The 144,179-nt window shown below is 46.2% G+C and overlaps 1 protein-coding gene, 1 non-coding gene and 1 pseudogene across 3 annotated transcripts; all 3 read left to right on the top strand.

Moving 5' to 3' along the window:
• Positions 1 to 27,008: 27,008 nt before the first annotated feature.
• Positions 27,009 to 27,139, top strand: LOC116908410. Its single transcript, XR_004388952.1, has one exon. It is a non-coding gene; the product is annotated as a small nucleolar RNA SNORA17 (small nucleolar RNA).
• An 8,232-nt stretch (positions 27,140 to 35,371) lies between these two features.
• On the top strand, positions 35,372 to 93,918 carry Fam81a (family with sequence similarity 81 member A). Of its 2 annotated transcripts, none has more exons than XM_032909529.1 (9): positions 35,372 to 35,498; positions 52,779 to 52,875; positions 53,846 to 54,119; positions 69,816 to 69,934; positions 77,380 to 77,509; positions 81,259 to 81,365; positions 84,487 to 84,622; positions 86,807 to 86,999; positions 91,612 to 93,918. In XM_032909529.1, the coding sequence occupies exons 2-9, from the start codon at positions 52,865 to 52,867 to the stop codon at positions 91,734 to 91,736; spliced, it is 1,095 nt and encodes a 364-aa protein (XP_032765420.1). In that variant the 5' UTR covers positions 35,372 to 35,498; positions 52,779 to 52,864; the 3' UTR covers positions 91,737 to 93,918. The 2 variants fall into 2 exon arrangements, with proteins under 2 accessions (XP_032765420.1, XP_032765419.1); XM_032909528.1 differs by lacking the exon at positions 35,372 to 35,498 and adding an exon at positions 36,113 to 36,246.
• A 34,908-nt stretch (positions 93,919 to 128,826) lies between these two features.
• On the top strand, positions 128,827 to 129,355 carry LOC116907416 (annotated as a pseudogene).
• The last annotated feature ends 14,824 nt before the right edge of the window (positions 129,356 to 144,179 follow it).

Genomic DNA, 144,179 nt, shown 5'->3' with positions numbered 1-144,179 from the left:
TCAAAAACCAAACCAAAACCAAACCAAAAAACCCAAACCAACACACACACACACACACACACACACACACACACACACCACCACCACCACCACCAACAACAACAACAACAACAACAACAAAAAACCCAAATTTGAAAAAACCTAAATTTGCTACAAATTTGAAATTTTACTTACATATAATTTCAGGAGAAATTATATCTTTATGAAACGCTAGAATTCAGAGAGGACTGGGCTCAGGCCATGGCCACCGGTGGAGTCTTTCTTCTATAAAGGAACACTCCTGACCAGCATCCTGAATCTCTGAGAGTCCTGGAGAAGGACAGGGCTGCTCTCACTTCCCAAGGAAGTCTCAGTGTACCCTCGTCGCATTCCCCCATTTAGTCAGAGTCCCGAATTCCTTCCTGGCAATGCAAGACACCCCCTCCCCTGCTACCCCCATGGCATAAGAAACAATCTGACTACAGGAGACACCCTGTTCCTCTGAAACATAACAAAAGGGACCCCGATTCTCCCTCTCAGACCCAAACTCTCCTCAGGGCTCCCACCATGTTGCTGTCTGTTTGTCTGTCCATGGCATTAGCAACTCTTCTAATAAATCTCTAACCAAAAGGGCAATATGCCTCAGTGTTCCCCTTACACTCCAAACCCCAAACCTCTCTTTAACGATTCTCTGAAAATTAAATCTTCTAAGCACAATGCCTCTAAATATTCTTTCATAATATACTCCCTGTTAGGTAAAACTTGAGCTATTGTGGCTGTTGCTTGTACGTGAGTTGAATTTTAATTTTTGCTCATGTACAGGATCCCTTCTGATTTGTGCTGGTTCTAGTTCATTTAGCTTACGAGCCTGTAATTTCTCTGTTCGAGCCACTTCATCTTTGTCTCCGCTCCCTAAGAGGGCTCTGAGAGTTCCAGGGCTTCCCGATGATTCTCTTTGTTTACCCACATCTTTCTATTATGAGTTGTACTCCTTCCCATAATTCACACAGTTGAAGCCCTAATGTCCCCGGTGTCAGTCTTTGGAGATGGGGGCCCTGAAGAAGAAAATGAGGGGCTCAGGATGGGGTGTCAGTGGTAGAGCACTTGCGTAACCTGCATACATGCCTGGGCGCTGTCCCCAGGAGAAATTAAAAAGGAAATTAGACAGGCAAAGGGTGCTGTGTCAGAAACAAACTCGCTGGTAAAGCTGGTATATTGCTTGGCAGCTTTGTCAAGAAGCCCCGATACCACAAGTAGAGGCCAAGGTGGGCAGGTTCTTCTGTTCCCATCCTAATTCCTAATATTGACTGTCAGAGCACACAAGATACTTCACACAAGAAACTATACCGTGGGTTACAGGACGGCCACAAAGGGCGAGAGGGGCCACAGCAGAGTTCAGGGAGATTCAAAGAGACCCACTGAGAGGCAGAGAAGGCTGGCAGGGGCGGCAACAGAGTCCCTGCAGGGGGCCAGAAAAATGAAAGCAAGGCTGAGCTGCTGCTGGGGCAAGTTGCTGGATCAGAGCTGAGAGGAGCCTCAGAAGTGTGAGGTGTCCGGGCCACAGAGGGCAGGATTCAGAGTGGTGTGCAGCTGGTACCCAAAGTGGAGTCAACACGGGGCAGCCACACTGAAAACCTTGTGGAGAGTTCTCTGCTTGTCTGTGCTCTGCACAAACACTGGGTGGTCTGGGCAGATTAGTGAGGGGTTTGATCCCAGGGTTCTGGGTCCTCTATATGGGATCCAGGTGAGGGAATTAGGTCCTTTCCTTCCCTCAGTCTGGTGTGTCAGGTAAGTTACTGGGTCTATTTTTTCTGTTATGATTTTAATACTCTTATTCAGTACCAACTTACTCTGTGTGTGTGTATATATATATATAATACATACATACCTACGTACATACATACATACATACATACATACATACATACATACATACATACATGTGTTCCTCTATTCCTGTCATAACTACTTGTGGTTCCATTTCTGATTCTTCCCTTGGGGTATCCAGGCACTGCAGCACACCAAGCAGTGAAGGATGCAGCAGAGGTGAGTGAGTTCTGTGTCTGAATTTTTCCTTGGTGCGTCTGGAGTCTGATGCACACCAGGCAGGAAAGGACGAATGAAGTCGGAAGGGGTGAGTCAGGAGGATGCTGGTCAGGCAGTAAATGCCAAGAGGAGGAGGAGGAGGAGGAGGAGGAGGAGGAGGAGGAGGAGGTGGTCTCCTCACAAGATTTCAGTGTTAAAAAGCTCCTTAGTGTTACAACTCTTGAAAACAGCTCTCTTAATGAAACAGCTCTTTACTCAGGGTGGACGAGGTCTGTATGAACCTTGGAAACTGGGAAGAGGCTCTTCGTAGGGTGAAGTTTCCTTGGCTGGGGTTTAAGGTTCTGGGGATTCCTCGTTTGCATGGAGAGGCATTCTGAGAGTTGAATCTGTAATTTTGCCAAGGACCCTGTGACATTCCTCAGGTAGAGTGTGGGGGTTGGGCTCCCCGGATAAGTTAGAGAAGAGGAAGTCCTGCTGGGAAAGGGCGCCCTCCGTTTTGCACAGAGCTTAGGGGAGCTATCCTGACGGGTAGACTTCGACCTTAAGTAGCAGGGTTTCCCAACAGCTAATATTATCTGTCAGAGCACACTATATTTCACACTGGAAAATATATCTGTGGCTACAAAGGATGAATCCGAGGGGTCTCAAAGAGACTACTTGGGGGAAAATTTATCGATATATTTGTTGATTTAGTCGGGGTTTCATGTATTCCAGGCTGGCCTCAAACTGGCGAGGTAGTTTAGGATGACCTTGGACTTCTGCTCCTCCTGTCTCTGCCTCCTGAGTGCAGGGATGACAGGCCTGAGCCACACTCCCACTGTTTGCCATGCTGGGCATAGAACCTGGGGTTCATGCATCCTAGTCAGGCACCCTACCCACCCATCACATCCTTACCCCTTAGCCCACCCCTCCAAATCTTCCCTTTTCTCTTTGACTCTTAACATTTTCTTCTGTGTTTTCAAAACTTACCTGCGAGAATTGATGGGGATTGCAATGTTTCTGAAGGCAAGCTTTCGTAGACAGACAAACAGACAGACAGACAGACCCTTAACTGGCATCTGAGAACAGGGCCTAAACAGAAAAGAAACTCTGGGGGTTGGGGATTTAGCTCAGTGGTAGAGCGCTTGCCTAGGAAGCGCAAGGCCCTGGGTTGGTCCCCAGCTCAAAAAAAAAGAACCAAAAAAAAAAAAAAAAAAAAAAGAAACTCTGTCTGAAGGGAATGCTCCTCATACCAGCAGTACTGAGACAGGACCTGGCCCCCTGACTTCCTGTACCTCAGACAAGGCCTGAGGGCATTTCAGGTAGAAGATGCCTGTGTTCCCAGTAATAGTCAAGCAAGAGAGTTCCTGCATCCAGACACCTCTTCTCCACAATGGCTGGGATAATCTACGCGTGAGGTCACTGGCTTCTCTGCTCATCACTTCAGTAAGGGCTCCCACCAGTGGTACCCAGGATGAAGTCAGTATGTTTCCCAAGGCCGACAGCAAAGCCTGGCTCTGACTACCAAAGCATCCATCACCTGCCTCCTTTGCACTCTGCTCCAGAGATGCTGGCTTCCTTTGCTCTTTGAACACAGAGCTGACACCTGGAAGGTTCTTTGTACATTCATTTCCTCTCGGCCAAGAAATCCTCCCTCCAAATCTTTGCTCCTTTTCCTTTTTCCTGCTTTTATTATATTAAATACACATTAATGGGCCATATGATATATAAACAGATTAGTGTTTTATATATAATATCTAAACATATGCTAATGGGTTATGTAATATATAAAAATATATACTAATGAGTTATATGTACATGTGTATATACGTAGATACTGATGGGCTCTATATACATATACATAAATATAAACTGTACTAATGGGTTATATAATATATAAACAGAGTAATGTGTTATATATAATACATATAAACACAGACTAATCAGTGATATATAAAATATAACTACATATTCATAAGCTGTATAATATGTGAATACATACTAATAGGTCATATGTGTGTGTACATATACACTAATGGGTTTTATTATGACATTTTCATCCATGTATATGATGTATTTTTGTTATTGTCAACCCTATCAGCTCTTCTTGTGCCCCTCTGTGGTGATCTGAATAAGAAATGTCTCTCACAGGGTCGCCTGCATGAGTACTTGGTCCTGCATTGGTGATACGGTCTGAGGTGGTTCTGCAACCTTGAAGAGGTGGGATCGTGCGGGAGGAAGCACATCGGTGGGGGTGAGCTTTGGAATTTACAGCAGTCTGCCACTTCTGGTTCTTATTCTCTGCTTCCTGGATGTGGATAGACATGTGACCTCTCATTTCCTGGAGACAGCTGACTGCTGCCATGCCTTTCCTTTCGTGCCTCTCCCATTATTACGGAAGCTTCCTCTGGACCTGTCAGCACAGGTAATTCTTCCTTTCACGAGCTGCTTCTGGTCATGGCATTTTACCACAGCACAGAAAAGTAGCCACTACAGCCTCTCGCCCTGTGGATCCCTCTCCCCTTCCCCACCTAGTTCCCCTTGCACTTTGGCTGAGATTCTTTTGTGTCTGTGGCCCAGTGGGTTTCATTAGGGTTGTTTACAGGGAAATGGCTGAGGGCAACTTTGCTCTTTTTTTTTTTTTTTTTCTCCTCGAGGCTCTGCTGAGATGTCATTTCCTCTGGAAGATCTCTGCTAACACCTTGAACCAGGTCATCCTGAGCTACTTCCCCTTCCTTGTTAGCACTTAAATTATAGGCTACTTTGTGTCTTCTGTGGAGTCTGTGAGGGCCAGGACCGCTTTCAGAACAGCAGCACAACAGGAGAGGGGTGGGTATATGGGATGAACAAATACTCAACATGGCCAGTCAAGACTGAGTGGGAACAAGGCCCGAGACAGCTGTGGTCCTCTTCTCTCTGGAATTCCTGCCGCTCATCTTGACCAGCCTCACTTGCTAAGAACTTCAGAATGATGTCCCCATAGGAGAAACAAATCTTCCCACAGGCCCTGGGGCCAGGCTCCTTCCTCTGGTGCTGCTTCCTAGCTGTGGTAGATAATCTTGGGTTATGAACTTGACTACACCTGGAATCAACCAAACTGAAGCTCACCTGTGAGGGATTTTCTTGAGTGGATCATTTGCGATGGGAACACTCTACCTGGAAGGACATGGAATGGGGAGGCTTTCGATTTTTGTCTGTTTTGCTCTTGATGGCAAGTTCATCTATCTTGTTGCTTAGGCGGTCCTTTGCTTGTATTAGAACCACACAGGCTGAGAACCAGAACCTCTCCAGGAATCCTCCAGGACTCCAACACCAGACTGGGACTGCTGAGTGTCCAGTCTCACAGACTGAACAAGTATGGGATTCTCGGTCTTTTCCATCAGGATTTTCCATTGTTGGAGTACTTGGACTACAGTCCATAAGCCATGCTAATAAACTCTGTCACACAAACTCATGCACACATGCACACACGCACACACACACACACACACACACACACACACACACACACACACACTCATTCTATCAGCTCTGTTCTACTAGCAAATTCTAACTAACACTCTTGTCAGCCCAGTTTCCTTCCCTGAGACAGCCTTAACTCTCCTCTGGGCATAGTGGACCAAGGTACTTTCAGTTGTCTAGATCAGGAACCATTTAGAATCACAGGAGACAAACCTGTCCTTGAAGGATTTCCTAGATCGATTTAACCGAAGAGGGCTGACTCAAGCTCGTCTAAATGTGGGTGGCCCTGTGCTGTGGTCCCAGACTGACTATGGAGACAGAAGCAATCTTATCACCAGCATTCATTTCTCACTGCTTTCTACTGTGGATACAATGTGACTGCACCACACATCTGCCCGTGCCTTCCCTGCCATGATGGAACCTTCAAAGTCTGAGTGGAAACAAACCCTCCCTAAGTTGCTTTTGCTAAGTATATTGTCACAACAATGGCAGACTCCATCTATCCACAACTCCCACACTTTTTAGATTTATCGGTTTGCATGCACAAATGTATGTGCACCACATGCATGCCTGCTATCTGAGGACATCAGAAGAGGGCATCAGATCCGGTGGAACTGGAGCCACCGTGTAGGTGCTAGGAACCACGTCTGGGTCCTCTGTAAGAGCACCAAGTACTTTTGGCGGCTGAGCCATCTCTCCCGTTCTCTAACTCATTTATCTCTGGACGTCTCCCAGGGGCAGCCAATCTGAAACAGTTTCTTAGGGGCCACAAGCTCCTGCCACTCCACAAACTGCTCCATCTGCTCGGTAACTGTTATCTTGCTGCCTTTTGTCCTCACAGCTTGACCCAGAAGGAGGGGCTCTAGTGATCAGGGACCCTTACAGATAGGAACTGTGAAACCACTGAGCACAAGGGCATTGGAGAGCCTGAGCCACTGGAAGCGGAACCTCAGCGTCTTCTTTTCAGATCATTCTCATTGAAAGACCCAGGACGAGCATCCCTCCCAAGTCATGAAACAATCTCTTAGATTCCTATGTCAAGGATAAAATAACAATTCCTTATGAAATGCTAGAGGGCTGGAGAGACGGCTCAGCAGTTGAGAGTGCTTGCGGCCCCAGCAGAGAACCTGGGTTCGATTTCAAGTATGTACATTGTGGCTCTCAGCGCTCTTTAACTCCAGTCCCAGTAGGTCTGGTGCCCTCTTCTGGCCTCCACAGGCACTGCATGCACGTGGTGCACAACCGTGCAAGCTGGCAAAACACTCTCACACATAAAATTGAAAACAAGAAAGGAAAAATAAAGAAACGTCAATAATAACTTTGTCTGTCACATGCTGGTCCGCTAGGAGCTGCTTTCTGGAAGATATTTCATTCAGCTGACCTATTACTATCCTCCACTGAACAGGTGAGAAAACTGAGGTTGGAGATGGTGCGTAGAGCAATGCTTTTAAACTCAATTTGCAAGAGGTACTGTCAGAATTATAATGTAGATAATAATCTCTATTTATCATACTGATTTAATTCACTTACCCACACTAACTTAAAACAACAACAACAACAGCCTTTATAGAGTGAAGGTCGCCCATTACACAAGCACACTTGAATGGCTTCAGTAACATAGAATGTAGAACTGTCACGGCGAATCCAGTTTTAGAACATTTCCACTAACTCGGAATGTTCCCTCATCCCCATTTTTGGTTAGCCGGCACTCCTACCCCAGCCCCAGGCAAGCACCGATCTATTTTCTGTCCCTGTAAATGAGCTTTTCCAGACACTTTACATAAATGAACCCATGTGGTATCATCTTACATTTTACTACAGAAATTCCATTTGTTTTCCGAAGCCTGTGCGATTCAGTTCTCAACAAGTCGCTTACAGGTCCGGCACTGGAAGCAAGGAACGGAGTTCACCTTCCTTCTGCAGAAGCCCCGGGGGCTTCTGAGGACGTCATCTTGGGCGCTGTGTAGTAATGGAGAATCAGGGCGCGCAACCGTGGAGGGAGTCATCACACTTAATTTATTTTCCTGTTCATTTATTTCACAAACTATGTGGAACATCTGTCTTAATCCACGGGCTTCTTCTCCAAATGGCTCCAGGAGTGGCGCCTTTCCTGCTGTCCGTAGCATGCCTGTAATCCCAGCACTCAGAGGTTGGAAGCAGGAGAATGCGGCATTTGAGGTCAGCCTGGGCTGCATAGCGAGACCACACCTCCACTCATACACACAGTAAATAAAATTTGAGCTGCAAAGCAAAGCCCCAAAAAACTATTTTAAAAACATAATCCAAAGGGCCAAAGCGAAAAGGGTCAGCCTGTTCCAGGCCAGTAAGAAGGCACCGTCTGAAGGAGGAAGTGAAGTCAAGCAATACGAGGTCAAACCCACTCCATTCCTGCCCCAATACGCTCACGTGTAGCTTCATAACACTTGAAAGGCTCTACTCTGGTCCCAGGTCCAGAGCAACAACACTCTTGTGAAGCATTCCCCGCACCCCCACCTCCAACCCTTGTCTCTGGACTCCCGTTACACCCGAAATCTCCTCTCTCTGGAGGAACGATACAAGAGATGTCCCCAGTCTGGAGAGAAAAATAAATAGGTGACTTTTCCCCTTTCCATTCTGGCCATCCCACCTGTTGCAGACTGACAAGGCCCTCTAAGAAGACCCAAGCCCTGCTCCGCGACCACGTGGTCCAGTCCGGTCCTTACAGCCACGCCCCCACGTGCCAGAAGAAGTTCTTTTTAAAGATGGGGCAGGGAGGGAGGAAGCACACAAGAGTCTTAAAGAAGTCCCAGCTGGAAATGACGGTGTCTTTGCCCACAGAGCACTTGAGGGTAAATTGGGTTTAAAGTTTCCTCCCAAGGATTTCCAGGCACAGATAAGGTTGAGGCAAGACTAGCAACGCGGTCAAGGATCAATAACGACCACACTTTTTAAGAACTATGCCACAGTTTCTCTGTTTTACCACTCCCCCTGCCCCTTAATGCTCAGAACAGCTTTCTAAGGCTAACAGTATTACTAGCTTCATTTGCTAAAGCATTATGGTATTATAAAGGAGGAACTGAGGAGCAAAGTTACACGGATGTCATTTCGGGGTTGTGACTCACATTGTCTTCTAAGCATACAGAAATAATATAAAAAGCATTGTTAAGGGCTTGAGAAATGGCTCAGTGGTTAAGAGCACTGACTGCTCTTCCAGAGGTTCTGAGTTCAACTCCCAGCAACCATATGGGGGCTCACAACCATCTGTAATGGGGTCTGATGCCCTCTTCTGGTGTGTCTGAAGACAGCTACAGTGCACTTATATATAATAAATAAATAAATCTTTTTTGAAAAAAAGGAAAGCATTGTTAAGGTACACGCAGCAGTATATGGGCTGGAGTATAGTTTAGTGGTGAAATCCTTAGCTAGTATAATCCAACACTAGTGGGGAGGGAGGAGAGAACACATTATCAGAATTGTGTACAGTGCAGACATATTAGTACATATTAGTACAGAACTTGTAGCTGGGTGGCCATGGTCCATGCCTTTAACCCCAGCACTTGGGAGACAGAAACAGATGGATCTCTGAGTTTGAGGCCAGCAGGGTCTACAGAGCAAGTTCTAGGACAGCCAGGGCTGCACAGAGAAATCCTGTCTCAAAAACAAACAAAATTGACGCGTATGCCATTATTATAGTGCATGAATTATCAGCCCACCAATGATATCAATGCTATTATAGTACAAAACTTTGTGCAGAAAAAAAATATTGGGGACTGTAGAAAAGGCTCAGCAGGGAAAGGTTCTTGTCAAGCCTGAAAACCTGAGTTTGATTTCCAGAACTAATATGGTCTTAAAAAAATAAAACTGACTCCCAGGATCTGTCTTCATGTGTACCATGGCACTCAGCCCACATGTTCTGTTCACTCTCTCACACACACACACACACACACACACACACACACACACAATGTACATATGTATACCCATGAAGGCCAGAAGAGGGTGTCAGATCTCTTAGAGCTGGAGTTTGGAGCCTCCCAATGTGGGTGCTGGGAATGAACTCCAGTCCTCTGGAAAAGCAGCGAGCACTCTTAACAGCTGAGCCATATCCTCTGCACCTTTTTATTGGCCTTAAATAGAGAACCCACCCACATCCCACATATCCTTAAAAGTAACCTTGAGCCTCAAGGAAAGCCCTTCCTAAACCACTTTGCAGAGAAAAACCAACCAAACATTTAGAAAAGAAAAGCCAGGGTAGCATGCTTACCCCATAATTAAAACAAAACAAAACAAAACAAAACAAAAAAAAAACAGTGTTCTGGACTGGAGAGATGTCTCAGTGGTTAAGAGCACTGACTGCTCTTCCACAGGTCCTGAGTTCAAATCCCAGCAACCACATGGGGGCTCACAACCATCTGTAATGAGATTGGATGACCTCTTCTGGTGTATCTGAAGACAACTACAGTGTACTTATATATAATAAATAAATAAATCTTTTTTTAAAAAACGCAACAAAACAAACAAACAAACAAACAAAAAACCCCATAGTGCCCCAGTGAGGCACCATGTGGCCACTTAGTGGATACGTCAGATGCAGAACAAGAGAATAGGAAGAAGTTGTGTTCATTCAGTGTCTGGGAGCCACAGCCCACTCGAGGTTACTCACACAACACACCCTGGTTAGGCACAGGCCCAACGGTCTGCTGGGAGGCAGTGGCTGAGGCAAGAGGAGGAAGCTTATCAGTTGCTTACTGAATAGCCACCGGGTTCTGGGAGCTGCCCCAGATTGTCCAGTAGTTGACCCTGGGGCAATTAAGAAGGATTCATAGTGTCTTAATGTTTCTATTGCTGTGATAAATCCTTATAGGCAAAAGCAACTTGGGAAGGAAAGGATTTATTTCATCTTAGACTTCTCGGTCCACACTCCATCACTGAGGGAAGTCAGGACAGGGCAGGAACCTGGAAGAAAGAACTGAAGCGGAGGCCATGGAGGAGAGCTGCTTACTGGCTTGGGCCTCCTGGTTTGCTTAGCCTGCTTTTATTACACCCAGCACCACCTGCTCAGGGGTATAGTACCGCCCACGGTGGGCTGGGCTCTCTCATATCGACCTTTAATCAAGAAAAAGTGATCTATATAAATGTCTACACACCAATGTCATGGAAGCAGCTTCTCAGTTGAGCTTCCCTCTCCCCAAATGACCCTAGCGTATGCGGAGTTAGCATAGAAACTGGCCAGCACACGTAGCCACTCAATGGGCACCTGAGAGTTCACTAATGGGAACGCGTGGGATATAGACTTAACTGGTTGCCTCTTGCCAGAGCCTCAAAACTAAACCGCAAAATTGTTTTGTTTGTTTTTAAATCATGTCTACAACACAACTCCTAGGCTGAAGGGAGATAGAAAAATTAGAGGAGCCAGAGGTCCAGAAAGATCGCTGTGAGAGCTTTAACTTCTGTATGATAGGAAAGCCACACCCATGAAATCTCAACAATATGGCTGCCTCACCAAGGCCAGGACAGTGACACCACCAGTTAACAAGCCATGCAGAGGGAGGAAATCTCATGGGGTCCTACCCCTAGAAAACCAGCAATAGGCAATTAATTATGCAGAGGAAGGAGAATTAGTCCTCCCCAGGTGTGAGCTCCCTGATTGGTAATCTAATACTAATCAGTCAGCCCTAAAACATACACAAACCACATCAAGCTGACTCAGCAGGCTGTGTTTAAATATTTATTTATAACAATAATAATTAAAGAAAAAGAGGCCATGAATTTAAGGGGAGGAATTGGGAGGGGTTGAAGGGAGGAGATGGGGAAGGGAATGGCGTCATTTTATTTAAATAAAAATAAAATAAATTTAAGGTTTCTGTTGTTGTTTTGTCTTGTTTTGCTTTGTTTCTGTCAAACACTGTGACACACACCTGTGATCCCAGCACTCAGGGGGCTGAGGCTGGAGAATGGAGGTGAGTTCAAGGTCACTTTGGGCAAGGACCCTATTTCAAACAAAATGCAATATTCCATGAACAGAAATTAATAGCACATTTCTTTCTTTTAGGTGATCTAAACTGGCGAAAATACAGATGTGTCCCTACTTTAGCCTGAAGTCGCAGATCCCAAAGTCATCCCTTGTGGCTCCTTAAACATGAAAAGCTCCTTGTGAGCCCCTGAGAGCTGTCTGTCCCCATTGCCACTGGAAGCTATTTGCAAAAAGTTTTGGTAGTTCAGACATTCTTGAGAATGGCAGAGGGTTTGTTCACTTAGAACAGATCTTCTAGAAACACGCAGAATACTTAAGATCAGCTTTACCGTGTGTGTGTGTGTGTGTGTGTGTGTGTGTGTGTGTGTGTGTGTGATGTGTATATAAGAGCATGTGCATGCATGCACACATGCATGGTGTCTTCCTCTGTGTCTTTCTGTCTTATTTTCCCAGACAGAGTCTCACTGAGCTGGAAGCTCACCGTTTCAGTAAGGCTGACTAGTCTGCGAGTTTTAAGGATCTGCCTGTCTCCACCTGTCAATCCTGGGGTTGCAGACACATGAGGTCATGCCCAGCTTTTTTTTTTTTTTTTTTTTTTTTTTGAGTTGCTGGGAATTTGAACTCCAGCCTTCATGCTTGCAGAGCAAGCCCTCCTACACACCGAACCAGCTCCCCAGTCCCCTTGCTTGCTCTTTTCCCTTACTGCAAAAAAAAAAAAAAAACTTATTTAATAAATAATTTATTTAATGTGTACATGTTTGTTCCTGAGTGTGTTTATGCAACATATGTGAGCATGCCAAAGGAAGTAAGAAGAGGCACTGGATCTCCAGGACCCAGAGTTCCAGATGTTAGCCACCACATGCATATTCAGAACTGAATCTGCATCCTCTGAAGGAGTGATGAGATGTTCTTTTTTTTTTTTTTTTTTTTGGTTCTTTTTTTCGGAGCTGGGGACCGAACCCAGGTCCTTGTGCTTCCTTGGCAAGCGCTCTACCACTGAGCTAAATCCCCAACCCCGTGATGAGATGTTCTTAACCCCAGAGCCATTATAAGTTTTGAGCCTCAGTCCTTGGAATAGTATCACCCGCAGCTAGATTAGCCCCCTCACCTCAGTTAATCCAATCTGGAACACCCCTCAGACATGCAGAGAGGCATGTCTTCCCCCCCAGACATGCAGAGAGGCATGTCTGCCCCCCTCAGACATGCAGAGAGGTACATCTCCTAGGCACTGCCAAGTTGGCATCCATATTAAGCGTAGAAGGAAGAGGTATAAAGGGGGAAAGTATAAGTGAGGGATGCAGCAGAACACGGGACAGACAGAGAACACGATCTGTGTCATACCATCACTGTGAGCTACCTGGACTCAGTCCTTCGGGGGCGGGGACAGGGAGAGCTACCAAGAAGCCTTTGCACCACAAGCTTTGCCACTGTCTTGACCAGGGCCTTCAAGCAATGTCCTCTTGTATGGCTTGACTGAGGAATTACCTGTAGGAGTCAATTCGCACAGGGTTTTGTTTTGTTTTGTTTTTTAAAGATTTATTTATTCCATGTATGTGTGAGTACACTGTCGCTGTTTTTAGACACACCAGAAGGGGGCATCAGATCCCCATTACAGATGGTTGTGAGCCACCATGTGGTTGCTGGGAATTGAACTCAGGACTTCTGGAAGAGCAGTCAGTGCTCTTAACTGCTGAGTCATCTCTCCAGCTCAATTCCCACAATTTTGATGCTGTGGCTAAGCGCACAGTCTCCTGTGTATTGGCACAAGCTCTCTAGGCAGAGAAGCAGTGGTATTCACCAAGTATAGCCCCAACATGGCAGAAACAGACTATGACAGAGAGGGGGCATAGCCATGGACTAAGGGCACGCAGGGTGAGACAGCATCACTAGCTACAATCCCTCCTGAGAGTCACTGATAGATAGCATTTTGTCTCTTCCCAACTCTTTCTAGACACCTCTCTTCCTCTTGAAGCTGATAAATAGCACTTTCTATGCACCAGGCTCTGGGGACCCAGTAAGCGTTTGAACCTGCGTTACAAAGCCGGTATCTATTAGCTGTATCTAGAGGATTTGGGATCATTTTAAAGAGCACTGCAATTGGGTCTGGAAATGTCGCTAAGTTGGTACCCTGCTTGCCTATCATACATAAAGCCCTGAATTTTATCCCCAGGACTGGGTAAAACATAGATTATCTTGGTAAATTTGAGGTTAGCCTGGCTAGATAAGATGCCATCAAAAGAAAAAAAAAAAAAAAAGAATGCCGAAACTGGGCTGTCTTAAAATACCATTATGCCAGAAATTACATGTTTTGAAACTATTTGAACCTACGGTGAACATTTTTAGATGCCAACTTAAAAATATGCAAAGGGGAACACAGCTTTGCAAAACTCATCCTTCAAGTAAGGCAGCCAAGGATTTTATAAACCACTGTCCTAGACTTCTGCTCCTCTTGACCGAGGGAGGATATGCCCAGGATGGATGATGGGGTTGCTAGGAGCTGGGTAGGGGCATGGTGAGAGAGTTACAGCACTTCTGTGGTTTCCCTGCAAGGATCTTGGGAAATAAATGTTAAAAAGGAAAATCAAACCAAGGGATGCTATAGATAGAAAGTGAATTCAGCTTCTGAATATCCAGATGGATGTGCACTGACTACCTCGGCTGAGCCCGCCAGCATCGGTCTTCTGATTCAGACCCACTCAAGTCCGGATGCTGAGTCAGTTGGAGACATCCCGCCCCGTGTCCCCTAGCGAATTGGCTTGAGTTTCTTAATGTTGTCTCTTTAAATTCCTAAGGGTCAAATTTCTCTATGGTCAGTATTAGCTCACCCACCCAAAAGATTCACTCTGCTTTACCTCAGACGTTGTTGCCGGGTTGACTGTGTCTTTTCTTGTACAGAATGCAGTAAACATCACCACTGTGTAAACGTCACTGTGTAAATATGTTGGGGACTCACGGTCAGCCATGTGGTCCCTCTAATCCTGTGCTGAGGGATGTGCCAACCATAAACAATGACAGTTGGAAAAATCAGCCTCCAGGGGCCTGGGATGTATCTTAGTTGGTAGAGCATTTGCCTAGTATGCACGAAACCCTGAGTTAGAACCCTAGCATTGTGTGAGCTGGGCGCCGTGCTTTTCAGGCATGTGTGTGCATGCCTATGGGAGGGGGGTGTATGTGCATCTGTGTGTGGAGGTCAGAGACCAATCTCAGATGTCATTATTATCCATTGTATTTTTTCGAGGCAGGGTCTCTCCTTGTGACCCAGGGTTTATAGATTAGACTAGGCCAACTAGGCAGGAAGCTTCTGCTGTCTTCTTCCCATGTCCTCCGTGCTGACATTATAAGCACTTATCACCACACTCAGCTTTTTACATGGGTGCTAGAGACTGAACCAGAGTCTTGCTGTGAAGTGGCAGGCACTTCCCTAACTGATCTAGTCCCCAACTCTCTCCCCTCCTCTTTCTAGTCCTTTCTGATCTTTCTCAGATCTCAGAGCGTGGACCATGTAATCTACTACCTCATTGTTCTTTCTTTGGTACCCAGTGGTTTCTTGTTTTTGTGTCTTTTAGAAACAATGAGGGCTGAGAGCTGGCTCAGTTCTCACTGGCACTGGCTGCTTTTAGAGGATGAAAGGTCAGTTCCCAGCACCCACCTGTAACTCTAGCTCCTGGGGATCTGATGCCCTCTCCTAGGCTCCTTGGGCACCTGAAAGCACATGTGCACACATCTGCACTTAATTCAAACATAAAACTAAGCCTTAAAAACAGCAAATAACACAAATCAAAGAAATAAGTCTCTGCCAAGGGAAATAACCTGCTCAAAGGTAAGGCCCACGCCACTTAAACACATTCTCAGTTTCACTGTTTTATCCCTCCTCCCTCTGAGCCAGGCTGAGAGGAAGCTCTTTGTGTTTTCTTGATTGATTCGTAGCTTCCCTGAAATTGCTGGTCTAAAGAATCCATTGCGGGATAAAGACGGAGACTCATCCCTTAGGGACTGCCCACTAAGAAGCAGGGCAGACATGTTCCTGCTGGGAAATTGAGAGCAAGAAGCAGTGCAAGCCGAGAGCATTCCTTACCTGCAGTTTTTATACTGATTGGTGATTCCCAGGATGCCCTCCTAAGTGTCTGTAACAAGGACCAACTTTTAGCTGAAGCGGCCATGGTGACCCCATGTAGGTGGGAGACAGCTCCCCGTGGGTTTACTGCGCTCTGTCCTCCCTCCTGCCGATGTGCGAATTAACTTCATTGTCTATGAAATTAAACAACTCTTAACTCTCTTAGCCAAAGCAAGCTAAATAGCAAGTGATTATTCTAGAGGCTCTCTTAAGTGAGGACAGATGATGAGTTTAATGCAAAAAGCAAACAAACACATTTTATGCCCAATAGCAATTACAACATACTGCGTACAGAATAAGAACCTAGGAAGAAGAGTGTGTGTGTGTCTGTGCCTGTGTGTGTGTGTGTCTGTGTGTGTGTGTGTGTGTGTGTGTGTGTGTGTGTGTGTGTGCCTCTGTGTGTGTGTCTGTGTGTGTGTGTGTGTGTGTGTGTCTGTGTGTGTGTGTGTGTGTGTCTGTGTCTGTGTGTGTGTGTCTGTGTCTGTGTGTGTGTGTCTGTGTCTGTGTGTGTCTGTCTGTGTGTGTGTGTGTGTGTGTGTGTGTGTGTGTCTGTGTGTGTGTGTCTGTGTGTGTGTGTGTGTGTGTGTGTCTGTGTCTGTGTCTGTGTGTCTGTGTGTGTCTGTGTCTGTGTGTGTCTGTGTCTGTGTCTGTATGTGTGTGTGTCTGTGTTTGTGTCCATGTGTGTCTATGTGTGTATGTGTCTGTGTGTGTGTGTCTGTGTCTGTGTGTGTGTGTGTGTGTGTGTGTCTGTGTCTGTGTCTGTGTGTGTATGTGTGTGTGCCTGTGTGTGTGTCTGTGTGTGTGTGTGTCTGCGTGTCTTTCTAGATTTTTTTTACATTTTTCATGTATGTGTATGTATAAGAAGTGGTGGCCCACGGAGGCAGAGGCCAGAAGACAGTGTCAGCTCCACCCAGACCCGCAGTTACAGACGGCTTTGAGCCATCAAACATGGATGCTGGGAACCAAACCCAGGACCTCAGCCAGAGCAATAGGCTCTCTCACCACAGAGCATCTCTCCAGCCCTGACTCTTCCCTTGTTTCTACATTTTAATCCCATTTCCTCCTAGTGCTTTATTTGGCTTATTATACAGTAAAACTGCTAATTTCTTATACATTTTAAATAGCATGTTAAATTGACTTTCTTCTATGACACACAATTCTACTTTCCCATGGGTCTAAGGACCAGGACTTCTAAATTAGAACCATTGCTCTCCATGGAAATGTTCTTGCTGATCTAGTTGGGGATAGGCTCTTGTATGTTGCCTAGCCTGCTCTGCAGCCAACCCCCGGACTCAAACATTCCTGTGTCAGGCTCTCAAGCTGCTGAGGTTGCAGGAGGGCAGCACCACACCCTCAAAACCAAGGCTTTGGAAGCCTGAGCTCTGCTTTGGTCCAGTACCATTCATTCTCCAGACTGCGCTCATCAGACCTTAGTGGGCATGTGAATGGGCATTACACGTTACAATCCTGTAGACCCGGGGTCAGGAAGGTGCAGAAGCCTTAGACCACCAAGATTTCAAGGCAGGGCAAGCTAGGGAAGGCTGGCTGGGAACTCTATCTCCCAATGCTGCTTCACGTTGCTCCTCACCAACCTCCTACCCCCCCACCCCTGCTTGCTTCCTCTCTAGAGCCCCTGCTTTTTTTTTCTGAATTGGAAGTCTAAATCCTTGATTGTAACTGTAATTCTGACCCCGCGATGCCTGCTTATCTGTATCACATTTGACCTAAACCTAGAGTCTTTGATCCTGCTAAAGATGTTTTGTTTTGGATTTGCGTAGCCCAGGCTGGCCTAGAACTCTAATTTCTCCTATCCTTGGTTGGTTACAGACATGTATCACCATTCCCAAGTCAACTTAAGGTGATTAAACTATAATCTTTGAAAACATATTTTCTAAACCATCAAATCTATCCCATCTATCTACCATCTATCTTTTTTTGAAGATTTATTTATTTATTTTATGTCTATGAGTACACTGTGACTGTCTTCAGACTCACCAGAAGAGGGCATCAGATCTCATTACAGATGGTTGTGAGCCACCATGTGGTTGCTGAGATTTGAACTCAGGACCTCCAGAAGGGCAGTCACTGCTCTTAACCTCTGAGGCATCTCTACAGTCCTATTCAATGCATTCTTATTATTATGGTTTTTATTAAATGAAATTCACATAGCATCAGTTTTGTGACAGTATGTTTACATTTCTATGTGATTCCAAAACAAGACATATTTTTTAATTATTACATCTTATTTATATCTAGAGAGAAAAAGACAGAGAGAGAGGGACACACACACACACACAGAGAGAGAGAGAGAGAGAGAGAGAGAGACAGAGAGACAGAGAGACAGAGAGACAGAGAGACAGAGAGACGGAGGGGACAGAGAAAGACAGAGAACTTAGACTTTCAGCAGAGTTCAGGCCTACATGGGGCTTACTGTGTTCTTCATCTTATGACCCTCTTGTCTCAGCCTCTGGAATTCTGGGATTTATAGGTAAGTACGACCTAGTCTGGCTTCATCAGCATATGTTACATGGATATATACAACTATATAACCAGGTTTGCTTCTTCCTTTCAATCTTTTTCTGGTTTCCAATGAAATCTTTTCTTCTTTTCCTTTCTTTGCTTTTCCTAATTAGTGCTCAAGATTGAACCCAGGTCTACAACCATGTGAAATATGCATTCTACCATGAGCTATACCCCAATCCTTAGTTCATGGTTCTTGACCCATCTGGCTTCCCTTTCCTTGCCCCAGGAGCTGGTCCTGGGCCTCATGCATTTCTTCATGGGCATGTGTTACCTACAAGACCACATCCGATCTCTGGTTTTAAGGTTATTGCCTGCTAAAGCCACTCAAAGGCTGTCTTCTGCTCATCTCTTTTCCAAGCCCAAAAGTCGACATTGCCGTTGCCTTCTCCAGGTTTCTTCTTGTTTGCTTAGGGAGGGCTGTGGTTAGTCTTGTCGACTTGATGGGATTTAAAACTCTCATATGTATAGGAGGGTGTTTCCAGAAGGTTTGACTGGAGAGAGGGCTCACCCTGGATGTGGGCTTCATCCATGGACTGGTGTCCCTGACTGAATGAAGGGAGTGGCATGACAACATTCATGTATCTTTCTCAGCATCCTGCCTGTGGATGTCCTGTGACCAACTGCCTCATCCCATGCCTTCCTGACTGAAATGGAGCATCCTCAAATTGTGAGCCAAAATAGACCGGTTTTTCCTGTCCTAGGTACCTTTCATTGTCAGCTTGATACAGCCTATTGTCATTTGAGAGGAAAAGCCTCAGTTGAGGAATTTCCTTCATCAGTTGGCCTGTGAGCATGTCTCTGGGTAACTGAATTGATACAGGAGGGTCTATCCCACTGTGGTTGGTACCATCCCTCGACAAGTGGTCCTCCACTGTAGAAGAAAGGTAGCTAAGCAGGACCCTGTTAGTGAGCCAGCAAGCAGCCGTCCTCTGTGGGTTCTGCTTCAAGCTCCTGCTTGAGTTGCTGTCCTGACTGTCTTCAGTGATGACTGTAAATTGGAAGTTATAAGCCAAAGAAGTCCTTTTCTCCCTTAGTTAGCTTATATGGGGTGTTTTGTCATAGTAATAGCAAATTAAAACCTTATACATAAAGTATTACTGTGATAGTTAACCTGAGGGGCTCTAGAACAGGAGATAAGTCTCCAGGCAGGCACTTCCATGAGGAACTACTTACGCTCTGGGCAAGCCTGGGAGGGGTTATGTTGATTACATTAATTGAAGTGGGAGGATCCACCCTGAGAGTGGGCAGCTCCATTCCTTGGACTTGGGGTTGGGTAGAATAAGAATGAAGAGGCAAGCTGAGCAAAACCATGGCTCTCTCACTCTCTGCCCCTGACTGTGTCAGGGCCCCTCCTGCCTTGGCTTCCCTGGCAAGATGAGTTGTGCTTTTGAACTGTGACCCAAAGTAAATCCTTTCTTCCTGAAGCTAGCTTTGTCAGGGTTTTTCTCTTTTTTTATAGCATCAGGATAAGGAGCTAAGACAATCATATGTTCTACGTGACCAAAGCCAACCTCTGATTTCTGCCCCAAAGTTTCTCTTCCCACAGAGTCCACCACTCCATGAATGACACTATGATTGACCTAATTGCTCGCATTAAAATAAGGTGCTGCTTCTCTTCCTAACACATCACAAGTTCGGTTATCTCTTCTTCTACATTGTCTCCAGTTTCTTTCTCAAAACAACCACTGGTGTCAACCAGCTATCCCCTAGACAATGAGAAAAAGAGGCAGAATATCAGATATATTTGACCATAGGGAGGAGATTCAGTTCTGTTAGAAAGTTCACAGATGAATTAGTGATAGATCGTGAGGACTAAGTCAAGAGGGGAGGGAGGGAGAGGGAGGAGGGAGATGGGAAGGGAGAAAGTAAGAGAGGAGAGATAGGAGCAAGAGAGGAGGGAAGAGAGGAGAGAGAGAGAGAGAGAGAGAGAGAGAGAGAGAGAGAGAGAGAGAGAGTTATGAGTACAGATACATGTGTGGGTGTGGGTACATGCATGGATATGGAAGTCAGGGGACAACCTCACACATTTCTCCTCAGGAACCCTCCAGCTTTTGCTTGAGACAGGCTCCCTTATAGGCCTGGAGCTTTACCAGGTGGGTTAGTTTAGCTGGCCAGTGAGCTTTTGGGATCCCACCCTAACCTCCACCTCCAGACTTGCCATCATTGGATTCCACATGCGTGCCATAATGCCCAGCTTTTTGCGTGGGCTCTAGAGATACAAACTTAGGTCTTTATGCTTTGGAAACAAATGATTTACTGACTGAGCCATCTGTCTAACCCCAGAGCAATTTTTGATGCCAAGAGTTTGAAGAAGAAGAAAAAGATAGGCAATCGTCTTTGAGACTCGGCTGTGAACAATGGTCATGATATAAAACCATTGCCAGGGCTGGAGAGATGGCTCAGCAGTTAAGAGCACTGACTGCTCTTCCAAAGGTCCTGAGTTCAAATCCCAGCAACCACATGGTGGCTCACAACCATCTGTAATGGGATCCAATGCCCTCTTCTGGTGCGTCTGAAGACAGCTACAGTGTACTTATAAATAAATAAATCTTTAAAAAAAAAAATGGGGTTGGGGATTTAGCTCAGTGGTAGAGCACTTGCCTAGCAAGCGCAAGGCCCTGGGTTCAGTCCCCAGCTCTGAAAAAAAGAAAAAAGAAAAAAAAAAAAAACCATTGCCAATGATCGGTCTAATTAAAAATCATCTGTCACTATCCTGAGAAAGCTGAGGGAGAAGTGTATGCCGCAGAAGGCAGGTCGAGCCTTACAGACAGTGAACCTCGCAGCTCCTCTTCTCTAGTAGTAGGCTCAAAGGGATGTGTAATCATGAGAGGCCAAGAAGTATCCGTACCAGCGGGCCTGGCCTTATAATTTAGTACATGTATTTCTTTGATGCAAGAAGAATGAGAAGAAACGGAGTCTAGAGTAATGAGGGGTAGGGGAAATCACAGAGCCTTTTAGAAGAACATGCCTTAGGATTTGAAATTCCTGTTATTAATTTAGGAGCTGTCACTGCCTTTTTTCTCAGGACTCACTTTCTGCGCCTCTGTCTATTGCTTACTCTGAACGCGGGGGTCATTGGCCACACTTCCCCTTGATGGTGACAGTAGGAAACGTTTGTTAAAGAGGACTTAAGACACTAATTTAAAAGCTAATTTGGTTCAAAAGTACATAAGCTCATCGACTACCAAGTGTTCCAAATATGTTTTAACAGCTTCCTGTCAAAGAACGAGGACATGGCTTTAATGTCAGCTTTAGCTCATTAAAAATAGAAGAGTTAAGGTAAAAACCTATTTTACTAACACACAAATAATTTCTCAGATACAAAGAGCATTCACTTAAACTCTTATTTTTTTTTCTCTTTGTCTGTGGAACAATCATTTTAATGTGGAAAGACAAATAATTTCATTCTAGTTAGCTATTTACAACCGTTGAAGTACTAAAGACAGCTTCTTTTTCCATAATTTTAGATAATTAAAATAATTACCCACTAAAGTGCACTGCATGGCTTGTTATGCAATGGATTTTAGAATTCCCAGTTGAAGGTTGAGGTTCAAACCTTCAAACTCTCGCCGACACAGCGATGTCAGGCAGTTCCTCTAGTTTATTTGAGACTCAGTCTCCTCCTTAGGTAGGAGGGACACAGTAGTCAGTCTGCAGCCTTTCCTGTGGAGATCCCCTTAGGTGGGGTAGGTGAAGGGAAGGCTTTTTTTTAAAATGTATGTTGTCTTCAGACACACCAGAAGAGGGCATCAGCTCTCATTACAGATGGTTGTGAGCCACCATGTGGTTGCTGGGAATTGAACTCAGGACCTCTGGAAGAGCAGCCTGTGTTCTTGACCACTGAGCCATCTCTCAGCCCCGGCTTTTTTTTTTTTTTTTAAAGATTTATTATGATGATGTTTTGAAATGTCATGTGTGCTTGTGTGTCTGGTGGGGAGAGGAGATAACGGGTACATGAGTGCAGTTGCCTGAGGAGGCCAGAAGAGGGCACCCATTCCCAGGGGTCAGTGTTACAGGTGGTTGTGAGCCTCCCTATGCGGGTGTTGATAACCAAACTCTGGTCTTCCAAGACCAGGAGAGCTCTTAACCCCTGAGCCATTTCTCTAGCCCCGAACGTAATATTTTTAATTGTATCAGTGACTGATTGTGTGTGTGTGTGTGTGTGTGTGTGTGTGTGTGTGTATGAGAGAGAGACACACACAGAGGCAGAGACAGAGACAGAGAGACAGAGACAGAGAGACAGAGAACTACAGCACGGGAAGGACCAGCTTCTGTCCTTGTATTATGTGGGTTCTAGGACTTGAACTCAGGTCATCACCAGACTTGGTGATGAATATCTTTACTCTGTGAGCCATTTCACCAACCAGTCCTCTTCTCCATTCCTCCACCTTTTGGTGTTGTTGTCATCGTCGTTTGTTTGGAATGGTGTCTCTTGTAGCCCAGGGCCTCAAACTCACCATAGCCAGGGATAACCTTGATTCTTGATGATTCTCCCAACAACCCCCATTGCCTGAGCGCCGGATTGCAGGCATAGAGCCCGTGCTGGGGTTGAGATTACATGCCAAGAGGGAGCATCACATGCAGCCTGCCAGGCAATGTCAGACAGTGATTAAGGTACACGGTGGTAAGCGGTATATATCATGGTGATGGTTTAGAAAGGCTGGCTAGGGTGCACTTACTCACAAGGCATTTGGTTTCCACATCCAGGTGATGGTCTGTGTGATAATCTCAACTCAAAATGGATAGAGTTTGAGGCAGAATGGATGGTCAGGAAAGAAAGGTCTTGATGTATTTGAGTAGGAAGGAGTTTGTATAGCAAGAGTTTAGAGAGAATAAAGCAAGGGGCACCAGAATCGAACAAATGAATGAATGAATAAACTTACCTAGTACCGCTTGCTTTCAATTTATTCATTTGATGGTCTGCTTGTTTTAAGATTTTATTTATTTCATGTATGTGAGTACGCTGTCACTGTCTTCAGACTCACCAGAAGAGGGCATCAGAGCCCATTACAGATGCTTGTGAGGCATCATTTTGTTGCTGGGAATTGAACTCAGGACCTCTGGAGGAGCACTCAGTGCTCTTAACCACTCTCCAGCCCTTGTTTGTTTGATGTAACTCAAGCTGACTTCAAATTCACGATGTAACCAAGAATGACCTCAAACTCCTGATTCTCCTGCCTCTAATTGCCAGGTGCTGAGGTGGGAGTGTCCCACCATGCATGACTTTCTAGGTGGGTTTAGAGAGCAGGGCATGTTAGGTTTTGAAAGCTGGGCATGGTAGCAAACAGCTGTAATCCCAGCACTCAGGTGCACGAGGCTACTGCAGAGTGGAGACGGCCAGGGTTTCAGAGCAAGACACTGTCCTGAAAATTTTTTTGTTTAAGAAAAGGATTTTGATTTTGTTTGAGATAAGAAGCTGCAAGCTAGTTTGAGCAGAGGTTGGGATGGCAGACTTACAGTGAATTGGCAGTAATTTTGTACGTGTCACTGAGACCTGCCTCCGAGAATGGCTTGACTTTTAAGGATGAGAATCATCGAATTCTGTCTTCTGAATAAAGTAAAGCAGTTGACTCAGGTTTAATTAGGCTTTTACCTTCTGGTTGGATTTGAGAGGAAGAACAAGGCAGGGAAAGCAAGGAGGAGATCTGGGCAGAGGTTTGATCAGGAGGAGGCCCACTTGCTGAGGAAAAGGTAGGCAGGTCCTCAAAGGCCAAAGCCTGTGCCAGGTGGGGACACTGGGAGCTGCATAGTTTGCTCCAGTGATCATGAGAGCGAGACAAGCACCCCAAAGCAGAGAAGGGTGACTGATAATAATTGTCGGGGGCTATGGACTTCATAACTAACCCTTCTGGCCTCACTCTTCCTCAGAGACACCTACTGGGAAGGATGATGCTAGCTGGCAGTGGCCACAGGGATGATGGGACATGATGCTAACTCATTTACCTTCTCATCAGCACCACAATGCATAGATAGCAGTGTTGGGGAGGTTGAACTCAAGGCCTTATGTATGCTAGACATATGACAGCCCCCCTCCACGGTTGGAGTCAGAGTCTCATAATCTCATATGTCCTAGGTGACCTGGAAGTGTCTGTGAGCTTTGGAGCCTTCTGTCTCCACCGTCTAAGTGCTGGGACTGTAGGAATGCGATTTATGCAGTGTGGAGGATGAACCCAAGGCTTCATGCACACTAGGTAAGCGACCAACTGAGTTATAACCCCAATATCCCATACACCCCTTTGGGTGATAAGCTCTTGCTATGTAGCCCAGGCTAGCCTTAAACTGGCAACAAAGAAGCATTATAAGCATTATTTCCTCCTAACCTCTCCGCTGGGATTACAGGCATGTGCCAGCATGTCCAGCTCCCCCTCCCCCCTCTAAGGCCTTGTTAGGTGTTTAATTCACCTGAATCATGTGGGTGGGCAAGAAGGACTGCCTTTTTTTTTTTTTTTTTTTTTGGTCAGGACTTGTTCTTGAGAAGAGCAGCTTTGGAAGATCCAGGGCACGAAGAGCAGGTTACGTCTGACAAAGGACATTGACAGTCATCCACACACAAGAAAAAGAGGTGATGGCTGACAGTAGGTAGGTAGGCAAGTGCGTTAGTAATAATGAGAAGACTCACAGCCAAATCCTGTCTGCACACAATGGACATAACTGCTGAGTATTTGATGCACAGTCGCTGAGCTGACAAGGGCTTGGGAGAAAACATCATAATAAAATTCCTACATTGGACAATAAGTAATACAATAAGTAATACTGGGAGTGTTTGGGGTTCCCTTTGTGAATCACTGCCTCTGACGTCCAGTAGAGCCTCAGGAGGCAGGTACCACATTATCCTGTGTTTGGGGAGTCAGAGTCAAAGAGATACAAACCAACTCTCTGAAGCACAGACAGACGGACAGGTAGCTTGTGACACCTTCACAGCCTGAGTTCCCTCGGGGCAAAGAAGAAGAGGTCATCTGAGTGTTTATGTTCCAGGAAATAAAAAGCTATTTCCTGAGTTCACAGTAACCACGGCTTTCTGTATGACCGTGCGGGGTCTGATGCCTCATGTGGAAGCCTACATCACCCAGGGCACCAAATGGGCTCCTGAAGACAGGCTCAGTATAGTCAAATGTTGAAGAGGAAACCAAGGCAATTCTAACAGAAAGTCACATTTTAAGAGCAACTCGATACTATTCATTTTATTTTAAGTGCAAAATCTAGAATGCCCTTTTTCCTTTTGAAAGACTCTCTTGAGAACCAGGCAGGTCTTGAACGCATCACGAATTTTGAGCTGACCTTGAACTGCCTCCCATTTCCTAAGTGCCAGGATAACAGGCTTGTGTCACCAGGACCAACTTGTATTGTCTTTCAGGATAATCTAATCTAATGTAATCTATGTATCCGTGTGTCTTAGGATTTCTATTGCTGTAATGAAACACCGTAACCGGAAGCAGCTAGGGGAGGAAATGCTTTGTCTTATACTTCCACAGGCCGTTCTTTACTGAAGGAAGTCAGGGAAGCTCAAGCAAGGCAAGAGCCTGGAGGCAGCAGCTATGGCGTAGGCCAGGGAGGAGTGCTGCTTACTGGCTTGCTCGCCTTCTGTTTTTATAGCACTTTGGACAACCAGCTCGGGTGTGGTCCGCCCACACCAGACTAGGCCCTCCCACATCGGTCACTGATTAAGAAAATGCCCTTGCCTACAGTCCAATCTTATGGAGGCATTTTCTCAATTGAGCTTCCTTTCAGATGACGTCAGCCATGTCAAATTGACATAAACTAGTCAGGACACTGTGTATCTTCTATCATCTATTGGTCATTTGTCTGTCTGTCTGTCTATCTATCTATCTATCTATCTATCATCTATCTATCAGTGTATTTACTGCTGGAGATTGTATCCATGGCTTTTCGCATATTAGGCAAATGTTCTGCTATTGAGTCCTATACCAACCTGGCCCTGTTAAGATTTCTGATCCTGGTGCCTCTGTTTCCTAGGTGCTGGCATGACAGGCGTGAGACACTAAGCTCCACTTAGGCCGTGCTAAAGATGGATCCCCCAGCTTCTCGCATGTGAGGAGGCCCTCTACTAACTAAGCCACATCCTGAGCTCACCACTCCATTTTGTTCTTGATCAGAAGTAAAAATTACCTTCCAGTTCTCCTACCCGTGAAGATCGATGCCCAAATGACACATATCTTGGCCACATAGCCAAAAAAAAAAAAAAGATTGACAGATGCTGTGGGACCTCATTGTTTACTGTGTGTCACCATCTGTCTGAGAAGACCTCAACACGGGGCTGGTCAGACTGTTAGAAGTGGGGGCTGTCCATCAGATACTTTTAATGGTGGTGGTTTTTGTCCTTATCCTCTTTCCTTCCTTCCTTCCTTCCTTCCTTCCTTCCTTCCTTCCTTCCTTCCTTCCTTCCGTCCTTCCTGTCTTTTTTCTTCTTCGAGACAGAGTTTCTCTGTGTAGCCCTGGCTGTCCTGGAGCTCACTGTGTAGACCAGGCTGGCCTTAAGCTCAGATACCCACCTGCTTCTGCCTCCGAGTGCTGGGCTTCAGGGTGCGAGCCACTGGCCAGGCTCAAGATGCTCATTTTCTGAAAGCTGTTGGAAAAAAGAATTAAAGTGTTTCCAGAATGGATACGCAGTGGAATTTTCTACGGTGCTCTCTGGCTGGGAAACTGAGTTTAGGTTGAATGCATTTCCCTTAGGAACTTATTTTAGAATTTCTGGCCACAAACTCTTGGGGGAAAAATATCTTTATCTCTGTAGCAAGTCATATCATGCTATCTTAAGTCTCAGTTGTGAGTTATTTAAACACACTCGAGGCTGAATTTGCCCTCTTTACAGCAGCAATTACGTAAGTTAGGGCATAAATGCCCCAAAGAAGGACTTTCTCAATACTTCGTTGTTTTTTTCCGGCTGTGCTTAATTGTTGCAAACAAACAAACAAACAAACAAACAAACACTCCCCTGCTCCAGAGGCACTGTAGGTGTGGCTGCTGTGTCACAAGTGCATCCGGAGGTTATAGAGAGGGGGGAGGCCACATCTAGACTCGGTGTCCTGACCTGTGAACATCTGAACGATTAGTAGCCCAACAGTCCTTGAAAATAGTGACCTTGGATGACCACCACTCCAATGCCAGGAGGAGCAGACAGGAAGCCTAAACTGACCACCAGTCTCGTGCCATGCAGGCCTGGATGGGCTCCCAGGGAAGGAAGTGAGCCAGAGACTTGACGAACCCCCACCTGGGACTGCGGGTCCCAAGTGGGAGCGAGCCTGAGACAGACACCCCTCAAATGGGACCCCTAGGGTAAGGAGTGAGCCTAAGACGTCCACCAGTCTGGCGCTGAGCAGGCCTGGAGGGCAGGGGTGTGCATGGCAGCAGACCAAGCCCGAGATCACTCCAGAGATGGCACCACACACTCAGAAACCCTGGGCACCACTAACAGGAGCAAGTAAGTGGTGGAGAAATGGTAGAGAATGACACAAGGAAGAGAGAGGCAGACCTGGAGGGTAGTGAGGAACAGCCTGATGTGAGTAGCTGGTAATGCCACCCGGGACCATGGTGGGGTCCTGGTCTGTGCTGCTACTGGGGGCCGCATCTGGGTCTGTGACTTTGCAGCAGTAGCGATCTCTAACCACCGAAGGCCAGGCAGAAGTCTGTGGTCTGGGGTGACGCCAGGGGACATATTGATGTATGAGGGCTGTGCAGAACTGGCCCCACCTGGCCTGGGCATCTCGGGAGAGCTCTGCTCTGGGGGTGTGAAAGCAGGAGAGCTGGTGCCATGTGTAGCCAGCTGTAGTACTTGAGAGAGCATTCCCCTCCCCCCTACACACACACACACACACACACACACACACACACACACACACACACACACACACACACACACACACACACACACACACACACACACACACACACACACATTTTGGGAATGTGGGTGAGCCAGCCTGAGGATATGAGTGTGGGAGAGTTAGTTGGCCTTGCCACTTGTCTCCCCTGTCGTGGTACAGATGAGGGAGGGATGCTCTCCGACCCCTTACACCTCAGCACCTTTGGCAGGCAGGAGAACTGACGCTGGGGTCATGATATCGATATCATGATAGCGTTTGGGAGAGTGGGCCCTGCACCTCTCCTGGGCAGCAGGGTAGAGGTGGCTCTGGTTGTTGGGGGAGGGTTGCTGGTGAGCCAGCCCTCAGGTCATGAAGAGCGGGAGAGCTGGTGGGCTGACCAGCTCAGATACCTCGAAGACCCAGCTCCAGGGCTTTGAATTGGCTCCCCCAACCTCTACCCCACTGATGAACTGCGGGAATATATGAAGGAGCTGCTTCTACAGATCCAAAACTCCAGGATCTCCATGACACAGGGCGACAACAGGATAAGAGGCGTCCCAGTGAGGATCCAGTACTGATAGAGTAGCAGAAGTCAGAGGTCTGAACCAGACCAATGACTCTTTGCAGTGCACCCTCAGAAGCAAAGAAGTGTGGACAAAAGGGTCTACTGTGGGACACACTGCAGCTTCCACAAGATTTTTTTTCTCTTTTGGGGGCTGAGGTTTCAAGGGTTGGAGGGTGGATATGAGGGAGGGGAGAGATGAGTGAGATTGGGCTACTGACGTGAAATTCAAAGAACCAATAAAAGGTTTAAAAAAATACTTGTGAGATGACTAGACAGCAATTAACGCTATAGTATGTATATATAAAACATAATTGTGAATTATCTTAGACATGAAGAGTAATTACTAGCGAAACAACTGGTCAATTATAGTGTATTCAGATACATAAATATCCACTATGTTTACATGTAAAAGAGGAAAAAAATGGCTGTCCTTTGAGTTGTTATTATTATCAGAAAAAGAAAAGAAAAATTGTAACATAAACAACACATATGCTGTGTTAATTAGTTGTGCCAAGTTTTTAAGAAAATAATGTCCCACAGTTTGAACCGCCCCCCCCCTTGCTGGCGGTGGGGGTGGGGCACTCAGGTGTCTTATAGCTGCTGGAGTATTTCACCTTTGATTTAATTTTGTACATTCTGCTTGTTTATTTGGTGTGTGCACCCAAGAGTGTGTGGAGATCACGGACAACCAGAGTAAATCAGACCTTTCCTTCCACTGTGTTGGTCCCAAGAATCTGCCTTCGCCTACTGAGCCACCTCCTGGACCACGATGAATTAAGGGTGGAGTGTTGATGGTCAGTCAGCATGAATGGTGCACTGTGCTTCCTGTTCCTTTGCTGGGATCATGTATTCACAGTAGTGAAGCAACCAGGAATGTTTGCTGGGCTGTCGAGAGCAGCCCCAGAGGTCTTTCCCCTTCCTTACACAATGGTGACTCTCTTAACAGTGACCTGCAGGTTTGGGGAACATTGCAGAAGAAATTTAAGAGCTGCAGAAGGGGAGGCATGGGAAGGGGCCAGGGAACGTTGCAGAAGAGAGGCACAACAAATTTAAGAGCTGCAGAAGGGGAGTATGGGAAAGGGGCAGGCAGTGCTGAGAAATGCAGTCTTCTGTACATGACATGGGCACTCACAAACCCACAGTAGCTAAGGTCATCTGCACAGATGAAGTCAGCATTTGTTGGTCCAATTAGTGCGACAGACAGCACTAACTGAGTGCAGTGGGTTTAAAAGCAAAACATGGGGCTGGAGAGTTGGTCCACCAGTTAAGAGCAGTGGCCACTCTTCTGGAGACCCAGGTTTGAGTCCCAGCACCCACATGGTGGTTCACAACCACCTCTAAATCCAGTTCAAGGTGACAAGGCTCATTTTTTTCTGGCCTCTTCAGGCACCAGACATGCACGTGGTGCACATACATATACGCAGGCCATATACATAAAGTCATTTCTTAAATTAAAAACAAAACAAAACCAGGTGAGGACATGAAGGTTGGAAGGACACATGTTGGGATTGAAGGGGAGTCTGGAAGTGGGAGCATTGTGGGTGGGCAGGATAAGAGACATTGTATACATTTGTGAAATTATTAAAGAATAAATAAAAGACACAGAAGAAAAATGATAATAATCAACATTGACTAGGCATGGTGGTACACACATGGAAGCTCAAAAATCCAAAGTTAGGGAGGAAGATCAGGAATTCCAGGCAAGCCTGGTGTCTTAGTTTTCTGCCACTGTGATAAACACCACGACCAACAGCAACTTGAGGAAGAAAGGATTTATTTCAGCTTATAGTTGTAGCCCATTGTGAAGGGAAGTCAAGGCAGGGACTCGAGGTGGGAATGAATGCAGAGAACCTGGAGGGATGCTGCTTCCTGGCTTGCTCCCCAGGACTTTCTCACTCTCTATCTTGTACAACTCAAGAATACTTGCTTAGGAATGACGCCGCCCACAGTGGGCTGGATCCTCCCATATCAATCATCAATCAGGAAAATGCCCCACAGTCTTGTCTAGTGGAGACAAACCCTGAACTGACATTCCTTCTTCCAAGTTGGGTCTAGCTTTTGTCAAGTTGGCAAAAATCCAAACAGCACACCTGGTTTACATAATGAGACACTGTCTCAAAAAAAAAAAAAAAAAAAAAAAACAAAAACCAACCCACAGGAAAGAGTGACCTGTCTTCCTCGCATTTCTCTGTCACCCAGTCTTTCTTAACTCATCTGCCAACTACTCATGGAGGTCACCTTTTTGTCTTTGCCTTCTCTGACATGGTCCCAACCCCCGCATCACTGGCTTTTCCTCATTGTTCCCCTGTGGGAAAGCTTTTGTTCTTTGTTCCCACGTGTGACCCCTCCTAAGAGGAGGACTGTTGGGCTCCTTGTTATTAGGAATAAGTGGCTGTGACACAACCAACAGATCTGGATCTTTGTGGGGTTGCACTGTCTAGATAGGCTGGGAGAAGACTCGTAACAACGCCATATATTCATCTCGAACTCGTCCTCTTGGTTTTGGTTCATTTGCTTTACATTCTTATAAATGCCATTTTTTTAAAAATGTTTTGAACATTTTATTTATTATTTTTATGGGGATGCGTGTTTTACCTGCATGTATGTCTATATAATCACATGCATGCATGCTTACAAAGGCTAGGGGAGGTCATCAGATGCCCTGGGACTGGAATTACAGGTGGTCATTTGAGTGCTGGCAGTGGAACCTGGGTCCTCTGGAAGAGCAGCCAGTGTTCTTAACCACTGAGCCATCTCTCCAGGCCCAGCAAACACCACTTTTGACCAACCTAGGCCTTCACCTTTTTTTTACTGTGTGTGTGTGTGTGTGTGTGTGTGTGTGTGTGCGTGTGTGTGTGTCTGTATGTATGTATGTATACAACATATATGTGTATTCCCATACGTGTGGGTATGAGGATGTTAAAGACTGACACTACGTGTCTTCCTTGACCACTCTATTTTTTGAGGCAGGGTCTCTCGCTGATCCCAGAAGTCGCCATTCTGGTTAGTCTAGCTAGCAGGATTGTTTCTGGGATCCCCTTTCTCTTTGACCCAATGCTGAACTTACAGGCAACCACTATGCCCCTTAGTTTTATAGATTCTAGGGGTCTAAATTCTAGGCCTCATGCCTTCATGACAAGCACTTTCTATACTGAGGGTCTGCCTGTTCCTCATCTTCACTGTGTGAGTGTGCTTACGGGTCAGTGTGATACCCTATTCACTGTGTCTTCTACATCAGTGCCAAGACAGGCCGTCAGCCCAGCAGTGCAATGTCACTCTAAAAGCGAACTTCCTCGTGTCTGGGCTCGAAGACTGTGAACTATTTCTATTCAATGACTGGCTGGTAACTAATATTATAATACCAAGTTTATAAGACCGCTTGCCTTTTTATTAATTTTTTAAAGATTTATTTTATTTATTATATATAAGTACACTGTAGCTGTCTTCAGATACACCAGAAGAGGGCATCGGATCTCTTTATAGATGGTTGTGAGCCACCATGTGGTTGCTGGGAATTGAACTCATGACCTCTGGAAGAGCAGTCGGGTGCTCTTAACCACTGAGCCATCTCTCCAGCCCCTTTTTATTAATTTTTATTATTCACATTTATCTATTTGTGGGTTGGGGAGGGTGCATGCACCATGGTGCAAGTGTCAAGTCCAGAGAGCAGCTTGCAGGAGTCAGTTCTGACCTCCGCGTGTGGGTCTCAGGGATCCAGCTCCTGTCTCAGGCTTGGCTGCCAATGCCTTTACCTGCTGAGCTTTCATTGATGAAAACCAGTTTTAGTTTTATAGTTGTAGTCAAGGCAAGTCAAGTCGGGTTTTCTTTCCTTGAAAAAAAAATGTTTTTAGTAATAAACTCTGCTAGCATATAATAATTTGTGGTAACTCCATGGTTTGGTAATTAAAGTAATGCAAGAAAAAAATCCATTTCTATAATGAGTTACAACAATTCTGCAACATTGAGTATGTGATTACAATTTAACTTACAGATGTGTAAAGGGGTAGGCAGAGAGTAGAGTGAGCTTAAGTTAGGATTAAAAACAGATTTTAAAAAAGGGGGAGGGGGTAGAAGCAGGAAGTCATGGGCCCGATTTGTTATTGTTTTGAAATTTTAGAACTAATATCACGGTTTAAAAAAAAATTAAGTGAATTGTTTTTACTTTTTGTTTTCTTTAAGACAGAGTCCCCTCTGTAACCCAGGCTCATCTGGGAACCACAGTGGAGTCCAGGCCTCCTACCTCAGCCTCCTGACTGCTAGATTTACAGGTATGAGCCACCAGGCCTTGCAAAGGAACCTTTAAAAATTTGGTGTCTTCATGCTCCACTATATTAATAGCAGCCTTATTTATAATAGCCAGAAGCTGGAAAGAACCCAGATGCCCTTCAACAGAGGAATAGATACAGAAATGTGGTACATCTACACAATGGAGTACTACTCAGCTATCAAAAACAATGACTTCATGGAATTCATAGGCAAATGGATGGAACTAGAAAATATCATCCTGAATGAGGTAACCCAATCACAGAAAAACATACATGCTATGCACTCACTGAGTAGATATTAGCCCCAAAGCTTGGAATACCCAAGACACAATCCACAGACCACATGAAGCTCAAGAAAGATGACCAAAGTGCAAATGCTTCAGTCCTTCTTAAAGGGGGAAACAGAAATATTCATAGGAGGAGATATGGAGACAAAGTTTGGAGCAGAGACTTAAGGAATGGCCACTCAGAGCCTGCCCCACCTGAGAATCCAGCCCATATATATACAGCCACCAAAACTAGACAATATTGATGAAGTCAAGAAGTGCATGCTGACAGGAGTCTGATATAGCTGTCTCCTGAGAGGCTCAGCCAGAGCGTGACAAATACAGAGGCAAATGCTAGCAGCAAACCATTGAACTGAGAACGGGGTCCCTGTTGGAGGAATTAGAGAAAGGATTGAAGGAGCTAAAGGGGCTTGCAACTCCATAAGAACAACAATGCCAACCAACCAGAGCTTCCAGGGACTAAACCACTACCCACAGAGTACACATGGACAGACCTATGGCTCCAGCTGCATATGATGGCCTTGTTGGGCACCAATGGGAGGAGAAGCCCTTGGTCCTGCCAAGGCTGGATCCCCCAGTGTAGGGGAATGTCAGGGTTGGGAGGTGGGAAGGGAGGGTGATTGGGAAGGGGGAACACCCTCATAGAAGAAGGGGATGGGAATGGGATAGGGAGCTTATGGATGGGAAACCAGAAAAGGGAACAGCATTTGAAATGTAAATAAAAATATCCAATAAAAAGTGTGGTATCTTCTGTTAATCAGCATGACTGTTTAAAAAAGAAATTAAATAGGGTGTGTGTATGCTTATAGCAAAACCCCTCGACTCCCAGGTAGTCTTCCTCACTCCAGAGTGTGAGGAGGGTTTATGGTAAATAAAGTTATGCTTTGAAGGCCATCAGTAGTGACAACTCTCCTCTGTCCCCTTCTTAGGACCTTAAGTCCCTGACTACTAGGCGAGTGGCAGGATAAAGCAGGATAGGGAGGGAGCGAAGGGGGAAGGAGGGAAAGGAAACAAAATGGACAGGAGCAGGCTGTCTGGCGCTGTGACAGGCACACCCTACACCGGAAGGCAGCCCGTGGGAACGGGTAGGAAGCCTAGGCCTGTCTCTGGCCTCACGGTGACGAGTGCTGGCACTTTATGGTGACAGCTGTGTTTTTCCAGACACTGTGGCAAGAAATATGCTTCATTCCTCTCTCTCTCTCTCTCTCTCTCTCTCTCTCTCTCTCTCTCTCTGTGTGTGTGAAGGTCAGAGGACAACCTCAAATATCATTCTTTAGGCATGGTCCACCTTTCTGACACAGACTTAGAACTCATCAAGAAGGCTAGGCTGCATGACCAGTGAGTCCTGATCTGTCTGCCTGTTTCTGCTTTCTCAGCTCTGCAGTTACAAGTGAACACCAAATCCCCATGTCTGGCTTAGAAAAATATGTTTGTTTATTTTGTGTGTGTGTGTGAGCCTGTGTGAGGATACGTGCATTACATGAGTTCTCTCTCTCTCTCTCTCTCTCTCTATATATATATATATATATATATATGTACATATACATAGGTCCTTGATTCTCTGACCATATATATATACATATATATATATACACACATATATATATACACACATACATACATAGTCTCTGAGGATGGAACTCAGGTCCTCACACTTGCAAGGCAAACGCTCTATCTATCACTGAGCCGTCTCCTCACCCCCTCAAATGTATCTTAAATGGTGGGAATTCCCAGAGAACCTTCCGCCACAGGATTGAATCCTATCTGTGTTTACAGACTGTGCACAAGGTGATACAGAAAGAGAAGCTGTCACACTAAAGGAACACTCTTAGGTTGGATCTCCATGAGACAGGACTTAAGGCCATGACCTCTTGGTCACCACCATCTTTTTATGTGCATCTAACTCTCTGATTAATGTGTGTTAGGCTGCAATGGCCGGGAAGAAGAGCAGAGTCCGTGCCTTCTCCACCTTCATCTTCTCCATTTCGCCTTAGCGCTAAGACAGTTTCTAGCACTTGGCAGACATTCAATAAATACTGTTAGCTGAGTGAGTGCTATATTCATTAGCGCTCTCTCTCTCTCTCTCTCTCTCTCTCTCTCTCTCTCTCTCTCTCTGTGTGTGTGTGTGTGTGTGTGTGTGTTGGGGAGTTATTACTTTGCAGGCGAGTAAATTGCAGAACGCCCATGACGACACATAAATAACTACAGGATCGAGGATTCCAAGACCAGACCTTTCCAAGTGGCTGCACAGCCTGCTTTCTTCCCAGCTTCCCTCGAATTGGGGGGCAGAGGAGTGCCGCTAGACAGGAGCACCTGCACCGGGTAAGCCCATGCCTCTACGTAAGAGCTATGAACCAGACGCAGTGAGGCAAGCAAAGGTGGGATCCTCCACTCTGCTTAAACCCCACCTACGGAGAGGAAGCAAAATTGTGAGTGATTCCTGCTGAGAGAACCCAGCACCGATGGGAAGGAGGGCAAAGCTGGAACTCTCTGGGAGACAGAAGGTAGGAGAAGGGCTGAGAGGAAAATCGGTGTAGCATTTTCCCAGGGGTGCTGTCTCTTGGGCAGATGTGCACGAGGCTCGGTGATTCCCTCATATACACTTGTCGCCTGGAGGGGTCCATCACCTGTGCAGGTGGGGCGCTGGAAGGAGCTGTTTCCCAGGACTGTGGTCTCAACCCATAACTTCTCCCCAGTTTGAGGTGGGAAAAGCATTTAACTATTTTTATGGGAATCAGGCTTGGTACAGAAGGGATGCTAGGATTCCCGGGGAAAATGACTGATGACATTGCGACCTGGAAGGCTGGGCTCTCATTCAAGCACCCTTCCCTACACCTACCTCTGCCCAACGACGGGACTGAGGTTCTTGTAAGCAAGTCCCCGCCCGCCGACTCCCTGCAGCGAACTGGGTGGGGACCCGCGGCGTCGCAGAAAGGCTATTTTGAGTGTGGGAACGCGGCGGGAGGAGGGGCGCCGGCGGGCTGGGCGCGGGCGCGCGGGGAAAGCCTCCAGCTCGGGCTGCCACGGCAACCGCGTCCAGGCAACGCGCCCGGAAGCGGCTCTGGGAGGCGCGCGGCGGCTCGCGCCCTTCCCGGGTGGGGGAGCCGCGAACCCCGGGCCGGGCCGCGCGCGCGCTGATTGGAGCGCGGGCCCGCAGCCGGGTTCGCCCCGCATAGCCCCGCGCTCTCGGCCACCGCACCCAGAGCGCCGGCGACGACATGGGCAGCCGCGGCGCGCCAGATCCGCGCGCGGGTGAGTCTTCAGAGGTGTCTCCCTTCCCCGCGCCTCTGGGCATCCTCTGGACACAAGCAGCGGGTGCTCCCGCAGGGACTGTGGATGTGACCTTGGAGCAACCACTCCATGGATAAGCATGGGATAGTGCTGGGAAGAGGGGGTGAGGGGTGAAGCCGCGCGTGCCCCGTGTGACACTCTGGACGCGAAAGGGTTAACTGCATGCTGATGCGCAGGGCTGAAGTTAGGCGCAGAGCGCAAGTGGTATTGCATCTTCGCGGGGGCTGCAAGCTAGCAGACAGGAGAGGCCCCCAAGGGACTGTTTGAGGAGAGCCAAGGGTATGCAGAGTTTGCCAGGACTAGGGGCAAGTCTATCATCCCCAGTTGGAGCTGAGTGACCTTGGGTGGGTTAGCCACATTGCTCCCGCGGGTTCACTGGTCTTCATCCTTTGAAAGGAAGGACTCTGGTTCTTTCCAGTTGCAGCACAAGGCTGTTTTGCTGGTACTACAAGCTGAGGAAGGGCTCCTTTGGGTATGCCATACGTAGCCGTGTTTATTCCGCAAGGGGTTTCCAATGAGCTGGCTCCGAAAGTGGCAAGAAATGTTACCATTTTATGGACGGAACAGTCTGGTCCAGAAAGGCTCATTAAAATGGTTGGATTAAAAATCCCTTCGGTGCCCTTAAGTCCTGAACCCAGTCAGGGCTCAAGCTACTGAATACTTCTTTCCTGTAGTTGATCTGATAGGAAACTTTGTGTCTGAACAGGTAAAATCAAAACCCAGTAGTGGCAGGCAGTGGCAAATTAAGTGAGTCATTTCTTCAATGTGCAGAAGCTCTGTGTGTGTGTGTGTGTGTGTGTGTGTGTGTGTGTGTGTGTGTCGCGCGCATGCGTGCACTCAGCTTAAAGTCTGTATGCTGTTGTTAGAGGTTATTTCACAGAAATAATGCTGGACCGGTTTGGATCTACAGAGGTTCTCTTAGAACTAGACATTTGCATTTGCTCTTTGAAGATTTGGGACTGGGGGCTGGCAAGATGGCTCAGTGTGGGTAAAGGTTCTTGCCACCAAACTTGAGGACCCAAGTCTGATCTCTGGAATCCACACCGTGAAAGGAGAGAACCATCCAACCCCCACAAGTGGTTCTCTGACCTCCACACCCACACAAGGCACAGAAGCAGAACGAATAAATGTAATAAAAAATTAACAAATTAGGCTTCTGAGAGTAAATACGTTCCTTATTAAGAAATGCACATCCTATCTGCCTTGGCGTGTGTGTGTGTGTGTGTGTGTGTGTGTGTGTGTGTGTGTGTAGGTGTGTAGAGGTGACTTACAGGCTATGGTAGTTTTTCTAATTTTAGCACTGGCTGGTACTAAAAATGACACAGAGGCCATTTTCCATCCATAATCTTCCCTTTCCACCAAAGGGCCACAACAGGTACCTATGGTCCCTACCACAGGACAGCTGAAGTGACTCTGACTTTGTGTTTCAAGGACACTATTCCTGGGAATCTGACTTTCTCTGTGTAAAAATTCAGCTCCTTAGGAAAGGCAGAGTGATCCTACAGGATCGAGGAAGCCAAGTGTTCAGTTAGTAAGCTGTCAGTAAGCTTGCGTACCTGAGGGCTTAGCAATCTTTAATGGTTTACATATTAGAAATCTGATTAGCATCCAGATACAGAAGTCCTCGTTGCCCAAGAATTCTGCCAATGAGCCCACAACCCTTTAACGGGCCACAAGTCCTCCTTAGAGCTTTTGTTGGTAAAGGACTCATTCTCCTGCCTGTGCTGGCTGGCTAACCCCTCAGTGTCTCCTTTTGTGTATCCTGCAGCCCACTCCTGTATTTTCATTTTCCTGGCTCTGAGCCCATCTCCCCTTCTCCCCTCTGCCAGAGTGTGAGCACTGAGCACCCCTTTGTGAGGGGGATGCTTTCACCAGAGCCAGGATGACCTTGGCCTTGTTCCTTAGTGCCACCTCCAGGGTATCAACCCTGAGAGCGTGGTACTGCCTTCTCAATGCCGTCTTTCTGGCAGCCTTGGTTTGGTATTTGCCAAACCTGGTGGCCCTTCAGAACTGCTCTGCACATTTTGAAAAAGTCCGGGCCTTTTTAAATTCTCTCAAATACCAAAATAGAATCATTAGGGTGATAAAGGACCTTAAAAAGCCAAAATCAAACAACAAACAAAACCCTTTCTATAAAAAAACGAGGCTTAGTTAGCAAAATGGCTCTGCAGGTAAAGGCACCTGTCACTAAGACGGACAGCCTGAGCCCCAGGTTCAGAATCTAAGCACAGCACACGGACAGAACCGGCCCTTCTAAGTGGCCCTCTGACTTACACGTATGTGCCAGAACACACACACACACACACACACACACACACACACACACACACACACACACAACAGAAAAGAAAAGTCTTTTTTTTTTTTTTTCATTTTTGTTTGCCTATAAGAGGTGGGGGTGGGGGAGAGAAAACAGCCTGTCTGGTGAACGTTGCTCACTCAGATGGGAAATCACCACTTCACCTGAGGCTTGGAAAAAGTCATAAACCCGGAGCAGCTGGCTCCCCTCTCTGCTCTGCTAGCTTTGCTGGTGACTTTGGGTTTATGCTGAGACTCTGAGTTGACCCCTGTGGCTCCGCCTTTGACCCCCATGGCTCCGCCTTGATCCTTCTGGGTCTGCCTTGACAACTGTGGCTCCACCTGCATTTTCTTTCAACCCCTAAAATTGACCTTTAAGAGGCTTCCCACTTCACTGAATCTTTCCACTGACTGTGCCCAGCTTTAAGCATCACTCCAGCTTCTTCATCCGAGTCATGGTAATTCTTCAGCCCATCTCCACAGCTCCACATCTCCCATCAGCACACGTAAAACACAATCTTTGATCTTGACAGGTTTTGACATTTTTTATTTTGAGTCAGGTTCTTACTATGTAGACCAGGCTATCCCCATATCCAGAGATCTGGCTGCTTCTTCCTCTAGAGTGTTTAGCTTAAAGGTGTGTGACACTGTGTGCAGACTTGGACTTCTTAGATTCCAGTCTCTCATCCCAAAACCACCCTCACTGTTAATTTTTTTCTCCTCGCCTGCCAAGTTATCCACGAGAAAGTCACAAGGACCTTCGGACTGGCTCTGTTCTAAATCAATGCTGGCTCTAATTTCGTGAAGGATTGCTTTCTCTGAAACAAGAGAATTGTATTCTTCACTAACTCTGCCTGCATCCACTTTGCTCTGTTCCATGGCTTTCTGTCCCTTAAGTTCCAGGTTCCCTTTTAGAAAGTGGCCTTTGATGGGTAAGATGCCGGGCACCCACATTCTCCATATTGCCCTCCACCTCTGTAAATCCAGCTGTGCCCTCCTGTGAGTCTCCAAGTATTTCCCTCACTATCTCTCCATGACCTTATCGTTTTGGTCTGGAATTCAGGAATGTCTCTGTGTCTGTCCAAAGTCCAGCCTAAACCCGTTCTACGATCTCATCCCCTCATCTGGTCCTGCGTGCCCTGGATTGGGGACACATTCGTTTGTCAGTTTGTCCTTTTGCCTTTCTTTGCTTCCTCTTTCCTCTGCCCCCCGCCCTCATTCTGTCATACAGTGAAGTCATCTTTCCTGTAAGAAATGGTGCTGGAGTTTCCATTCTGTTCACTAGAACTTTCTTGAGAGAAGGGAGTCATGGTACTTACGAATGTGTGAAGGAGCTCACAGAATGTAACTAGTGTGACCAAGGAGCTGAATTTTTATTATTTTTGAGACAGAGTCTTGCTGTTCAGTCTGGGCTGTACTTGAACTCACAATCCTGCCTCAGCCTCTTAAGGGCTGAGATTATAGGCATGTGTTCCCACACCTGGCTTGAAATGAGTTTCCATTTTATGTGGATTTTAAATGAACTTAAACTCAATTGAAATAGCCACGGGGAGCCATTGACTGTTGTGTGGGGAGGGCAGAGGCTGTGTTAAAGCAGGATCAGCTGTTCTGTTGAGCTCAGTGAGTTTTCTCCTTTGACTGAACTCTTCCTTTATCTCTCTGTGGAAACTGCCTCCTCACAGGGCCCCTGGAGGGTCTTGGCTGCAGAACTGAGGCTTTCCACTGCCCTTCTCCTTAATCGATGCCCTGTTGCCCTCCTGTGCCTCTCTTTATTCCTGCCTTCATGCCCGGCTTGGTGCCTTTCTTGCTGTGGGGATTCTGAAGTTGGTTTTTCCCCTCTCTCTTCCCCTCCTGGCCTTTTCTTTTCTCCATCCTAGCTTCAGGGTCAACTCAGAGCCACGGTCACATGCCTCCCACGGAGCCCATGTTCTCTCCATCTCTGTGAGGCCAACACTTCTTGTTCTTGCTTTGTGGATGGAGAGATTGGCGAGCGCAGGATAACTGGAGGCAGAGCTGAGACAGGAGCTCTGGCTGGCCCTGTGCTCTCCCTCCTCTGCCTTGCTCAGGGCCCTGACATGGTTATTTTATCACCCTGCCTTTCCTAACTATTTCCTTCCCCTTTAAATTTTTTTTTTAAATCTTAAACTGATTCAGATTTATGGAACTGCTTCGACAATAAGCTGAAAAGTTCTGATCTCTCTTTCAGCCGCATTCTGTAAATATTAGCTTCCGTCCACACTTGTTTTATCTTTCTGGCACTTTCTCCCACTCTCTCTCTGCACCTATTTGTGGATGGGTGTGCACACACACGCTTCGCTCGCAATTTCTCCTGTACCATGTCAGAGCAACAGGGAGGCAATGTACCTCTACTGCCCCAAATACTCAAGTATGTATTTCCTTCTTTTAAAAGGACATTAAAAAAATTACAGCAGTTGTCAAAATCAGGAAATTAAGTTTGAATCCGTGGTGTACTCTACAGATTTATCCAGATGTCCTAATAGTCCGTCATACAGAAGAAGAGGAAGCTGTTTTTAAAAGGCTCTGATGTAGGGGTCAGGATCCAATCTAGGGTTTAAAACAATCCATTTAGTTGTGTGTGTGTGTGTGTGTGTGTGTGTGTGTGTGTGTCCTGAATACAACCCCCTCAGTCGATATAGAGTTTCTTGTATGAATGTTTGTTTTCAGAGCTGACCACTTGGTATTGGATGGCCAGCTGATGTGCTCTTCCCTGGGGAAAACCCTCTCTCCCACTCCCAGCGTTCCTTAGTTACCTGTAGTTCTTTTCTGTAGATCTGAGACCTCATGGGCTTCCCCCATCCACTTTAACATTTGTGCAGTCATGTTGCTGAGATGTTCTGGGTGCAGCTTCTGACATTCCTGGGGGACACAACCTCATGGCAAGCGCCCCTCCCTGAAGTTCTGTCTTTTCTAATCTTCCCGGCCCCTCTTCCACAATATTCCTTGAGCTTACGTTGTAGATGTGTCGGTTGGGACTGGGCTCCACAAGTCTGCGTCTTGATTGGGTTTTTTGGGATGATCTTCATCTTTTTCAAAGTTTCCTTTTCTCGATGAGGGACGAGGGCCACATGTGTCTGGGAGAATCAGAAGACATCTTTAGAATGTAGCTGGGAATTATGCTGGTTTTGTAAAGTGGAAGTTGTAGGTTCTCCTCTAAGATCCTTGACTTCACTGGCCCTGGATAGTTAGTTAGGTATCCTGTACCAGGCACGATTTCCCTCTCATTGAATGCAGGTCACTTCTGTTTCCGCCATGTAGGGTCCAAGGATCAAACTCGAGTCATCAGGCTTGGCAGCAAGCGCCTTTACCTGCCCCTCCCCTTTCTAGAAAAGAGCTCATTCCAGGCTGCTCTCAAAACACAGGGCATCCTCCTGCCTTAGCTTCCTCCATCCTGGGATCCCCGGAGTGAACCACCATGCCAGGCTCCTCTGCTTAGGACTGGTGACTTTAGCTAACCCCTGCCCATCCCATTTCCCCCTCCCCCCCTTCTGACCGGTCCATTAAGAAGCATACATTGATGTGGAACTTTTGGTTGTCCTGCCTCAGGCTCAGTGATGCGGCTCTTTTGGCTCCTTTAATACTGGCCACTTCCCCCAGTTGTTTTGTCTTTTATGACCTTGACACTTAGGAAGGGTCCAGTCTGGGTGTGCTGCAGGCTGTCCTTTGGGCTTGTTGCTGTGCTGAGTGGGGACACTGCTTCCTGCTGGTTCCTGCTCTCATCCCCCTCTGGAGTCAGCTCTTGAACGCCAAGGCTGTGCTGACTCTGCTCCTTGTCACAGTCCCATGGGTGGCTTTCTGTCCTGTGTGGAGGTGTTTCTGTCACAACCTCCCTTACTTAGTCCCATCCTTCTGATCCCATGTCTTTCCTCCTGCAGAGGTCTGTGTAGGATGTGACTTCAGCGATTCTCCCCTCCTCACACCAACTGCTTTCCAGCAAGTGTGTATGTCCCCTTGTGCTTGCTCTTGGCTGCTAGTGACCATTTCCTCCACACTGCCCTCTCCTGACTTCCCTCAGACTGCCTCAGATCAACTACCCTGGAATACCCAGCTCAAATGCCTGTTCCTCATAGCCTGGTTCACAACTGCCCTCCCATCTGCCTGGTGGCTTAGCCTGGCTCCTGCTACTCCTGGTATTTCCCAGCTCCTTCGTTCTTGTTGGAGGCTTGCTAGCGTTACTTCTTGTTGACTAGAACATCCTGTAGGGTCGGGGTGGGGATGGGGGCACTCCATCCTGTTCAGCACTGTGGAAGCTCAGTGAATATTTGCTAATTAGACTAAGATATGTCTTCCTTTTTCTCATGTGTGTATGTGTGTGTGGTGTGCATATATGCATATTTGCATGAGTGTATGTGTGTATATGTATATATATCTTTCTCTCTCTCTCTCTCTCTCTCTCTCTCTCTCTCTCTGTGTGTGTGTGTGTGTGTGTGTGTCTGTGTGTGTGTGTGTGTGTGTGTGTGACTGTGTGTGTGTTTATGTCCATGTCTGTATGTGGACTCATTTTTAATTGTTCTTCTTCCACCTTACTCGTTGGAGAAGGCTCTCTCAATCAAACTCAGAGCTTGCTGATAAGGCTAGCAGGTTGCTCTTGGTATACCATCTCTACTTCTGAGGCAGGCATGATAGGTGGTCTGGCATTTATATGGGTTCTGGGGATCTGAACTTAGGTCTTCACTCTTGGGAGAGCAGGGCTTTAACCACTGAGCCCCTTCCCCACCCCACACTGCAGGATTGCTTCAGCCATTAAGCAAGCAAGTTCTCAGAATTACTGAGGATGTCTTTGGAATGGTTGGTGGATGTGGGACCTTTATCCCAAGAGTCGGGTAGGGTTTGCCTTAGATAGGATCTTTTAGCCAAGTGATAGACTGTGTGGATTGCCTGGAACCAATTTCACCCCCTTCCCCCACCACTCCCTTCCCTCCTTTTCCATCCATGTGTGATGTAAATGCATGTGTGTAGGTGTGTGGGCTCATGCCTGTGGAGGCCAAAACCTGATACTGGTATCTTTCCTGTTGGTTCTTACATGCTGAGGCAGCCTGTGAACTGAACTCAGAGTTTACTGATCAGCCGGTCCAGCTAATGAGCTTTCCCTGTGGATCTCCTGTCTCTCTCTTGTAGCCCAGGCTGGCTCCAAATTCATATGTAGCTAAGGATGCCCTTCACCTTCCCATCCTCCACCGTGGGCGTGCTAGTCGCAGTTGTGTATCACCACATCTACTTTTCTGATTCGGGGGATGGAGTCCAGGCCTTTGTTCACGGAGGCAAGCCTTCCACCAACTGGCACCTTCCCCAGGCCTTGGCAAGGTATCTCCACGCCGTGGGTGAAATAGATGTTTTCCCCTGATGAAAACGAGCACGTATGGTTGGGTAAAGATGAGTAGAGAAACTTAACAGCATATTAAAAATGGCCCGTGTGGTTCTTCACACCCCAAATGAGCAGCTGGAGGTGAGAAGGAATTCTTCCCCCGTTTCCTCCATGGAGCCCGAGACACCTGTTCCTCCGTCGCCTGCTCTCCCACCCCATCTCAGCTTTGTCTCCCACCATCTTCCTCTCAGTCATCATCCATCTCTTCTCCTTCCTTCCCTCTCTCGACTGCTAGCTGGTTCCTTCTGTGAATAACTTGGACTTCTTCCGTTCTCTACACGAATGGTTTTAGCTTTTGACTTCTTGGGTGGGGTCTCCCTTTTCTTTGGGGAGGTCAGTGAAATTTAATGAAATGTTAAACTCGCTGGCATGGCTGGTGTAGAAAAGTGGGAAAGTCTGTGTTCAGACAGCACCGGAGGTGGTTCAGCCACTGAGAGAATGCTGCCACAGGCTTGTCCTATAGAGAGCTAGGGCTCTGAGCAGCCAGAGCAAAGCTTCCACACTGACCAAGAAGGGTGCTGGTGCCCATGATCTCTATCTCTGCCAGATCCCAGATTTAGACTCTAGCCGGGTCCAGGACCACGAGGCGTGGGACCATCAAGCCTCCATCGGGGCTTCCTGAGGCTCAAGAGAAATCTTGAGGGTTCTGTCCATCAAGTCAGAGTGAGTCATACGATGGTGGACAGGAGGCAAAGAAGTGGGGTCCCTTTTCCATGACTTCCTTTTTAAATGTTTTGATAGCATAATAATTATACACTATATACATAATGCCATGTTTATTATGACATTTTTAGATATGTACATAATATATTTCCATCATATTCCTCTCTGCCATCATGCTATCTCCCCAACCCCCGCTGATTCTTTCCTCTTCTAGTGAAACCCACCTCTGCTTTCATGACTCTCACTCTCTTCTTGTGTGTGTGTGTGCATGTGTGTATGTGTGTGTGTGTTTATACATGTGTATATGTACATGTATGTGTGTCCATGTAAGCATGTACGTGTGTGGCATGTGTACCTTACCAGGAATCTTCTTCCCCCAGCAACGATCCTCAGACAGGATCAGGACCTCCTGAGTGCATCCCTCCTAGGAGAGGATGTTGAAGGTTCTGCCCTTGTGAGGGCACCCACAGCTGCTGTGGAGGCAACGGACCCATCATGCCCAGAAGTGGGCACTCCACACCCCTGCCCACTTTATCCAGCATGCGTTCTCACCACTTCTGGGTGATGGTGCCTGGGTCTTGGGGGGATGATACCAAGATGTCCCTTTTGCAACTGTGTATTTGCCAGTCATTTATTCTCAGCGCTTTGACCAGTTAGGAGTGTCCACGTTCACCACTGACGACGGAAGGAAGCTTCTCTGACTAAGCCGACTTGGCTTTGTGTAGGCGCTCCCCCATCTCCCTTCCTGCGTTCCCAAGCTCCTCACGACTCTCTAATATAACCCCAGATGAGGTTTGCAGGAAGGGGAGACCTGTTTGCTTTTTACTGTTGGGCAATTTTTGTTGTTTCTTTTCCATAGCTCAGTGGTTGACCAAGAGATCTTATCTTACTTTGCTTTGTGGTTCTGAGATGTGAACCCAGAGCCTCATGCATGCTTGGGAGGTAGCCCTACCACTGAGCTACTGGTCCCTCCTCTCACAGCCCCCTTGGCCTGTTAGAGATGTAGTTACTAGTGACGTGATTTTCAGAAAAGGAAAAATCTAGCAATATATAGTTATCTCTTTCTGTTACACCAGGAAAATGACTGAGAATGTGTTGCTTAAGAAGCATCAGATCGCTTGAATGAAGGCTTGGGAGTCTCCTGAAGCAACAACACCTCGCTTCTAGGGCGGTGTGCATAGGAGGTGGCTGGGTCTCTCAGGATCCTCCCTCTGGGTGCGGGGAGGTCTTCCCTGCTGAGTGGTGACCAGCTCCCAGCCCTCGCTGGCTTGTGGTGATGACACCCTCTGTGGATGAAGCTGCTGTAGGAGGGCAAGGAAAGCAGAGATCCTGCGGCTTGAATGCGGCTTAATAAAGAGTGTGTTTGTGTGGGAGAGAATGTGTGGGGGCTGCGTTTCAAATGATGGAATTCTTAAAATTGTTTAACTGGGAAGATGTTTTTCAGAAACCCCTGGTGCCTTGAGCTTGTTTTCCTGTTTATTTCATATTGCTTTTCCCCCTGTTTTTTTAATTAATCCCTGGAAGGGCTCAAGAGTCCTCCCCTGCACTCTCTAAATAGTTAAGAGTATTAATGTGCTGTGCTGAGCTGTGGTCACTTCAGATAGGGGGATCTCTGGGAAGGAGATTCCCCGGGCAGCCGGACAAGGGCAGTGGTGTCCTCTGAGTGCCCAGACAAGGGGATGAGGCTGGAGGTTGGGGGTTTCTTTCAAACCCATACCCTTAGCTTTTCAGTTAGAAAGTCAGGCAGGGTAGAAGCCCGAAAGCACACCCAGCCTTCAGCCTGCACGAGAACCACAAGTCGTGCCTTCCCCGCCCGTGGGTGAACCCTGCCGCAGAGCGGGTGTAGGTAGAGTTTATACCCAACTTTAATAATATTTCTTCAGCTCTAGCTGTTGCACTTGGCAGACTCCCTCCTTAACATTTGGTAATGTGTCTTCGCTAATGCTCGAAAGAAAAGCCACCAAATATAGCTGTTGAAGAAGTAATAGCAAGACATTTCTCGGGTGTGGCTGCACACTCGCAAGAGCACATGGGTTCGGGGTTGGGGGTTTAGCTCAGTGGGAGAGCGCTTGCCTAGCAAGCACAAGGCCCTGGGTTCAAATGAAAAAAAAAAGAATTAAAAAAAAAAGAGCACATGGGTTCCCTGCAAGGTGACCTGAAGGCTGCTGCCACACTCAAGCTGGAGGAGCATCTTGAGTCAGCCACTTGGGTAGAGCACTCTCTTAGTCACGGCTCCATGGTCGAGAAGAGACACCATGACCAAGACAACTCTTATAAAGGATAACATTTACATTTAACCGAGGGTTGGTTTGCAGTTTCATCGCCTTACTCCATTATCATAGAGGCAGGAAGCACGATGTGGTGCTGGGGAAGCAGCTGAGAGCTACATTCTGCTCTGTAGCCAGAGAGAGAGAGAGAGAGAGAGAGAGAGAGAGAGAGAGAGAGAGAGAAACTAGGTTTGGCTTGCCTTTTAAAACTTTGAGGGCTGGGGCTTGAGATGTAGCTCAGGGGTTAAGAGCACTGGCTGTTCTTCCAGAGCACTCAGGTTCAATTCCCAACACTTATATGACCTTCAAACCTGTCTATAGCTCCAGTTCCAGGGGGATCTAACACTCTCATCCACATAGGCAAAACATCAATGCACGTAAAATAGAAAGAAGTAAATCATAAAAACAAATAATAAAACTTCAAAGGCCCCACCCCCGTGAAATGTCTTCGGATAAGGCCACACCTCCTAATCCTTCTCAAACAGGGCCACTCTTTGGTGACTAAGCAGGCAAGCAAATGAGCCTATGGGGGTATTCCTATTCAGATCACCACAAACACTTCAGTGGTTAAAAGGACTGGCTTTTCCTCCTTAAAGAAATAAAACAGCAGATGAACCTGTATTTATGAGCATCTGTGAAGAGGCACAAAGCCGGCCTCCTAAGAGTTACCGACTCCTATAGGATGCAGGCCCTGCTGCCCTAAAGCCCCTCAGTTGGGAAGACACCATCTACAAACAGTTCAAATAAACAATAGAGACTCAAATTGCATTTCAAAATAGCTGTTATTAATAGATGAGAACAAAGCCGACCTATTTATATATTTTTTTGCCGGGATTCTCCTCAAAACACTGGTGAGTGGGCTAACGAAGCAACCACCAACTGTTTCTCGCACTCTGGGGGTTTGTTTGTGAATCCACCTGACCTGACAGAGGCCACTCACTATTGCTTGCGAGGCCAGGAAACGTTTTTAAGCATCCTAAATATTTATTGTAGATTTAAAATTTTCACTCTATGTCTATGATGTCCGACCTGCCTGTGTGTATGTTTGCCCATTGCGTTCATGACCTGGTTAATCAAAGGGGGTCGGATTCTCAGGAACTGGAGTTATGGATGGTTTTAAGTTACTATGTAGATGCTGGGAACTGAAACCAGGCCTTCTACAAGGGCAACAAATGCCTTTCACTGCTGAGCCTTCTCTCAAGGCCCCTGCCCCTTTATTTGAGATTGGGTCTTGTGTCCCTTAGGTTGGCTTTGAACTCACTGTGTAGTCAGGGATGACCTAAAATTCCTGATTTCCTTTCCTTCACCCCGGTGCTAGGCTTGTAAGAGTGCCCTACCACACTGGGTTTTGCTGTGCTAGGGGTGGGATCCAGAGCTTCTGCATGCTTGGCAAACGTTCTACCAACCGAACTATCTCCCTAGCCCTCTGAAACTCAATTTTGTGAATCAAAAAGAGATCCTCCCTCACCTGTCTGGCACATTGGCATTCCCGCTGTGAGTGCAAGAGAACCAAGGGAAAGAAAACAAGTTTTGCCCAGTGGGTTCAAAGTCAATTAATAGGAGGCACTGGAGATGCCTGCCTGCGACCTTACAAGCCCATCACCCCCAGTGGATTGGGGGAGCTTTTAAAATGATGTGGGTGGCACCTCCAAGCTGCTGTGTCTGTGCCATATGCCCAGGTCCCCATGGGCAGGCAATCCAGGCCACAGTCACAGCTGCGACTGTGATAGCGACACCAGACTTGAGTCTCATAATGTGCCCACAGGAGAACGAGAAGGTAAAGCTGACAGCATACTGTTCTAATTGAGTCGCATTGTCTTCTAAACGCAGAACGAGGCTTGCTTCTCCGTTGGTTTTTTTTTTTTTTTACAGCCTAAGGTGAGCCGTTTCTACACTTGCTGCTGCTCGTGGGTTCATTGTTTTATTTGAGAGGTGCTAGTTCAGATTTTTGTAATTGTGAAAATAACATGCTTATTAAAGTATTTCGAAAATGAGAACAGAATAAAAATATGCTTATCGCTATTGGTTACATTTTGACAGCTATTTTTCTACTGTTTCTAAAATGTGCTGGAGAACAGGACGAGGGGGTGCACACCTGTCATTCTAGCACCCAGCCACGCAGGGAGATTGAGGGTTTGAGGCCACCCTGGGCTCCATAGCAAATTATTTGCCACCTTGGACTAAATTGAGAGAGCCCATGTCAAATGAGGAAGCAAACAAAATTACTGTCATAACAAACCTTTATCCTGCTCTTTCCAGGGTGGTGGAAGGGGGATTTCTGAATTTCTGGGGTTGATGTAGGGTCTAGACAGTGTCAAGGTGTGATTAATGGCACCTGCCATTGTCCAGGTATAGGTAAAGCTGTGTGTCTTGGTTGTGAGGACACACATGCCTCACAGATCATGTATAGTCCCCTCCCCTCCCCACAACCCGCCCCACCCAAGCCTCAATGACACCTCTGTTCTTGAATATGCTGGGCTGGGAGTTTTAATTTCTCTCCCAGAATGGCTCACCTGGTTTCCAAACTTCTGATCTTGGGATGGGGCAGGTAAGCTAACCAAAGAAGGAGCCAGGCCTGATTCCTTGTTCTAGCCTGTTGTCTGAGGCCCGTTGGGAACATGGGCAACTATGGCTGTTTGTGGTGGTCTTTCCTCAGTCTGGTCAAGCTGGACGTGTTGACTTTGGCCATTAGGCATCTTGGCTTGCTTGAGTTATATAGACCTCATCCAAAGTGGTCCTATCCAGATACTGCTCACTCACACCACAGAGGCAAATCCAGCAATCTGGTCCAGGGGAAGCAGAGTGGGGTGTGAGAGATAAGAGAAGACAGACATAGCATTTAAAAGTAGTCTCACACTGGGACTGGTGGTATAGCTCGGTTGGCAAAATGATTGCCTAGAATAACAAAACCGCACGTTGGATTCCTGTGCTCTGTGTAAACCAGGGGTAGTGGTGAATATTCGTAATGTCAGCACCCTGAGGTAGAAGCAAGAGATCAGAAGTTCAAGGGCATGCAACACAGTGAAGTTGAGGCTGCTTTGTGCCACATGAAGCTGACCCTGAAGCTGTCTTTAAAAAATAAAAAGGCTTCAGAGCCTGTCCCTCCTGAGGATCCAGCCAATATTTTATACACAGCCACCAAACCTAGGCAATATTGATGAAGCCAAGAAGTGCATGCTGACAGGAGCCTGATATAGCTGTCTCCTGAGAGGCTCAGCCAGAGCGTGACAAATACAGAGGTGAATGCTAGCAGCAAACCATTGAACTGAGAATGGGGTCCCCGTTGGAGGAGTTAGAGAAAGGATTGAAAGAGCTAAAGGGGTTTGCAACCCCATAAGAACAACAATACCAACCAATCAGAGCTCCCAGGGACTAAACCACCATCCAAAGACTATATACATGGACAAACCCATGGCTCCAGCTGCATATGTAACAGAGGATGGCCTTGTTGGGCACCAATGGGGAGAAGCCCTTGGTCCTGCCAAGGCTGGACCCCCCAGTGTAGGGGAATGTCGGGGGGGGAGGGGGAACACCCTCATAGAAGAAGGGGAGGAGGATGGGATAGGGGGCTTATGGACAGGAAAGTGGGAAAGGGAATAACATTTGAAATGTAAGTAAAAAATATCCAATAAAAATAATTAAATGGCCCATGGTCTCTATTAGAATAAAATTTCAAAAACTAAAAACAAACAAACAAACAAAAGGCAATAAAACAAAATCCAAAGTAGTCTCGAGTCTGTTCAAGTCTATGTGTGGAGAAAAGTGACTGTGGTGTCAGATAGGAAGGGGGAACAGGAAATTGCCGGCCTGGGCACAGGGCAGGACGGTGATTTAGTTTGCTCTTAGGTCTCCTACCTTGGGCATCTGTGCTAGGCCAGGTTAGGATGACTTTCCCCAGAGTGAGCAGGAGAACCATGCAGGCATAGCATTGGGGTCGTGATAGAAAGGATGGAAAATGTTCAGGATCCTTAAAACTCCGAAGTTAAAAACAAAGACAAAAAAATCTCCGACGTTAAGAAGGTTGACCAGATAGCCCAATGGCTAAGGCTATTTGCTTCCAAGTCCAGTAAAACCTCAACTCAACAAACAAACAAACAAACAAACAGAAACAAAACAAAGAACCTTCCCAAAATAAAGGCAAACCTCGGGGAATTATAACACAATCAGAGTAACAAAAATGACCCTGACTTGTCTGATTACGATGTAGAGCCACTGGGTCAGAGATCTGATCAATTAATGAATGAGAGATGCCTGAGTCAAGGAGGTGCCCTGGAGCTGACAATGGGAAGATCTGGAACTACCACCTGGGAATTCCGGGACTTTACCTAGTGATTGATTATCAGCCTCTTATTTAGCTACTATAGAGATCCCTTGCACGATTGTAGCAAAGAATCCTGGTGCAAACCACCCAGAACAGATTTTTGAAGCATCCATGGAAGGTCACCGGCCCCAAGCATGTGTTGATGTGTGTTATGAACTCATGTCACAGGGAGTTTCATATCATGGAGTCAGTGACAGATAATAGGAAGGGTTGAGGCTGTCTGATAGTTGGGAGTGTCCTCTCTTCCTTACCAAAGTTCATCTGGTTGAGATTTCTGTAGTTCAGGCATGTGGGTGGCATCAGTGGTGAAGGGGATGATGAAAGTCTACGTTCGGTCATAGGTTTGTACCGATAATCTCATCACTGCCCGAAGTTCTGATGGGGATGCCAGACATACATAGATGGCTCCTAATAGAGACCCAATGAGTTTTAAGATGGGCTGTCCCATTAATGAAAACCTCACAAAAGTGTCACATAACCTTAAAGGTGTAAATGCTCTCTGATTCCAAACCTCCACATGGGCTTAATTCCACTTTGTCTAAATGGTAGAAGTTCTTAACTTTGGCACCTAAGGACTGGTTGAACATCATAGCTTGTTTGACATGAGTTACTTTTCTTTTTTTCTTTAAATGTAATTTGTTTAAATTTTAAAGTTCTTTGTCTGGGAAAGTGAAATGTTCACAGTTTGAAAGTCTAAAAATAAAACACCGGAGAATTGATGCCAAAACAATGGTGTCAGTCAGAAATGCTTCCTCCATCCATGTTGGGAATAGGACTAATTACAGAGTCAGCTCGTGGGTACCAGGACTCATTGTTTTAAGCCAATTAACCACAGGCTTGAGAGACCTATGTTCTAAAAATCTTTTTAAAACTCCACTTTTCTGATGAGTTACGACAGCCAAGTATCGTGCATATGTAGGATTTGGTATGAATGGTCATGTCTTACATATGTAGGATTTGGTATGAATGGTTATGTCTTACAATGGAGTGTTTTTAATCAAGCATATCCATGCCATTCTCTTGGTGGGTAGATGGGTTCCCCCACATCAGCTTCCATGAAACACGCATTGTTTCTATTTCAGATTCATTTAGAGGCATGTGCTAATTGCTCACCCAGATCAGATCGGCTAAGGTGGTTTATTGAAAATTTCTACAGAGATATGTACAAGATTGAAATCTATTAAGGAAATTGCTTTTGGAACTGGGGGTGTGACTGGTGGGGCACAGTATGTGTGAAGAGTGGTTTCTAACCTCAGGATAGTTTTCAAGCACAAGATGAGGAAATTTCTGGAACCTCCATTTGATGGCCCTTGTTGCTCTGTCTGGTAAGGATCAGCTCATTTTAGAAGCATTTCAGTTTCCCAGGCTCGTTTCCCCTTCTTGGGAAGCATTTGCTGTTTATTTCATGTGTAAAGTCAAAAGCACTCACAGCTACAGCCGATCAGTGTTTCCACACAACTTACTAGCCTCCTGGTAGCTTAAACAAGCAGAGTTTGAGGTCCTTTGAGTTCTAAGTATAAACTGTCCAATAATTTAGCACTTATTGTATTTTTTCCAACAGATGTGAATTATTGAAAAGAAAATGGCCCAACAGGACACCGTACTTCCTTCTCTTGTCAACCAGGAAGGGTATACTATCTGGAAAATATGCATCTAAGGTATAATTTTTCTTTCCACCAATTTCACAAAGGTTGCTAGAGGGTGTGAAGGCCATGCATGATAGATGATGCCTTGTGGCCATTGCATTGTAAAGGATCATTTTATTTAAGTGCAAGAAGAGCATTATTGGTCCCCTTCATGGCTCCTGTAGACCACTTCATGACCTCAAAGGGAGAGATTTCACAGTGGCCCTGCAATAGACTTGAACCTTCCTGCCATCAGTAAAATCACTGTGGATCTTGAGGCAAATGCTCCCATTAGTTCTTTGAAATCAGAAGTTGCTATTGGATGCCAGTGGGGAAATACTGCTCTCAAAAATACATCGCATAGTTCACACATTATAGGTTCTTTCTAAAAATGATCCATCATTTAAAGAGCGAGGTGACCTCACAGCCACATCTGATTTTCCTGGCTCATTTTGAAATATCATTTTGACAGCAAACAACAAAAAACCCAAACAACAACAAAACCAGACATCATTTCCAGATGGTCTTTTTATGTGTGAACAATATCATGGTACCCCAGGGGACATAGTAGCTCTCCAGAGTCCCCAGCCCTCCTGATTATAGCCTGTGTGGTGTTTGGCCTTCGTTTCTGATTCTACCTGGTCCCTGTAGGCATTGGAGCTCATAATCAGTGCTTTATGGGAAGGGAGAAGGAAGCAGGGGTCAGCTTAATCTGGCTATCACAGCTAATATGGGGGAGCCATGGTGTGTCCATTCTGCCAGCCTCCTGCTTCTTGGGGATCACAGAGCCTGCCAGCAGCTCATGTAATTCCATGGGCATAATCACCTTAAAATCCTGTCTAGCTCCCAAAGAAAACTCTTTTAGGTAGAAACTTTTCTTTGTGTCCCGTTTAGCTTGTGCTAGCAGAACATTTGTATTTCCTTCTTTGGGGGGGGTCTTAAATCTGGCTTGGATGATTATCTTCTCCCCGGCATCTTTGAACAATGTGACTCCCTCCTGCAGGCGAGTGAGGACCATGCCCCGACACAGCCAGTCCCTGACCATGGCACCCTACTCTTCTGTGAGTCTGGTGGAGCAGCTGGAAGACAGGATCCTCTGTCATGAGAAAACCACAGCAGCACTGGTGGAGCATGCCTTCCGCATCAAAGATGACATCGTCAGCAGTTTGCAGAAGATGCAGAATAAAGGAGGAGGTGACCGCTTAGCCAGGCTGTTCTTGGAAGAGCATATCAGAAACATAACCGCCATTGTGAAGCAACTGAATCGGGATATTGAGGTAAGGGATGTGCAAACCAGTGGATCGTCTCCCAAGACCTGGTCCATGTCAGGTTGCCCAAGTCTTAGTCTCAGCTGTCACACAGTCTTGTATGCATGCTTTTGTGTGTGCATGCTCATGTGTATATGCATATGTGTACTTATGTATGTAGTCACCCACTCATGCATGAACAGAAGTTGACTTTGGGTTTCTCAAAGCTATGGCTCTCCACCTGTCCTAACTTCATTTCTATCGATGTGATGAAATACCCCAACAAAAAGGATCTTCGGAAACAAATGGTTTATTTTAGCTTACAATCCCAGGCTACTGTGCATCATTGTGGGGAAGGTAAGGCGGAGACTTCAAGCAGTTAGCCACATTGACACATCCACAGTCAAGAGCAAAGAGAAATGAATTCATGTATGCTGCTCTGCTGTCCAGTCAGCCCGATTTCTCCATTAATTCACAACCAACCACCCACAGTGGATTGGCTCTTCTCACATCAATTAACCAAAACACCACCCCCACACACACACACACACACACACACACACACACACACACACACAGAGGAGAGAGAGAGAGAGAGAGAGAGAGAGAGAGGCTCACAGCTAAACCAATGAAGACAGTCCCTCACTGAGGCTCTTCTCCTGTGATTCTAGGCTGTGCCAAGTACACAATTAAACCATCTATGGCCATTAGGCTTAGGTTTTTAAAAACCTACTTTAATCAGGGTTCTTAAAGGCTTCAACCTCCCTTCTAGCCCACCACCCACCAGAGATAGGGGGAAAGAAATGTTAATAAGAAATGGGGGTTGTAAACTTATTTAGAAATAGTTTTGGGGGGGCAATTCCAATCTTCACTGTCAGCAGTCCAGTCCACTAGCAAACACCAAACTTGAATCAGTGGCAGCAGCTTGATCCATAAGAAACAAGAGGTGGAAGAGGCAAGAAGCAGGCGGAATAGGAGCAGCCGGAACACCACCACAAGTTCTTTGTTGCTTTTCTCTCTACGAAGTAACAGCAAGCTAAGATCAGTGAGGAGAGCAAGGCGAACCATTGTCGGAGCGTCGTCAGCAAAGCCCAACGAAAACCAGCGAAGAGTTGCAAAGTGAACCAAGAGAGCATCGTCTGCTGTCTGTTGGGTCATACCTATACCCTTTCCAAATACCACGTGTCCTCTCAAGCATCCGCTCCAGCAAAAACATCACATGCTCTTTCACCAGGCAAATTCCAGAAAAACACCACATGTCTGTTCTCAGCAAAACATCCTCTCACGTGTTTGCTTCAGGAAAATGTCCTCTACTAAGACAGTTTCCAGAAAAACATCATACGGCACAACTGAGTCTTCAACAAGACCGGAAATTCCCACTTCACACCACCCTACTTTGTGAGACAGGGTCTCTTCCTGCCTCTGAAACCGACCTTTTTGCCTAGATTGGCTCTGGTCAGCAAGCCTCAGAAATCGGCCGTCTCTGTCTCCCGGCTTTGGGCCTACAGTACACACCACCATACTTGGCTCTTACTTGGATACTGTGGATCCAAACTCAGCTCAGCAGTTTGCACAGCAGTTACTTAAGGAACTGAATCACCTCTCCAGCCCGTCCTCCTTTTTGTGATGTAAGCTCACCATAGCATAGGCTGGCTTTGAATTTGCAACTTGCATCAATCCTCCTGCCTCTGTCTAACCAATGCTGGAACTTCAGACACTTGGCACTAGACCTGAGCTGTCTATCTTGTCTATTATTTATTTATGATATATAAATAAATATACTGATATATATATATATATATGCTGTCTTTAGACACACCAGAAGAGGGCATCAGATCCCATTACAAATGGTTGTGAGTCACCATGTGGGTGCTAGGTATTGAACTCAGGACCTCTGGAAGAGTAGTCAGTGCTCTTAACCACTGAGCCATCTCTCCAGCTCCTGTCTTGTCTATTACTACTAGATATTTTTAGAACAGGATCTTATATAGCCCAGGCTGGCCTTGACCTCTATGTAACCAAAGACAACTTTAAACTCCTCATACTTCTGTTTCTACCTCTTAAGTGCTAGGTTATAGGTGTGTGCAACTCTGCACAGTTTTGTGGTGTTCGGGGGACCTACGCTAGGCTCTGGTGCATGCTGGGAAAGCACTCCATCAACTCTCCAACCCCAGATTTACTTTAGGACAGGGTCTCATGTGTTCCAGCTCGCTATGTAGCCAAGGCTATCCTTGAACTCCTGATCTCCCTGTTTCCAAGTTCTGGATTAAGACTGTGCACCACAGGCTGGAAAGATGGCCCAGCAGTTAAAGCACTTGCTGCTCCTCAGAAGACCTGAGTTTGGTTTCTAGCACCCACATGGTGGCTGACAACTTCTAGTACCTCCAATTTCAGGGGGTTCGGTGCCCTCTTCAGGCCACCTCATACACCATGCAAGTGTACATTCAGGCAAAATACTTACAAGCTAAAGATAAATAAACCTCTAAAAAAGAATACTTTGCCTTGCGTCTTATTTTTACCTTTTTTTAAAGTTACAGATTTTACTTGTGTGTGTGTTCACGTGTGTGAGTGCATGCACCATGGTGCATGTATGGAGGTCAGAGAGCGCTTGCAGCCGTCAGTTCTGTCCCTCCACCATGTGAGACCCGGGGCTTGAACTCAAGTCATCGACCGTAGCAGCAAGCACCTTTACCTGCTGAGCCATCTCGCCAGCCCTGCCTTGTCTATTCTTAATAATCGCCAAGGAGACTGCTGGCAGGAACAGCAGAGTTATATTAAACTTCCTGCAGCATTCGATGGCAATTACTGTCCACGCTGTTTGTGTTTAGTCTAAATTTACCTTGCTGGTTATTAAATCACTTTGTTTGGCTCTCGGGGGAGAACTAGACAAAAAGTTTTCCTGTAAACCCTTTCACACCTCTGAAGACAGTTAGTAACTCTGTTACCACAACAGCCCCGGCTGCTCCGGAGGAAATACTTCTGGGCCGAAGTGATTATACAGCTCATGTTGTATTATTCAGGCGACCGACATGGGGTTAAGACGAGGCCAAGATTGTCTATCCTTAGAACCTGCACGTTTATTTCTAAGTTCGAATAACCACAGGGCAAATGCAAGTCAGTTCCGAAAGCTTAAGTGTGACACATTAGACACGGCCTGGGCTTCCGTCCCCACACAAGGTCAGTGTCTTTGACATGCAACTTTCAGCAATGTGAATAAAAGGTGGATAGCCAGACGGGGAAACCTTCGTTCCCTGTTGGGTGTTGAGTTTTAATCATGCTTCTCTAGACAGATTTGTGTTTTTGTTTATTTGGAGGCAAACTCTCATGGGGCCTAGGCTGGCCTTGAAGTTCCTAGTAGCCTAGGATTGACCTTCTATCTCTACCTCCTGTGTGCTGGCATTGCAAGTGTGTACCGCCACACTCTGTTTCCATAGCAGCAAAGAGCCCGGGCGTCATGCACGCTAGATCAGCACGAGCTAATTGAATTACATCTTCCAGACCCTGAATCTGGATTTTTTTAAAAATAGCTTTATTGAAGTATAATTTATTTACCGCAAAAACTACCTACCAGTATACAAATTAAATGAGTTTTAGTAAATTTGTAAGATTGTACAATTAACACCAATTTTAGAACATTGCCGCTATCCCTTCCCTGAATTCATAGGAAACTGTAGCCCTCCCCCCAGCATCAAGCAATCTTTCCTGTATACGTACTCACTCCACCCTCCTCCTCCTCCCTCCCTCCCTCCCTCCCCCCTCCCTCCCTCCCCTCCTCCCTTCTTTCCCTTTCCTTTCTCCTTCTCTCTCTCTCTCTCTCTCTCTCTCTCTCTCTCTCTCTCTCTCTCTCTTCTCTTTCTTTCTGACAACATCTCCATGTCCCAGGCTGGCCCAAAACTCATTACGTAGCAGAGAGACCATGTATAGCGCTTTGCACATGCTAGGCAATGCTCTCCCCTTTGAGCTGCTTCCCCAGCCGGCATGTTAATGCTAGTGAAGTCCACCTCACTTTGTTTTTCTTGTCTATGGTTCAAGCTTTTAGTGGTGTGGCCTAAAACCTGTTTGATTACTAACTCAAGGTTGCAGGGGCTCTCTGCTGTGCTTTCTGCCAACGCTTAGATTTTGTGACTCGCTCTGAGTTAGCATTGGTAAATGGGAGAGGTGAGGTGAGGTATTTTCTAAGTGGAACAGACTGTGAGCTTCTCAGGTAAAAGCTTGCTCTATTCATCTTCCCATTGTTGAAGCACAGTGCTGGAAGGCAATTGGGAAGGCTGTCTGGGTCATTCGTGCTGCTGTAGAAAAGTACCAGAGAGTGGTTGACTTATAAAGAACAGGAATGTATTTAATATGTGCGTGCACTTGTGGTAATGCATTTGTGTGTAGGTGGGTGTGACAGCCTGTGGGGCCGAAAGGGAACCTTGGGTGGTCGTTCTCGTCATCCCTCAAGCTCTGGACTTCTCATTTTTTTTCTGAGGGTCTCTTACTGACCTAGAGCTCCCCAAGTCGGGTAGGTTGGATGGCCAGTGAGCCCCAGGATTCCTTTTGTCCCTATCTCCCCAGGGTTGGGATTTCAACTACTCGACTACCATGACCAGATTTTTTTAATGGATTGTGGGGACCAACCTTACGTCTTCATGTTTCAAACAAATACTTCAGGGACTCTGCTATCCCCCCAATTTCCCCAGGTCCTTTAAAAACAGGCCCAGGATCCATTCTTTCTAAAGAATTGTTTATTTACTTTATGTATGTGTGTACACTGTTGCTGTCTTCAGACACACCAGAGGAGGCCATCAGATCCCATTCCAGTGTGGCTACTGGGAATTGAACTCAGGACCTCTTACCCACTGAGCCATCTCTCCAGCCCCCCAGAATCCATTGTTGAAGGTGCTGTAACTCAGACAGCTTCCCACTGCTGTGATCAAGACTGAGCTTGGAGCTGGGAGGGGACACCATTACTGAACCCAGAGCAAGGCTTATGGAATGAGTAGAGTGGAGGCAGGTGTCTGGCTGCTGCAAATGCAATGGTGCCTCCCTTTCCTGTGAGCCATAAACGTGACCCACACTCAGAAGCTCATCAGAAGGAGTGCTGAGGCTAAAAACATCCCCACTCCCCAGTGTGCTCCTTTCCCTTCTCCATTTTGCCTCTTGGGAGCTCATCTTGAACCTGAACTTCTATTTCTTTGTCTGTGTTTAAGACACCATCTCTTGTAACCCAGGTTGGCCTTGAAGTAGGTCTATAGCAGAGGATGACCTTGAACTGGTGGTCCTCCGGCCTCCATCTCCCAGGTACTGGCTGCACAACTCAGAGGGTAACTTTTCAGACTTAGCTTTGTAAACTCAGAGTGCTAAGGGCTGGGGATGTAGCTCAGTTGATAGAGAACCAGCCTAGTGTGCGGAAGCTCAGGGTTGGATCTCAAATACAACAGAAACCGGATGTGGTGGTGCACACCTATAATCCCAGCACTTGAGAAATAGAGACAGGAAAAATCAGTTCAAGGTCATCCTTGACTGTATAACAAGTTTAAAGTAGGCCTTGGTTCGTAAGGCCCTGTCTCAAAAAAAAAAAAAAAAAAAAAAAAAGCCAAAAAAAAAACCAAAGTTTCAGTTCAGCAGTGTAGTGAATTTGAAATCAGTTTGTTTTCTATAAGGTCAAAAATACATTTCATGAAATGATGTCTCTGGCTTCAGCCAGACAGCACTCTCCTTTTCCATTCCCGTGAATTTTTGGAGTGTACACATTTTGCAAATGAAAAGACGCTTTCTTTTGTAGAGGTGGAAAACTGAATAAAATCTAATTTGGGCAGAACATTTACTTTGCGTCTCTGAATGTTTACTTTCTTGTCACTTGTAATAATTATGCATCACGTCGAAGGAACAGCAAGGAAATTTAGACACTTCAGATCCCACTGTGGAATACAGTTATATGGATTCGGATATATTTTTAACCCGAGCACGTCTGCCCAGACACATCTAAAATGAAGAAGCTTGATGAGACATTCAAAATGCCGTGCTACAGCCAAACTTCCTCAAATGAAAATCAGGACTGTGTTAGTCAGCTCAAGCTGCTATGACAAATTACCACAGGCACAACTGGCAGAGATGTATTGCGTGCTGTTCCAGAGAGTTGGAGGTTCAAACTCCTGGGTACCTTCATGCATCTGCGCACACACACACACCTGAACACACACACATACACACACCCCTGAATACACACACACACACACACACACCCCTGAACATACACACACACACACCTGAACACACACACACACACACACACACACACACCTGAACATACACCCCTGCACACACACACACACATACACACACGCACACACACCCCTGCACATACACACACACACACACCTGAACACACACACACACATACACACACCTGAACACACACCCCTGAACACACACACCCCTATACATCCACAGGCCCCGCTTCTCGCCATCACAGGAGATAGCAGAAGCAAGCTCTTTTCTATTTACTATTTACTATTTTTTTTTTTTTTTTGGTCATGGAGTCATATGATCCACGCTGGTCTCAAACTTGACACGACAACTTGAGCTCCTAAGCCTTCTTCTTTCTCCTCTGAGTGCTGGAGTAACAGGTGTGCACCGCCATGTCAGGTGTGTGCAGTGTGATGCACTCATGTATGAAATGGTATGGTTTGTGCCAGGCTGCTGCGTCCCCAGCCCACCTGCTGTCACATTGGTGCAGTGCTCCATATGGAACCCAGATCTTTTCAGGAATCCTATGTGTTAGGATTCTTATCCCTATAGCCTGCTTATATTCCAAAAAGGTTAGGATTTCAATATAGGAATTATAGGAGGACACAATGCTGGAATCCTAAAAGGAGCTCTTTGTTTCCCAGCAACATAAAATGGGATAGTAGGGTGGTTGGAAAGATGGCTCAGTACTTAAGAGCACTTGCTACTCAATCATGAGGATCAGAGTGCAGATCCCAGCAGCCATATGAGGTGGCTTACAACTGCCTGTAATTTCAGCTTCTGGACACCTGCATGCACCCACACACATACACACACCTGCACACACACACACCTGTACACATACACCTACACACCTGTAAACACCTGCCCACACACCTGCCTCCACACACCTGCACACATCTGCCCACACCTGCACATACACACCTGCACACACACCTGTATACACCACCTACACACCTGCACACATCTGCCCACACCTGCACATACACACCTGCACACACACCTGCCCACACACACCTGTACACACCTACACACCTGCACACATCTGCCCACACCTGCACATACACACCTGCACACACACCTGCCCACACACACCTGTACACACCTACACACCTGCACACATCTGCCCACACACACTTGCACACATCTGCCCACACCTGCACATACACACCTGCACACACACCTGCCCACACACACCTGTAGACACCTACATACCTGCATACATCTGCCCACACACACTTGCACACATCCACACACACTTGCACATACACATCTGTACACACATCTGCACACACCTACACACCTGCACATATCTGCACAATACACCTACACACCTGCACACATCTGCTCACATACACACCTGTGCCCACGCCTGCCCCCCCCCACATAATCAAAATTTTAAAAATCTTTTTGAAAGAATCAAGTTATTATTACACAGGATAATAGTAGTAAGAAAAGATGATAAGTGCATATTTAAGATGATGAGACATTGATGTATTCAGGTTGTATGCAAAGATGTGGTAGGCGTATTTGTGCCAGAGAGCTGGATTCTTACTGAGTTTCTATGTAAATTGCGTGGCTCTTTGTTATTTTTTTTATTAACGTTTTATACTTTTCAGTTCACTCTAAAGTTTTACTGGGTATGGTTCTGTTATAATCATGACTGTAGCTAAGGCTGGTGTTGACATCTGAACTGCACTCCAGTGAGGTGAGAGATTTGGCTCCTAGACTTCCTGTATTTATCTGACAAGGGAATTCCAGCCTGCAGCGGAGAGGGCTGGCTCCAGTCTAATCCCTGTTAGGGAGATTTGGGGGTTTGTTACCACACCCCCACAAAAAACATCAGAAGTGGAGGACCCTGAGGTTTGAACCTAGGACCCTGCACATGCTAGGCAGCTGCTCAGCCCCTGCTATGTCCTCAGCCCTCCCGCCGTGTGCCGCTTCCTGGTTTCCTTTGTGTGTACAGGCGCTTGCATGTCTGTGAATCACGTGCCTGGGGCCCACAGAGGCCAGAAGAGGGCATCGGATCCCCAGTAACTGGAGCTACAGGTGGTTGTGAGTGTCTGTGTGGATTCTGGACGAGTAGCCAGTGCTCTGAGCCATCTCCCCAAATCCATGCTGCTCTTGCTCTACTCCCTGGGCCTGACTCACGAAGAGGAGACAGACACAGGCGAGTGCTCAGCGGCCGTTCATCCTGTTGACAGCATTTTGAGTGCAAATAATTTTTTTAACACTTTATAAGTTTTTGAGAATTTTAGACATATTTCCTGTATTTAAATATCATTTCTACCCCACCTCATCCCTTCTCCAACTCCTCTGATGTCACATCTCACTCCCTCTCAACTTCATGACTTTTCTTTAATTATTATTACTGTTACATATACGTGTGTGTGTGTGTGCACAGACAGGCACAAAATTGGCTGAGTCCATTGAGTATCGCACAAATTAATTTTTAAATAGTATATGGTGTCTACTTTGGCATTTCTTATTACATTTATTTTGTTTATCTTTATGTGTGTGTGTGTACAGTTTGGAGGTCAGAGGACAGCTTTCAGGAGTCTGTTCTTTCTTCCTACTATGTGGGTTTGGGGAATTTAATATAGATCGTCAGGCTTGGTGGCAAGCACCTTAACTCCCGAACTATCTCCCTCCCCCAACATAGAAATATATGTTCAAATGTGTATATGTGTGTGTGTGTGTGTGTGTGTGTGTGTGTGTGTGTGTGTGTGTGTGTGTGTAATGTCTTGTGTAGCCTAGGCTAGTCTCGATCCCTCTCTACAACCAACGATAACTTTGAACTTTTAATCTTCCTATTGACAACTTCAGATTACTGGTATTACAAGTAGGAGTCCCAGATTTTGTTTTTATTGTGGTTGAAATTGAACCCAGGACTTTTTGCTGCACCAGGAAAGTAGTCTACCAACTAAGTAACATCCCTGCCCCTGCCCCCTAAACACTTCATCCTGTCTGGTTTATCTTTGAGGTCCTGATCACCAACGGGACAATGATAAATTATGAACCTTCTTCTGGAAGACCAGGCCTGAACCGTAGAGCTAGGAGCTCCATTAATGGGTAATAAATTTAGGGTGAGGCAGGGAACTGTTGGAGTGACAGGAGCTGACATATTTACCCAGGGATATGAGTTTCAGCGCTTAGCCCCACACCACTCTCCAATGGGCATGTGGGCGGTGAAGGCTAAGTAACCATGGTGACACTAGTTTCTATCAGTGAAATAAGACAATGGGATGGAGAGAGACTATAGGTCTGTTTAGAAAAGATGGTTCCATGGGAAGGGCAACTGAAGCCAGCAGGGGACAGCCTAGCTAAGGCTATGTCAGAGGCAGAAAGGAGCAGACAGGACCAGCAAGCAGCCTGCAGGGTCGTGAGCTGAAGGGAGGGCCCACTCAGAACCCTCGAACACCAGGACATGATGCTCGGGGTTTGGCTGTAGAAGCCATTATCTAGGGCTGACGAGAGGGTAAGGGTACTTGTCCAGGCTGATGGCCTGACTTTGGTCCCCTGAACCCACAGGGTGGAAGGAGAGAGCCCACTCTTGAACGTTGTCCTCTGACTTCTACAAGGTCATCATGACATAGACAAACACCCACATACACACATATTATATATATTTATATTACATATAATAATATATTTATATTATATAATAATATATATTTATATATATAAATTTTAAAAGCTATCATGTAGATGTTTTTATTTATTTGTTTTGTTTTTTGGGTTTTGTGTTTTTTGAGACAGCATTTCCCTGTGTAGCCCAGGTTGTCCTGGAGCTAGCTTTGTAGACCAGGCTGGCCTCAAAATCAGAGATCTGCCAGTCTTTGCTATCTGAGTGCTGGGATTAAAGGTATGTGCCACCACTGCCCTGCAGGGTACCTTTTGTTTTATTTTGGGTCATTTTGGTTTTTTGAGTTGAGTATCTTGTCATGTAGTCCAGGTTGGTCTCAAACTTGTAATTCTACCCCAACTCCTGAGTAGCTAGGACTATAGCTATGCGCCACCATACGTGACTTCGTTACTTGGTTTTAAGTTAAAATAATCCATTCATACTTGTAGTGCTGAGGATGCACCAGTGACTAATAAAACCTAGAGAATCTTTCCCTGGCTTACAGATTGACAGACTTTGGCTACCGTGAAGAGGTTATTCAGGGCCAAGAGTAGAAGCAGAGGCCTGGGATGTAGCTCGGAGGTAGAGTTCTTGCCTTTCCTTGCCTTGCCCAGAATCCTAGGTCTGACCTCCCCAAACTGCATAAAGAAACAAGAATGGAAGCAGGGAGACAGGCTGGCACCCACCACAGACACATAGAGCTGTAACAGCAGTTCATCTCTGAGGAGCCGCTGCGGACATGGGGATAAGTGGGTAGATTTGGGGTTCTTTTGAAGGTAGGGATGACAGAGCCTTCTGCATATTGGATGGAGAGACTTCTGTTTGGGGCTTGGCAGGTTTGAGGGGCCCATGACAAAACTAAATACCAGGTGGAACGAAATACCAGAAAATCAATTCCACACACGGAGCAAAACCTGGAAAGCTTTAAGCCTCGGCTTGGATGTAGAGCCAGGCAGGGAGGTCCCACTCAATGAAACACCGCCCCTTGTAGAGGGGCCTCTCTCCATTGCGTGTTCCTTTGTGAACCCCTTTCCATCTAAGAAGAGGTGGAGAAAGACTCATGGAGAACTAACTTTCTCTCTCTCTCTCTCTCTCTCTCTCTCTCTCTCTCACTTCTGAGGACCTGGATGGTCACCTTGCATGCATAAATACCATTACAGAATGGCTCCCACACAGTCGATAATGTATGCAGGCTTTGGGGAGGGGCTTCTTCAATAATAAACCGTGTCTCAGGGAGAAATAGAGGTGTCTCTTTCCAGACGACTGGCCTCTCTCTGAGAGAGGGAGACCCCTTTAACCAAAGGAGGTAACCATATACCTGAGCAGCTGTAGTCTTTCTGGCTATAACCCTGTCTCTGGAGGGCGTATCCGGTACTCCGCACATTCTGGCTAACCAAAGGACAGTTTCTCAAACTGGCAAAGAACAACTCAAGCCTTGCCGAAGGCCAGCACCGTTCTAAATAGAAGCTCCAACATGGCAGGTCAGGGCGCATTTCTGACGTTACTGGGTTTCCGCAGTTTTGTTCTAGAATTTCTTTAAACAATAAGCCCTCTAATGATTTCCCTTTCTTCACGTAACTTTTTAGTAATGTGAATACTGAGTTAAGCTCAGACCCCCTTCTCCCCCGTATTCTTCAAAGCATTGCTAATGCAATACCTCATTCCTCTGTATAAGAACCCTACACGTTAAATGTGCTTTTCTTATTTCTAAGCTGTGAGAGAAATAGCCGCATTTCCCCCCTCATTACAAATGTAATGTGGGAAATAAAAGAAAGGGGAGTTCGCTCTCCTCTCAAGCTAGATATCCTAAGGAAGATGTCGACGTTCCCTTACTTTTTCAAGGTTCTTGGCGCACAGCAGGAACCAACCTGTGTGTCTATGTCATAGTCTTTCCTCTTGCTCAGTATTGAACTCTACGCACTGTGCCGTGTTTTTAACGTTCTCCGCGGCAGCCAGGCATGGTGGTGCACATCTTTAGTGTCAGCACTGGGGAGGCAAAGGCAGGCGGACTGGTGTGAATTGAGGCCAGCCTGGACTACATAGCACGTTCTAAGATAGCCAGGGCTACATACTGAGAGTTGCCCCTCAATAAACAGACAAGTAAGCAGTTAAGTGAACACCCCCTCACAAACCTCCTCATGCTTGCTTAAGGATGTGAGAGTTGTACAAACTGAAATGGTTGGCGTGGGTATCACCTATGGAAACAGTTTTGTGCTGACACTTCTAGCATTTTTCTTATTCTTTTTTCTTTTAAGATTAATTCTAAGAGGTAGGATTACTTGGCCAAAAATGTGAACAACATGGATACATTTTGGCTACTTCATCAACTGTGCTTTTTGGATTGGTGGTTGTTGTACTTTGGGGATTGCAATTGAAATACTGTAATTTTAGCTTGTTTTTTTTTAATGTATGTATGTGTGTATATGTTCACGCATGTGTATGTAGTGTGTATGTAGAGGTCAGAGGTTGACATGGAGTGTCTTTCCGAATCCATTCCTATCATAGTTTGCAGACAGGCTCAGAGCCTCCTCCCTCTGCCTTTCCAGTGCTGGGATCCCAGCTTGCGGGGACAGTCCTGGCTTTTACGTGGGGACTGGGGATCAAGCTTGAAATATTTTCTTTGCATGGGAAGCACTTGACCAACTGAGCCATAAAAATAAATACAATTTTTTTAGTAGACCTTGGGCTGGGTGTATACATAAGTACTATATATAAGGCTCTGTGTTCAGTCTCTAGTATAGCAAAACAAACAATAAAACATAGACTGTATTTATTTATGTAGCTATGTTAGGCCTACAGCACAACAGGACAGAAAGCACCCATTCAGCCTGTGCCTTCATATATGTCTAGCATCCCCATCCCACAGCTCCCCCGAAGCCACACGCCCTCAGCCACATCCCCTGCTGGCACTCTACCTCAGAATGGTTCTGGATCTTTCAAACTACTTTGTAGCCAAAAAAGACCCAGAACTTTTGATCTTCCTTCCTCCGCCGCCAGATGCCGGGATTACAGATATGTCTGCCGCATCAGGCTTACTCCGCTCAGACAGAACACAAGGCTACGCGGTACTCCACAAGCCCACTGGCAACTGAACCGCATCCCCACCCCGCCCAGTGCCGCTCCTGTTTCTCTGGCTACTTGAAAAGGTTGACTGTGGTAATTATTTCAAGCACCTCTTTCGTGAATTCCTTTCCGGTTCCTTCACTCAGGGATTGAAAACCAAAGCAAAGCCTGGTTTTCCTGGCATCCAGTGCAATGGATGGTACCCTACGAGGGGCAGCGTCTCCTTCAGGCTCTCTAGCTTTGGGTTTCTGGGAACTGGACCTGAGACTCTGCATATGGAACGGGTCTTCTGGGTGACACGTGTGTTTCCCGAAGGCATTTGAGCACCATGGCCTTGTGCCCTTGTGGTTATCAACAACATTGGAAGAAGCCTGAATGTTTCAGCACGAGTGTTTCTTCCTATTTGCTGCTGCTATTAATTAGGTGTAGTTTCCTGTTGTGTGAGCCTAGAGAGAGAAAGAGAGAAAGAGGGGGGAAGGAGAGAGGGAGAGGGGGAGAGAGCGCGCGCGCTGCCAGCGCCTCTCATCAGTGGGAGAGTGCCAGAGACGAATTAGTCAGATTTGAGGTCTCCTTGCAGGAATGTGCTCAGATGAGTAACATTTTTGCCATTCATAGGTGATTTAGCTAGTCTGCATTCTTCTTCGGAGAGCAGGTTCATTCATTGAAAAATTGGGAGCCACAGGAAATAATAGGTCTGGCAATTGCAGACTCCATTTTCAGTGGTGATAAGATGTAAGTGTCACCATGCTGAACAAAAACAGGGAAACAGGTCCCTATATCCGTACTGGAGGTAAGGGACACTGGTCACTCGTCACTCGGTGCCTGCCTCCTCACTAGCCCCAGTCCTCGCGCACCTGGATTGCACAGACGTGAGGGTCTGGCGGTGCCAGCATCGCCTCCAGCCAGGAAAGACAGAGTGAGGCCTTAGGAATCTGAGGAGGAGGAGCCAGACTCACTGCCTCCCTCTGTGACTGAAGGAGACATTGTGGAGGCCGCTGTGGAGGCCCACTCTTCCTCTTAGTCTTTGGCTACGACTGGCACAGCTCCCTCACCGGCCTACTGACACTTCCACCCTTGTCAGAAACACCCACTGAGCCGACAAAGAAAAGCTCATTCGAGTCAGAGGACCCAGCAGCCATAGGAGGAGGTAAAGCCACGCCTCCCAGCAGAGGGAACCAGTGGGCCGGGAATAAAAGAGCAATTTACATATTTAGGACCCGTGAGCACAATGTAAAGCTGCTGCCTTGACTTTAGAGTTTTGTGGGGCCCAGGAAAAAGTGCAAGAAACCCCAGAGAGATGAGCATCAAAATCAGAGTAGGGCTGTCAGGAAGGGCAAGTCAGACCAGCGCAGGAATGGCAGGGGCTCCAGCAGGAGCGGGGTGGGGGGTGGGGGGTGGGGAGAAGAGGCAATAGGGGAGTTACCTGTGAATTGAAGAAAAGAGTTAGAAAAGTTCACCAAGCTCCAGGTTGAAATGCGTTTTTAAAGGCAGAGTAGGGTTGTCGATGCTGGAAAGATGGTTCCGTGGTCCAACTTGATTCGGTTCCTAGCACCCACTTCAGAGTGATCCCAATTACCTGTAACTCCAGCTCTCTCTCTCTCTCTCTCTCTCTCTCTCTCTCTCTCACACACACACACACACACACACACACACACACACACACACACACACACACGGCATAGGCTCACACACAAATCCACATAAGTAAAAATTCAAAACCTTGGTGCGGCGAAGCAAAACTTAGCATGTTAAAAACAGGAAGTGTCTTCCTGACTTTGTCCTAAGCCGTACAGTGAGGGTTAATTAACAAAGGCAGAGCCAGTGAGACGGACCAGCAGAAACGGGCATCTGCAGCCAAACCTAAGAACTTCCATCTGTTTCCCCAGATCGAGAGAATCGACTTCTGAAAGTTGTTCTCTCACGTCCTGCTCCTAACTAAATAAAATTTAATAAAAAAATATAAAAAGCCCCAAAATCTTAACAGCTTGAAATAAAGAAACACAATTTAAATTCTGTTTTTATTTTTTGAGATGTCTTGTGATGTAACCTTGGCTAGCTTCAGATTCAAAATCCTCCTGAGTGTTGGGATTACATATTTGTGTCACTGTGCCGGCCAACTGTAATAAATTCCGACATCCTTAGATATTCAGACATCCTTAAATCAACTCTAATTAATTCTGACATCCTAGATATTCAGACATCCTTAAATCAAAGAGAAGCTCAAACTGAAATTAAAGCTGTGTAAAATAAATACCAGGAGCTGGGCATGGTGGATTATCCCTGAGATCCTCAATGCTTGAGGTGGCTCAGGCAGGAGGAGGGGAAATTGGAGGTCAGCCATGATTACACTGTGAGCTACTGTCTCAAAAGACAAACAAAAAAGTCTACACTCAGCTTAGGGCATAGCAGATATTGTCCTGAAACAAAATCACTTTCATATTAAGGAAAGACAGCAAAAAAGAACAGAGTTTTATTGGTGGGTTAGGGGACTCTCAGTTGGGAGTGGTACCTCTTTCTGGGTGTCCTGGGTCTCTGCTTCTGGGTTCATCAGTGCACTGCTAAAAAGAGCTCCTAATGCAGGTATATATCCAGGAGTGCAAGGCTAGCCTGATCTACACAGCAAGTTCTGGACTAGCCAGGGCTAATAGTTTAAAACCTTTAGTTTTAAACAAACAAACAAACAAACAAAGAAACAAACAAAAACTTCTTATGGAAAAAATGAATGGAGCACTCATGTACTTTCTCGAATTATGAAATGGACACTTGTGAATTTGCCAGTGACCCCACGTGTCCTTTGTGTTGCCCAGGTTCTCCAGGAGCAGATCCGTGCCAGGGACAACATCAGCTATGGAACTAATTCTGCCTTAAAGACGCTGGAGATGCGCCAGCTCTCTGGCTTGGGAGATCTGCGAGGAAGAGTTGCAAGGTAGGTGTACCAGTGACTGCCCTCAAAGTGTCCCATGGAAGCGTCTTGAGGAGGGAAAGGCTATTTTGGCTCACGGTTGGAGGCCACAGTCCATCAGGTAGGGCAGATGTGTCGTCAGGAGTGAGGGGACTGTTGTCATGGGTTCACAGTCAAGAAGCAGAGGCAGATGGTAACTGCCTTACCATCTAACTATGCTTAACTATGCTAAGCTTGGTTTCTTTCTCCTTTTTATTCAGTCTGGGACACCAGGATGCCAGCCCCCGAGGTGGCTCTGCCCACATTCAGGGTAGGCTTTCCTGCTTCAGTTTCGAGTCCCTGGGAATGCCCGCACTGCCAAGCCCAGAGGTCTCACCAGGTGATTCTGGATTCAGTCAAGCTGGCCAGATTACCCAGCACAGCAGATGTTCAAATGTTTGAGACTTTACTCCTTCGAGAGCAGTTTTCATTTGGCTTTGAGATGCTGGGGGTAAAGTGCTCACTGTGGAAGTTTGATGACCTGAGGTGGAAGGAGGGCACCAACTCCACAACATTGTCATCTTCACACACACACACACACACACACACACACACACACACACACACACACACACACCACTACCACCATCATCATAAATACCCAAATTTTTTATGAACTCCAATTTAGTGAAGAAGCCCCAGTAAATTCTTTTACTACTCCCTTTCCATTTGACCATAGAAGCTAGTGGCAGACTTCAACCCTGGGTGTCAACCTGCCATGATATCTTTGGTTTTTGAAACTGGCCAGGTGTTCTTGGGAGGAAATGATCAGAGAGCGCCCTCTGCTGGTAGAAGCTATTTGGTCACGTAATAGTATGATCATTGAATCACAGAACACAGGGGGTTTTTTACTGTTTGTAAAAATGTTCGTCTTTGTTATAATTAAGTTTTGCTTTATTTCCTGAAATTATTGACTTCTCATAGGCTGGAAATTTTAATATATGTTTTCCTATCAGTGTGGGTATTGTTTGGGTATGTTCCATGAACCCAGAGCCCCGGGATTACCTGGGATATTTTTCCAGGTATATTTTTGTTTACAGTTACATGTATGCATTTATGTGCACGTGTGTGTGTGTGTGTGTGTGTGTGTGTGTGTGTGTGTGTGTGTGTGTGTGTGTGTAGATCAGAGGATAATTGCAGAAGTCAATTCTCCCCTTCTGCCCCACCTGTCTCAGGAAACTCAAGTTATCAGGCTTGGCAAGTGCTTTTTACAGGTTGAACCTTCTTTCTGGCTCTTGCCCAGGACGTTGTGAGCAATGTCCACCATTCCCACATCCCACAGCTACTGAACTAGAATCTGTTTCTAACGAGATCCCTGGGTTCTGGGCACACTGGTGTTTTAAGAGCTGCTGCAAGAGACCTTCCTTCTGGATTACTTTAGCTGGCTGGAATGAAGTAGTCCAGACTGTCTGGATCTCTTCTACCCTCTGCTGCTATCAAGTACTTAGTACAACTCTGCAGCTAATAATGGGATTTGGAGCCAAGACACACGTTCAGCCAGCTTGGGGTGACAATGCACTCAGGTGAGCACGGGATGAGATTTAAGAACAGAGACCAACAGAGACCGGGCGCCATTAAGGCAGCAGAGGGAGCCATGTTCTGGTGTATTTGCGAGGAGACCACACCTAGTTATTGATTGATGTCAGTAGGTGCTGCAGTAGAGAAAGAGTCTCACCAAGATGCTAAGACTTCACTCCCCAGAGGGGTTCAGCCTTCTTGGGAAAGACGGACACCCAGCTAGCTCACTCCAGCTACTTTATTCAAAAATTATGCAAGGTTAATTGGGGCTAGGGAAGGTTTCAGCTAACAAAGTTATCTTGCCCTTGCCGTCCGTGAGAGCAGACAACCTACCCAAATCTCAGTCCCTTTTGACCATGGCCATAATCAAAAGTGAGAACTTCTGGTTAGTGAGGAGTGTCTAGGACCGAGGTCAGTGCAGCTGCAAGTTCTCCCAGAGCACCAAATGCTGCAGATTCTCTAGGGAGACAGCATTTCTTCGAGGTTCAAACAGTCTCAAAACAATTTCTCAGCTTCCACTGATTGACCCAAATATAGCAAAGGCTTTGCTGAAACATTGCACTCAAAGCCAGACATAAGGCTTACTCTCCATCTCCCTTAAAGCCAGACATAACAGCTTCACTAAACATGCATCACACTACATACACCTCGTGCCTTGATGCTGGGCATGCGTGTTGGCAGCGGAAGGGTAAAGAACACTTGACAGCTGGAGGAGGGCTCTAGGGATTGAACTGGCTGGGGTGACCACTCCTCTCTGGTTCTTGCTGGTGCGTTGTTCTTTTTTTGTCTTGCTTTGTTTTTATTTATTTAGTGTGCACATGTGTGCTGGAGTGTGCACCATGGGTAAGCAGGAGTCTGTGGACGAGAGAAGACATCAGATCTTCTGGAACTGGAGTTACAGGAGGTTAGAAGCTGCCCTGAGTGCCGGGGACTGAACCCAGCTCTCTGCGAGAGGGGAGCACTCGTAACCTCTGGGCCGCCTCTCCCGCCCCTTCTTTCTCTTATTATTTGTTTGGAATTGAAATGGAGTCCCGTAGCTCTAGCAGGCCTTGCACCATCTCGTTCCGTCTCAGTCTCCTGAGTGCTGGGGTTGCAGGTGTGCTCCACCATGCCTGGGCTGTCTGTCATTCGCTGTTCTCAGCAGAACGAGCCCCCTCCCGTCTCCGTAGTCTGACCCTGTGCGGTGGACATCACTGATCTCCTCACCTCTCCCTACTGTCGTCTTGACCCTTTGGTCTTACCCCGTCCTTGTTAATCTGCACAGAAGCACGTTCTTTTACCACAGGGCCTTGGCGCATGCTGAGCTCCCTCTTCTAACTCTGTCCACATTCAAAGGGTAGTGCAAATGTCTTCTCTGTGTGTAGTTCCTGGCCCCGCTCTGCAGAGTGCCCCCTCCCCTGACTTAAGCTCCATCCAGTCACTCTGTGGTCTTCTGTGTTGTCTTAGCGTGGGGTTCTGTTTCATTTACTTCTGTGGTCAGGTGCCTGGAGCTGTTGGACACAGCAGATACTCACAAATGCTCTTTTGGATGAATGACCGATCTAGAAAGGTCAATGGGGCAGGACTGCAAAACCTTGAGTCCTTGTTTGACGTTTGAAAGACCCTAAGCTCGGAAAACAATGGGGGCTTGGAAGGACTTGAGGCCCAAGGTAGAGCAGGGGCTTGGGAGACAGCTGATGATTTTCATGGCCACTATATTTGTTAGGAGTCTTTCTCTAGAGCAGTGGTTCTCAACCTTCCTAAAGCTGTGGCCCTTTAATTCAGTTCCTCATGTTGTGCTGACCCCCAATCATAAAAGTATTTTCATTGCTACTTCATGACTGTAGTTTTGCTACTGTTATGGATTGTAATATAAATATCTGCGTTTTCTGATCATCTTTGATGACCCCTGTAAAGGAGTCATTTGACCCCAAAGGGGTCCTGACACATAGGCTGAGAATCACTGTTCTAGAAAAACAGAATCAGCAGTGGCGCGTGCGTGTCTATGTGTGTAATGAGTATATTGGTCTGTGCAGCATAGTCTGCCAGTTAGATATTGCTTATCTCCATGCTGAAGAGGCTGAGGACTGGGGAACTGCTCATTCTGAGTCCTCAAGCAGCCCAACCCTGGTGCTGAGGGCCTGGAGGATTTCCAGAGAGCCCAGAGTCTTTAGTCCAATTTGGAAGCCTGAAGAAACCTGAGTCTGATATCAATGGGGAGAGTAGCAGTATCAGCACGAGGGTAGATGACCCTGTCAGTGAGGCTCAAAGGCGAGGAGTCACACAGCGCAGGTTCCTCTCAGATCCCCTTTTATCTGGGCTGCCACAGGAAGGCGCTGCCCATGTTTAGTGTGGGTCTTCTCGCTTCTACTTGCCCGATCAGAAAAATCCCTCACAGGTGTGCCGAGTGGCTAGATCCAGTCAAGATGATAACCCAAATTGCCTGTCACACCACTGTGGGTGTGACACGTGTTCAACAGGCAGGGAGGGAGGAAGCCTCAATGGCTGCTACCGGCACCTCAGCCCGGCAGTGAAAACTGATATCATCTTTATGACTTCGTATCTAGACCCAGCAGAATTCTCTTGAAATGCCTTCTGGAATCTTCCATTCTGCTTCAGCATGGCCCGTCAGCTTCTCCAGCTTGCTCCTCCCCTGTTAACAAACACCCAGATTCTAAAACCTCCTTAAGTGTTTGTTTTAAGCGCTGGATAATTTGGGTCTGTTTTGTGGCTATATCTGTCATTCTCTTGGAAAGCTAATGAGACTTTGTTGAAATGCATTCGGCTGAGATAAAGCTCTCCTTGGCAAGAGTTCGACTTTCGTGCACTGATTGCATAATCGTCGTGAAGAAGTATAGCCTTTAAAGTGACACCACTGACTCCCATTTGGATGTGTGGTTTGGATGGATCTATTAGTACCACAGTTAGCAGCGCGTGGGCCCTCGCTCCTCGCCTGCAGACCTAGGTCAGGCAGGTTCTTCATGGAGGGACATTCTTCCCACTAAGCACAGTGCACCTCACACAGGACCTGGCCAGAGATTTTTTTTCATTTCTTCTAGAAGCAAAGCTCACGTTAGCTTCCAAGTTCCTACTGGAATGTTTGCTCCCATGCTTTGCATGTGGTCTGCGTTTTTCCAAAATTCAGTGGCCCCTTCCTCTTTCTTCTCCGATAGGGTGTGGGTGTGCCTGGAGGCAGAGGGTTAGAGGGAAAATATCCAAATGTTAAGGCGTAAGCTCCCAACACCTGGGAAATGGTAATTAGAGAATGATAATATTGGAACCTTCACAGAGGGCACCGCGGCGGACCGGAGAGTACTACCCCTCCCCCTCCCTCCCTCCCTCTCTTCCACTCTCTCTCTCCTGCTCATTATGAAGAGATTTTGTGATATGTAATTCACACATAAGCAAGCAGTGGAGGAGGGGTCTGGAGAGGTAGCTTAGCACTAAAGAGTGTTTGTTGCTCTTCCAAAGGATCCAAGTTTGCTTCCCAGGATCGGTGTCTACTCTCATGGTTCATGCCTGCCTGTTACTCCAGCTCTAGGGACCTGACAGCCTCTTCTGAACTTTGCAGCAGGCGTGCGCACGCGTGCGCACACACACACACATATACACACACATACACACACATATACACACATACACACACATATACACACACACATACATACATACACACACATACACACACATACACACACACATACACACACACAGAGGGAAGGGGGGAGGCTATTTAAAAACAGAACTTTGAAGTATACAATTCCATGCATTTTAGTGTGTTTACTATGCACAGTTTATCACAGGATATTCGAACAGTTCAGAAAGAAATCCCATCTTCCCTCAACCCCTGTATATGGCAACCACAAAAATTCTTTCTTTCTCTATGAATTTGCCTCTCTTGATGTTTCCTGTAAATGGAATCATCCCGGACCAGCTTTAAGAGGAGCTTCTTACCCTCAGTGTCGTCTTTTCAGGGTTGATCTGCATGTGGCCTGTCCGCACATTGTGGCTTTCTGTGGCCAAGAGACACCACGTTGTGAGCAGATATGCTGTTTCTATTTTTATCTACTATAAGTTATAATATTATAATTATAGAGAATGTATAAAATACAATTATAAATAATTATGGAGAATATATAAAATACAATTATAAACTATAAATACAGCTGGGGATATTTGTTTATGAGGGCTTGAATATTTACGTTTTTAAAAATATTTATTTTTATTTTCCATGTACAACTGTTTTCCTTGCATACATGTATGTGTACCACATGTGTGTGTGTGTGTGTGTGTGTGTGTGTGTGTGTGTGTATGTACCATGCCTATGTAATGACCATAGAGACCAGAGAAGGGTGTCAGGCCCCCTGGAGTTGGTGTTATAGGTGCACAGCCGGATATGAGTGTTATGAACCAAACTCCATCTCTCTGTGAGTGTTCTTGGTCACTGATTCATATCCAGCCTGGAAGTAGCTTTTTATACATGGTGTGAGGTAGGCTTCCGAGTTCATTCTTTTGCATGCTTAGTTCTTTCCCAATACCATCAGTCAAATATCTAGTTTATCCCTCACTGAATTGTCTTGGCACCATACTTGAAAAACATTTGGGGGTAGGGACAGTTAAGTTTCTTCTTTCTCCTTTTCTTTTCCCCTTCCTCAGCCTACTCCCCGCCTCCACCCCATGCCTCTCCCCTACCCACTCCCTCTACCCACTTCCCTTCCTTTTCTATCTCTTGCTCTCTTTTATTGTGTGTGCACCAGAGGTTAGGCTCGGGTGTTACTCTCTGGAGCCATCCACTTTTAAAAAGGTTTTTATTTACTTATTTAATGTATATGAGTTCACTGTACTGTCGCTGACCCATCAGAAGAGGGCATCAGATCCCATTACAGATGGTTGTGAGCCACCATGTGGTTGCTGGGAATTGAACTCAGGACCTCTGGAAGAGCAGTCTTAACCACTGAACCATCTCTCCAGCTTAAAAAACATCCACTTAAAAAAAAAAAACAAAACAAAAAATAAAAAACAACTCTGTGTGTGTGTGTGTGTGTGTGTGTGTGTGTGTGTGTGTGTGCACATGGTTATGACACTGTGGAATCAGTTCTCTCTTCCACTATGTGGGTTCTGAAGACTGAACTTAGATCCTCAATTTTGCACAGTAAGTACTTTCCCCACCAAACAAACTCATGTGTGTGTAAAACATGCATTTTCAGGTACACAAGCCTGCACGAGCCATGGTGCCCTGCCAGTGTGGAAGTCAGAGAACAGCTATTGAGGGTTGGTTCTCTCCCGCCACCACCTTGTGGGATCCAGGGATTGAACTCAGGTTGTTGGGCCTGGGTGCCTGTACCTCTGTCCTCTGAGCCATCTCACCAGCCATTTTAAAACAAAACAGGCTCACTTGCTGGCCTTGAACTTACCAATTAGGCTAGACTGGCATCCAGTGATCTGGGAGATGTCTGTCTCTGCCTCCTCAGTGCTCCCAAGTGCTTATTTTCTTACCAGATATATATATATATATATATATATATATATATATATATATATATATATATGTGTGTGTGTGTGTCAATTATGTGTAGGTGTGCATGTGAGTATAGGTGCCTGCTAAGGCCGGAAGTATTGGATCCCTGCCGCTGAGTTATATATGGGCTGTGGTGAGCCACCTGACATGGATTCTGGAGACCGGATTCTAGTCTTCTGCAGGAGCAGTAAATGCTCCTAACTCCAGAGCCGTCTCTCCAGCCCCGCAGCTGGCTTTTTTACAGGCATTCTGAACATCAGACACAGTTCTACATGTTTGACTGTCGGGCCTCCTCTGCAGCCCAGGAGTGCAGTTTCTGAGGAGCCCTTGCATTTCCCGGTGCATTTTATGTATGGGAGGCAGCTCTTTCGAATGCTTTTAAACTTTAACGAGTGTCTGTCCTTTCCCTGGAAAGGTGTGACGCCAGCATAGCCAGACTCTCCGCAGAGCATAAGACGACCTACGAGGGCCTCCAGCACTTGAACAAGGAACAGCAGGCAGCCAAGCTGATCCTGGAGACAAAAATCAAGGACGCAGAAGGACAGGTATGGCCGGGTCAGGCGCCTCTTGGAAGTCAGAGTTTGTTCTCAGCTCAGAATAGCAAGGCGCTGCTTGGGTTTTGCAGTGTAGCCAGTTGGGGCCCCCAGTGTGGGTCCCCAGTGCGGGGGTTTATGCAAATCCTCAGCTTTCTGTCTTCCTTCCCTCCGCTCGGCCCTTCATGAAGCCAGATCACAAGGAGTGTCTGGTTCAGTGCCAATTGAAAGATCCTTCCCCCTTATTCATAAAACAAGTGCTATACTCTATCCAGAACTTCTACATTACACCTCCCAGACCACCTCCTGCTCAGGGGAGTGACCCATTGTCGCTGCTTATCCCAGCGTGTATGTTCTTTACTGACCGGGACTCCCTGCATGTACCGAGTCATCGAGTGGTCTGAATGTGGGGCCTGATGCGGCTACAGAGTCAGCCGTCAAATGAACCCTAGGGTATTTTACCTTGAAATTTATAGTTTACTTCACAAAGTGAAACTCAGCATTTTAGTTTGGAATGGTTTCTTTTCTTTCTTTCTTTTTTTTTTTTCTTTTTTTTTTTTTTTCGAGCTGGGGACCAACCTAGGGGCCTTTGCGCTTTTGCTAGGCAAGCGCTCTACCACTGAGCCAAATCCCCAACCCCTGGAATGGTTTCTTTTTATGATCTTTATTACCTTTACATGTGTGTGTGTGTGTGTGTGTGTGTGTGTGTGTACACACACATACGTAAGTATAGGTGCTCTCAGAGGCCGGAAGACTTGGATTTCCATCGGAGCTGGATTACAAGGGTTGAAAGCAACCTGACATGTGGGTGGGAAGCAGGGTTGGGGGTATGGGGGGTGATGGAGGGGCATGGAGTGGGTGGGGTTTGAACTCTGAGGTGTATGTGTTCTTAACTGCAGAGTCATAATCTCTGGCCCCTTCTTCATCGATTTTTATAGTTTGGATTTTGTTACTTACAAGCTCCCCTTGTCACAACAGGTCTAGCCTCCTCAGTCTTTCCCACAGTATCTGCCTAATTTACTATTCTACCTATCTAGAGACTGTTCTAGAAAAACAGGAGCATCTGGGTAATTTTCAGGATAAAAAACAAAAAACAAACAAACAAACAAAAAGCCCATTAACCTCAACCCTCCTCAGCAGGGATCCAAAGCTACTTGTAAAAACAAGGGTATTGTAAAACTTTAAAAAGGAAAAGCGGGCCTTCATGTTGCTTTTCTTTTAAATTGAGGAGGGCCTGGCTTCATAGCATAGGTCTACAATCCCAGACAGTCTGGAGGCTGAGGCAGGAGCATCCCACACTCAAGTCTTGCACTGGCTAAAGAGTGAGCTGGGCCAACCTGAGCAATTTGCACATCTTAAAATAAAAAGTAAAGACAGGTGGCTCAGTTGAGTAGAGGCCAAGTCTGATCACCTGAGTTCAGTCTCTGGAACCCACACAATGGAAAGGTAGAACTGGCTCCCACAAGTTGTCCTCTGATCCCCACACGTGACCTGTGACATTTACACATCTATACTCATGCGCATAAAGGAAGTAAATAAATGTTGAAAGTTACAGACAAGGCTAAGGACATAGCTTAGCGCCGGAGTGCTTGCCCTGTGTCTTTTGCTGATTTGTGGGTTCTTCTCTACCCTTCTTCTGTGTTTTCAACACCATAACACTAGATACGAGGGAAAAATGGATAGAGGGGAAAGGAAAGAGATCCCTGAGCAAAGTCAGGGGTCGGAAAGGGGTGACTTATCGTTAGACTACTTCCTTCTGATTAGAGGCGTGGAGATCCTTGGGATGAACTTGATCTCACTGTCAGGACATCTCGTTTCTTCTCTGTGTATGACCACTTAACAAATCACAACAAACAAGCACCAGCCCAGCCCACCCCTCAGGGCCCTGATAGCATGTACATACGTTTGAAAAGTCCCCAGAATTCCTAATGTCACACAACCATGGAAACTATCTGTAGCTGGCAAAATCGCACCCCTGCTAGAGCATGGGGCAAATCATAGTCAGCTGCAGTGGAAAACATGAAGCAGCCCTGTATCCCACACCTGGGGTTAAAACTAAAACATAAACCAAAACTCCAACATTGTCACTATAGTCCCTAGTAATGGAGCAGGGTCTGTGGGAGTGAGAATGAGATCATTACAAAAGGAAAATAAATGTTTCCTGGTAGCTAAGGTGAGGACAATACAGAGATCTAACAAGAGAGACATGATGATGATTGGGAAGAGGAGGAGGGGGAGGAGAGGGAAGAGGGGGAGGAGGAGGAGGGGGAGGAGGGGAGGAGGAGGAGGGGGAGGAGCAGACTGATGATATTGATCCACATCTTACAAATATCATGAATCTTAACTCAGGAACGTTGAACAACATTTAACTTTTCAGAAAATGTGATCATTTTGTACAGGACTAGTTTAACATTAAACTTTAGTGAAAACAACATTCAAATAAAAGCAAAGGCCAGGAGTGGAGAACTGGAAGGACGTAGCCCACAGAGGGTCTTCTGTAGCACTTTGCTTGATGAGGAGAAACATCTGGAACCTTGGTTTGTCTGTAAGCCATAGAAACTCTGCCCCCCAACCCCAGGATTGGCAGCCACGGTGCTGGTGGAATCCAGGGTAATGATGGCAGTGCGCCGTGACAGCTGGCAGAGGACAGCCCTGGGCAGGAGCTGGGTTGCTCATTAGAGAGCTCTGAAGTTTAGGCTCACTTCCTGATGGATATTTTGACAGTGTCCCTTGTCTTAATTTTTGCTGGGTGTAAATGAAAGAAAGCAAAGACAGAGGCTATGTAGATGGTGTATGAGTTAAAGCACCCATGGGCACCAGCAGAAGGGCTTGGGTTTGGATCCGCAGCACCCAATTAAAGCTAGACACTGTGGGGGCTGGAGAGATGGCTCGGCAGTTAACAGCACTTGTTTTTTCAGAGGACCTGAGTTCAGTTCCCAGTACTCACTCAGTAGCTCACAACCATATCTCCAGTCCTAGGAAATCTGATGCCCTCTTCTGACCTCTGCAGGTACAAGATACACACATGATGCACATACAGACATTCAGGCAAACACTCATGCACATAAAATAAAATAATCTAAATTCTTTTTAATGTTGGACATTGTGATACACCCTGTCCTGGGTGGTAGAGAAACCAGTTATTCTAGCCAATAGGTGAGTTCCGTGTTCAACGAGAGGACCCTGTCTCAAAAAACAAAGTGGACAGTGAGGAAGACAGTGACTGTCAACCACTGGCCTTCATATGTACCCTTGTACACATGTACCTGCATACACACAGAGGAGTACAGATACTCACACACAGAGACACATACACAGACACAGACACACACACACACACACATACACACACACAGACACACACAGATACTCACACAGAAAGACAAACAGACATGCTCACACACAAAGGCACAAACACTCACACAAATACACACACAGACATTCAAACACAGAGACACACTCGCACATAGAGAGACACAGACACTCACACAGAGGCACATTCACACACACACTCACACACAAATACACATATACTCATATACAGAGGCACAAACATAAATGCAGACACACACACACACATAGACACACACACACACACACACACACACACACTCACACACACGGAAAGAGGAAGGAAACTCCCAAATGGACTTAGTAAAGTGATTCTTACCATTACTGACCAGCATTGAGTGCATGAAATGTTTTGATATGGCCCAAGAAGACATGATGTGAGACCCTTATAATTCAATCTTCTTTTCCAGATCTCTCAGCTTTTGAACAGAGTAGACTTGTCCATCTCAGAGCAGAGCACTAAACTGAAGATGTCCCACAGGGACAGCAACCACCAGCTCCAGCTCCTGGACACTAAGTAAGCCACCAGTTTGTAAAGGGTTTTGTCATGTTCTTTCTGGGTTCACAAAATTCACATTTTTCCCTCTTGCTTTTATTTAAAAATATGTCTAAGCTTTGTTTCAAATATTATTTTTATTTATGTTTGTTTGAATATGTGCCAATGAGTGCAGTGCCTACAGAGGCCAGAAGAGGGCACTGGATCCCCTGGAGCTGGAGTTGTGTTTTTGAACAGCTGGGTGCTGGGAACTGAGCTCATGTCTCTGGAAGAGCAGCGAGTGCTCTTAACTGCTGAGCCATCTCCCCTGCTCACCTCTCGGTTTTTATTTATCACACAGAGTGAAAATAATAATGAAAGCTAAAAGAAACGGTTCCCATGTAGCACAGTCACCTTTCCTTCAGAATGGTGGCTTCTAGGGGTTGGGCGATGGCCCATCTTTTCATACAATGTCTTTGGTTCATTTGTTTTATTTTGGTGTGTATATGTGTATGTGCATGCATGTAAATGTGCAGAGGTGGGTTTATGTGCCCACGAATGCATGAGTGTATGGACCAGGGTCAGCGTTGGGCAGCTTCCTCTACCTTTCCTCACCTTATTTTATTTTTTATTTTTTGAAGCAGTCTCTCACTGACTCTGTTAGATTAACTGGCCAATAAATCTATCTTTCCATCTCCCCAATTCTGGGACTGTAAATGCAAGTCATCTTGCATGGGCTTTAGGCTTCCAAACTCAGGTCCTTGTGTTTGGGCAGCAAGCACTTTATTCACTGAGTCATCTTCCTCGCCCCTCAGATGTATTTGTGGAGCCCTTGCCTAGAGACTCTGGATCTAGTAATGAAGAAACAAAACAAAACAAAACAAAACAAACCTGTTCTTAGTCATGAAAAGTCTACAGTTTAGGGAGCTGATAGCCAGGTGTTAGATAAGCGCTTAGACTCAGTGCTCTGTGTCATTAATTATTAATTATTGATTATTCAGGGATATACCTATCCCTGTAGTTATTCTAGGTTAAATAATGGTTCTCCCAAATTCCCCATGTGAATATGTCTGTTAACTTTTAGGGATAAAAGGACCTCGGCAGGTCTTCAACTGGGAATAATGTAGTTCACTGGGAATGTAGTTCACTGGGAATGTAGTTCAGGAGCTAGCATGACCAAGATCATAGTTTCAATCTTTAGTACAAGAAAACGGAAGTCTTTTAAAAGATCTTTCTTTCTACATGGAAATGTGTGTGCGCACACACAGATGTGCACACCATGGTAGACATATTAAGGTTAGTCTGTAACCTTGGGTGTTAGTTCTTACCTCCAACTTTGTTTGAGAGAGGGTCTCTGGTTGCTCACCACTGTGTACTCCAGGCTGGATGGCCTAAGAGCTTCCAAGGTTTCCTGCCTTTGCTTCCCATTGTACCATAGGAGTGCTGGAATTATAGAGCTCCTCTGGCTTTTCATGGGTTCTGGGGATCTGAACTTAGGTCCTCCTGCTTGCACAGCAAAGGTTTTACCCACTGAGCCCTTTCCCCCAGCTCCCTAAAGAAGGTTTTTAAATGGGCAGGTCATTCAAGCAAGCCTGATATAATCACTAGAGTCCTGTGAGAGGAAGGCACACTATAGCATTCTGGCAATGCTTACCTTGTGATGTGTGTGTGTGGCTGGGCTGTACTTGGGTCTTTTAAGTCCTGGTGGTAGCCAGTATCTCGAGCTGTATGGATTGCTGCATTAGTTCAGCTATAGTATGGTTCTATGTTGTGTGGTCAGTGTTCCAGCACAGACAGGGCAGCTCTGATGACTCAATGTGGAGCCTTTATAGCTCCAGTCCCAGCTGCAACAGAGGGGAAATCCAGGGCAATAGCTGTGTTCTGAAGGATGTAACCAGAACCATGTACTTCTCTCCTTTGCCAATCACCTGACTTATTGGTGCACTGCACTGTAACTGTTACAATTCCCACTGCTGTGACCTGACAAAGGCAACTCGAGTAATGAAGATGACAGTGTGGCTCACAGTTTGAGGAGATACCATCCACCGTGGTAGCAGGAGCACAGGATGGGTAGTCACATTGCATCTATAGTCAGAGGTTGAAAAGATGGATGCTGGTACTCAGTCTGCTTCCCCCCCCCCTTTTTTTTTAATTCATGGAACCTCAGTCAATGAGATAGTATTTTACACATTTAGAGTGGGTTTTCCCTCTTCATTCAATCCCTCTGGAAACACCCTCATATCATACTCCAAGGAATGTCTCCTAGGTGATTCCAAATCAAGTCAAGATGACACAGAAGATCTATACTTAGCTGCAAGGGAGGCTAGTATGTGGTCTCTAGATAGGCAGCCATGTACTCCAGTGACATATGAAGGCTCCTTATGTAACAAAAGTAGACATTTCAGTGACTCTAATGGGTGTTCTTTTTATTACTTAAATCATAGTTCTATGTCTATTACACCTCTATACTTAGCTATATATATTCTATAGCTTCATTACATGCTAATTCAAATAAGAAGGTGATTAAGGGAAGCAGCATTCATTGATGGTTATTTTAAGGATGCTGGAGGGGAGGGGACTAGAGGAATGGAGTATTGTAAGGGTACTTTCTTTGGAGACAAAGTCTCAAGTAGATCAAGCTACTATGAATTCACTGTGGCCTTTAACTTCGAATCCTCCTGGCTCTGTCTTCCAAGTGCTGGGATTGCAGGTCTGTCTGCTCCACTATGCCTGGTTTATTTCCTACTGGTTTAGATTAGGCTCTGTCCATATGGAGAAAGAACAAGAGAAAGCAAGCCAGCCTCTAGTCTTGGGAAATACAAGAGGCAAGGAGGAAGAGCACACAAGAGGAGGGAATTCTAAAAGGGAGATGAAGGATGACATGTCATTGGATTGGGGAGTACTATGGACCCTTAGAACCGCAAAGGTTTCCCCTGGCATCTGCTGTGTCACCGCAGTCCCTGCATTGCCAGCTCCTATGGGTAGGAGCACCATTAGGTGCTTTTCTGTTGCACGCTTCCGTCCTGCACCAACTTCGTGTTGAACGAGATCCTAGGAGAAGGTAAATATGCCATTGTCATTGACTTGATATTTTCTGATGTTACTTAAAACCGCTTTACATCCGACTTGTTTGCACACCTCTTCTTTTCTTTCTCTGATTTAGATTTAAAGGTACCGTCGAGGAACTCAGCAACCAGATTTTATCTGCACGGAGTTGGCTGCAACAAGAACAGGAACGGATAGAGAAAGAACTTTTACAGAAAATCGACCATCTTTCCTTGATTGTTAAGGAAAACAGTGTAGGTGTTGATGTTTTTCAGTAATAGATATTCAGTGGTGGCCTGCAATGTCTGACCAAAACCTAGGGACTTAGCACGCCTTTGTTTGTACCTCTCGAAGCTGTTCGGGTATTCCTAACTTTGAGTACTTTCCATATTCCTTCCTTTTCCCTCTTCTCTTTTCCTTCTTCTTCCTTTCCTGCATCCCCCTTCTCTTTCTCTTCTTTCTTTTGTTCTGGGCATCAAACCCAGGTTCTCCTACCTGTTATCTTAGTTTCTTTTCCTGTTGCTATGAGAAAATACTCTCACAACAGCAACTTAAGGAAGAAACAGTTGCTCGTAGCTTACTGTTGAAGGGCACGCATCATCATGGTGGGGGAGTTAAGGCAGCAGGAGTGTAACTAACACAGCTGGTCATGCAGTATCCATGAGCAGAGGGATGAACATAGGCCACAGTGCTCAGCTCTCTTCCCCACTTACACAGTTCAGGATCCCAGCCAGGGAATGGTGCCACCCACAGTGGTTGGATCTGTCCACTTCAAGCAAATAAAAATAATTCATGCATGCCCAGAGGCCTGGCTTCTAGTTGATTCTAAATTCTGTTGCAATTAGCACGCATCATCATATCTGCTAATTTTCAACTTTGCCACCCAGCCATGCGCCCCCTCCATTTCCTGTTCCTCATAATTCTCATAAAGACAGGAAGTGCTTTGTTTTATATTGGTTAACAAAGGACAAACTAAAGTTTCAGTTATCGCTTTAAGTCACAACCTTAATGATCCCGACTGTCTATCACCCATTTCTAAATAAAGCTACAATTACTTACTTGATCCTATCTTTCCTTTTTTAAATGATTTATTTGTTTTTATTTCATGTGCATTGCTTTTTTTCTGCATGTCTTCTGTGTGAGGGTGTTAGGTGTGGTGTTCCTGCGGAACTGGGGTTGCAGACAGTGGTGAGCTGCCGTGTGGGTGTTGGGAAATGAATCCAGGTCTTGTGGAAGAGCAGCCAGTGCAGTTAACCGCTGAGCCATCTGGCCCCCTTTCTGTTTGTTTTTAATGTCGTGATCCAGTTTTTGCTTTCACCACTGTTGAGTGCTCTGTCCCTCCAATGCACCGTAACAAGAGTGTGCCTTTGTGCCAGGGCATCAGAGCAGAATCTGCCATTTCCTTTTCTGTCGACTTCTGCTTCCTCCCACTCTCTCTCAAAGAGCTAATTTTTGCAGAACTACCAAAAATTATCTTCCAAAAGGCTTGCATTTATCACACACGTTAAACCCGCAGGCTCGGAGGCCAGAGCTAGGTGGGCAAATTGTGTTGGGTTCTCTTTTCTTGTCTGGCTTCGGCTTTCTCCCGTGGGGCTTTGACTGAGAAGTTGCTGGTGTGGTTTGCCTGACTGACTGCTTGGTCCTGATGCTGAGCTGTTTGTTGATGCGGGCTCTGCATCAACGCCATCACAGGATTGTTGTCATGATGAAAGGCTTGACCCTCATGGTTTTGACCACTGAAGCCTGTGGACACAGAGTTTCACAGAGCATAAGCATCGTGGACTGCACAAAGAAAATATTCACTACTCTGAATGTCTGCCCTCCCCCACTCCCATTTGTACTCTTTGCTGTGCCTTGACACACCCTGACTCACTCGTGTGTGGAACTGAGTCTGGGACTGACCATTTGATTTTCCTATTGGCTTACTAAACTCCATTAGTAATGGCATTAGGAGCTCCTCTAAGGTGGAAACTTCCTCCTCTCTCACCAAAACACATCCAGGTGGACATTCCCCAGGACCCAGATGAGTTGAGAACTCGTCAGTCTTCAGTAACTTGGAATTCCTTTAGGTTAGATTTCTGCCGTCCTCAGAGAGTAGCACTTCTGGATGCTTGATAGAGCTCCAGCCGCTGACTGAATGGTAGAAACAGAAGGGAAGGGGAAAGAATTAAGGATATATAGCAAGTGTACTTTAGCTTTTTCTGAAAGCAGTTACATATACTTGTTCTTACGCTTCATCATTGGTTAGATTACACGGCCACATCAAACTCAGGAGACAGAATAAAATGTAGATTCCTTTGCTCCGGGTGACCTTTGAGAATAGATACGGGGTGGACAGCGAGAAACCACTGTGGCTCTGGTCCCTGCGGATGGTTAAGTACTATGTCTGTGCACACTCTTCTGCAATAACCGAGTGTAATTCTCATCCTGGACCCCAGGGAGCCAGTGAAAGAGACATGGAGAAGAAGCTCAGCCAGATGTCGGCCAGGCTGGACAAAATCGAGGAGAGTCAGAAGAGGAACGTGGAGGGGCAGAGGAAGCCGGAAGAGGAGAAGGTGCACGGGCGGATCAGCAAACTGGAGCTGCAGATGACGGAGGACATGAAGGAGATGAAAGCGGAGGTTAACGCTGGTAGGCCACACCCCACACAGCTCGTGTGGCTTGTTCATCTGAAAAGCTATTCACTGCGAGCTCCTCTGAAACAGAGTCTGAGCTGGCAGGAAAAAAAAATCAGCAAAATGTTCTTAGTTGCTTTTCTAAGTAGCTGTGCAGAATTTAACAAATTCATTCATGTCTACTTATTGCAGTGGTGGGACTTGAACTCAGGACCTCAGGGTTGCTAGGCCAGCACACTTCCAGTGAACTATACTCCCAGCCCTAAAGTACCAGTCCACTTGCAAGTCTATTAAGTGCCCCCATGACACACAGCAAACAGTGCCTGACTGGCACACGATCGACATTCCCCTTAGTTCTGCCTGCTGATTATTTTCTGGTCGTGGCCAAGATCTATGTACATGTGAGGCACTTTTGAGAGCTTCTTCTGCACTGCTGGTTATATGCACATGACACATGCGTGTGGAGTCAGTTCTGGGCTTGGCAGCAAGTGCCTTTACTCACTGAGCCATCTCACCAGCCCTAATCAAAACTTTTTTAATGAATAATCTTCATACTTTTTCATAAATTGTTATATTAAAAATAAGATGATAAGAACCCTTAATTTAAAAAAATCAGTAAAAACAAAAGAATAATTTGAAATTCTTCTTTGGTAGAGATGGCTCCTCCTCCTCCTCTTCCTCCTCCTCCCCCTCCTCCTCCCCCCTCCTCCTCCTCCTCCTCTTCCTCCTCCTCTTCCTTCTTCTTCTTCTTTTCCCTCTCCCTCTTCCTCTTCTTCTTCTATCTTTTTTCATAAGCAAAATTTCATTTAAAAGATTTATTCCCACCTCTTTCCATGTGAGAGGTGTGTGTGGGTGTTTGTGTGTGTGTGCGTATATGTGTGAGTGCGTGTGAGTGTGTGTTTGTGTTTGTGTGTGTGTGAGTGTGTGTGTTTGTGTTTGTGTGTGTGTGTGTGTGTGTGTGTGTGTGTGTGTGTGTGTGTGTGTGTGTGTGTGTGTGTGTGTGTGTGTGTGTGTGTGTGTGTGTGTGTGTGTGTGTGTGTGTGTGTGTGTGTGTGTGTGTGTGTGTGAGTGTGTGTGTGTGAGTGTGTGAGTGTGTGTGTGTGTGTGTGTGTGTGTGTGTGTGTGTGTGTGTGTGTGTGTGTGTGTGTGTGTGTGTGTGTGTGTGTGTGTGTGTGTGTGAGTGTGAGTGTGTGTGTGTGTGTGTCCTCGTGCAGGCATTTGTGAGCCACCCGATGTGGGGCTCTGAACTGCAGTCAAGTGTTCTTAGCCACAGTCCTAGTGAGGGTCACCACCACTGCGGTGAAGCACCATTATCCAAAACAACCTGGGGCGGAGAGGGTTTTTTTGGCTTCTGTTTCCATATCTTTGTTCATTACAGAAGGAAGTCAGGGCAGGAACTCAAGCAAGGAAGGAACCTAGAGACAGGAACTGATACAGAGGCCATGGAGGGGTGCTGCTTAGTAGCTTGCTGACTTGCTTGTAGAATAGAAGCTTTCTTATAGAACCCAGGATCACCAGCCTAGGGATAGCACCACCCAGAATGGGCTGGGCCCTCCCCATCAATCACTAGTTAAGAAAAACACCTACGGGCTTGCCCACAGCCTGAGTTTATGCGGGCATTTTCTCCACTGAGGTTCCCTCCTCTCTGCTGGCTCTAGCTTATGTCAGGTTGACAGAAAACCAGCCAGCACAGCCACCGACACAGCTCACCAGTCCTCAACTGTTCTTTTAAATTAAAAAGTTATTTGTATATTTAAGGTTTATATGTTGATATGTGTAACAAAATGGTTACTATGTTCATGCAAATTAACCTACCCATCATCTCACACGGGTGTGTGTGTGTGCATGAATGTTTGTGTGTACTGTGTGCATTATATATATGTGTGCTTATGTACTGTGTATGTGCATGGTGTATGTGTATGCATGTGTATCTTAAGTCAACTCTTTCATCAAAGACCCAAAGACAATATATTAGAATTTCCCGCACCATGTGCATTAGATCTTATTTTATGTATTTTGTGCTTTTTTTGTTTGTTTGTCTTTGTTTTGATTGTTTTTGTTTTTCAAGACAGGGTTTATCTGTGAAACAGTCCTGGCTGCCGGCCTCTACCTCCCGAGAGCTGGGATTAGAGGCCTGCACCACTCCACTGGGCTATTTTGTTCTTCTTGTCCTTTGACCTGAGTCCCCTTTCCACCCTTCCTCCCAACTACACACGTCATGCCCCTGGTGTCTGCTCTTTATTCTGGCTTTATATATTTAACCTCTTTCCATATTGAGTCATCATATGAAAGCCGGCAACATTTTTCCCTCTGTGTGTGTCTTTCATTTAGCGCAGTGCCCTCTAGTCTCACCCGTGTTGTGGCAAATGTCAGGATCTGCTTTTGTAAGGCTGAATGATTTTAATGGCATACACATACCACACTGTCCTTGTCTATCACATCTCCTGACAGACACTTAGGCTGTCTCTGTGTCTCGTCTATAGGGAGTAGTGTTGCAGTAAACACCAGAAGGTCAGGGCTGGAGAGATTCGGTTAAAAGCACTGCTGCTCTGCCAGAGAACTTGGGTTCAGTTTTCAGCATCTACCTGGTTACTCACAATCACCTGTAAATCCAGTTCCAGGGGACCTGATGCCCTCTTCTGGCCTCCATGGACGCTGCATGCATGGGCTGCACATAGACAGACAGACACAGACATGGTGTATACACCTTAATCCCTGGACAGTAAGAGCTACATAATGAGACTGTCTCAAAAGGAAAACTGTCAGGTCGAACATGGTGGCACACGCCTTTAATCTCAGCACTCAGGAAGCAGAGGCAGGTGGATCTCTATGATTTCCAGAACAGCCAGGGCTGGTATACAGAGAGACTCTGTCTTGGGGGGCGGTGTGGGGATTGTGGGGAAGAAACACCAGAGTGAGGATTTCTGTATGAATCCTTTTGGGTATGGACAAACCCAAAAGGCACTGCAGGGTCATAGGATGGTTCTGCCTTTAATGTCTTTAGGAGTCTCTCTATTCTTTTCCACTCTGATATGATTTTTTTTGAGATATGTATCCTTGGCTGGCCTAGAACTCATTTATAGACCAGGCTGGCCCAGAATTCTGCTTCCCAACTTCTGGGATTAAAGTCCTAAGCCACCACTCTGGGCCTTGGCTATTCCATGTTTAGGAATTTCTTCTCAACACAGTTAGTCTTTCTCATAGCCTTCCCAACAAGTGTTAGCCTGCACCTCAATGTGACTTGTATCTGTGTTTTCTGATAATTGATGTTGATTACCTTTTTTAATACATCTCTGCCCCCACCTCTCTCTCTTTCTTTGGTAAGGTCTTTAGTCCAGGCTGACTTCAAACTCTCTAGGTAGCTGAGGATAACTTAAGCTTCTGATTCTTCTGTCTCCAACTTCTGAGTGCTAGTGTCACTTGGTATGCTATCAAGCCTAGTTGCTGGTTGGGATGGAACCTGGGACTTCGTGCTGGACGGGTATTCTACCCACTGAGCCACATCCCCATCCTTCACACTGTTCAAATTCTAATCCAGGATCTCACACAGCCCTTAATTTACTTAGTCTTGTACATCTGGATCGATTCCTCTGTGATGCTGTTTTGCTTCCTAGATGGGTGTCTAGCGGAGTAGAACAGGCTAACCTTGAACTCACAGTCCTCTGGGCTTAGTCTTCCAAGTCCTGGAAGGCAGGCATATGACACTATGCCTGCCAGAGCCTAGCAATTTTCCCAGTGAAGTATGTTTCCTGTCTAGAATGTTCAGAGCACCAGGCCCAAAGTGACCTTTTGGAGCACAGCAGTGTAGACTCCAGGTCTCACAGTGGGGATTGGAGCCTCAGAAATCAGAACCCCGCACTCACGAGAACCCCAGAGATGGTTGGAAACAAAACTCCAGTCTGAGAGGTGACCCTGAGAATACTGGAGCCAAAACTCAGGCCCTGCATTTGAAGCTGATGGGCTGGAAGTTCTGCTGCAGAGTTCTGATTGGTCCCTTAGAACAGTGGTTCTCAACCTGTGGGGTCACAACCCCTTTGGGGGATTGGCTATCAGACATTTACATTACAGTTCAAAACAGTAGCAAACTTACAGTCACGGAGTAGCAGCAGAATAATTCTATGGTTGGGGGTCACCAACCACAACAGGAGGAACTGTTTAAAGGGTCACAGCATTAGGAAGACAGAACCAGGGATAGAAGCCAGAGGCCTAAGCGCTTGGTGCTCTCTTGACCCGCAAAAACCTGGTACTTTTAGACCACAGGGCAGTGTCTTGCAGAAAGCTCCTCAGTCAGGTTTGATGGCTTCCTTAAGATGTAACCTGGGACAGAGTTGCTATGGGATAGATGGATGCCCTGCTCCAGCATCTGATCAGCAGGTACATGGGGTGATTTCTCCCGGTGCTAGCGGTGTGAGCTTTGGTCACTTGGTTAAAGCTGCATCTACCGTTTCTCTTGACTGCAGTAGGCCCTTTGTAATTAAAAAGCAGTTTTCACGGAGGTCCCCATCCCGCGTTGACCCCCGGAGGGCTCGGCATTGGTCAGAACCAACCATCCATTGTTGTTGTCGTAGAAGCCGGTAAGACGCTGCTTCTTAGCTGTTAACTCCTGTGACATTTGCCTCTTCCTCAAGGGTTTACAGCCATCTACGAAAGCATAGGATCCCTCAGACAAGTGCTGGAGGCCAAGATGAAGCTGGACAGGGACCAACTACAGAAGCAGATTCAGCAGATGCAGAAGCCAGAAACTTCCATGTGAAGAGGGCTGGGACGAGGACCTGACAGGAGACTGACTGTGGGGCTAAGAGCCAGACACCTCTGCAGCCAGATTGTGGCTGTGTTCTGGATCCCGTCCAGGGTGTGCATGTGCCAAGAAATGCGCTCTCATGGGTCTAAGCGTTTACCTTCAGTCTTGAAAACACCCGCTATTTAAAATCTTAAATACAGTTTTTACAATGTTCTTTCCCTAAGTGCAGTCGAGCCCTATCCCCTCAGATTTTGAAAGGCTTTTATGAATGAAAAGAATTTATTTTCAATGCTTGATGCTCCTCTAGCCAAGACTACTATTTTGGGAAAAAAAAACCTGCCATGGTGATTTTTGTTTTTTGATTAAGAAGTGAATGAGTTGCTACGGGTACATATTGTCCCTCAGCCTACATTAAGAGAATTCCCTGGTAGATTAGAGTTCAGCTTTAAGTCCACATTGAATTGTATTATTGTTGTCTATGCGGTTTTGTTTTGTTTTTTAATGTTGGGTTATTTTTTTTTGTAAATCACCTGTCTTTTGTAGAGAAGAGGTTTAACACTGGGAGAAAAAAACCCTGCCATTTATATAATGAAAATAGTTTTTTAAAATTGATAATTGCCATACTTAATTACAAATTAAATGGAAACTTACAACATTTATCTAGCTCCCACGAGGCACAATATTTATATCCACCTAGAGGTACCGGCTTTTCCTATTTAAAGCTATTTTTGAAACCACTCACCCTGTGTAGTGATAGCCATATATTTAATAACGGGATGGTGGCTAAGCAGTCTGTTTATCACACAGTTAGCTGTTCATCACCTATAATGAATGTGAGGATTTTCCAGACTTTATGATTTACCTAAATGTTCCCTAAATAGGCACCGAGTGCTAGACTTTATAGACATTTGTTGTAACTGTATATCTGTGCCTTGGTTTCTATCATCGCTATACTGTCCTCTGTGTAAAAAGAAATTACCAACGAAACAGACAGTGTGGTAAACACATCAGGGTCATGATGTAAAACTGGGATCCTATGTATTTTTCAAACCTCCTAATGATGTCGTCATCACGATGCCACATTCAGCACCATTCATCAATTAGATAAATGCACCTTTGTATGGCGAGAGTCCACGCAGGACTACACCACGAGGAGAACGGTGTCCCCGCACCTTTGCAGACATTTTATTTTCAGTCGCCATGTTTGAGTCATTGAAGACTTGAGCCCGGGCCGTTTGCACACCTGTGTGCGTGTGTTATGCCCGCAGAAGACACTCCGGGTTAAAGTGAGGGGACCCCGGGAGAGAGCGCGGGCGCACTTAAAAGTTCCAAGAACAGCATCCCCCTTCTTCCTTTTCTCTCTCTATGCAGGGACTCAGGAAAATCAAAAGCATTTTCTATTTCTAGAATAAACTACACTGAGATTCTAACTGGCTCTTACTGTTGACCCATGTAAGATATGCTGCTAAATTCACTGATGTTCTACTCTTGGGAGCTTGGGAACTTTGGTTTTAGTTTGGACGCATGAGAGGTTATGTGACGAACTTGTATCCATCTTCATTTCCCCCCACATCTTTTCATCTCCAGATAGGAAGATCTTCCCACCTAGGAGAAGTCAACGACAGTCTGTGACCAGACAGTGCGATTTCTCTTTTCCCTTTGCTAGGCTAGCCATGTTTTATCACGTGATTAAGCACAAGCCTCAGGACAGGGCCACGCCCCCTCAGCATCTCTCTCCCCTGGGGACTCAAGGGCGGAAGGGGAGGGTAAGCACACAGGACACTTGGGAAGAGGGGATGGGGAACGCCTGCTGACCCCGCCCTAGCAGGGGATGCAAGCAGATGACACAGCTGCTGGTGAAATCGCCAGGTAATCAAGATGTTGCCTCCCCAGGTGACTGGCAGGGGCCCTCCACCCTGGCTGCTTGGGGTCACTTGGGGAGTTTCAAGAGCAACCGAAGCCAAACAACCTCCTGACCAATTAAGTCGGAGCATCTGGGAGGCAGTCACCAGCACCAACCAGTATGTGTCACACCCCCTGATCCCCCACAGTGATTCTGTATGCCGCTGGGAGGCCCAGCCATCCAAGGAGACAATGGAGTACTCTTCTCGCCAAAGTTTAAAGGAGAATCAGCTGCCCTGTCTTTTCCTTTACCAGAGATTTGCAATAAAAAGAATAAAATTTCCAAAAAGTGTGGCCTGGGACTTTTAAATGGGAAGAATCTTTTAGTGTGGGAAGAAAACCTTGGCAGGCCAACCGCCTGAGGAAAGGTACTGCTTTGCCTTCTCAGTGCTGCCCCTGGAGTCCTGCCAGTGAGCAGTGCCTGGCTGGCTGCGTGCCAAGGACCTTTTTAAGTCTGTGCTGAGACTCGTTTTAAAAATTTATTTTTTAATCCAATTGGGTGCGTGTGTGTGTGTGTGTGTGTGTGTGTGTGTGTGCACGAGTGTGCACTCGAAAGAGAGTGTGATACACGAATGATACACGGAGGTCAGAAGAGGGCATGGGATCCTTTGGAGCTGGAGTTGCAGATGGCTGTGAACCACCTGATGTGTGTTAGCATCTAAACTCATGCTCTCTGGAAGATCGACCTGTGATCCTGCTGAGATTCTTGTGTGGGCTCACTCATTTGTTTACCAGTATCTAGTCCTGTACCATTGTCCCCCATTTTACAGAACCACATAAAGATGAAGAAACTCACCTCAAATCCCACTGCTCATAAGCAGGAACCCTGATTCCGGTAGGTACTCAATTATACATCCTGGCTTTTCCATTGGACAAGCCATCCCATAGCCTCTGTCTGACCAAGCCTGAAGGCCTTGAACTCACTATGTAGATGAGAATGACCTTGCACTCCTGATCCTCCTGCCCTTCTCTAGGGCTGGGATTAGAGGGGCGAGCCACCATGCTCAGATTTACCTTGTTATTGTTTTAAATGACATTTTTATTTATTGAATTGTGTGCAGATACACAAGTATATGTATGTATGCATGTGTGTGGGGGGCTGTGCCACAGTGCACATAGAGAGGTCAGAGAAAAACCTGTGGGAGTCAGTTCTCTCCTTCCACTATCAGTTTAATATAAGCCGATGACTTGACCATTCCATGGCATGGTTAAGGGGAAGCTTTTTGTTGTAGATATGAGAGGGAGACCAGCCACAGGCATCTGGAAAAATCTAGACCAAAGAAAAGGAGTAGACTGGACATAGCCAGGACTGTCTGTGAGAGAGGTAGACCAGCAGAGGACAGAGAGAACACAGTGTGCGAGGCGGGAGCAGAACACGCAGAGAAAAGACAGCAAGAGTAGCAGAGTTCTAGGGAGAATCGAGTGTCTGGGGGAGGGAAGCCTGTGGGCTGGAGGGAGTTAGGGTAGGGGAGGAGGTGAGAAGGGTTAGCCTGAACTTCGAAATGTAGGCTTGTGATACTAGACACTTGGAAGCCAGCATGAACTTTGCTCTGCTAATAGGTACCACAGGTAGCCCTATCTCTTATTTATTTACTTATTTATTTATTATGGTTTATCTATTTTTATCTGCACTGGTATTTTGCCTAGGGTATCAGATCTTGGAGATATAGACAGTTGTGAGCTGCCATGTAGGCACTGGGAATTGAAACTAGGTCCTCTGGAAGAGCAGTCACACCGCTGAGCCATTCCTCCAGTTCAGTAGCTATGTATCTTTTATGCCAAAGATAAGGGATATAACTCCTTTTGGTAGAGCATCAAAAAAAAAATCAAAGAAAATACTAGAAGGTGTGAAGATCTCCTGTGTTCATGAATTGGAAGAATTAAGATTGTGGAAAAAGTCGCAATACAAAACAGCTTATTGATTCAATGTAATTTCCATCAAAATTCCTGTCATTCTTCACAGAAGTAGAAAAATACAAAATCCACATGGAAACACAAATGACCCTGAAAGGCAGAAGCAATCTTGAACAGCAAGAGCATCGCTGAGATAAAACACCATGACCATGAACGATGTGGCCAGGAAAGGGTTTGTTTCAGCTTACAACTCTCTGGTCTTGCTCCACTGCCCAGGGAAATCAAGACAGGAACTGAAGCAGAGAGCCCCCAAGGGAGAGGTGCTGCTTACTGGTTTGCTTCCCGTAGTTGGCTCAGCTTGCTCTTTTGTACAACCTAGGAGCACTTCGGAGGGATGAGGGACAGCTCTACCCACAGTAAGCTGGACCCTCCCACATCCATCATCCATCAAGATGCTGCATAGATTTGCTCACAAGATAATGGGAGGGAGGCGATGTTGCAGATGACTTTCATCCCCTGCTAGTCTGGTTTGTATCAAGTTGCCAAGAGCTGACCACCAGTGTGTGTTTGCTACAAAGTCTGGTTGCCTGGGACCCACACACTGGAAAGAGTGAAACTGAGTACTGTAAGAAGTCCTTTGCATAAGTCGGCACTTGTGCACTGCAGGAGTGGCCCCCAACCAGAGGGAACATTGTCTAAAAACAACAAATAAGTAAGTAAATAGATAAATAAGAGATGAATAATTGAAAGATGATACTGTGTCAGGTTAGACGCACATAAAGGAATTAATTACTAGAGTCAGGAGCCTGAAGAATAAGACAATTTTCTTCTGTCAACTATTCATTTGACGGAGTTAATATTTAGAACATTAAGAACTAAAGTTTTTAAATGCCTAAAGAACAAATAATCCACCCAATCAAACAAACCCAGTAGAATTTTCAGAAGAAGTACAAATCAGTGGTTGATAAAGCTATGAAAAAACGTTCATAGCTACAGTTAGCCACCAGAGGAATGCAAATCAAAAGTACATTGAGATTCCACATCACCCCAGTCAGAACCGTTGTTAAGGAAAAAGCCAAGGGGCAAAAAATAAAGGCTCAGTAGTAAAGAGTATTTAACTGCTTATCCAGAGGACCCAAGTTCAATTCCCAGCCCCCTCATAAAACACCTCACAATTACCTATAACCAGGAGATTCAACACCTCTGGCCTCTGGGCCCCTGAATTCAAGTGTGCATACATGTTCATATGTACACATCCACAATTAAAAAAAATAAAAACAAGTTCTCAAAGCAGGAAACACACCACAGGCCAGGCATGGCAGCACAGGCAGGAGAGTGGAAATTTCAAGTCTAGCTTATGCTATAAGGTGAAATAGTCTCAAAAGCCAAACCACCACCACCACTGCAGACAAGAACATGGCTGACAGCATGGCTGAAAGGAACGGTTGTGGCTGAAGAGATGCTCACGGCTAAGAGCGCTGGCTGTTCTTGCAAAGGAACCAGGTTCGGTTCCCAGCACCCACACGGCAGTAACTCCAGTCCCAGGGGATCCAACACCCTCTTCTGGCCTCTGTGGGCACAGCACACAGACAATGCACAGACATGTGTGCAAGCAAAACATCACACATCAAAATAATAAATAAGTAAATGTTTAAAAGTATTTTAAAGGAACACTTACACTGATACAGGAAGACTGTAAACTAGCTCGCCTAGCCTGGAAATCAACATAAAAATTCATAGAATAACTTCCACGTGATTCAGCCATTCTACTTCACATTAACAGAGACGTCTGTGCATCCACGCACATTTGCGGCCACACTGGGCACAGCAGTTGAGTCACAGAATCTCCTCGGGCCCATCAATGGATAAATGAGTTAAGGAAAGGAGGTATAGACTTCCGTCATAATGGAGGGTGGAGTTACACCATCACAGGGAGATCGTGGTAATCACCGTCAGCCAGGCTCCCAAGAAAGGCAGTATCACTTATGTCCTCTCGTCTATAAAATGTAGAGTTTTGTCAAAGCATGGAAGTGGAAGGAGGACAGTTTGAGGAGAGGAAGGCTGGGTGGGAAAGACAGAGAGGAGAGAGAGGGACGGATATAATCAAGAACATTCTATATACCCAATGAAAGCTTCGTGATACAGATTGGTTTGTACAATTAGCGTGCAGTAATTCAATCCATCAAAGAGTCCGGAGAGGTGGCTCATTGGTTAAAGGGCTAACCTTACAGTCAGGAAAACCTGAATTTGGATTACCAGTCTCCATGTGCACAGCCAGGGTTGGTGGCAGCATGTGCTTGTGACCCCATCTCTGAGTGGGGAGACAGGCAGATCACAGGGGCTCACAGGCCAACCAGTCTGGTGGAAACGGAGAGACCTTGTTCAGCAGTGACCCTGCCACAAAAAATAAGGTGGGGAGTGACAGAGGGGAGGAGACGACACTGAGATCAACATCTGGCCTTCGTATGTGCACACAGACACACACAGAGAGACTGAGAGAGACAGAGTGAGACAGAGTGAGACAGAGACAGAGACAGACAGACAGACAGACAGACACGACACGCCACACACACACACACACACACACACACACACACACACACACACACACACACCTTAAGTAAAGACCAGGGGCTGGAGAGATGCTGGTTCAGCATTAAGAGCACTTGCTGCTCTTCCAGAGGGACCCATTCCAGCTCTTTCAGTGGTGGCTCACAATTGACTGTAACTCTGTTTCCCATGGCTCCAATGGCCAGCTGAGTACACATTTAGTACACAGATATGCCTGCAGACAAAACACTCTTACACATTATGTATGTATGTGTGTGTATGTATGTACACACACACATATATACAGACACGTATGTATATGTATCTGTGTAAAGTATGTCACCTGAGGTCATTCTTCACACTCTGATGCAGCAATTTATACATATTGGATATTTTATTGATTAGTTTTAATGTTAGACACATTTTAGCCAAGTGTTATTTAGCTTGATGACTGAGGCCTCTGCCTCTCCCCTCTTTGCATTTTGCATCGAGTTCGGGGCCTCTCTCACCTTATTCAAACCCTGACCTGCCCAGCTCTGTGATAATCTGGGACTAAATGCGGCAATAGGTAATTATGGCTAGGCTGTCTTGGGTGTACCTGACAGGTTTGTAAAGTCGCTGGTCTGTTTTTATTCCTAACTGCTACTCTTTGTTTAGTCGATAACTTTGGATTGGGTTATTCTCGGAACTAGGTTGGACCACAAGATGGGAATGAACTGTGACACCAGTAGGATTTAGAGAACAGAGAGAAGTAAAGGGGTTTGCTGCCCCCACATGGCAAAAATGGGAACTGCTAAGCAGTCTGCATTCGAAGAGCCCAGAAGCAAAGCATCCCTTGAGTCCTGCCTCAGGAAGGGGCCTGGGAGAATCACTGGACTCCACTCTCTCTGGAACAACAAACTAATGGTGGAGAAGTCAGAAGCAGGTTGGGGAGTATGCAGTACAGGAAACCGGATGTCGCTGTTATGTACAGTACACAGACTAACAGTTCTCTTCACAGAGCAGGCGGTGGGTGGTAACAGAAAACAAACAAGTGAATACCAGGCCAGGCAGGAGGTGGTGTGTGTGTGTGTGTGTGTGTGTGTGTGTGTGTGTGTGTGTGTGTGTGTGTGTGTGTGTGTGTGTGGTGGTGGGGTGGTGGTGGGGTAATGGACCGTGTGTGGCAGGAACACAGAAGTGGGAACTTTCTGAAGAGAACCAGCTAGAGGGAGCTGAGGAGCCAGGGAGCCTGGTGGGGGTGGCAAGCGAATTTGATTATAGTGGATTATATTGACACAGATGTATGAAAATGTCACAGTGAAACCCATTTCTTTGCTTGACAACTAAAAACACTAGTTAAACTGCGTTAGTTACTTTCTTCGTGGCTCTGACAAAATGCCCAACAGAAGCAACTTAACATAGTGAGGTTTACTTGGGTTCGCAGTTCAAGCACAGGTTCATGGTATCAAGGCAGCCGATGCCCGAGGCTGCTGGTCACACTGTGTCTGAAGTCAGGAGGAAGCAGGGACGAACGTTGGTGCTTGGCTTGTTTTCTCCTTTTTATTCAGTCCCTGCCCCTAGCCCGTGGAGCTGTGCCGGTCGCGTTTAGGGTGTCTCTTCCCACCTCACAAACAGCACCGGAGGCTTATAGCCTAGCAGATTGTAAACTTACCTAGTTTACTGCCAATATTAACCATTGCAAGCAGGAGGGGAAGAGGGAGGGAGAGGGGAAGGGAAGGAGGAAGGGAGGGAGGGGGAGAAGGAGAGAAGGAAAGAGGAAGGGAAAGGAGAAGTCACATACAAACCCTGGGAAGAAGATGGAGAGGGAGACGTGTTGGTGCCAGCTGGCTCTACTTTCCCCTCTTGATATCCAGGCACTGCTGCACACCAGGCTGGCCTGGAAGAAAGAAGTTTAGCCGCTGGTGGGTTAGGCAGGATCTAGGTCGGTGTGAGTGCCGGAGAAACAGCCTTCTCTGGAGACAGTTTTCAGTGAGACAGCTCGCCTTGATTGGGGGCAACAGGACTATATAAACCTTGGGTGGTGAGTAGGGAATTTCTGGGGGAGTGTACATTACTGACTGGTGCTGAGGTGCTGGGAACGGTTGGTTTACATGAAAAGGAATTCCAGATGCTCAATGGACATGTTGGTATGAGGAGAGAGGAAGTTTAACCTCTAATCTGGCTGCCAGGCTACAAGGGTGGTGGAGGTGGAGGTCGAGTGTAAGGCTGCATGCTCAGGGACATGCAGGCAGGGAGCAGGGAGGAAGCAGTCCCACTCCTGCCAGTCTCAGGATGAGATGTCGGGGTTCGGACACATCTCAACTCTGCTCTTGCTCCAGACTGGCTCCTCTGGGTTCCACAGCGTTCAGGCCCCACGTCTCAGTGTTTGAGTGCTTGCTTCTCCTGCGGAGGGCCCAAATTTGGTTCCCAGCAACTCATAACTGCTTGTAACTCTAATTTCTAGGGGGATCCAATACCCTCTCTGGCCTCCACAGCCACCTACATGCAGTTAGTGCTCACAGAAACGAATAGGCACACGCTCACACACACAATTTTTTAAAAAAGAATTATTTATTTATTTAATGTATGTGCAGAACTGTAGCTATTTTCAGAACCACCAGAAATGGGCACTAGACCCATTTGTGAGCCACCATGTGGTTGCTGGGAATTGAACTCAGGACCTCTGGAAGAGCAGTCAGTGCTCTTAACTGCTGAGCCATCTCTCCAAGCACCACGATTTTTGTAAGCTTAAAAAAAAAACCAACAACAAACAAACAAAAAACAACGACAAAAAACTGGATCTGGCGAGATGGCTTGGCAGGTAAGTGTGCCTGCTGCCAAGCCTGACTTACCTGAGTTCGATCCCCAGGACCTGCATGGTAGAAGGAGAGAGCCAGCTCCAGCAAACCATCCTCTGCCCTCCACAGATAAACCATCGTGACACGTGCAAACCCACACACACACACAGAGTAAATAGATAAATGTAATTAAATGTAATTCAGGAGGCTGGAGAGATGGCTCAGTGGTTGGGAGCACATACTGCTCTTGCAGAGGACCCAAGTTCAGTTCCCAGAAACCACACTAAGCATCTCTCATATGCTGTAACCCCAGCTCCAGGAGATCCAGCAGGATCCAGGAGATCCTACCTTCTCCTGGCCATTGTACATGGCATACACTCAGATACGTACACACAAGTCGAAGTAAAATAAACCAGGGCTGCAGAGACGGCCCCGTGGTTAGGTGGGCTGGCTGCTCTTGCAGAGAACTGGGCCTCAGTTCCCAGCACTCATATGGTGGCTCACAATCTCCTGTGACTCAAGTTCTAGGGGACCCAATGGCCTCTTTACGCTCCCAAAGGCACTAGACATGCATATGGTGCCCAGACACATAAGCAGACAAGACCCTCATCAAAAAAAAAAAAAAAAAAAAAAAAATCTGTTTTAATAATAAATTCTTAAAAATGTGATTTTAAAAATAATAGAAAAAACAAAACACACTAATGTAATTTTGTTAAATAATCTTTCTGAAGAGTCCGTGTTTGTGGGTAACAGTCTTAGAGGAAGGTAAAATATTGGGATGATTGAATGAAGCCCTCCGAACCCTTCCAAAGTACTCTGGGAGCATTCTGTCTGCCTCAGATATTATTTGTGGAATGTGAAGGTACGTGTTTGTAGGTTCTTCTTCTATCTGTTTCAAAATTTAGAGAGCATAGATTGATCTGATTTCCTAAACCCCCAGAACCTTGCTTCAGTGATCTTAAAAATGTTTCCAGAGCGCTGTTTACCACCAGATGGCAGAATACGTTAAAATCCCAAGAACCAAGTGCTGCTCTTCTCCAAATGTCTGTAGGGCAATCCAGGTGCAAGACTTCGTGATTCACAAACCACGGTTTTGTTTTTTTGGTCTTTTTGTTTGTTTGGTTAATTTTTCAAGATGGGGTTTCTCCGTGTAGCTCTGGCTGGTCTTGAATTCAACTGTAGACCAGGCTGGCCTCAAACGTACAGAGCTCTGCCTGCCTCTGCCTCCTGAGTCCTGTAAAAGAATGGGTACCCCAGCGCCTCCACAAACCTTTTTGGCCTGAGAGTTAGTCTTTCTAACACCACTCATTATATATCCTTATTCTCATATTCAGATGGAGAACCTAAGATTATTTCTTTTTAAAAAGTTTTATTACATTTAATTTTGTGTGTGTTTGGGGGTAGGCAGTGTTTTGTGTGTTGGGGGTGTCAGAGGACTACTTTTAGAAGTCTGTTCCCTCCATCCACCACATGGGTCCGTGGGATTGGACTTAGTCCTTAGATTTGACAGCAAGTGACTTTATGGTCTGAGCCATCTGGGTGACTCCAAACTTACTCATTTTAATTGATTGCCATCTGTGTGTCAGACACTCTAAAGTACTTACCTCATTTCACAGACCAGTGAGTAAGAAATTACCATCTCCATTTTACAACAGGAAAAAGAAATCTCTAGCTTGGTTCAGGGCATTCAGTCGCTGAAGAGGTGCTGAGCACCCAGCCCTTGGGCATCAGGCATTGTGGTTTCCTTCCACAACCTATGACATTCTATAAGTTTCCAGGAAGAAAGTTCTGCGTTGGAACCTTGCACTGGGTTGCAGGGCCTGCAGGTCTGCATTTTTTAGACTCTGAAAACCTCAGAAAGCGAGCAGGAGAATGCGGAACATTTGTGTGTGAAACTCACGCCTTCTGGGCAGGGAGTTATACACAAAGTAGCAGAAGAAAACCACAGAAAGTGGCATGTTGGTAACTGTGTTTCCTGACATTCTCCCACCTCTATTCCCTAAACAGAGGGAGGGACTGAATCTGCACAAGACCTGATGGTAGTATAATACCACTTGAATTGTGGGTTTGATGTACCCTCCTTTTGTGGTCTTTTCAAAAGGCTCTTGGGAAGAGATACCTGAAAAGGGCGATCTGGTCTACCACAATTTGGGAAGGAAAAGAGATCACTTTACACCACGGTCATACCAGCCACCCTCATAAATATTCACAAAACTCTTTTACCATCTACAATCTAGAACTCTCTGGACAACTTCCCACCTGGGGACAGCCCACTGCAATCTTACTTTGGAGTATCTGCTTTGCTTAGCTTTGCTAAATAAATTTCTGCTTAAATTGAATACATCCTTTTTTTCAAGACATGTTTTCTGTGTGTAGCCCTGGCTGTTCTGGAACTTGCTCTGTAGACCAGGCAGGCCTTGAACTCTGAGATCCACCAGCTTCTGCTGGGATTAAAGGTGTGTGCACCACCACTAGCTGAAAATATCTTTTGACTCAGTTCTCTCCTTCAGGAAGATGGGAAACAAGTCTTTCAGGTGTGACTAAATGTGCTGCTGCCAAGCCTGCCCGCCTGAGTTTGGTTCCCTGGATCTACCACACAGTGGAAGGAGGGAACAGGCTGTTTCAAGTTGTCCTTTGATTTTAATATCCTCTTGTATGTCCACTGTAGGAGCGCGTGCACACACACACACACACACACACACACACACACACACACATACACGCTCGCACGCACGCACGCACGCACGCACGCATGCACGAGACACTCTGTGATACCAGGTCCTTAGTTTCTGAGACAGCAGGAATAACCTAAATGTGGCTTCAAGGACAAGCAGCCACAAGAGCACATCTGACCTTATGCATAGTTATCAACCTGCTGTAGTAGCCATCCTCAGGTGCCTCCTGTCTAAGTCCTTGTCTGTTGTGTGTCCCTTCCCGCATCCTCCTTCACTGTCCCCCTTGTCATGTGTCCCCTACCGTCCATTGTAAGTAGCTTTAGGAGGCTTGGCCCTCTTCACAGAGCCTAAAGCTCAGGAACTCAGACTCCCAGTTGCAGCCCAGACCTTCAGGGTCCCTAGATGAATGTGAGCAAGAGGCCAGGTGATTTCTGTGCACGGTAGGGCGAGCATTGGTCCGAGATCAGTGGGGGAAGGACGGAGGGCAGGAGAGTGAGGGGGTCAGAAGGGAAGTATCTGAGCGTGGATGGAAGGACTGGAACATGATCAGCCCAGGGAAAGGGAGAAAGGAGAGAAGATGGGTGAGTAAGCACTCCAGTCCTGGGATGTGTGCTGAGAGAGGGAGGGAACTAGTGTGTGCTCCCAAAATGAGTTAGTCAGGTTTCCATAGCTGTGACCTGAGAGAAATCGGGAGAGAGAGGATCCTTTCGGTGCATGACTCCAGTCCATGGTTGCCTGGCTCTTTGCCATGGTCGCTGGTGAGGCTGAACATCTTGGGGGAAAGTGTGGCAGAGGAAAGCTGCTCTCATCAGAGCCCGAGTGACTTTGTCCTTTTCACGAAGGCCCACTCCTAAAAGGCTCCACCACCTCCGCACTGTACTGTCAGCTTGGTACCAAGCCTTCAACACTCGAGCCCTTGGAAGCCATTTAAGAACCAATCCCTAACACAAGGGAAGGGCTGGAAACTCAAGAGGACCCTCTCAATGCCATCACCTGTGGTGCTGAGTCTCCCTGGCCGTTTTAGTTTGGCTTCTTATTGCTGTGATGAACTCCATGACCAAAAGCAACTTGGGGAGGTTTCTTTTGTGTGTGTGTGGTGCGGGTGGTCATCGAAGTCCATCACTGAGTGAAGTCAGGGCAGAAACTCAAACAGAACTCCAGAGGCAGGAACTGAAGCAAATGCCACAGAGAAATGCTGTGTACTGGCTTGCTCAGCCTACTTTATTATACAATCCAGGACCACCTGCTCAGAGATGGCACCGCCCACAGTGAGCTGGGCCCTCCCCATTGAGTATTAATGAAGAGAATGCCCCACCGTTTTGCCTGATGGGAGTTTTTCTCAATTGAGACAGTTGCTCAATTGACTCTAGTTTGAATCAAGTTGACAAAAAAAACTAACCAGCATACCAGGGCTCTGGAGAGCCATACCCAGCAACTCACTCCCCAACTCAGAGAAGGTCAAGTGTGGCGAGGACCCTCCAACCTCCATGTTCTGAAGCCCTGAGACTATGCAGCTGAAGTTCAGGAGGCTGGAGTTCCTTATCTCTGGTGCAGTGTCACTTTTCTCATGGCTGAGATGAAATATTGAAAGGGGGAGTTTAAGGGAAGAGGGGTTTATTTTGGTAGCAGGAGCATGAGGGAGCTGGCCACATTGCATATCCAGTCAGAAAGCATGGAGCTGTGAATGCTGGCTGGTGTTAATGTTGGTCATGTCCCCTATTTTGCCCAGTCTTAGCCCCTACCCTAGGGAGTGGTGCTACCCATCTACCTTCATTAATCCAATCTAGAAACTACCTCAGTAACTTGCCTAGAGATATGTTTCCTTGGTCCCACCAGGCTGTGGAAGATGAACCCTCACATGATCAGGGCTTCGGTGGGACTGAGGTGAGTTGTATCTGGACAGAGATCTGGGATTAGGAAGAAGTCTGATACTGAAGAAAATCAAGTTCAGTGATGGGATGTTTCTACATGGAGGAGCGCTAACCTCCTCACACACAAACACTCTGCGGTTGGCTGACATCTGAGGTGACGGTGGTGTGTGAGCTGACCTGTGGGCTGTCATGGCAGAGAGGAGTCAGGAGGCTATGAGCCTCGGGGCTGAATTTGTCTGCAGTAGCCAGAGAGGTTCTGGCTCTGGTAAGTTAAACAGGAAAGGAGAGACGGTGCTTGCGGTGGAGGAATGCCAGCAAGTGATTTCAAGGAACACAGAATCACTGTAGGGAAGCCTGAGGAGAGAGATTGCCACAGACTTCAGGAGCATGACTTTCTAGATCAGTAGTTTTCAACCTATGGACCAAGACCCCTTGGGGGTGTGTGTGTGTCACACTTTAGATATTCTGCATATCAGATATTTACATTACCATTCATAACAGTAGCAAAATGACATAAAATTATGACATAGCAGTGCATAATTTTGTGGTGGGGGCCACTACAACATGAGGAACTGTATCAAAGGGTAGTAGCATTAGGAAGGTTGAGAACCACTGTTATAGATCTTTCTTCTCAGTTTCATTTTTCTTATGACTCCATTCCTCTCTGTGCATCTGTATTTCCACCAACTGGCTGCAGGAATCTTAGTACCAAATTCCTCCTCAGGTTAGATGAGACCTTGGGCACTCATGTTATCTCTACCGAGAGATGCTTCATTCGCATACTAAACACCCAGAAAAATGCTCTCATCCATGAGGAAATGTCTGCTGTACTTGTGATTTTGAATCGTTAAGTCCTTTCCAGACAATGCAACCTATGCTTGCTTTATTTACTGTAGAGAAAAAGTCAGAAGATGGCTCAGTGCGTAAAATGCTTGCCGTGAAAACTTGAGGACCTGAGTTCAATCCCTACCCATCATCTGCATTTAAAAAATCCTGAAATGGTGGTGTATGCTTATAATCACAACACTGGAGATGAGGAGGCAGGAGGATGCATAAGTCTCGTTGACTCTATAGGATGATGTCATCACGCAGGTGTAGGCGGGCACAAGATAGAACGAGGCCTGTCATTGGAAGAGAAGGAATGGGCGGGAGAAAAGTTTTAGAGAGGAGGAGATTAGAGGAAGTAAGAGAGGAAGCAGCAGAGAGAACATGGAGGTTGATGTTAAGATTCTTCTCTGCACATTTACAGGTTCTTATGAATATTCTTAAAGGATGGATATGTACGGGGTTTTGTATGTCTAGGTGGACAATTATATCTTATCAATTGGATCAGAGGTTATTGTGCTGTGTGTTCTTTCATGTGGTGATTTAAGGTTAAGAGAGTGTGTGGCAGCTGGAGACACTAGGCCACCACGGAATGGGGATGTATATTTCTGGCGTGGTGGCAACCTGCTTTAGGAATTAGATGGGTAGAGAGCTTGTTGCTGGGCTCAGAGAGAAGCCATTGGCAGTGTGATATGGGATAGAGCAAAGAGGCTGAGAGACTTTGCTGACTGAGATGAAGGTATCTACCAGTTATCTTGGAGCACTGCGGTGCTGGACCTAGTGCAGGATAAAAGACAGCATTTTTTATAATTTTACAGCAACATTTCCCACCAGCCTAGCTAAATAGTCAAGATCCCTGGCCAGTGGGAGAGTGGCTCGAAAAACTAAGGTGGTACAGGCAGGCCATGTCTTTAATCCCAGCACTCAGGAGGCAGAGGCAGTTGGCTCTCCGTGTTCAAGGTCAGCTTTGTTTATATAGAGAGTTCTAGGCCAGCCAGGGCTACATAGTGAAACCCAGTCTCAAAACAACAACAACAACAACAACAACAACAACAACAACAACACCCACTACCACCACCATCAACAAAAAACAAACAAAACAAAACAAAAAAAATGGAGAATGAACAAGGAAGATATCCAAAGCCAACCTCTGGTCTCCACACATAAATATACACGTATTTACATAAACATGCATTCATGTGAGCACACACACACACACACACAAGATAGAAAATGTAAGGAATCATTTTCTCAACTTTCCCTGTATCTCTGGGTTTCAGGAGAACTTAGCTGAATTGAAGTCTGAGGAGTGTTTTCTGTGGTCATCTAGGGCTCATACCCGGAGACAACAGGGAAGAGAGCAGTTGTGCAGAGAAATGGGCCAGGCATCCTTACATCAGAGTAGATTTCCTAGGCCTTGCTCACAGGCAGGGGGCCTCTGGCTTCTGTCCCTGGAAGAAGTGAGTCACACACACACACACACACACACACACACACACACACACACACACACACACACACACACAAAAGCAGCAAGTTGTGCTCGAGAGAGGGACAGGGTTCCCCTGGGTTTCTTGGTCAGCCTCTAACAGACAGGAACTGAGTGAACCTTAGCTACGTGTCTTACCTTTATAATCTCATGGGATCTTTATAAGACCCCACACTACAATTGGGTATGGTTCATAGAAGAGTAACTTCCCTGTTTGCCATCCAGTGAGTGACTAGGGGTCTGGTGGGAGGGAACGTGACACAGGGACCCATACAGTTGGGAGGGAGCACAGCATAGGCACCCACACAGGTGGGAGGGAGCACAGCATAGGCACCCACACAGGTGGGAGGGAGCACAGCACAGGGACCCACACAGGTGGGAGGGAGCACAGCATAGGCACAGCATAGGCACACACAGGTGGGAGGGAGCACAGCACAGGGACCCACACAGGTGGGAGGGAGCACAGCATAGGCACCCACACAGGTGGGAGGGAGCACAGCAAAGGCACCCACACAGGTGGGAGGGAGCACAGCATAGGCACCCACACAGGTGGGAGGGTGGGAGGGAGCACAGCATAGGCACCCACACAGGTGGGAGGGAGCACAGCATAGGCACCCACACAGGTGGGAGGGAGCACAGCATAGGGACCCACACAGGTGGGAGGGAGCACAGCATAGGGACCCACACAGGTGGGAGGGAGCACAGCACAGGCACCCACACAGGTGGGAGGGAGCACAGCATAGGCACCCACACAGGTGGGAGGGAGCACAGCATAGGCACCCACACAGGTGGGAGGGAGCACAGCACAGGGACCCACACAGGTGGGAGGGAGCACAGCACAGGCACCCACACAGGTGGGAGGGAGCACAGCATAGGCACCCACACAGGTGGGAGGGAGCACAGCATAGGGACCCACACAGGTGGGAGGGAGCACAGCACAGGGACACACAGGTGGGAGGGAGCACAGCATAGGCACCCACACAGGTGGGAGGGAGCACAGCATAGGCACCCACACAGGTGGGAGGGAGCACAGCATAGGCACCCACACAGGTGGGAGGGAGCACAGCATAGGCACCCACACAGGTGGGAGGGAGCACAGCAGCACAGCATAGGCACCCACACAGGTGGGAGGGAGCATAGCATAGGCACCCACACAGGTGGGAGGGAGCACAGCATAGGCACCCACACAGGTGGGAGGGAGCACAGCACAGGCACCCACACAGGTGGGAGGGAGCACAGCACAGGGACCCACACAGGTGGGAGGGAGCACAGCACAGGGACCCACACAGGTGGGAGGGAGCACAGCACAGGCACCCACACAGGTGGGAGGGAGCACAGCACAGGGACCCACACAGGTGGGAGGGAGCACAGCACAGGCACCCACACAGGTGGGAGGGAGCACAGCACAGGGACCCACACAGGTGGGAGGGAGCACAGCACAGGGACCCACACAGGTGGGAGGGAGCACAGCACAGGGACCCACACAGGTGGGAGGGAGCACAGCACAGGGACCCACACAGGTGGGAGGGAGCACAGCATAGGCACCCACACAGGTGGGAGGGAGCACAGCACAGGCACCCACACAGGTGGGAGGGAGCACAGCGCAGAGACCAACAGCCTCTTTCCTACACATCAGTACTTTTCCATAGTTTTGGACCATCCTGGTGAGCATTTTCTAGCTACCAGGATACAGGGAGATGCTTACCTTTGGACCAAAAAGGAGGGCATTGTTCTCCTAACCTTTAGCATAGTCAAGGCTCCTTGGCATTGAGTATGTTTTCCCAGTAGCTGATTATTGTAATCCCAGGAAGCTGGTTATTGATGTCAGTTACTTTCCAGTTGGATTTGCTGATGGTTTGTCTTGGAGGGCTCAGGAGGAAGTAATCAGAGTCCTGTCCCCGCAGAGAGCCGAGATAAACCTTTGTTACACTGGCTCCTTGGATGCCTGCCTTTTGGCGACAGGTACTTGCAGCCTGCGCAGAGAACGTTCTCCACCCTTGGCCTCAAAGGCTTGTGCCTCTGCGCAGTTGGCTGAGATAGACAGGAAGCCTGGTGAATCCTTGGTTGCTCCCTCGGCGTAGGTCTTTGGGGTCTTGGGTACACCAGTTAAATCCCGTAGCTTTGCTGGAAATGTCATGCCAGGGGTTTGCTAAGGCACTACTATCAAGACTGCAGGAAACCACTGTTGTGGGAAAACTTTTTTTTTTTTTTAACATTCTTTAGGGTTTTTCCCTTTTTTAAAAAAAAATATTTTATTCATGTGAGTACACTGTCAGACACACCAGAAGATGGCATTGAACCCCATTACAGATGGTTGTGAGCCACCATGCAGTTGCTGGGAATTGAACTCAGGACCTCTGGAAGAGCAGTTAGTGCTCTTAACCACTGAACCATCTCTCCAGCCCCGGGAAAACTCTTTAATAGTAATTCATTGTTCTCTTTATTCCAAAAAGAGATTGATGGCCACATTCTCTTCATGTGTTTCTTTCTATCTCTCCCTCTCCCTTTCCTTCTCCCTCTCCCCTCAATGGGCATGCGGTTGGATTTTGGATGGTTCCTGGGGATTCAAACTCAGGTCTTTATGCTTGTGTAGCAAGCGTTTTATACTCGGAGTCATCTCTACAGCCCCGTCATCTTTCTTCTTCCTGATTTTTGTTGCTATGGTGTGTTTGAAGGGTATTTTAATAGAATCCCCATTTGAAAATAGGCTTGGTCTACGGCCATACCACCTGTAGACCTGATCTTGTCTGATCTCAGAAAATAGGCTTGAGCAGGGTCCAGGAGTCACCTCACAAACCACATGAACACTGATCTCAGTCAGACAGGGATAGTTTATTGATCATACACCCCAGGACTGATCGATCAAACCTATGGTCCAGATTCTGGAACTGAACCATAACACTGAGTTAAGATCCTACAGGATTTTAAAGCCTAAAATCCACAAACATTTATGCCAAGTTATTTCAGCAATCAGGATTTAGGGATCGGGGACTTCCTCAGTAACGGTTTTGTTGTAAATTTACCCTGTTCCCATAGGTTGGGGTATTTAACTGCGGCAGGGGATTTGCCTTGTCTAATGTTTTTGTTATAACTTGACATGTGTCTTTCTGCCAAGTAGGATGTTAGCTCCTAGGGAGGTCTTGGGAATTTAAACTTTACTCGATCCCTAGTTAAAATGGAAGTCTTATTCTAAATAGGTGTATGTGTCTCTGGTGTCAGGGTCCACCCCAGTGGCAGCCCAGGAAGGCAAAAACCATAAAAACTTATACTGAGGTGCAGGAAGTGCTGCTAGGTGATTGGTTCGGGTCCAAGTTTATTGTGGGTAACTATACAAAATGGTTCAATTGACTTCTATCATGATTGTTTTCCGAGGGTACAGAACATAATAGAATATGTAATTAACTTGGGCATGTGAAAGTTTCCTAGTAACAGCAGCAACACACATGAGAAAGTTTCTTTACAATATTAGTAATGGACAATACCCAGGTAACAATTACCTAGGCCTTAACATTCCGTTTGGGCCTTGATATTTTACCTCAGCCTTAACAAGTATAAGGGTAAGTAATGAACTGGATGAAGACTGAGTTGCTAAGACTCCAGAAGAAAGAAAAAAGTTTTTCAAATAAACACCCTTCAATTCAAAGGTGTTCCATGGGATTGTCTCTAGAAACAGAATAGAGAGAAATAGGAATGGATTAAGACACCATTGAGATCTAAGAAAGGGAAGTGGGGAGAGGCTGTGAAAGAGTCAGTAAGGAAGGTGGGGGTCTTCAATTCTATTCCATTGATCTTCCTGCCTGTCCCTGTACCAGTACCATACAGGTTTTTATCACTGTTGCTCTGTAATTCTGTTGAGGTCAGGGATGGTGATTCCTCCAGAAGTCCTTTTGTTGTTGAGGATAATTTTTGCTATCCTGGGTTTTTTGTTATTCCAAATGAATTTTCAAATTGCTCTAACTCTATGAAGAATTGAGTTGGAATTTTGATGGGGATTGCATTGAATCTATAGACTGCTTTTGGTAAAATGGACTGTTTTACTATATTAATCCTGCCAATCCATGAGCATGGGCCTCTTTCCATCTTCTGAGTTCTTCAATTTCTTTCTTCAGAAATTTGAAGTTCTTGTCATACAGATCTTTCACTTGCTTGGTTAGAGTCACACCGAGGTATTTTATGTTATCTGTGACTATTGTGAAGGGTGTCGTTTCCCTAATTTCTTTCTCAGCCTGTTTATCCTTTGAGTAGAGGAAGGGTACTGATTTGTTTGGGTTAATTTTATACCCAGCCAATTTTGCTGAAGTCGTTTATCAGGCTTAGTAGTTCTCTGGTGAAACTTTTGGGGTCACTTAAGTATACTATCATATCATCTGCAAATTGTGATATTTTGACTTCCTCCTTTCCAATTTGTATCCCTTTGACCTCCTTTTGTTGTCTGATTGCTCTAGCTAGGACTTCAAGTACTATATTGAATAAGTAGGGAGAAAGTGGGCAGCCTTGTCTAGTCCCTGATTTTAGTGGAATTGCTTCAAGTTTCTTCTCCATTTAGTTTGATGTTGGCTACTGGTTTGCTGTATATTGCTTTTACTATGTTTAGGTATGGGCCTTGAATTTCTGATATTTCCAAGACTTTTAACATGAAGTGGTGTTTAATTTTGTTGAATGCTTTCTCAGTAACCTATAAGATGATCATGTGGTTTTTTTCTTTGATTTTGTTTATATAGTGGATTACATTGATAGATTTCTGTATATTGAACCATCCCTGCATCCCTGGGATTAAGCCTACTTGATCATGATGGATGATCATTTTGATGTGTTCTTGGATTTGGTTTGCAAGAATTTTATTGAGTATTTTTGCATTGATATTCATAATGGAAATTGGTCTGAAGTTCTGTTTCTTTGTTGGGTCTTTGTGTGGTTTAGGTATAAGCATAATTGTGGCTTCATAGAAGGAATTTGGTAGTGTTCCATCTGTTTCTATTTTGTGGAATAGTTTGACCCAGAAATGAACTCACACACCTACGGTCACTTGATCTTTGAGAAAGGAGTTAAAACCATCCAGTGGAAAAAAGATAGCATTTTCAACAAATGGTTCTGGTTCAACTGGTGGTCAGCATGTAGAAGAATGCAAATTGATCCATTCTTATCGTCCTGTACAAAGCTCAAGTCCAAGTGGATCAAGGAACTCCACATAAAACCAGATATACTCTGATGAAGCCATGAAGTGCATGCTGACAGGAGCCTGATATAGCTGTCTCCTAAGAGGCTCAGCCAGAGCATGTCAAATACAGAGGTGAATGCTGGCAGCCAACCATTGAACTGAGAACAGGGTCCCCATTGGAGGAATTAGAGAAAGGATTGAAGGAGCTGAAAGGGTTTGCAACCCCATAAAAACAACAATACCAACCAACCAGAGCTCGCAGGGACTAAACCACCAACCAAAGAGTACACATGGTCAGACCCATGGTTCCAACTACATATGTAGCAGAGGATGGCCTTGTTGGGCACCAATGGAAGGAGAAGTCCTTGATCCTGCCAAGGCTGGACCCCCCCTCCCCAGTGTAGGGGAATGTCTGAGTGGGGAGGTGGGAAGGGGTGGGTGGATGTATGGGGTAACACCCTCATAGAAGAAGGGGAGGGGGGTGGGATAGGGGATTTATGGACAGGAAACTGGAAAAGGAAACAACATTTGAAATGTAAATTAAAAAATCCAATTAAAAACAAGCAAACAAACAAACGAAGGTGGGGGTCACATGATGACAGAGGAGAATGGGACAGGTCCTCAAAGCTTTATTCCTTGCAGAGAAGCCCAGACTACAAGCTACAAAAACCCTTCCCTAGGTCAGCCAGTAGACCACAGGTGTTGTGTACACAGCATGCAGGAAGCCATCTAGCTTCTCTTATTTGATTGATGGGGAGTGTCTGTGGTCCTTTTTCTTATAATTCCCTACCCAACATGACTCATGGACTGTGTCATTCTGGTAATGAAATGACCTGTCCATGACTCCTGTAGGCCCTGATAGTGTGTTCCCAGAAGATCCGTATTTAGTCAGAACACATACAATCACATGTTCAGCCACGAGCTGGGCAGACAATGCTGTAAGCTAGGAAGTTATTCTGATGCCAAGGATGAAGAGGCAGTGATGGTGTCAGAGAGGCAGCCATTGCTTTCCATCTGGCCCCATTGACACAGCAAATTCTCCAGTGTCTCCCTGGCCTCGGTGTTCTGCCAACACGTTTATCTCAAGCACTGGGTAAATATTTACTCTCGCCTGTCTTGTCATCTGTATATCTGTATTTATTCTAATGACTCTATTGATTCTGTGTGTGCTGTTTCCGGGAGTCTTTCGTCTTCCTCCTGGGTGCTGACATTTGGGGTTGAGCCCTGACAGCTGGGAGCCCTTCCCAACAATGAGTAGCTTCATTGTAACGCAGGCCTGCCCAGAAATACTTAGCTGCTTTAGTGGATGGTTTCTAATTACATTACCTGTGGATTTTCTTCCGAATTTCATTAAATAAAATTGCATGAACCCCCCCCCCAGTCTCCCAGGCTCCTCCAGCTTTGAAAACATCCCTCCAGAGTGTGATTGTCCACTTACATCTTGTCCTTTCTTTGGGCAGGAAGCTAGGTAAACTACTTCAACAAATTCCATCCCTTGCTAACTATAAGGTCCCATGGCCAGAATCCAGTAAAGAAATGCTTATAAAACACCTAGTCTGTGATACATTAGGGTCCAGGCACTGGGGATCCATCAGTGAAAGGCAAAAAACAAATAAAAACAAAACAGACCTGTTTGTGTTACTGGGAGGAGGCCGGGAATAAACAAAAGTGGATCAGCAAGCTGACAGGGAAAGAAGGCTGGCAGTGAGGTGGGTGATCAGCCAGGGGAGAGCCTGTGAAGGTGACTGTAAGGCGTGAGCCCTTTCCATCACAGGAAAAGAACATTTAGGGGACAGCAAGGTTTCTCAGTGGGTTCTTGCTGCAGAGTTTGATAACCTGAGTTTAGTCTCTGGGTCCTGCAAACTTACACACACACACACACACACACACACACACACACACACACACACAGCACAGATCCTGGGAATAGAACACAAGCGAGTACAAAGACTTTGAGGAAGGAGATGCTGATGGCCAGGGGATCCATGGCCAGAGCTGAAGGGAGAGAAGCAGGAAAAGAAGTAGTGGTCATCGATATGGCAGAGGGCAGACAGAGCAATGCCTTGAAAAACACCAGGCTTTGCCTAGGCCAAGAACCAATGGATGCTTGTCAGCAGAGGAGAGATGTGATCTCTCCTAGAGATTGGCCTCTCTAGATGCTTTGTGGAAGATGACCAAGGGTTAGACTGATGGCAGGAAACCTCAGTCACAATAATGTGGCATGCCCTCAGAGTGTTGCCAGTGGCTGGTCACTACAGAATCTTAAGTGTCAAGAAGAAAAAACAAATGTGGATTCAATCGAAAGCCATTGAGAAGTTATGGAAAATGAGAATGGGATTGGGCGTTTATATAATCTGCCTGTTCTGTGGCCTTTAGTAAGAGATCTGTGTTTAAGAATCTGCCTTCAGATCACATCTTAGGGACTGGAGAGATGAGTTAGCAGCTAAACACTTGTAAGTTGAGCTACCTGAGTTCAATCCCTGGACCCGTGTGAAAACTGACTCCACATGGTTACCTTCTGACCTCATCTTGTGTGCACTGCAATGTACACCCAAGGCCCCCCCCAACACACACTCAAATAAACAGATAACGTCTTAGCACAGAATTGGGTGGGCTTCATTTAGAACAACTCTCTTGGGATGGTAAAAGAAGCAAGGCTTAGATGGAACCCATCGGGATCAATCTTGGATCAATAAGGAGATCAGGACAGACCACCAATGACTGGGGACCAGGTCTGAACCCATCTATAGCCTGGCCCCCGCCATGCTGGTGATTGCATGAAAAATTGTTCTAGCTGAACTATCAACCCCGACACAGCCAGTGCCAGGACAGCATGGTAAAAGCCCTGAGCTTGGCATGGAGAAGTCAGGGTTCTAATCTAACTCCACCTGGCTAACACCCCAGAGCTGCCCAGACTGGCATTTTCTGTCTAGTAAAATGAATATGCTGGACTAGAGCCATGGGTTTATTCCACCCTAACTGGTAATTTTGAAAATTTTGTGCCTTGTAACTAATTTAATCCTTAACTGGTTGTGAATACAGTGGAAATAGGGTTACCTGTTACAGGTAAGGTAACCAGGGCCCAGCCTTCGACACTGCGATAGGATACTGTCATATTCAAGGTTTACACATTCAAAAACTGTGAAACAGAGTTAGAAAGTGAAGAAAAGGAAGAACAACATAAAGAAGAGGAGGAGGAGGAAGAGGAAGAAGAGGAGGAAGCAGCAGCCCCAGCCAATGAGATGGCTCAGCTGATGAAGTCTGATGACAAGTTTGATACCCAGGACCCACATGATGGAAGGAGATAATCTACTCCTGCCATTGTCTTCTGACCTTCACATGTGTTCCCTGACACACATGCCCCATAAATAAAAACAAATAAATATAGTAAAAATTAAAAAGAAATGGCGAAAACCTCACCACTTAAGCAAGTTTATAATTTTGTGATAGGCTTCATTCATAGCTATCCCTGGCCTTACGTGGTCATAGGCCAAAGGTTGGACGTGCTTGGGAATGACTTGGTTTACTCAGTGAGTAAAAAGCACTCCGAGGGGCTGGAGAGAAGGCTTGGCAGTTAAAAGCACTTGCTGATTTTGCAGGGGACTCGAGTTCCTAGGACTTATCTGGTAGTTCAGTAATTCCTGTTTCAGGGGTCTGATGCGCATTTCTGAACTTGCTCTGTACCAGGCTGACCTTGAACTCAGTGATCTGCTTGCCTCTGTCTCCTGGAATTAAAGATGTGTACCACCTCGCCTGGGCCTAACCATTTCATTGTCACTTTGCCTCAAGATCAAAAGCCTGTGCCCTCCATTTTTGAACTGTATTTCATTCCAGACTAAGAGTCCAAGTGAAAACAATAACAATTACACCTAATATGATAATTCCTTGTTCAATGGCAAATACATAAACAATACGCTCAGCTGGGTGGGATCTTGTCACAAAGTCACCACTCCCTTAATCTTTATCTCCTTGAACACAGGATTCATCTCCATTTCACTTCCTGGTGCCCTTTTATTCCCTGAACCATACATTTTTATATTTTTTCCTTTCTCAGCTTACTATGCTTGTTCAAAAGGCTCTTCATGAGACTAAACCAGAGGATGAAGTCTCTGTTGGGCTTTTTTGAGACTTCCTTTGTCAACGCAATTAATATATATATATATATATATATATCCTCAGTTAGACTTTTAGACAAGGAAAAAAAGCAGACACATTCTTCACCAAAATACAACAAAAACAGTCTCTAGGCCGCACACAGAAACACCTTGGGCCTGGTCTACACAGTTCACATTACTCCCAGCACCAGTGTCTTCCATATCCTATTTGGATAGCCCATTAAGCTCCACTTAAAGCATTCCATTACTCTCCAAATCCAAAGTCCCCCAATCCACATTCTTCTAACAAAAGCATGGTCAAGCCTATCACAGCAATACCCCTGTCCCTGGTACCAACTTCTGTCTTGGTTAAGGTTTCACTGCTGTGAAAAGATACTACGACCAAGGCAACTCTTATAAGAATATCTAATTGGGGCTGGCTTACAGGTTCTGAGGTTTAGTCTGTTATCATCAAGGCATGGCAGCCTCCAGGCAGGCATGGTATAGAAGGAGCTAAGAGTTCTACATCTTCGTCTGAAGGCCACTAGGAGAAGACTCATAGTTTCATTTTTTTTTTAAATTAAATTATTTTATTTATTTACATTTCAAATGTCTCCCTTCCCAGTTCCCCTCCCAGAGTTCTTCACCTCCTCCCCTTTGCTTCTGAGAGGGTGCTCCCTACATGCCCACCCCCACCTCCCTCAAACACCCTTCCACCCCCACCTCATTTTCCCAGGATCCCCTTTCCTTGGGGTAGCATGTATCTACAGGGCTAGGTACATCTTCTCCCAGGGAGACCAGACAAGGCAGGCCTCTGCTATATGTGTGCCTGGGGCCTCAGACCAGCCTATGTATGCTCTTTGGTTGGTGGCTCAGTCTCTGGGCGCTCTGAGGGTCCGAGTTAGTTGATGCTGTTGGTCTTCCTATGGGGTTTCAATCCCCTTCAGCTACTTCAGTCCTTCCCCTAACTCTTCCATAGGGGTCTGGGACTTCAGTCCATGGTTGGCTGTGAGTATCTGCATCTGTCTCAGCTGCTGGCAGAGCCTCTCAGAGGACAGCCATGCTAGTGTCTGTATGCACAGCATAGCATCAGTAATAGTGTCAGTGTTTGGTGCCTGTGCATGGGATAGATCTCAAGTTGGGCCAGTCACTGGATGGCTTTTCCTTCAGTCTCTGCTCCATTTTGTCCCTGCATTTCCTTTAGATAAGGACAATTCTGAGTCAAAATGTTTGAAGACTGGTGGTTCCATCTCTTGACTGGGGGCCCTGTCTATCTACTGGAGGTGCTCTCTTCAGGTTCCCTCTCCTTACTGTTGGACTTTTTGGCTAAGGTCATCCCCATTGAGTCTTAGGAGCCTCTCACATTTCAGGACTCTGGGATTTTCTAGAAGTGCCCCCTCCCCACAACTGCATATTTCCATCCATTCTCCTGGCCCTCTGGACTTCTCTCCTGTCTCCTCCCATACCTAATCCTGCACCCCTTTCCCTCTCCCCTCTCCGCTTCCACTCAGGTTTCCCCCAACATCTGCTTCCCATGATTATTTTGTTCCCCCTTCTAAGTGAGATTTAAGCATCCACACTTGGGCCTTTATTTGTGTTAAACTTCATTTGGCCTGTGAGTTGTATCATGGGTGTTTTGTACTTTTTAGCTAATATCCATTTATCAATGAGTATATACCATGCATGTCCTTTTGGGTCTGGGTTACCTCACTCAGGATGATATTTTCTAGCTCCATCCATTTGCCTGCAAGATTCATGATGTCCTTGTTTTTAATAGCTGAATACATAGCACTCCATCGTGTAAATGAACTGCATTTTCTGTATCCACTCTTCCGTTAAGGGACTTCTGGGTTGTTTCCAGCTTCTGGCTGTTACAAATAAGGCTGCTATGAGTGTAGTGGAGCACAGGTCTTTGTGGTCCAGTAGAGCATCTTTTGAGTATATGTTCAGGAACAGTATAGCTGGGTCTTCAGATAAAACTATTTCCAATTTCCTGAGGAACCGCCAGATTGATTTATAAAGAAAGAAATTAAAGACTTTCTAGAATTCAGTGAAAATGAAGACACAGCATAGCCAAACTTATGGGACACAAGGAAAGCAATGCTAAGAACACTGAGTGCCTTCATAAAGAAACTGGAGAGATCCTACACTAGCAACTTAACAGCACACCTGAAGGCTTTAGAACAAAAAGAAGCAAACTCACCCAAGAGGAGTAGACTGCAGGAAATAGTCAAACTCAGGGCTGAAACCAACCAAATAGAAACAAAGAGAATGATACACAGAATTAATAAACCCAAAAGCTGGCTCTTTGAGAAAAATCAGTACGATAGATAAACTCTTAGCCAAACTAACTAAAGGGCACAGAGACAACATCCAAATTAACACAATCAGAAATGAAAAGGGAGACATAACAGTAGAAGCTGAGGAAATTGAAAAATTCCATCAAAACCGAGGATGCTAGACGAAATAGATGAATTTCCAGACAGATGCTATGTACCAAAGTTAAATCAAGATCAGGTAAACTATCTAACAGTTGAACCCCTAAGGAAGTAGAAGCCGTCATTAAAAACCTCTCAACGAAAAAAAGCCCAGTGCCATTAGTTTTAGTATAGAATTCTTCCAAATTTTCAAAGAGGAATTAATACTAACACTCTTCAAACTATTGTACAAAATAGAAACAGAAGGAACACTACCCAATTCATTCTATGAAGCCACAGTTACTCTGATACCTAAACTACACAAAGGCCCAACAAAGAAAGAGAACTTCAGACAAGTTTTGCTTATCAGTGCAAAAATACTTAATAAAATTCTTGCAAACTGAATCCAAGAACACACCAACAACATCATTCACCATGATGAAGTAAGGCTTCATCCCAGGAGTGCAGGGATGGTTCAATATATGAAAATCCACCAATGTGATCCACTATGTAAACAAATTAAAAGAAAAACGATCACTCAGCGTCACTGAGGTAAAGTGTTTCTGGACGTGTTTCCTGAGAGCACACAGAAGCTGTGTTCTAGAGTCAGCTTACATTGTACCTCACGCTGGCAGCTAAACTTGATAATGTAAGAGTCACCCGGGTGGTGCTGGTTTTGAAGGCTTGAAGGAGTCATGGAGAAGACGAAGCTTGCACAAAGCCTGGATTTTGAAGTGTCTGAACTTGTAAAGACTGTGGGACTTTTTAAATTTGTAAAATATTTTATTTTATAATATTGGTGTCGAGGTAATGCAAAGTCCATATGCATTGGTTTCTTGCAGATGAGTAAGAAAGGAAAGGTTATGACTTAACAGTGACATATTTGTGTGTCAGGTTAACAAGGGGTCAGCCGCCCCCAGCTAGTTTTATTTCAGCTTGATACAAACTGGAGTCATCTGAAAGGGGGGACCTTAACTGAAAAACGGCCTCCCTAAGATCCAACTGTAGGGCATTTTCCTAATTAGTGATTGATGGGGAGAGCCTGGCCTCTACTCATGGTGCTACTCATGGGCTAGTGGTCCTGGGTTCTTTAAGAAAGCAAGGTGAGTGAACCAGGATTAGTAAACCAGTCAGGAGTACTCCTCCTACAGCCTCTGCATCAGGCCCTGCCTCCAGGTTCATCCGGTTCGAGCCAACCCTTGCTTTCGTCACTAATGGGCTGTCATGTGGAAGTGGAAGCTAAACAAAACTCTTTCCTCCCTAACTTGATTTTGGTCACGGTGTTTCACCACAGCAATGCTAACCCTAATCACCACAGACCCCCACACACATAAAAATAAAATGCCATCTCTTACCCAACCCGAGAACATGAGTTTGTCAGGAAACAAAGAACAATCGTCACGCCTGCTGAACAGGAATACATTCATGTTAGGTGAGTTTCAGGGATTGCGTTCTAGAGATGGAAGTCCCGTGGGTCAGTCGGGTTCTCACCGCCATCCTGGGCTCTGTGGGGGAGGGTAAGAACACCTTTCAGAAGTGTTGAAGGCAACCAATCAGAGAATGGAGCTTACTGTCCAGTAGAGACTTGGCATCTCCTCTGCTTTTCTGTTTTATTTATTTTTTATCTGTTTTGGAGGTACAGTCTCTTACAGCCCAAGCTAGCCCTAGACTTCCTAGGCAGCTCTGAAGGAACCTTGAACTTGCAATCCTCCCTCCTCTGCTTCCTTAGCGCTTCAGGTAACAGGTGTAGTCATGGCGATTTGCCTGTAGTCAGCAGGAGCCAGGCTGACCACAGAGGACATTGCTTCCCGACTGTTGAGGATGTGAGCCTGGATACAGCCTCTGGGGTTATAATCCCTTCCTTCCAGCTGCAGTGACTCCCATGATTTAAAGAGCCCAAATAGGGTGGTGCTGACATGGAACCCATTCCCTCCCTAGCTGCCTGCTTTTTCTCTTGATCAACAGGGACGCTGAAATTGTAAGCCACCGAGGAAAGGATGCTGATCTGTTTCCTAGCAGAAGGTAGCTGGCTTCTGACCAACTTCAATTCCAGAAAGGATCATAAACACTTATCTAAAACAGCACACCCTCATATCTAATGTAATTCAGCAAGTAGTAATAATGTGTGCTCACCCTTTGCTGATGGTGCTTTTGATTAGTTTAAAGTCCCTTCAATAGATGTAAAGTGAAGGACTTACCAGAAAGAGTCATAAACACTTACCTAAAACAGCACACCCTCATATCTAATGTAATTCAGCAAGTAGTAATAATGTGTGCATTTGGGGTTGGGGATTTAGCTCAGTGGTAGAGCGCTTGCCTAGCAAGCGCAAGGCTCTGGGTTCAGTCCCCAGCTCAAAAAAAAAAAAAAAAAAAAAGTGTGCATTTTCCTTTCATTGACTGTAACTTCAATTAGCTCAAAGTCCATCTGCCTGATGGTTAGTGGCTGTCATGAGCTAGAGTGATCTCAAGGCCCATCTGAGCTGGAGAGACTGAGCCACAAACCAAATGAAGCAAAACCAAACAACACATACAACCAACAACCAGAAAGAAGATAGGGAAATCTCCCAAGGACTTAGAGACAAACATTCTTCAAAATGACTTTGACGACAACAAAAAAAATCAAGGGCAGCTGAGATGTCTCAGTGGGCAAAGCACTTGCTCTCAAGTCGGGTGACTGAGGAAGCCACATAGTGGAAGGGGTAAACCAACTCCTGCGAGTTGTCCACTAACCCCATCCACCCCTACTCCATCATAACCATGTCTCCACCACCCCCCAAGAAATAAAAAGTGTGAAAAAAATTAATGAAGAAATCAAGAGTGAAAAATAGAAGTTAGAAGGTGAAGAAAAATGAAAACCCAACACATCAGTACTGGTGACTATAACTTTAGCATTTAGAGGAACATTTATAACATCACACATCTAGCTCAGAAAGGAGAACGCTCTCTAAATTATGACGCCGTCTGTTTTGGAGTTTCTCTTGCTGTGATGAAACACCATGGTCAAAAAAGCAAGTTGGGGAGGAAAAGTTTTGTTTGGCTTACACTTCCATATCACCCATAATCACTGAGCGAAGTCAGGACAGGAACCCAAACAGGACAGGAACTTGGAGGCAGGAGCTGATGCAGGGGCCTTGGAGGTGTACTGCTTACTGCCTTGCTCTCCATGGTTTGCTCAGCTTGCTTTCTTACAGAATTTAGAATCACCAGCCCAAGTATGGCACCACCCACCATGGGCTGAGCCCTCCCTATCAATCACTAATTATGAAAATGCCTCACACACTTGCCTACAGCCTGATCTATTGGAGGCATTTTCTCAAGCCATAGTTTGTGTCAAATTGACAAATCTAGCCAGCATACTTTCCTTCTAAGAAACTTTACAACAAGATCCCACAGTAAGTAGCAGAATGGAAAAATATAGACTAGAACCAAAGTCACTGAACCAGGGAGGATTCTGGAAAGATGGCGGATCAGAAAGTGCCTGCTGTCTCCCCAGAGACTATGGAGTTAGTGGAATCTACTTGCTGTAACTATTCTGCAATTCTAGAGTCTATTGAGAGCTTGCATGTTCTAAGAGAAGGCTTGGGAAGGCAATCCGAGGTTAAGCTTGGTTAAATTCAACGCTTGAAACCGTAGCACCAACCTAGCTCCTGGCAAGCAGTTAAAAACAAGTTCCCATGGCAGTTAGCCTTCAGCCAGTAGGAGCCAGGGTAAGCAAAAAGGACCGTGCTCCTCAACTGTTGAGAATGTGTGCTCGGCTTGGTCCGTATCACTTTTAACAGTAGATGCACAAAGATAATAGTAGCAATTGTTGCACTCCGTAGGGTTACGGTCGCCATGGTTACAGCGACTTTCCCTCCAGCCTCGGAGGCTTACAGGTGACTTAAAAAAGCTGAAACTCTTTACCCTCTCGCCTTTTTTTCTTTCCATTTGAGAGCCATGAGCTAAAGTGTAGGGCCTTAAAAACACCTACACATAGGAGGAAAATCAACCAGTAACGCCATACGACAACACGAACAACTCACGCTTAAGATAAGACCCGAGAAGGGGCTGGATAGATGACTCAGAGGTTAAGAGCAGGTACTTAACCAAGTTCTGCTCCCATGTTAGGCAGCTTAGAACTACCCCTACATACAGCTTCTGGGGACCTGCTACCTTCTTGTGGTCTCCATGAGCACTGTACTCATGTGCAGACACCTACACACATTCACACACATGCATGTTGCTAACAACAACAACAACAACAACAAGACCAGAAAAGAAAAATACTAAGTGCATATACTGTAAAGTGGCTCTTGGCACAGAAACACTTACAACAATAAAAGCCTAAAAGCTGTAAACAAAATCAACAACGGAATAAATCGTACACCCTGGGAAGGAGGAATCCAATATCCAGAATTACATTTACGTATTCAGTTTCCAATAAGAATGATAAGTAGAAAGAGAAAGGGGACAGCATGGCCCAGTGAAAGGGGGGATGGACAGCTGATGTTGTAACTGAGAAAGACGTGGTGCCAGCGTTCCCAGTGAATGCCCCATGATAATCATGGTGATGAGGCAGCGTCAGTTGAAAGAAGATGTGCAGAAAGTGAAGATATGTGAACAGTGTGGCCATGTCAAGAAAGGACACTGTCATTAGGACAAAACGGCAACCAACAGATTGGGAAAAGATCTTTACCAATCCTACATCTGATAGAGGGCTAATATCCAAAATATACAAAGCACTCAAGAAGTTAGACTCCAGAGAGCCAAATAACCCTATTAAAAAATGGGGTACAGAGCTAAACAAAACATTCTCAGCGGAGGATTATCGAATGGCCAAAAAGCACCTAAAGAAATGTTCAACATCCTTAGTCATCAGGGAAATGCAAATCAAAACAATCTGGGATTCCACCTCACACCAGTGAGAATGGCTAAGATAAAAAACTCAGGTGACAGCAGATGCTGGTGAGGATGTGGAGAAAGAGGAACACTCCTCCATTGTTGGTGGGGTTGCAGACTGGTACAACCACTCTGGAAATCAGTCTGGAGGTTCCTCAAAAAATTGGACATTGAACTACCTGAGGACCCAGCTATACCTCTCCTGGGCATATACCCAAAAGATGCTCCAACATACAACAAAGGCACATGCTCCACTATGTTCAGAAGCTGGAAAGAACCCTGATGCCTTCAATAGAGGAATGGGTTCAAAAAATGTGGTACATCTACACAATGGAGTACTACTCAGCCATCAAAAACAATGACTTCATGAAATTCATAGGCAAATGGAATGAACTAGAAAATATCATCCTGAGTGAGGTTACTCAGTCACAGAAAAACACACTTGGTATGCACTCATGGATAAGTGGATATTAGCCAAAAAGCTTGAATTACCCAAGATGCAATCCACAGACCACAGGAAGCTCAAGAAGAAGGATGACCAAAATGCGGATGCTCCCACTCCTTCTTAAAAGGGGAAAAAAATATCCATAGGAAGGGATATGGAAGCAAAGTTTAGAGCAGCAACTCAAGGAATGGCCATTCAGAGCCTGCCCCACATGTGGCTCATATATATACAGTCACCAAAACTAGATAAGATTGATGAAGCTAGAAAATGTATGCTGAAAGGGACTGGATATAGATCTGTCCTGAGAGACACACCAGAGCATGTCCAATACAGAGGTCAATGCTAACAGCAAAGCACTGAAATAAGAATAGGACCCCCTTGGGGGGAATTAGAGGAAGTATTGAAAGAGTTGAAGGAGCTGGCAACCCCACAAAAACAACAATGACAACCAAGGGACTTCCAGGGACTAAACCACTACCGAAAGACTATACATGGACTGACCCACGGCTCCAACTGCATATGTAGCAGAGAATAGCCTTGTTGGGGCACCAGGGGAAGGGGAAGCCCTTGGTCTGGCCAAGGTTGGACCACCAGTGCAGGGGAATATGGGGGGCAATAAGGGAGATGTATGGGGGGGAATACCTGTATGGGGGAGGGGGAGGGGGAGGGGAGGGAATGGAGGCTTATGAACAGGAAACCAGGAAGGGGAATAACGTTTGAAATGTAAGCAAAGAAATATATCTAATAAAAAATTTAAAAAACGAAGTTTAAATCACTCAATCAAATGTTCTTTAGAACCATTGAGATAAAAATAAATCAAAATAAAATAAAAATAGAGAGTTGCGAAGAAAGGCAAGACTAAAACCACACAAGTCAACCCTTGGCCCAGCTTCTGTTTTGTATATGTGTACCCATCTACCACAACCTAATGTGGGAAAGTGAGCATTTTAATCATGAAGAGCTCATTCGTCATCGATGGGCCTGAAATAATGTTTACATTATCTGTGGATCTATTTCAAAAACCAACAAAAATTGTTAAGAAAGAGATTTCAGCGAACTTAAGATGGGGGTGGTGGTGACTGGGAAGGGGGAGTATCACTTGAGATGTAAATGAATGGAATGATTAATAAATAAAAAAATAAAAAAATGTACTTTGGCTTCCTCACCATGTTCAAATGCTGCTCATAAATTGTGTACCACTGAAACACTGTCTGCCTGATTATTTAATAGAGCTCCTTCAAATCCCAAATTTGATTGTTTTATTATTCAAATATTTGGGAAACATGACCTTGAACCATGCTGATGCGGACTGCACTCTCCCTAAATGGCTAAAACAAATACCGTTTCCTTTCCCTTCTAATTTGTTGAGTAACCACCCACAGTTACATAGCTTTCCTTGTGAGGAGTGACTTATTTCAGGCCCATTGATGACGGATTTTTAAAAGTGGTTGAAAAGCTTTCCCCTACCTTGTTTGAGACAAGGTCTCTTGATTACCTGGAACTTACTATGTAGACTAGGCTGACCTTGAACTCACAGAGATCCACCTAGGGCTGCTTTCCAGAAGGTGGGGTCAATGGTGTGCTCCACTACACCTAGCTTTTCTCCCCACCCCATTAGGCCTAAGAGTTTCTCCCCTTTCAGCCTCCTAAGCAGCTAGAACTCCAAAGGTGTCTCTCTACTCTTGCCTTTAAAGTTGATAACATGGTGGAGGGCACATCACCATCCTCAACACTCAGAGGCAGAGGTAGGCAGATCTCTATGGGTTCTAGGCCAACCAGAACAAACCAACAACTCCCCAAACAAGGACACACACACACACACACACACACACACACACACACACAAACCATTACCACCAGCAGCAGCACCACCACCAAAATCCTTGATAACATGGCCTACCAAGATGGCCCAAGAGGGTAAAGGCATTTGCCACTAAGCACAGTGACCTCAGTTGAATCCTTTGGTCACATGACAAACCCAGAGGAACCCCCCACCCACATACTCATGAATAAATAAAAGTATTGCTATTGTTCTAACTTTGGTGTATCATTCTACATCTTACTTTCTATATAACACAGGGTGACGATGCATTTCTAATAATCAGTAGCTTATGTTTTGAGTACAAAATCTAATTTTAGGCTAACGAGTATGGAGAGGCTGTGAATAGCTGTTAGGGGAGTAGAGCAGCTGCATGCTCTAAAGATAACTTGATAGAAATTCAAGTTCAGGGCTATAACTTAAGCGGACTAAACATAATTCCTAGTGTCAGCACCAAGAAAATATTCATAAGAAACATAAAAGCAAGTGAGAAAGGAAGTGTTTCACTACAAGAAAAATTAACTAAATAAAAAGAGAGTTAGTGGTGCTGGAAATAAAGAACAAAAGACAAAGTTTAAGGCCTATCAAAAGCAAACAGCGAGGGAAGACGGAACTGCTTTCTATCAGTAATTTCTTTAAGTGTAAAAAGATTGAACTCAAACCAAAAAAAAAAAAAAAAAAAAATCTAGCCTAGGGTGTAGCTCAGGACTACAGTGCTAGTTTAGCAAGAGAAGGCCGCAGGTTTGCAAACAAACAAAAAACACAAATAAAAGTCTTTCTCTCTTCCTCCCCTCTGTCCCTCTCCCTTCCTCCTCTCTCTCCCTCCCTCCCCTGCACACTAAAATGAAAAGAACAAAAAACTGTCTAGGACTGGAGACTCAGTGGTTGACAATGCATGCTGCTGGTCTTGAAGAGGGCCTACCCAGGTTTGGTTCCCAGCATTCACAAGGACAGCTCACAACCATCTGTAATTTTGGGTCCACGGGATCTGATGTCCTTTTCTGGACTATGAAGGCACCTGCAAACACATATTTATGACAAAACACACACACGCACACACACACACACACACACACACACACACACACACACATTTAAAAACCGTTCTAAAGTATCTTTTTGGTTGTTAATTTGAGACAAGTTCTCAATATGTATAGTCTTGGCTGGTCTGGAGCTTGGAGCCCATCTGTCTCTGTCTCCAGAGTGCTGGGATTAAAGGTATGGGCTGCCACATCTGGCAAATGCATCTTAATGATTAAAAAATAATAATTTAGTGTGTCAAGCATGGTAGGATGGATTTATAATCTCAAAATTTGAGAGGATTTAGGGAAAATCGTTTGAGATCAGTATCCAAGATCATAACAGACTTTAGTAGACCCTCAAGACCTTAGCACAACTGACTCCATGACGGAAGTGCCATTCAGGCTGTCAGACTCAGCATGTGGACAGCACCACCTGCCAAATCTAAAACAAAGGCCTAATCAATCAAAGGCCTAATCCATCAAAGGTCTAATCCATCAAAGGCCTAGTCCATCAGAGTCCATAGTTCTGGGAAAGTCTCTAACTGTACTAATTTGCTTTTTGGCTTCCGCAGTTCTGCTTCTGGCTAACTGTTCTTGTTAACTGAAGTATGTCAACCGAGGACATGGTTTTTGTGCTTAAAAGCTCACCCCGTGGAAGGCTTTGGACTACACTGAGCTCCTCAACACCCAGTGTTGCCAACTGGCTAATAATGACTTTCCATTGGCTTAAATCCATGTCTAAGCAGTCTTCTGTGGTGGCCAGGACACAGTAAGACCAGCCTAGGCAATATAGTGAGCTCCCACCACAGACAAACTCTATGCTGTCTATAAGGGACCCACTTCAGATCCAGAACAAACAGAATGAAAAGACATCCCATGTAAATAGTAAGCAAAGATATCAGAGGTGACTACAATAATACCAGATAAAATAGACTCCAGGGTTGGTGGGGTGGCTTAGTGGGCAGAGGCACTTCCTGGCAAGCCTCATGACCTGGGTTTGACCTCAGGGCCCATGTGATGGAAGGAGATAATCAACTCCTGCTAGATGTCCTCTGACTTCTTATGTGGTGCCATGAGATGACCATGCACACACACAAATAAATGATATTTTTTTCAAAAAAGGAAGATATTTCTGGAAAAAAAAGGAAAAGATTATGTAACAAAGAAGGAAGATTCAGCATGTCAAGATGTAACCTTGACAAGCGTTTATGCGCCCCTTGGGACAGACCATGAAACACACAAAACAATACTAAGGAGACTGAAAGATAAAAAGCAGGTCTACGGGCAACATCAGGGTGTCCGGTCTTCTCTGTCGCTAGGAAGCGGGCAGCCGGAGGAAAGATGGTTTACATCTCGAATGGTCAGGTGTTGGACAGCCAGAATCAGTCCCCCTGGAGATTGTCTTTCATAACAGATTTCTTCTGGGGAATAGCAGAATTTGTGGTTTTTTGTTTTTTTTCTCAAAACTCTGCTTCAGCAAGATGTGAAGAAAAGAAGAGGCTACGGGGCTCCTCTGATTCCAGATACGATGACGGAAGAGGGCCACCAGGAAACCCTCCACGAAGAATGGGTCGGATCAGTCACTTTCGTGGCCCCAGCCCTCCTCCAATGGCCGTGGATGAGGAAGGTAAACGTCTGCTCTGAGAAGCAGACAACTAGACATACACGCGTAGAAGGGAACCATCAGGAGGTGAGGAGCGGCTCATGAGGAGAAGTTGGTGTATGTCCAAACAAGGACTGCTCTGTGTCCTCACAGAAGAATGAGGTCATGCTGGGAACTCCCTCTGCAGGATCTGGCCTGACCGATGTGCAGTTCTATATATGTACATGTATGTCTCCTTATCTGTTTTGTATAGTTTACTAAAATTAATATAGATTTAAGAAATAAATATTTTTAGGTTGCAAAACTTGATTCTTCATCTTTATATAATTATACCCAAAATCTTTGATCTGGAAGTAATAAAGGCCATGTAGTTAAAAAAAAAAAAAGCAGGTCTACAGTGCTAGTGGGAAACTTCAGTAGCTCCCTCTTAACAACAGAAAGGGCAATGGAGAAAAGACAACAGTAGGCCCAGTGGACAGAAGTGACATAAATCTGCTTTTACGATAAAAATATATATGTAAAGTCACAAGCTAAATCAAAATCCGGTACAGATACCCAATGAATTTTTATTTGGCTTAATAAAGAAACTGACCTACCTTACAACATGGATGAACCTCGAGGATAGTGTAGTAAGTCAAATGAACAACAGAAAAGGATAGAGAATCTACTTAGGTGGGAGAGTCTGGGTAGTCACATCCATTGGGAAAGAGCAGGATGCCTGCTACCAGGGACCAGAGTCACATCCATAGAGATAGAGCAGAATGGGGCTACTTGGGAACAGAGAGGAGGAAGAAAGTGGGGTTACTATCTGCTGGGCACAGAACTTCAGTTCTGTGGTTTAAGACATACATCACCAGACCTGGTTCAGGAAATGTTCTCGACTGCTGAGCCATCCCTCCAGTCTCAAACCTCAGCAGCATAGACTGGAAAGAGTTTTGGATTTGGATGGTGGGTACTTATTAATATACTTAATACTACTGAGCTGCACACTTTAAAATAGCTGTTGAACATGAGTATGTACCTGGAATCCCAGCACTCAGGAGCTGAGGCAGGAGGGTTGAGAGTTGGAGGGCAGCCTGGGCTTTATAGTTAGACTGTCATTGTTCCCACTGCTTTCAGTAAACTCAGTCTTTTCTTTTTTTTTTTTTTTTTCGAGCTGGGGACCGAACCCAGGGCCTTGGCGCTCTTTCAAGAGCTAAATCCCAACCCCAAACCCCTTTTCAAGAGTAACCCCAACCCTCACTTCCTGCATGCCTGGGCCAAGATGGCAGCTCCCCCCCCTCCTATCCCTTTCTGCTTTTGGTGATCTGATGACTAACTAGCAGTAGCCATTGCTCTCAGGACTTCAAGATCTTTCCCTGACACAGTAAGCATCTTGGCCCTTGGATCTCAGGCTTGCTCAGTAGTCTGTCCTAGGCAGTCAGTCCCCCAGCGTGTCCAGAGGCTGCATGACTGGCTCACACAACCCTGGCCTCACTGTGGCCCAACTTCTACCCCACTTCAGTGACCAGGCACACAGGTCCTGGATGGCAAACCCTGAATTCTTCCCTTCAGTAGTGCCCCCCACCCCTTTTCCCTAGGTTGCTCCTCAGCCTGTGGTTTCCTCTCCCCCCCCCTCATTTTCTTCACGCTCAATCCCTCAAGCTGGACTCATTTCTCTCTCACCTGAGCTTTCTGCCTAACTACTTCTCTGTTCTCAGACATTCCCTTTATCTTCTCACCCTTGACTCCTTTTCAACCTCACAATCTTCCAGCCCCAGGTAAGCCTGGCTGCTGACTCCCTGCCCATGTGTGTCTAAGCAGGGCTGGCAGAACAAACCCCACAAGACCATATTGTTTGTCTTTATTGCAGCTGTGTGGTCTGTCAGCAAGGTCTTAATGAAACTTGATAAGTCTTTTGTGTTTGTGCTTGGCTACTCCCTGTTTTATTACCCCTGGCTGTTCAGAGTTTTCATTTTAGTCAGTTTGAAGAGTATTCTGTTATATGGCATGAGCAGTGGGTGTAATTTTATTTATAGTCAATTTTTCCATAGTTGTTCATTAAGTGCCCTGCTGGACAATATCACTGTGTAATTTTTTAAAAGATCTAATGGCTTTATAGATACTGTTTTTTTATTAGAACTTGAGGATATTGAAAACCATTCTCAATGAGGAAGCTCAGAAGAGCTCAAGCAATTCTGTCATTGCCTTGAGAAATATTGAGGTAAGTATTGGGTCTGATCCTTTGGTTGCTTGCACCTGTGGCTGTGCTGAGCAGAGTATGCCCTTAAGTGGCCCATTCTTCCCTGGGCTTGCTTACCTCTAACACAAGTCGTTTAGGTAAGGAAGAAGAAATGGCTTTACCTCTACTTGGTAAGACCCTAGCTACTGATGTTGACAGATGACAAGAAACATCTGCTTTCTCTACATCTGAGTCCAAGGACACTTCTGAGCAGGCCACTTCTTTCTTGAGAACTTTACTTTTCTTTTTGGATGAAATAAATATTATTTATGAATCTCAACAGGTAACTAGTCTTCTATGCATCTCATAGACAGTTAAGAAATGAATGGTAGGTTTCCTACTAATTAATAAAATTTGGGTCCGCAGAGGTGGCTCAGTGGTTAAGAGTATTTACTATTCTCGCAGAGGACCTGGGTTCAGGTCCTACTCACAAATCTCTGTAACTCCAGTTCCAGGGAATCTGATGCTCTTTTCTGACCTCTGTATGCATCAGACATATACATGGTACACAAACGTACACTCATACACATAAAGTAAAAAGAAAAAAGAATGATTCTAAAGTGTGGGCTGGAGCGACAGCTCAGCAGTTTTGTGATGGTGATGGTATGCTTGTGATGGTGTGAATTGGAATGCCCCCATAGGCTCATATAATTGAATACTTGGTCCTATGGTGGAACTGTTTTGGAAGGATTAGGAGGTGTGGCCTTGCTGGAGAAGGTATGTCACTCCAGTTGGACTCTGAGGTTTCAAAGGCCCAGTCATCGTCTCTACCTCCAACTTTCCAACACAATGTAAGCTTTCAGCTACTGTTCCAGCACCAAGCCTGAGTGCCCACCACCCTACTCCCAGTCATGATGATCATGCACTCACGCCCTGAAACTCTAAGCAAGCCCCCAAGTATATGCTTTCTTTTATAAGTTGCCTTTGTCATGGTGTCTCTTCACAGCAATAGAACAGTAACTAAGACTCTACTCTTTCCGAGTATCTGGGTTCAATTCTATCACACTCACATGGCAGCTTACAATAGTCTATAATTCCAGTTCTAAGGGATTCGATGCCTGCTTCTGGTCTCTACAGACACGGAATGCACGTAGCTCACACACATATAGGCAAAACACCATATAAAATAAAAAACAAATAAAACTGTTTTTAAAAAAAGGAAAAAAAATTAGGTTTAGTTTTGGGTTGAGAAAACCACTTTGGAAGGACTCACACCCGTCTTGAAGGAAGGTCATGTCATGGGAAGAAAGAAGCCCAACAAAGGCATCGTAGGATGTGGTCCTAGATCCACAAGCTGGAATAATTCAGAGCGACACTGTGGGTTGGCTTGGGCTCTCTCCCTTTTCTTTCTTTTTGTTTCCTATTGTTTTTCTGACAGGACTAGGATTCCAGCAGCACCTGTAACCTGGCATATGCTTTTGCAATTTATCAGTTGACTGGGCCATACCCTCTCCATCTTGTCCTTTCCTGTTGATCAACAGGAGACCATTAAACCAGATATATTTGCTCAAGGCACTGAAGTGGAGCACTTTAGTCTGTATAGATTCTCAGCCAGGCCAGGGCTGTGGAGGAAGACACTGCAAACAGACAACTGGGGTCTTAGAAGCTGTGGTGTTTTGAGTGAGATGTCCCCCGTAAGTCTCAGGTACTCCCTAGTTGGTGATAGTTCTGGGAGGATTAGGAGGTGTGGCCTTGCAGGAGGAGGTGTGTTGTCGAGGATGGGCTTTGAAATTTCAAAAGACTTGTGCCAATCAATCTCAATGTGCCCTCTACATTTTACCTGTGGTTTTGAGATGAGAGCTCTCATATGCTCCTGACTCCCGTACCCTTGCTCCCCATCATAACTCTAATCCTCTGAAAGCATAAGCCCAATTAAGTGCTTTCTTTTATAAGTTGCCTTGGTCATAGTGTTTTATCACATCAATAAAACAGTAACCGAGGAGAAGCCTAGAAAGCAAATAAACCTATGGGCATCCCAAGCAACCACATGGAGACTCTCTATTGCCTTTCTTCTTCAGTGTATGACACGTCAAGATAATTCCATTAAAAAAAAATTCTCATTGACAAAAGGATAAGGCTTTCAGTCATCCAGGGTTCAAAAGTGTGTCTAAGGGTGAGCAGGATGAACAAGGACACTTTCAGGCTGAACTCCACTCAGTTCCCAACTGCATAGAGGTCCTCATGGTGTATTATATGCAGAGGGAAGAGCAGGCTGTCTTTATGCATCAAAAGACAATATGATTTGGGGTTGTCAATCTCTCCCTGTCTTTCTCTTCCACCTTTCCCCTGTCCTCTCTCAATAATCCATTTTTAAAAGATTCTTTTTTACTTGTTTGTTATAATTTTGTGTGGGTATGGACAGAATATGTGTAGGGGGCACCTGCCTGTCACATCAGGCATGTGGAAGGTAGAGGTCAGCTATGTAGAGTACATTCTCTGCTTCTCCTATGAGGTTCAAACTCCTCATTAGGCTTTGGTGGCAAGTGCTTTACTTGCTGACACACCTCCTTGGCTCCTGTCTATCTGTCTGCAATCTATCTATCATCTATCTATCTATCTATCTATCTATCTATCTATCTATCTATCATCCCTAGCTATCTTATATTTTTGGCTGTGAGCCTAGCCTTTAATGGCTGAACCATCTTTCCAGCCCTATCACTTATCTATCTATCTATCTATCTATCTATCTATCTATCTATCTATCTATCCATCCATCCACGGACCCATCTACCCTACCATCCATCTATCCATCCATCCATCCTCCCTCCCTCGCACCCATCTATTCATCCACCTTTCCTCCCTCTCTCCCACCTATCCATCCATCCATTCACCCACCTCTTCTCCCTCCCACCCATCCATCTGTTCACCCACCCACTCACCCCTCTGTCCATCCGTCATATATCTTTCACTCTCAGGTAATGAATTTATACAAAGACTCCAGGTAAGTTAAAACACCAGCGTCCTGGCTAGTTTCAGCTGTAAAGTTGACACAGATCTGAGGGAATCTCAACTGGGGAATTATCCAGATCAGACTGACCTGTAGCCATGTCCACGAGGAGTTTTCTTGACCATTGATTGGGAGGGCCCAGCCCTCTGTGGGTGGAGCTTCCCCTGGGCATGTGGTCTAAGGATGTATATAAATGCTAACTGAATGTGAACCTGGAGGCGAGCAAGCCAGGAAGCAGCATTCCCCCATGGCTTCTGCTGCAGTTCCTGCTTGAGCCCCTGCTCAGATTTCTCTCAGTGAAGGACTGTTACCTGTAACAGTGTAAACGGAAACAAACTAAACCTTCCTCTCCTAAATTACTTGTGGTCATGATGTTTATTGCAGAAAGCAAACTAAAAGAACCGTCTAAGGTGATTCAGCTTCTATTTTGTGCAATGGGGGTTCAGGGTCCAAAAGCAGAAATCCTGAAACGGGATCCAAGTGTGTGACTTTAGAAGGGCACGTGTCTGAGATGAAGAAACTGTATGTCACCCATAAATCCCTAGGTTCTTGTCCTGGCTGGTTTTGTGTGTTAACTTGACACAAGCCGGAGTTACCGCAGAGAAAGGAGCCTCAGTTGTGGAAATGCCTCCATGAGACCCAGCTGTAAGGCGTTTTCTCAACTGGTGATCAAGGGAGGAGGACCCAGCCCATTGTGGGTGGTGCCGTCCCTGGGCTGGTGGTCTTGGGTTCTATAAGAAAGCAAGCTTAGCAAGTCAGGGGAAGCAAGCCAGTAAGTAACATCCCTCCATGGCCTATGCATCCGCTCCTGCTTCCTGACCTGCTGGAGTTCCAGTCCTTACTTTCTTTGGTGATGAAACAGCAATGTGGAAATGTAAGCTGAATAAACCTTTTCCTACCCAACTTGCTTCTTGGTCATGATGTTTGTGCAGGAATAGAAACCCTGACTAAGACAGTTCTCTAGGAGGTAGGGGTCACTTCCTATATCACCTAGATAGCATCACCTCTGGTTGTACATGGAAAATACAATGTTCTGCTGGGCTTTTCCCTATGATGTGAGAGTCATCTCGGGCCAAGTGGCCTGTTTGTCCATCCTGGGGTAAGGCATTTCCTCAGTGAGCCTTCAGCTTGACTTTCCCAAGAAGGATGTTTTATGACACATTCTTTCTAAGTGGCAAACGTCCCTATGCCATGCAAGGATACAAGCCCTCCATCCAATAAAGACAGCTGTGGTTAACCAGGGGATTATCAGAAGGCTTCCTCCTGACCTACTCTGTTTTCATAGATGCTCCAGCCTCTCTTTCCTTTGCTCTGAAGAAAGAAATCCTCACCTCCACACATCAACTTCCTGTCTGACTTACAGTTTTCTATGAAGAAAAATGGGGTCTTCAGACTTCCACCACCCAGGGAAGGAAGGACCTGGTCTTTACTTCCCCAACTCCCGAATAACCTGGAAAGATTCCAAAATAGAGGTTGGATTTTTACCACCAAATGTCAGTAGTGCCTCTTCTGGGCAGCTGCATGACTCTCTTCTGTAGCTCTTCAGTCAGTGAAAGGTTCAGAAGAGCTGGTGAGGATGGAAAACCATGATGCTGAAAGCAGTCCGGCAGATGTGTGTAGGGATAATCTCGTGTGCACTGCATGGAACCATCACCTGTCAATAAAAACCTGATGGCCTATTAGCAAAAGGGTAGAATAGAAGGTGGGACATCCGGCAGTGAGGGGAGAGGAGGGGAAGAGAGGGAGAGGGAGGGAGGGAGGGAGAGGGAGGAGGAGGAGGAAGAGGAGGAGGAGGAGGAGGAGGAGGAGAAGAGAGAGAGAGAGAGAGAGAGAGAGAGAGAGAGAGAGAGAGAGAGAGAGAGAACAACTCTGAGAAAGAGTGAGATGTGGGAAGATTCCACACTCATCTGACATATGAAACTAGAGAGAGATAACTAGCCATGTGGCAGACATAGAATAATATAAATGGGTTAATATAAGTTACAAGCTAGTCAGGGAACAGACCTAGCTCACAGCCCAGGCATTTATTCATAAATAAATTAGCCTCTGAGTCATTATTGAGGAACTGGAGTGCCCGTGGAAAAGCCTGTGGTTGGCAGACATGCCCCAGGTAACATGGGGGCAGGGATACATTTCAGGGGCTTTGGATCAGGACAGTTCATGTTAGCTCAAGATTTACATACTTGGGAATGGCTTACCCTTGAGATGAGTGGAGAACATAGCAAGCTCCCAGGCCTTAGCACAACAGACTCTACAATGGAAGATGGAAGTACCATTCAGGCCATAAAACTCTGCTCTTAGCATCATCTGCCAGAGCAAAAACAAAGACCTAATACATCAAAGTCCATGGTTCTGGAAAAGTCTAGCATTTTGGCTTCTGTAGTTCTGCTTCTGGCTAACTGTCCTTGTTAACTGAAGTGTGTTGACCCAGGACATGGTTTTTTGTGCCTAAAAGCTCACCATGAAAAAGGGCTGGGCTACACTGAGATCCTGCCCACCCACTGTAGTTGCTGGAGGCTAAGAAACTGTCTTCTTGCTCGAACGTGTATTTGAATAGTCTTCTCTGGTGGATACCCCACAATGGAGAACAATATTGATCCATTTACCAAATTGAACTGAAATGAGGCTCTTTAGAAAAAGGGAACCCCAAGACCCAACTCTCGTTTGTGTGGGAATAAACCTAGAGCTAACTAGACTCTAGACCAAGCTGAAAACCAGCCAAGACAATAAGGCTAGCAGTTTATGTGCAATTGCCAAGATTATTTCAAAGTGTTTTCACACACTCGGAATGAACAGCAGAACAAATGGATGAGATTAAAAAAAAAAAGAGAACCATCTGTGCTTGGGATGGGGAGATAGCTCAGGTGATAAAATGCTTGTTTGGTAAGCACAGTGACTTGAGTTTGATCCCCAGGACCCGCATAAAAAAGCCAGCCATGGTGGTGTGGGTGTGCACTTGCAGCCCCAGCAGTATGCAGGCAGAGTCTGCTGGTATCCTGAAGCTCACTGGCCCACCCACCTATTCTCTTTGATGAGTTCCACACTGTCAAGAAGCTCTGTCTCAAAGATCAAGGAGGATACTGCCTGAGAAATGACCCCCAAGGTTGTCCTCAGACATTCAGGTAGACACTCATGTGTGCTCTCCTGCGCACACTCTAATGGTGGCGATGCTACAGTACTTCGATGGCAAGCAAAGGCACATGTGGAAGGAGAGGAAAGATAATTGTGGACCAGCCAGAATTGGATCCCAGCCTCAGGAATGAGAGCTACTGCCACTGACCAAAACAATGTCACTGCTGCCTTGTGGGTAGCAGCCACTTCTCTTCCTTTTGTCTTCGTGCTTCTTTCTCCATCTCCCTAAAAAGGCAAACATCTGAAAACTGGGAGCATATACTGGTGTTGCCCATGGTGTACACACATTCAAGCAGGTGCACATGCACGCGTGGACACACAAAGGCACACACACTCACACACACACACACACACACACAAAATGAATCTTTAAGATGTAATGAATATCTGTATGCATGTAAACAGGAAAAATTGTAGGTAAAGCCTATAAAACGAGAAAGAAGACCAAGAGGGGCTAAAACAGGAAAATGGGTTTGAAGCAAGGGGGCAGGAGCAAAAGGATGCAGGTGACAGACATGAAACTGGGAAGGAGATGAGGGGTGGGTACACCAGAGAGAACAAGAAGTAAGGGAGCCCAAAGAGGGTGGGAAAGTCAATGGAAACAAGTTCTACTTGAAAATATCGTAACGATACCTAACACTGTACATTAAATATATAGTTTATATACCATCTATATGTTTATTCATGAAAGCATTAGCATAGTAGAAAAAGTTCTCTTTGTGATACAGCCTTAAAACAAGAGCCAAGGCTGGAGAGATGGCTCAGCATTAATAGCACTCACTGTTCTTCCAGAGGACTTAAGTTTAGTTCCCACCCCCATGTTGTGTGGCTCACAACCACCAGTAACTCCAGCTCCAGGAGATTGACAGCCTTTCTGGCCTTCAAGAGCACATTCATATGCACATACACATACATATACGAATAATTAAAAATAAAAATTTTTAAGCAAAAAAAGAAAAAAGAAAACCTACAGAAGGACACAGAAGTGAAGTAGCAAGGCATGGTTTATTAACAGTCATGTTAGCAAAGGAAGCTTTATCACAGGAAGATTGGCCAAAATTTATAGCAATGTTTTCTTGATTTTTTGACTAAGACTGAATGCAAACTCCATACTTTCCTAGAACCAAGGCTGAAAATGAAGGTGGAACGAGTCACCAGGTCCTTGGAACAGCGCTGAGGATTGAGCCCTACTGGTCCAGTTTTGCTGAGCATGTGAAATCCATCCCCCGGACAGCAAGAATATGAATTTCTCACAAGTCTTACAACGATGACATGCCCCTAAATGATTCATGGGCTTCAAGAGACCATCACTGAGAGGTTGATCATGAGTCTGTTAGACATGTCCACTGACTTCCAGCATAAGGTGTTTTCAAGAATATTTCAAGTGCAGCCAAATAGGAAATTCTGACTATGCTCCAGAGATTGCCAGGAACTCTCAAGTCACATGTTGATGTGAAGGGCAGAGGGGAGACAGAGACAGACAGAGAGAGACAAAGATAGAGAGACAGAGAGGCATACAGAGAGGAACACACACAGAGACAGAGACACACAGAGAGGCAGAGAGACAGAGACGAAGAGAGACAGAGAAAGACAGAGAGATACACAGACACACAGACACACACACACACACACACACACACACACACACACACACACAGAGAGAGAGAGAGAGAGAGAGAGAGAGAGAGAGAGAGAGAGAGAGAGAGCACGCACAAGCAGGTGGTTCTGGGCCATGACACCTAAGCGTGCATGGAAACAGAAAGTAACCATGCCAGGTGTCTAGCAAGCCTTAGTCAGCAGCGTTCATCCTAGATAACGATGCTCCTTATTATAACCCAGGGGTGTGTTCAGATATGACATGTGACAAATCGGAACAGACACAGAAGAGTTTCAAAGCCATTGGATGAGTCTGCTTGCCATGTCTGAGACCCACTGGACTCCATCAACGTTGGTCTTAGGAGCATAGTCACAGCCAACATAAAGAGTGTCCAGTCTGAAGAACCACCTGGTTGGCCAATCCTGAACAGTCCCTGTATGTTATCATCAATTCAAGATGGGACTCTTAAATGTTCTTAAACATGACTTCAGGCTGGACCCAAAATTTCCTCTGTTTTTGGTTTCCCTCATTTTGTTTTTGAGATAGGACTTGCTGTGCACCCTTGACTGGCCGATACTCTCAACCACAGTAACGAACCACTACAGCCTTCTTAGAAATGTACTCTTCTCTGAAGGAAAATGGCTCAACATTATTATCACAATTAAGGTAATTACTTAAAAGTTGGAAACGAGAACAAAAGATCGGCAACATGCTTGTTGGTTATCGTGTAAGGGCATCCTTTGTGTGTGTTTCTGTGTGCCTGAGAGTCTTCTGTTTGCCTCGGAAGTGGAACTCTCAGCTTCTCCAGCACCATGCCTGCCTGGACACTACCATGTTCCCACTTTGATGATAATGGATAGAACCACTGAACCTGTAAGCTAGCTCCAATTAGATGTTGTCCTTTATAAGAGTTGCCTTGGTCATGGAGTCTCTTGACAGCAATGGAAACCCTAACTAAGACAATGTGCATTCTCATATATGTGGACGTGCATGTGTAGGCCAGACACTGATGTTGGATCTCTTCCTTAGTAGCTTCCCCTCTTACACAGTGAGGCAGTCTCTAGCAGAACTCTGCGCTAGCCCTTCAGCTACTCTAGCTAGCTTGCTTGCTCTGGGGCTCACCTGTCCCCACTTCCCACTGGGGAAACACTGGGTGGGTTTTTAGGGATCCAGAGGAGACATCTGTACAACCCAAGGATATTCTTTTTTTCAGTTACATTGTGTGTGTGTGTGTGTGTGTGTGTGTGTGTGTGTGTGTGTGTGTAGATTAGCCTGGAACCTTATTTGGCTTGTGTTTTACACAGACACACACAGACACACACAGACACACACACACACACACACCCCTTGTAATATGCATTGAGAGCCTAGTTCCTTCGCCTACATATACTATGCATATACCCTCCTCTCTAAGCAATGCACCCAGCGATTTCAGAACCTCCTCTATCCAACACACATCTAACTACACGTACTTTTATCTCTGGACAATGGTTCAAGTGTCCTTACCCTTGGTGACAATCAAATGCAGACGTTGTCTATGCAACAGTATTGTCAGCACATTCGGGTATACAGAAAACCTGATAAAGAAGGCTGATCCAGCATGAAATAGATTTTGCTGCACGTGCAGTGAAATCGAACTGTTTTCTAGTCACCTTTTAGGGAGAGTTCTCTCTCTACTCTCTTACGCCTCTGCATGACTGTGTGCCTATGACTAAAGTCCCATGACTGACGGGAGCCGCTGACCTCGGAAGACACGCTTTTGTTTGACTTCGGTATTTGCTGTTAGTCAAAGGCTCACACGTAGTCAAATTCCATGTTAATGTCTACATCTTGTTTGCTAGAGAGGCAGATGACTTCTGCCCAGTGGAAGACCTCACTATTGCTTGGTGTCACCCCATAGGACATTTATCAGCCTTGGATCTAACCTGGGAACTTTTCTCTACAACTGTCTACAGGGATCCGGGTTCTCAGCATGCTTTTAAACCCGCCCTGCCACCTAACTGCTTGTCTCATTTATCAGCAAACTGAGTCAGTTTTTGTGTGCCCAGTGTAAACTTGCAAGAAGTCATGTTTTTAACTTTGGCGAAAGTATTTTAACTTAAGTGTCTTTTCCTTTCTGGTTGTGCATTGAGCTCAAGGTTGCCACTGTGAACTTTGGGGTCAAAAGGTTTTCAGATTTGGAGTTGGAGATTTCTCAGCCCTCCTTGCAGCCCTCCCTCTGCAGCCCCCCCCCTCCCTGCAGCCCTCCCTCTGCAGCCCTCCCTGCAGCCCTCCCTCTGCAGCCCTCCCTGCAGCCCTCCCTCTGCAGCCCTCCCTCTGCAGCACCCCCCTGCAGCCCTCCCTCTGCAGCCCTCCTTGCAGCCCCTCCCCTGCAGCCCCTCCCTCTGCAGCCTCCCTCTGCAGCCCTCCCTCTGCAGCCTCCCTCTGCAGCCCTCCCTCTGCACCACCCCCTGCAGCCCCCCCTCTGCAGCCCTCCCTCCCCCAATCCCCCCTGCACCCCTCCCTCTGCAGCCCCCCCTCCGCACCCCCCCTGCAGCCCTCCCTCCAGCCCCCCCCCCTGCCCCTCCCCTGCAGCCCCCCCTGCAGCCCCCCCTGCAGCCCTCCCTCTGCAGCCCTCCCTGCAGCCCTCCCCTGCAGCCCTCCCTCTGCAGCCCTCCCTCTGCAGCCCTCCCTCTGCAGCCCTCCCTCTGCAGCCCTCCCCTTGCAGCCCTCCCTCTGCAGCACCCCCCTGCAGCCTCCCTCTGCAGCCCTCCCTCTGCAGCCCTCCCTGCAGCCCTCCCTGCAGCCCCTCCCCCTGCAGCCCTCCCCTGCAGCCCTCCCTCTGCAGCCCTCCCCTCTGCCCCTCCCTCTGCAGCCCTCCCGCTGCAGCCCCCCTTGCAGCCCTCCCTCCGCCGCTCCCCCTGCAGCCCTCCCTCTGCAGCCCTCCCTCTGCAGCCCTCCCTCTGCAGCCCTCCCTCCGGCGCTCCCTCTCCAGCCCTCCCCTGCAGCCCTCCCTGCAGCCCTCCCTCTGCAGCCCTCCTTGCAGCCCTCCCTCTGCAGCACCCCCTGCAGCCCTCCCTCTGCAGCCCTCCCTCTGCAGCCCCTCCCTCTGCAGCCCCTCCCCCTGCAGCCCCTCCCTCTGCAGCCCTCCCTCTGCAGCCCTCCCCCAGCCCTCCCCTGCAGCCCCTCCCCTCTGCAGCCCTCCCTCTGCAGCCCTCCCTCTGCAGCCCTCCCCTGCAGCCCTCCCCTCTGCAGCCCTCCTTGCAGCCCTCCCTCTGCAGCACCCCTGCAGCCCTCCCTCTGCAGCCCTCCCTCTGCAGCCTTCCCTCTGCAGCCCTCCCTGCAGCCCTCCCCCTGCAGCCCTCCCTGCAGCCCTCCCTGCAGCCCTCCCTGCAGCCCTCCCTCTGCAGTGATTTTACACACACCCTTCTCTCTCAGCTCCCTCCTCCGGTGCCCAGGATGGCTCATTTGCTTTATGCTCTGTCCATGTCCTTCCTGCCTTTGGCACTGGTTCCCCAGGAAGCCCCCTGGCTTTGGTCTTTTGTATTTTCTTTCTCTGCTGCCACAGAAGGATTCTGAAATTGTGGCTGTGACGCTCCTGGAACAAAGACGTGGGGCAGCGGATCAAAGAGTGAGGAGAAGAAGCAAGAGGCTGTCTTTCAGGCTCAGCCAGAGGTCTGGTTTTTGCACGGGACATGAATGGATATCTAGAAAGAGTGCATCGCAGGCGCTCTCTTTCTACAGCCCTGAGCCTTGGACAGAGGGCCTTGCCAATACTAGGAGATCGATCTAGCCCTGAGCTGTGTCCCCAGCCCAAGAACTCAGCCATGTAGAGGTGACTAATCCTGTTTGGCACCCAAAGAGTCCCCTGGAATGACACTAGGCTGCAAGCCTGGATATTATCTGGTTCCTCACTTATTTCCTTTCGGGAAGTCCACAGTAGACCAAGGTCTCATTAACAGGCATGAAAAATGGAGTGCCAACTAACTAGGGGCTTCCTGGCTCAGTCAACATCCTGCAGTGCTCCTTCCTGCTTCCCCTTTGGTACCCGTCCTTCCCCACCCCGCCCCCATACCCCATCCGTTGTCTGGTCTGCTCCTCTGCTTCCCTTCAGCCCTCTGACCTCCCAGTTGCACTTCTTTTTAGATTTTCTTTTTTCATGTGTATGAATGTTTCACTCGAGTGTATATCCATCTACCACATGTGTCTGGTGCAGGAGGAGGTCAAAAAGTGTGTTGGATCCCTGAGCCTCCCTGTGGGTGCTCACAATTGAACCTGGATCACTCTGGAAGAGGAGCCAGTGACCTTAACCACTGAGCCATCTCACCTGGCCCTTTCAGTTGCACTTTTGTCTTCCTTTGCAGCCACATTGTCTAGCTGCTCCTCCTCCTCCTCCTCCTCCTCCTTCCTCCTCCTCCTTGTCCTTCCTCCTTCTCCTGTTTCTCCTCCTCCTCCTTTACTATTCTCTCACTGAGAACCAGCAATCAAGTTAATCCTTAGTTAAAATGTTCCACCCGACTTGTGATGTAACCGCTCAGTGCTTGCCTCGTGCCATTCATCTCTTGTCATTTCTTGAGTAATTACACAGGTCACAATAAGTTTCTGTCAGCCTCACTGCAAGCAGGAAAGTAATTAGAGCCCACAAGAGTTTCTTGGTTAGCTAGCACACAAGGTGCTCTTTCAGTTTGGCCAAAATAAACTGGTTCCTAATGGAGGAAATAAAGCCTTTTAAGGCAATTAAGATCGATGTGTTTGCTTTCTTCGCTACCGACAGGATTATCAAGATCACTGGTGGTGTGTGTGTGTGGGTTTTTCCCCTGCCTCCCACCCTGTGAGTCCTGGGGTTTAAACTCAGGTCAAGGCCTTGGCGTTGAGCTCCTCTGTGGAGCCAGTTTGCAGGGATTGAAGGGCTTTTTCATTCTCATTTGAGATCGGGTCTCAGACTATAGTCCAGATTCACCTGAAACTTGCTGTCTAGCCCAGGGTAGCCGTAAAAATCCCAGTAATCTTTCTGATTCTAACTCTGGAATGCAGGGACCACAGGTGCAAGCCACCCAGCCTGGCTGAAATGCATTTCAACCTTTCTTCCTACAGAGCTGGGCAGGGCACGTCCGTTTAACCACTTACACATTTCACCCAAGGCAACGAGGGTAAGGCTAAGGAGACTACTTCCAGGCTGATTTGTGGGCTGAGGGTAAGG

The sequence above is a fragment of the Rattus rattus genome, chromosome 8 (assembly GCF_011064425.1).
Source record: "Rattus rattus isolate New Zealand chromosome 8, Rrattus_CSIRO_v1, whole genome shotgun sequence".
In the NCBI taxonomy this organism is placed as follows: domain Eukaryota; kingdom Metazoa; phylum Chordata; class Mammalia; order Rodentia; family Muridae; genus Rattus; species Rattus rattus.
This window is presented reverse-complemented; position numbering and strand designations above follow the sequence as displayed.

What these genes read in the sequence shown, in the direction of transcription:
- Fam81a (XM_032909529.1), top strand. An exon ending in CTGCGAGGAAGAGTTGCAAG is followed by an intron (nt 69,935 to 77,379) that starts GTAGGTGTACCA and finishes TTCCCTGGAAAG; the next exon opens with GTGTGACGCCAGCATAGCCA. An exon ending in TCAAGGACGCAGAAGGACAG is followed by an intron (nt 77,510 to 81,258) that starts GTATGGCCGGGT and finishes CTTCTTTTCCAG; the next exon opens with ATCTCTCAGCTTTTGAACAG.